General features: G+C 39.5%; 3 protein-coding genes across 4 annotated transcripts; 2 read left to right on the top strand and 1 right to left on the bottom strand.

Annotated features, from left to right (window-relative positions):
* Window positions 1–39,862: 39,862 nt before the first annotated feature.
* LOC107832114 (uncharacterized) lies at window positions 39,863–53,791 on the bottom strand. 2 transcript variants are annotated; one of them, XM_016659925.2, is made up of 18 exons: window positions 53,433–53,791; window positions 52,627–52,693; window positions 52,282–52,395; window positions 51,731–51,927; window positions 51,223–51,387; window positions 50,781–51,104; window positions 50,429–50,511; window positions 49,925–50,009; window positions 49,577–49,777; window positions 46,752–46,811; window positions 46,433–46,512; window positions 44,373–44,653; window positions 44,199–44,290; window positions 43,998–44,127; window positions 41,701–42,890; window positions 41,332–41,621; window positions 40,399–40,566; window positions 39,863–40,290 (listed from the first exon to the last, which is right to left on the bottom strand). In XM_016659925.2, exons 1-18 carry the CDS (start codon window positions 53,676–53,678, stop codon window positions 40,173–40,175), a joined length of 3,891 nt encoding a protein of 1,296 aa, XP_016515411.2. In that variant the 5' UTR covers window positions 53,679–53,791; the 3' UTR covers window positions 39,863–40,172. The 2 variants fall into 2 exon arrangements, with proteins under 2 accessions (XP_016515411.2, XP_075098699.1); XM_075242598.1 differs by having other exon boundaries at window positions 51,731–51,922; window positions 53,433–53,751.
* A 4,936-nt stretch (window positions 53,792–58,727) lies between these two features.
* On the top strand, window positions 58,728–59,354 carry LOC107832113 (uncharacterized). Its single transcript, XM_016659924.1, has one exon. The coding sequence runs from the start codon at window positions 58,728–58,730 to the stop codon at window positions 59,352–59,354; it is 627 nt and encodes a 208-aa protein (XP_016515410.1).
* Window positions 59,355–95,862: 36,508 nt separating this feature from the next.
* LOC107817699 (sesquiterpene synthase 12-like) lies at window positions 95,863–98,777 on the top strand. Its single transcript, XM_075242714.1, has 5 exons — window positions 95,863–95,881; window positions 96,219–96,315; window positions 96,844–97,143; window positions 97,248–97,466; window positions 98,486–98,777. Exons 1-5 carry the CDS (start codon window positions 95,863–95,865, stop codon window positions 98,775–98,777), a joined length of 927 nt encoding a protein of 308 aa, XP_075098815.1.
* Window positions 98,778–139,047: the final 40,270 nt, after the last annotated feature.

Here is a 139,047-nt window from a genome sequence, read left to right as displayed (position 1 = left end):
GCCCTACTCCGAGCGCTCGTGGCGCAAACTCTCGAAGGGTCGTTGGGAGACCCGTTCCCATAGTAAGATTTCTTTCCCGAGTAGGTTGTGTCAGGCTTCTTCTCATTACGTTCTTATTATTATTTTCTTTACTTCTCTTTTGTAGGTTTTCCTAAGACCATCGATCTTAGTCCCTCGGTTAGAGACGAGGACATACCTGTCGATTCTTCTACTTCAGGACAGCCCGGGGCCACAGCAGTGGAGAAAAAAAGAAAAAGGGCCCCGAGTTCACCGAGCTTGGAGAAAAAGAAAACGAAAAGAAGGCTGGTTCGTAAGCTAAAAGAAACTTCTAGCACCCGAGTGCTTGACTTGGAATCACTCCTCCGGCTAAGAGACGAGCCCGAGGAGGATAACATCTTTATGGCCCATGAGCCATCTGTCCCCGAGGGACGGGTGGCAACCGAGGGGGAAACGACTTAAGCTAATCCTCCTCAAGTTCGTGAGACTGATGCCGAGGTAAGGGCCAAGGAATCGTGAGATGCCGGTCCTGCCCCGCTCGACATTATAGATATTTTGGGATCTCCTTCGTTCACATAATCAATGTTCGATGAATCCAGAACGACGAAGGAGCGATCCCATGAGGAGGTCCATGGAGTGGATGATCCCCTCCGAGGCGTTTTTGACGGTATAGACTCATCAGCCCCGGAGGATTTTATCGGGTTGGGTGACTTATAGGTGACGAAGAAAAGTCCACCTTCGGTTTCTGGCGGGTCGAGCTCGACCCCGAGATTAACCAATCATTTACCCACTCCGAGCATGGATCCTGGTTGGAAGCGGACTGTAGTTATCACCATTTCTGAGGATGCCCGGATCCTTTCCGCCCCCGTAGGGATAGCCAGTTACCTCGGTTGTCTGGTAACCGAAGAAGACTAGGCCAAAATGAACGAGGTAGGCGCGCCATGCATGTTCAATGAAGCACAACAGGCGGTGAACCAGGTAATTCTCGATGATTCTAATATCTCTTCTAATACTTGAACTAATTGTTGATAATTCTAATATCTTTTCTTGTATTTGCAGGCCTCGGTGCTCCACCACGAGACCTTCCTCCGGTACCGGGATGAGCTGAGCCAAATCGAGGCCCAAGTCAAAGAGCTTATTGAGAATAGAGGCATGTATAAGCTATTCAGCGAGCAACGTGAAGGATAAGTCAAGTGCCTCTGAGCCGAGTTAGACGCGGCTCAGAAGGAACATGCCGACCTGTTGGAACATGTAAAAATATTTGAAGTTAGTAATGATGAGCTAGGCACAATGTCTAATGGTCGAAATCCACATGTCCAGCAGAAGGTTGAACGGGTCACTCAGTTTCGGACTGAGATGGATGAAGTCAAGGCCATAGCCGAGGAGTGGAAGGGCAAGATGGACCGATTGGCTTCGGAAAGGAGACCTTCTGGGAGCAGCTAGCCTCGGCGGAGGTCCAACTTCGATCGATGAAGGAGAAGGCTGAAACCCGGTCCCAAAAAATCGAAGACCTCCAGTCTCAACTGGGTTTGGCCGTCGCCGCACGGGATACCCTTGCCAAGGAGCTTGAAGCGGCCAAGTTAATGGCGTAAATAACCAGGGCAGACACTGAAGAGATGGTGGCCCAGTATAAAACTGATGCTGGGGCAGCTCAGGAACGCCTAAAGGCCATCGTCAAATATGTGAGGTGGCAGTCCCGGAAGGAGGCTATCGAGGAAGTTCAAGCCCGGGGGTTCGATTTATCGGCCGAGATTGAAAATGTTAATAGGCTCGAGGCCGAGGACAAGAAGTTGGCGTACCCCGAGGAAGAGGAAGATTCTGAAGGTTCAGGTGGATCCGAGGATGGGGAAGACCCCGATGGTTCCGGTGACGAGGCGGGCTCCGGCGAAGATTGGGCTTCTTAGGTGCCTTGTAGATTTTTTTTTCTTTTGTACTTTTGTATTTTGTTGAGGCCGTTTGGCCTTTGTAAAAATTTATGTATATATACAAGGCTTTTTCCCTTCGACAAATTTCAAGCTTGTTTCTTTTTTGCTTCTTTCTTTACGATCGCAGAGATTTTGAAATGCCTTAGCACGTAATGATTAGGTCATGTTTGAAGGTTCGAACAATGGACTTTTTTTGCTTAAGACTCGTGGGGGCTCGGTATGACCGGAAGCTTTCCCCGAAATATTTACTTAGAATTTTTAGATTATAATTTTGCCGGGGGTAGCCTTTAAACCGGTTTAGAAATTTTGAAGGCCTTATGTTTTGGTTACGGATCTCGGACATATCTGAGCTGTTCTAGGATAGTCGTAGGCTCTTAAGTTCGCGTGTTGTCCAATGGGCTTATTACCCCGAGTCATCCGGGCTTGCCCGGGACAATAGTCCCCGAATGAGGATTGTCGTAGCCTTTGAAGTTCGGGCACTGCCTAATAGGTTTTGTGCCTCCAGCCTTTTTATCCCGAGCCATCCGGGCTTGTCTATGACGACAGTCCCTGGGCGGGGGTTATCTCTTGGATTTGGACAAAGGTGGCCCTTGGGCCCGATGTCTTTAAGGTACAAAATACAGTAATTATTTTTTAAGAGACAAAAATATGTATCTGCAAGGTAGAAACTTTCTTTTATTTCTGTGCAACATACAAGATTGCAAATGTTTACAAGCTTCAAGTTATGGCTTAAGTGGTGTATGTGGGCACGGTTCATTTTATCGTTTGGACCTTACAACAAATCATATCCACCAAACCTAAACTTGTCTAAGCATAAAGTTTCCTTCATTGGTAAAATCATTACCCAAGGGTGATGGCCCCCAGTATTCGGGACCGATCTTAGAGAGGGCTCGGATACTGTTGATGCGAACCTTGACTCTGGTTCATAGTCAATCTTCAATTCTAAGTTAGCACGATCCACTGTTGTTTCGTTAAAAACCTTACCGAAAAATCTATTTGGGACAAATCGGTTCAAGGGAAAAAGAGTGAAATGTGTGCTTTAGGGCCTAATAGTTGCATCATTCCTTGGCTGTTACCTGCAAGTGTTAGTCCCATCCGTAATATATTGAAAGAAAGGTAATGAATGTGGTCGTACCTTAGCAGTATTATCGTTTTAAGTGGGTTATGTTCTAGTTATTCGGTAGCCGCTAATCGTTCATTGTTTCGAGTTTGTACGATCCTTTGCCGGTGATCACTATAATTCTATATGGACTTTCCCAATTCGGTCCCAGCTTCCCTTCGTTCGGGTTTCAGGTACTCAGTGTCACCTTTTTAAACACCAAGTCCCCGATATTAAAGTGTAGAAGGTTGGCTCTCCGATTGTAATATCTTTCGATCCGTTGTTTTTGGGCGGCCAAGTGGTCGAGGGAGGCCTCGCGCCTTTCATCTAACAGTTCCAGGTTCGTACTCATGGCCTAATCGTTTGATTCTTTGGTCGCATATCAGAACCTGTGACTCGATTCTCATACTTCAACCGGTATAAGAGCTTTAGTACCGTAGACCAACGAGAATAGGGTGGCCCCGGTACTAGATTTTAAGGTCGTATGATATGGCCATAGGACTTCGGGCAAGATTTTCTTCCATTTCCTTTTGGCGTCGGTCAACCTCTTTTTGAGGTTTTGGAGTATGGTTTTGTTCGTTGACTGTGCTTGCCCGTTTCCACTAGGGTGATAGGGCGTTGATAAGATCTTTTTGATCTTTTGGTCCTCAAAAAACTTGCTCACTTTACTGCCGATGAACTGCTTCCCATTGTCGCATACGATCTCGGCATGTATTCTGAATCGGCATATTATGTGGTCCCATATGAAATCAATAACTTCCTTCTCCCTGACTTTCTCAAATTTCTGGGCTTCTACCCATTTAAAAAAATAATCAGTCATAAATAAAATAAATTGAGCCTTACTAGGCGCCCAAGGCAGGGGACCAACGATGTCCATTCCCTATTTCATGAACGGCCAGGATGACAAGACCGAATGTAGTAGTTCCCCGAGCTGATGGATCATCGGATCAGGCCTCTGACATGCATCGCATTTTCGTACGAACTCTTTTGCGTCTTTTTTCATGTTGATCCAGTAGTAGCCTGCTATGATTATCTTCCGAACCAACGTCTCGGAACCCAAATGATTCACGTAGGTGCCCTCGTTGAGTTCCCTCAAAACATACTCTGTGTTCCCCCGGTCCTAGACATATGGCGAGTGGGCCATCGAATGTTCTTCTGAATAGGGTACCCTCTTCGAACAAGCTGAACCGGGTTGCCTTAGTATGCAGAGATCTCGATTCTTTAGGATTCGAGGGAATTTTTCCGGTCTTCAGGTAATCTATGTATTTGTTTATCCAGTCATAGGTTAAGCTTGTAGAGTTTATCTCGGCATCGCCTTCCTCCATTACCGACTTCATGAGTTGTACGACCATCCCTGAGTTGAATTCATCGTCGTCTACTGACGATCCTCAAGTTAGCAAGAGCATCGTCCTCGCTGTTTTGATCTTGAGGCACATGTTGTAAAGTCCATTCCCTGAACCAATGTAACGTCACATGTAGCTTATCCAGGTATTTTCGCATCCGTTCCTCTTTGACTTAGAACATCCCATTGACTTGGTTTACTACGTGGAGCGAATCGCACTTAGCTTCGATCACCTTGGCCCTCAAGCTTTTAGCCAGTTCAAGACCTGCAATCATGGCCTCATACTCACCTCGTTGTTATTCAATTTTACAGTTCTAATAGATTGCCTAACTACATTACCCGTTGGTGGCTTCAACACGATGCCAAGCCTGGACCCCTTTGCGTTCGAGGCGCCATCCGTAAATAGGGTCCAGATTCCGGAAGAGGTCACCGAGTTCAACAACAACTCCTTTTCCACCTCAAGAATTAGGGCCAGCGTGAAGTCGGCCACGAAGTCCACTAAACTTTGAGATTTGATGGCGGTTCAGGGTCAATATTCGATATCGCACCTGCTAATATCCACGGCCCATTTGGCCAATATTTCCGAGAGCTCGGGTTTATGCATTATGTTTTTCAATGGGTAAGTAGTCACAACACATATGGGATGTCATTGAAAATTCGATTTTAGCTTCCTAGAGGCGTTAGCAAAGTGAGCACCAATTTTTTTAGGTAAGGATACATAGTTTCGGCCTCGCTTAGAGTTCTGCTAACACAATATATAGGAAATTGTGTACCTTCCTCTTCCTGGACCACGACTCCACTTACTGCTACTTCTGATACAACTAAGTACAGGTACATTGTTCGTCTGCCTTCGGAGTATGAAGCAAATATGAGCTCAAGAGGTACTGATTGAGTCCCTCCAAGGATTGGCATTGCGGGTTCCATGAGAAGTTATTCTTCTTCTTCAATAGCGAGAAGAACTGGTGGCTCTTGTCGGAGGACATCGAGATGAATCGACCCAAAGCGGCTATGCGCCCGATTAACCTTTGAACGGCCTTGACATTATCCACAACGCTGATGTCCTCGATGGCCTTGATTTTATCGGGATTAATCTCTATTCCCCGATTGGATACCATAAATCTGAGGAATTTCCCGGACCCTACTCCGAATGCGTATTTCTCCGGGTTCAGCTTCATGTTGTATTTCTTCAATATATTGAAGGTTTCCTGAAAATATTTCAAATGGTCCTCTGCTCGCAGGGAGTTTACCAATATATCGTCAATGTTAACCTCCATTGATTTTCCTAATTGCTCTTTGAATATCCGATTTACTAGGCATTGGTAAGTGGCACCGATATTTTTTAGTTCGAACGGTATTACGTTATAGCAGTAGGTACCGTATTTAGTGATGAAGGACATTTTTCTTGGTCGTCCGGGTCCATACAAATTTGGTTATACCCGGAATAGGCGTCGAAAAAACTGAGGATCTCGTGATCAGCCGTTGCATCAATCATGCGATCGATGTTTGGCAGAGGAAAAGAGTATTTAGGAAATGCCTTGTTTAAGTCTTTATAGTCTACATACATTCTTAATTTATTCTCCTTTATAGGGACTACTACTACATTTGCTAACAAATACAGGTACTTAACCTCCCGGATGGACCCTATTTTAAGGAGTTTAGATTCCTCGTCCTTGATGAATGTATGCTTGACTTCAGATTGAGGCCTCCTTTTCTGCTTGAATGGATGGAACTTCGGATCTAGGTTCAGCTTGTGAATAGTTATCTCTGGCAGAATTCCTGTCATATCGAGGTGGGACCAAGCGAAACAATCTATGTTATATATAAGGAATTGAATGAGTTTTTCCCTTAGATCGGGACTTAACCCCGTGCCGAGGTATACCTTACAATCGGGTAGGTTTTCGATCAATATGACTTGTTCAAGTTCTTAGACCGTTGATTTGGTGGCGTCGGAATCATCGGGGACTATGAAAGATGTGGGAACTCCGAAGTCGTTGTCCTTACTCGTCCCCTACTTTTTCGGTTTGATCGAGGTTGGTGTCGGTAATTGCTATTTGGTTTCCTCTTTGGCCACCGGACTTAGACCTTACGATGTCGAAAGTGCGGATACCGGGATCACCTCATCGACCGCGAACATCTCATTTGCGGCTGGTTGTTCTCCATAAACTATTTTAATCCCTCCTAGCTTTGGGAATTTTAGCACATGGTGAAGCGTCGACGGTACTGCCCTCATGTTGTGAATCCACGGTCTTATTGCAAAGCACTGTACCTCAAGTCTCTTTTGATCACGTAGAACTTTGTTTCTTGGATGGTTCCGACGATGCTCACCGGTAATGTTTTTTCCCCTTTAGTTGTCTCACATGCCATGTTGAATCCATTCAGAACACTGACTCCAGGAACGATTTGGTGTTGTAGACCTAGTTGTTCCACGACCGTCGATTTAATGATATTGGCCGAGCTACCTGGATCAATTAACACACGCTTAACTCGAGATTTATTTATGAGTACATATATTACCAATGCATCATTGTGGGATTGCACGATGCCTTCATCTTTGTCATTGTTGAAAGACAAGGTTCCTTCTGGTACGTAATCTCGAGTCCGTTTTTCCCTCTTGATGTATACTTTTGTGCGCTTTAACATCGGCCCCTGGGGAACGTCGACCCCACCGATGATCATGTTAATGACATGCTGAGGCTCCTCCTGCTCGATGTGCTTACTATAATCTCTATTCCTGAAATGGTTTTTGGCTCGATCGCTCAGGAACTCCCAGAGATGTCCGTGTTGAATAACCAGACTACTTCCTCTCTCAATTGTCGGTAATCCTCTGTTCTGTGGCCGTAAGTGCCATGATCTTTACATATTAAGCTGGGATCCCTATGGGCTGGATCGGACTGTATGGTTCGAGGCCACTTGGTGTCTTTGATGCGTCCGATGGTAGACACCATAGCAACATCATTGATGTTGAAGTTGTACTCTGATAACCTCGACGCTTCCTTGGGCCCGATGGGCCTGTCGAAATCATTTTTGCTCATGAGTCCCCAGTTATTTTGACCTCGGTCGCTTATCCTTTCACTCCTCACAGGGTTCCGTCCAGACACGTTACCCCTACCATTACCATTGTACGGTTGATACCGATCTCTAGTTGACCTTGGTTCATGATCAATGTCTCTTTTGGATCTGTCACTAGCTCGGACAGGATAAACAGACCCGAAAGAGGCCCCAAGTTGATAGTCTTCGACCCTAATTTTTGATTGGTATCGGTTGTGCACATCGGCCCAAGTTATAGCCAAATATTCTACCAGATTTTGCTTCAACTGCTACGAAGACAATGAGCTTCGAGTATTGAGTCCTTGGGTGAAGGCCTGAACAGACCAATTGTTTGCTACAGGCGGCAGGTCCATCCGTTCCATTTGAAACCTTGACACAAACTCCCTGAGCATCTCGTTATCTCTTTGCTTTACCTTGAAAAGGTACGACTTCCTGGTCTCGACCTTGATGGCTCCGGCGTGCGCTTTTACAAAAGCATCTGCAAGCATAGCAAACAAGTCAATAGAATTGGGGCGCAAGTTGTGATACCGTATCATAACTCCTTTTGACAAGGTCTTTCCGAACTTTTTCAGCAGGACAAATTCGATCTTATTATCTTCCAAGTCGTTCCCCTTAATGGTGCACGTGTACGAGGTAACATCTTCATTTGGATTAGTTGTTTCATTGTACTTAGGAATTTCAAGCATGTGGAACTTCTTCGGGATCAGCTTAGGAGCTGCGCTCGGAGGAAAAAGTTTTTTGAACAAACTTTTTGGAGTCTAGGCCTTTCAATATCGGTGGTGCTCCGGGGATTTTATCGACGCTGGAGTTGTAGGTCTCCACCTTCTTGTCGTTGGATTCAATCTTCTTTTCTCCCCTTTCTACCCGTTTTATCAATTCCTCGAGCATCTTTATTATCTCAGGGTTGGTCCTGGGTTCAGCTTCATTTGGCCTATCTGTGGCTGGTTCATTTTTGCGAGTGTTTTCCTCTAACGGTTCGGGTTCAACTCCACTAGGAGTGTGGCTTTGGTTCTGCAGTAGGGCTATCGTTGCCTCCTGAGCCTGCAACATTTAGAAAAATACCCGTAAATTGATCCCCATCCCCTCCACCGTCACGAGTATTTTGGGCTACCGATCAGATTCCCCAGCGGACGTTGTTCTCACGATCAGTAGGCAAATTCGTGTTAATGACCACATGTGAGTAGGTGTCGATCAGGTCCGCGGTCGGAATTTCATTCGGATTGGCAGGGGCCACCTCGTTACCGGGAACCATGTTGTTGTTCTCGCTATGGTGGCCAGACTCAACATCTGTATTTAGAGGGGCAGATTAGGAGTTTGACATTTTAAACTTAGACCTAAAATCAAAGACACTTCAAAAACAAGTGTGAAATAGGGTGTGTTGTGAAAATTTGTATCAAATTGCCACTATTATCCTTAGCCTCACGGTGAGCGCCAAACTGTTTACCCTCAAAATCGGATAACAATTAAATTTGTGAGTGGTTTTAAGGATATGCGGATTAATTTGATACAAAATGATAAATTAAGTTAGAATGGACAAGTAAAGATATAGTAAATTCAAACCACGCGAGGAGGATGACTCCAACCTTAGTGAAGCATTCACCCTCGATCTGGGCTCACAGTGGACAACTTTGATGAACGAGAGAAAATTTTATAATAATAGTGAAAATAGTAGTATATTGCTTTGGAATGCGTGTTACAATATGTCTAATGAATTATTAGGCCCCCCATTTATATAGTAGGGAAATCCTACTTTAAGTACAACTCTATAAAAGGTAAAAAATTTTCTGTTTAACTGATTGCCGGTTCTTCATCGATACGTGCCGAGATCCACGCCGTGATATTCGGCCGGTCACGGATATTACGGCCTTCTGTTGGTCGTGTTCGATTACCCGAAGTCTTCCACGATTTGGATCGATCTCGACTCATGACCCCGATATTTTTGAAGGCAGATAACGTGCCCCCATATTCCGACTCGATGAGACCTTTACTTCGATCCCGATCCTCCGCGATAATCCTTGAGCCCGTTTTACCCTAATGGAGGCCGGAGTATGTCATGAGCCCTATTTTTACCCGTATACAGATAGTCCACTCGTTTCTCGGAAAGCGAGCTGACGAGAAATGACATGAGCATCCTGATTCCTTCTCCAATACATCGTGTCATAAACGAAAAAAAAGCCCGAAACGTCTTGTTAGTCATGTCATAGTGGCATTAAATGCACGTCAACCACTGATCAGCGGTCCCTGGAGGCGAAGCATCGCGAAACCACTATAAATAGCCTCTCTTTCGTTCATTTTTTACTTTACACTGAACCGTCTACCCTCGTACCCTCAGGATTTCACTACTCTTTTTCATATTCTAACATTTTACCTCCATTATTCGAGATTACTTTGAAATTTTTACTCATCATCCATTCTAGCCAACACATCTGAGCTTCCAACTTTCAACCTTTTTCTATCTCTTTCAAGCTTTCCCCTATAACAATGGCAAAAACCTCAAAATTTGTTCCCCAAAAGGTCTCTTCTACTTCCCAAACGACTGCCAAAACTACTTCCGATGTGGTCAACCTTGGGAGACTTTCTGCTAATGTGGCTATCGATGTATAGACTCCTGAACCTCCCTTGAAGATGTTCATTTCCGGAGGTTGTTTGACCGCTGATGACTTCAAGGTCGAGAAGCCTCCTTCGGTACAAGGTAGGCGTAAGGATGCCTCGATAAACATTTGCTCAATCACCGAAGAGTACCTCCCCACAGTCCGAAAAGACTACAATTAAAAGACATCGTGGTCCCCGACTCTAAAAAGGCCATTACCACCCATGTCGAGGGATATTTGAGTGTTTATACTTATTCTTTTACATTGGGCCCGGTGGATCCGATCATCTTGGACTTCTACATGAGGCATAACGTATGCCTTGGCCAAATTCACCATTCATTGTGGAGGATCGTGATCCTCCTCCCATTTTTTATGAATAAAATCGATTCATGCATCTTCACCATCGATCATCTGCTCCGTTTATACTGTCCCCGAATCTTTCGGGGGGACTGATAAAGCTTGTACATCGGGCCAGCAAAGCCCCATTTTCGAGCATCGACGAGGACATGGATCAAGGCTGGTATGGTCGTTTTGTCCTGGTGAGGACCTCGGATTTGATCCCGGCCAAATTCAGACCATTCCCCGAGAAGTGGAATGTATCACGTAAGTAAAACTTTTCCTCGAATGTTGATTTCGTGTTCATCTCTCTTTTTCTCATTGGTATTCGTAGTTGTGCAACTGTCGCTCGAGTCCCAAATGCTGTCCCTCGACTCAAGGAGTGGGTCGAAGGTATTATCTTACAGATGCCCTACTCCGAGCGCTCGTGGCGCAAACTCTCAAAGGGCCATTGGGAGGCCCGTTCCCACGGTAAGATTTCTTTCCCGAGTAGGTTGTGTTAGGCTTCTTCTCATTATGTTCTTATTATTTTTTTCTTTACTTCTCTTTTGTATGTTTGCCTAAGACTGTCGAGCTTAGGCCCCCGGTTGGAGTCAAGGACTTACCTGCCAGTACTTCTGCTTCGGTACAGCCCAGGGCCATATCAGTGGATAAAAAAAGAAAAAGGGCCCCGAGTTCACCGAGCTCGGAGAAAAAGAAAACGAAAAGGAGGCTGGTTCGTAAGCCAAAAGAAACCTCTAGCTCCCGAGTGCTTGACTCGGAATCACTCCTCCAGCTCAGAGATGAGATCGAGGAAGATGACATCTTTATGGCCCATGAGCCATCTGTCCCTGAGGAACGGGTGGCAACCGAGGGGGAAACGACTGAAGCTAATCCCCCATAAGTTCGTGAGGCTGATGCCGAGGTAAGGGCCGAGGACTCGCGAGATGCCGATCCTGCCCCGCCCGACATTATAGATATTTCGAGATCGCCTTCCTTCATAGAATCAATGTTCGATAAAGCCCGGACGATGAAGGAGCGATCCCATGAGGAGGTCCATAAAGCGGATGATCGCTTTCGAGGCTTTTTTGACGGTATAAACTCATTCGCCCCGGAGGATTTTATCGGGTTGGGTGACTTAGAGGTGCCGAAAAAAAGTCCACCTTCGGCTGCTGGCGGGTGGAGCTCGAGTCCAAGATTAACCAATCGGTTCCCCGCTCCGAGCACATATCCTGGTTGGAAGCGGGCTGTCGTTATCACCGTTCCCGAGGATGTCCGGATCCTTTCTGCTCCCGTAGGGATAGCCAGTTACCTCTGGTGTATGGTAACCGAAGAAGATCAGGTCAAAATGAACGAGGTAGACGCGTCATGCCGGTTCAATGAAGCACAACAGGCGCTGAATCGGGTAATTCTCGATGATTCTAATATCTCTTCTAATATTTGAACTAATTTTTGATAATTCTAATATCTTTTCTTGTATTTGTAGGCCTTGGTGCTCCACCACGAAACCATCCTCCGGTACCGGGATGAGCTGAACCAACTCGAGGCTAAAGTGAAAGAGCTTGCTGAGCTGAGCCAACTCAAGGCCAACTGAAAAAACTCACGATCAAAGAATCAACAAAGTTATGTCGCAAAATCAACTCCTTAAAACAGAGCCAACAACCAAGTTGAAGGCAACTTTATTTTCTTAAAGAAAATCAATATCTGAATCAAAGTAGATAAAATTGAAAGGTTTCTGAGCTAAATTGGTAACCATAAATCAATCAACTATGGCGATAAAAATCCAACACCAATTGACCAAACTAACCAAAGGAATAAATCAAAGAAACTCTTCACCACCAAATAAAATAATAACGAGTACTTATGAACCCCACAATGCCACCAAACTCAGGAGAGAGAAGATTTGAAAGTATTTTCAGCAAAAAAATAGGGACAGTCGTGGGGTCCGTTGATTATAATCACACAAAAAGAATCAAAGGCAGATATTGCATTATTGGTTGCCACTGAACTCCAAAGGATATCAACTATTTGTATCTGAAAAATCATTATTTATTGATATATTCAACGCAATTAAAAACAGTTGACCATTGCCAAAGATAGGACTTCCACATTTTTTTCTGAATACTCATACCCCATGTCCTACTTCAAAATTCCAGAGGTTCTACACCTCTAACTTTTTTTTAGTTTTCATGTGTTTAGTTGTGCTAGATGTGATATTTGGTGTAACAATCCTTAATGGTACAAGAATCATTTATAGAAGCTTTGACAACAATGGCTTACACGCAGAAATGATGATCGGCAATGTGAGCAAGCATGTCTCTCTATGATAATTTAACTTTCAACAATGAAGTCGTTGAATAGGCTCACCATTCATGAGCTTGTAATTTTCCTCTTAAGAATTTGTGTTACTCATCACGTACATATTTTAATGTTATTTGTAGTGTTTTATGCATTGATTAACAAGGGATACACGTGCAGTGCACGTGTCTAGAAACTAATCTATACTATATTCAAAGCACAAAGGTCTTTAGCAAAATATCGTTCGCCTTTTTACCCTTTAAAAATAGAGCTAACACTAGATAAAATAGTCATTTGATTATTTTTCTAATATTTAGAAATAGTCATATAATTAATTCCCTAATATTTAGGAGTTTGTATACTAAATTTTTTCCTTATTTGAACTGTATTAAATATTCTGACATTTAAAACTTTAAAATCATCAATATTTTACTTTATATAAATTTTACACTTAAATTATATATAAATAATAAATAAAATAAATGAAGGAGAGAATAAGAAGTTAAGAACATTAAAGAAAGAGGAAGTACGTTTGGCTTTGGATAATATGGAAGTTTCTTTAAATTTCTTTAAAACTTGTATACGTTCTAATTTCTTTGAAACTCTTCTATATTAGAATATTTAAAAATATAAAAGACTATTCCACTAATAATAGTATTCTATATTATATTACTTTTCAAAGCTTTTAAATTGGTAATTACAATTGTTTGGAATATTGAGCATAAATTAATAACAAACTCCAAAATTATCAGTTATTCCAACAAGATAATTTATGAGATCCTTAAACTTCTCTAGATAGTATTAAATTTAGCTGAATATAATCGAGTTTCTTGACTATAATTATGTCTTTTAATAGGGCATTTTAATTGTAGACTTTATTTATGGTATAAAGTGATTCTTAAATTTTTTAGATTTACAAAGAATTATCATTTCTTTTTGTTCGTGGATGATTTTTTACCTAATCGACTTTTTACTTTTTAAAAAATATTGTTATCGAATAAAAATATAATTGCAATTAAATACTTAAAATTTGGTATGAGCTAGCTAATTAGTATTATTTAAATACTAATCTCACTTGAAAAATGATACTTCCAAACTAAATACACACTTCCCGTTCTAACTTTAATCATTCTTTGAAATGCATTTTAAATTGAATTATTTGACTGGTGATTGAGTATTTCCGTGGAGCGATTTTATTTTTTATTAGTTATATACGACCAACATTCATTATTTTCAAGAACTTATATTTTTATTTTATATCTCAAAGATAAATTTTAAATAAAATTTTTATTGAGTTAGGTACACACACAAAGCGCGTACACTAAGACTAGTTATATTAAAAGCAAGAACCCCTAAAGTTAAAAGTTAAATTACTTTTTTACCCTTTTAAAAATCCCCTACTTATGTAAAAACAATTATTCTAATAATATATTAATTAATAATATTTAAATAGAAAGAAGCAGGAAATTGTTCTTGAAGGGATATGTATTTTCAAATGATTCAGATTAGTAAAAGAAAATATTGCCAACCGTTGCCTTTTCACGCATATATAGTGAACAGTTAGTTCTTGGATTTTTCGGGCGCAAACTTCATACCATAAAATCTCTTCTACAATTCTTCACTTCTCACAAAACTTGTGTAATTACTTCTTGACATTAAACTTTTAATTGCTCGAGAAAATACTTAAGGAAAATTTCTACCACTTCTTTTTTTGCTCTCTCTAGGAGCTTTTATTGGCAGCATTGGTGCTAAGAAACTGGCTAATGAAATATTTCTCATAGCATTGTCTGTGGCTGAAAAAGATTAGGATGTAATTTTTTATATGTCCGTAATTTTATGTTGTTTAAGGTTATTGACTACTTTTATTAAATGTAGTAACTTATATTACTTGGTAGCTATTGAAGTACCATTTTAGATTTTGTTCCCTTCCATATGCTGGTTTAATTTAGTATCCATAGAAAACTACCATAATAATAAGATTCTAGATTAATATCTTCCGTTAATATATTTTGGAGATTAAAATTTCGACGTGAGTATGATCTCGATATTATTTTTTATGCATTTCTTCATTTGAAATAAAGAGATATCAAAGTAATCATTGGTATTAAATACGTTTACGAATGAAAATATACAAATTAAAGAAAAGGTTATGAAGAAGTTACAAACTTTACAAAGATATGTCCAGCTCTCATGATTTTTAAGGATTACGGAAACGGTTAGACCAAGTACTTGATTAATAATATGTGTATATCTTTATCAATTAATTAGCCAGCTTTATATCCTTACTAGCCATCACAATCCTTAAAAAATAACAAATACAAATTAATAACCTTAATCCGCCATCATCGAACTTGAAAATACTAGGTTATTTTATACGTATTTATTTCAAAATAAAACTTAATTATCATTATTATTTTTATTATTTGTCACTCTCTTTTCTAAGATAAATTGACGATATTGGCGATCGAACGAATTTTGTCAACCTTATCATTTTCTTACATGATTTTGAATGCAAGTTTTAGCATTTGGTTGATTTAGTTTTCGTTTTGATCACGTTTCATTGCGAGGCGCGAATACGAAGGAGATCTCGATGAATGTGCCTACGAATGCCTTTTTTAGTTTTTTTGGTGATTCAGCATATAAGAGTTAAATAGTCCGTTGACATGTTAATTCGCTTAATAATAATTTTTTACTTGGCATATATATATATATATATATATATATATATATATATATATATATATATGGTTTTTGGTCGTCTTCCACCATCGCCGGGACCACAGTCAACTGTGTAAAAATGAATAACGAAGTGTCCAACTGTTTACCCATTAGAGGATCTAAGTCTATAGCTACCAAATTGATTCTTCGGTGGTAGCAGTGACCATAAACTACTTACCAAATTGGTTCTTCAACTCCATTATTAGTCTGGATATTGGTTTTCAAGTCGCAGAATGTGTTCATATCTAGTCTTACTCATTTGAATTTCACCCACGCCTTTTACTTATTGGGTCCAATTCCAATCAACCCATGTCTGAAAGTTATAACTTGTAAAACACTAATTACTGTTATGGTGTTCAGAACTTGCCAAAAACAATCGGACCCGTCTTAAGAAGGCATTTGTGCCGAGCTCGAGATGGCAAAAGTTGACAATGTAAAAAGTATTTGATTTTCTGTTGAACTTGGGGAGAGAACAAAACAAAAGTAAAACAGAAAAGGGAAAAGCAGGAGTAAGAATAGAACTTAATTTTGGTGAAAAGACATAATCGACCCTCTAATTAGAATTTTAAGGATATTTTAGTCAAAGCAAAATGAGCTTGCTAACATATATATATATATATATATATATATATATATATATATATATATATATATATATATATATATATATATACTAGTTACTTTAGCCCGTGCTGAGCTGATCCTAATTCCAAAAATTGAAGCTCCCAAGAGTATTTTCTTACTTTGGACTTCTATTTTACTTTTAAAAATATATATTCATATAAGTTCTCGAAGTCCAACTGAGTCTTAGCATGTTAATCCTGTTGGACCTGTCAATTTATTTTGTTTTTTAATTTTTATTTTAGAGAATTTAGCAAGTAAAATATTAGATGTTCAACTTTTAATTTGGTAATTGATTCTAATAATGAAAAAATTCTTATGCACATTATAAAATGAGATATTTATAGTGTGATGTCGTAAAGATGAGTTAATTAGACAATTTGATATTAAAAAGGCGACAACTACATTTTTGTAAAATTACTGTACACATCGAAAATCAGAATAATATTTTTCATATAATGAGATGACATAGGTACAAACAAAAAAGTAGGTATATAAAATTTTATCGAGTAATTTTATCATGTAGATGGTATTGGATAAATCTTTATACATTGCAACAATATTTGTCATTTGATAAATAAATTTTGGTGTAACGTATTTAGAAACGTGATATTTATGCTCTTTTTACTCGAACATTTACAGATAAACAGTGCCATCTTTCAAGAGCGATTGGTTAAATTTTCAAACATATGAACGTGATATACAAGATCATAAGTAAATAAATTAGTTAGAAGCAACATAGAAAATCTTGAGTTAATAACTTATCTTTGTGTTTTTCTTGCCACTTTTAATTTTTTTAAAATTAAAGAAATATCAACAATATTATATTGCTACACCTGTATGATAATAGGAAACTAATGAAATTCCTCGTAATTAAACATATCATGCAAAATAAAATATTGAAAAGTTATATTGTAATGTTTGTGGATTTTATACAAAATTGAATACCAAAAATTTAAAAATTTTACTCTTGTTCCCTTTAATGTTATACTCTTTTATGTTTACTTTGTATAAAAAAGAATGACATCTTTTAGATACAAATTTCTTTATTTACATACTTTTAGTTTCATTAAGTGTATATTTGCTAAGATATCTTATTTATATGTTTGATAGGAATATAAGACAACATCAAAGTATTCCATATCTTAAGCTTAGGACAAACTCGGTACTAATTGCAAATAAATATCCTATGTTTTGAAAGGGTAGAAGGACTGAAGACTATGACAAAGCAAGCGTGGCTGCCGGTTATTAAAGATAATCGCAATAGCCAAGAGCGGGTCCCACATGGGTAATTTTGTCTTGGGAAGTAATTATGATATTATATGGGTAGAATTGTCAAGTAGTGTGTGTGTGTGTGTGTAGGAGTCAAATTTATGTTTTCAATCAAGTAATATAACGGTGAATAGAAAATTAAAGAATAGGGAAAAATGGAACAGAATCTAAGAGCTCGTTTGGACATAAGAATTTTTTTACTTTTTTCGAATTTTTTTTTTTTTTTTTGAAATCAATGTTTGGTCATAAAATTTTTAATTTTCACTTAAAAATGAATTTTAAAATTTTTTAAAAATTTGATGTAACGACCCGACCAGTCATTTTGAGAGTATTAGCCCCGAACCCATATTTATTGTTCCCACTATTTTATTTTTGGATTTTTGTGACTTGCCGGGAATATTTGTTTTTGGATTCGGAGTGAAATGGGACACATAGTCCCTAAAATGGAAGTTTAAGTCAGTATGAATTGACCGTAGGTTGAACTGTGTGAAGACGGCTCCGGAATAGAGTATCAGCGGTTCCAATAGCTCCGTAGGGTGATTTTAGACGTGCCAAGATTAGGTCTGTTAATTTGGATCGGATATCCGAAATCCGAACCGATCCGCTCAATTTTCGAATTTCGGATTATGTTTATTAAAATTTTGGATTGGATTCGGATTGGTATAATTTTAACACCATCCGATCCGAAGTTCGAAATTATTAGGGTATGTATAAATACTAAACTTTAATTTCGGATAGTTAGTATTTCTTTTACATATTCCTCCAAGTTATTAGCTTTACAATTGCTGGATTTAGCTATATTGGCACCATAGTACCCTCATAATTGCAGAAACATGAATTTTTCTTGTTGTATTGCCTCTTTTACAAAGAAAATATACGTATGAGTTTGCAACTCTGAGGCATAACAACTTGAACCTCCAAAGAAATATTTTCTTAGAGATACAATGTTGATAAAAGGGATGAAAAGAAAAAAGATATTTGTATTAGCACATAACACAAAAGAAGTAGATAAGGCAGATGCATTAGCCGATTAGATTAGCAATAGCCTTAATAATATATATAATCCGATCCGAAATCCGAAATATTGATCCAATCCGATATTAATTCGGATCAGATTTGAATTGTATTTTGTATAATCCGAAATCCTAAATTCGAATCCAAAATTTGCTAAATCCGATCCGATCCATACACAGCCCTAGCTCGGATGTTGATTTGGAGGTCTGTAGGTCATTTTAGCGTCAATTGACGAAAGTTGAAAAATTGGATGATTTTTTGAAAGTTTGACCGGGAGTGGACCTTTTGATATCAGGGTCGGTTTCTGATTTCGGAAGTTGGAGTAGGCCCGTAATATCAACTATGACTTGTGTGCAAAATTTGAGGTCAATCGGACTTGATTTGATAGGTATCGGCATCGGGTATAGAAGTTTGATGTTTTAAAGTTTATTAGGCTTGAATCGATGTGCAATTCATGTTTTTAGTTTTATTTGATGTGATTTAAATGCAAACCAAGTGCGTGTGATATTTTAGGACTAGTTGGTATATTTGGTCGATGTCCCGGGGGTCTCGGGTGAATTTCGGATGGTTAACGGATAAAATTTGGACTTATGAGAATAACTGAAGGCACCAGTTCTCGTACAATCGCACATATGCGAGCTCGCAGAAGCAAGCCATTGGGCGCAGATGCCGAGCTGGAGGAAGTGGCATGTGGTCGCAGGTGCAACGTGAAGGCCGCAGAGGCGGAGTCGCTTCTGTGGAAGAATGAGCGCAGAAGTTGAAAGTTTAGGGAGGCCTATTGATCGCAAATGCGGACGAGGTCTGCAGGAGCGCATGCGCAGAAACGTAGAGGCGAATTTGGGTCCGCAGAAGCGGACGAGACTGGACTAAGTTAGAACCGCACCTGCGATGGAAATTCTGCAGGTGCGGAGCCGCAAATGCGGCTGTGGGTTTGCAGGTGCGACATCGCTAGGCAGAAAAGGGCTAATTCTGAGGGTTTAATTTCATTCTCCATCTTTGAACCTAGAGAGCTCGGATTGAGGCAAAATTTCTAGGGTTTTCCAGAGAAAACATTTGGGTGAGGATTTTTGGTTTGTTTTTGATTAATGTCCACTAGTCTATCATTTATTCTTCCTTTAATTAAGGATTTGGGTTGTGAAATTTGTGAAAAAGGTAAAAAAATTCTTAGGCCGAATTTTGAGGTTTTGATCGAGAATTTTGTATCGGAATTGAGTAATTTTGGTATGGGTGAACTCCATATCGAATGGGTATTCGTATTTTGTGACTTTTACTCAATTTGGAGACGTAGTTCCGGGTCGACCTTTTGGGGCAATTTTTGATTCTTTGCTAAAGTCATAGATTTATTATTTTAAGTAATTTCTTGTAGTTATATTCATGGTATGTAATTGGTTTTGGTTAGATTTGGGCCGTTCGGGGTTGAAAAGTAGAGGGAAAGGCATTCTATTGACTGATTGAGCGAGCCTTGAGGTAAGTGACTTGTCTAACCTTGTGTAGGGAGCCTCCCCTTAGGATTTTGTGTTGTTACGATATGTGACTGTTATGTGAGCACCGTGTACGCAAGGTGACGAGTGTGTACACGGGCTATTTGTGAAAATTTTGATTCTTACTGAGTAGTCTTCTTTTAAATTCCTTGACATAGTTGCCTTAGCGTGTGTAGATGTCATATTTAGCCTAGTGTCGCATGTCTACGTGTCTTAACTTTTACCTGAAATTTGTGCAACATGCTTAGTTGAATTATTTGCCTCTGTGATCTTGTATTCAATCTTTAACTGTATGACTCCTTGCTATAAATTCGTTGTTTCATAGGTTATAAGTTGTGTATTTACTTTTGGGACTACGAGGCAGTACCTCGGGATCCCCCTATTGCATATTTACTTTTGGGACTACGAGGCGGTACATCAGGAGATCCCCCTATTGCATATTTACTTTTGGGACTACGAGGCGGTACCTCGGGAGATCCCCTCTGTTATGTATTTACATTTGGGACTATGAGGCGATACCTCGAGAGCGCCCCTGTTGTTTACCTCTATTTGCTGTGCTGTTACCTTTCTGTAATTTCTCATTGTTCATTTCTCGGTCTTTTCATTGTATTATTATATTTTATGCCTCGTTTCTTTTTATTCCAGTAGGGCTCTGATCCGACCTCGTCACTACTCTACCGAGGTTTGGCTTGGCACTTACTGGGTACCGTTGTGATGTACTCATACTACACTTCTCCATATTTGTTTGGTGTAGATCCAGGTTCTTCCTACCAGGCCAGATACCAGTGAGATGGACCGTATGTGGAGTCTTTAAGGTATATCTTCCAGTGTCCGCAGAACTCGGAGTCCCCTTCTATCCTTATTATGTTATTTTCCTTATTCTCTCTAGACTCTAGTGTATAGGGACACTTAGTATTTTCTCTTAGAAGCTTGTGACTTATTTCTACCGAATTTTTGGGAGTTGTAATTATTTGAATCGCAGTTTCTATTTATATATCATGTGTTGAGATTTGTTTATATTTAGTTATTCCGCAATTGCTAGGCTTACCTAGTCTTAGAGACTAGATACCATCACGACATCCTACGGAGAGAAATTGGGGTCGTATCAAGTTGGTATCAGAGCACTAGGTTCATAGGTGTTATGAGTTATAAGCAGGTTTAGTAGATTCTCGCGGATCGGTATGGAGACGTCTGTACTTATCTTCGGGAGGCTGAGGAACTATTAGGAAAAGCTTCACTTCTTTGATTCTTTATCGTGCGAGCTTTTGACTTTGGATTTTAAATTTCTGTCTTTCTATTCTCTCACATATTGTGAGGACACATACAACTGGATCAGATGACCAGACCCTCGCGCCCCCTGCTAGAGCCGCGAGAGGCCATGGCCGGGGTAGAGGCTCAGGACGTCCACGTGGTGCATGCACCTAAGACTCTAGCCCAGCCCTCCACGAGGAGGCACCAGTAGCTCCGGTTTCAGGGCATGCACCTGAGACACCTATTACTGCACCAGCCCTCCAGGAAACTCTCGCCCAGTTTCTGAGCATGTTCAGGACCTTGGCTCAGGCAAGATTGATACCACTTGCTCCTACCACATCTGAGGCCGGGGGAGGAGCACAGACTCCCGCCGCCGGTACCCCAGAGCAGCGGGTCCAAGTCGATAAGGTTCCAAAGATCATACTGATGCAGCTGGTAGCTCCAGTTCAGCCCGAAGTTAGGGTAGCAGTTTCTGAGGCGGAGAAACTCAGGCTTGAGAGGTACAAGAAGTACGACCCTCCTACTTTCAGTGGCTTGGTGTTAGAGGATACCCAAGGTTTTCTTGAGGAGTGTCGTTGTATCCTCCGTACTATGGGTGTTGCAGAGACTAATGGGGTTTCTTTCACTACGTTCTATCTTAGAGGAACGGCGTATTAGAGGTGGCGAGTATATGAGTTGGGTAGTCTGGTCGAGGCAGTTTCAATCACTTGGACTCAGTTCTCAGATATGTTCTTGAGGGAGTATGTTCCGCAGAGTCTCAAAGATGTGTGGCACACAGAGTTTGAGCAGTTGCGCTAGAGTTCTATGACCATGTCAGAGTATGCGGTCCGATTTAGTGATTTGGCTAGGCATGCACTAACCTTGGTTGCTACTGTCCGGGAGTGGGTTCGTAGATTTATTGATGGGCTCAACCCCAGTATCAGATTTAGCATGGACCGAGAGTTGGAGATGGATATTGTGTACCAGCAGGTAGTAAGGATTGCTAGGAGGTTGGAGGGAATGTTGACTCGGGAGAGGGAAGAGAGAGAGGTCAAGAGGTCTCGAGAGTCTAGCACTTATAGCGGTACTCGTAACTGAGCTGCAGCTCGTTAGGGCAGGGGTTATTTGGGCCGCCCTGTTCATTCAGCACTTCCAGCCACCAGTGGTGCTCTGGCCACTCATAGGCCCCAGGATCCCTATTATGCACCACCAGTGTCCAGTGTACCTCTTGTACGGGGTGCTTTCAGCGGTCAGTCCAGCCGATCAGGCCCTTACAACAACCACATCCTCCGAGAGCTTGTTTTGAGTGCGGTAACACTTGTCATATAGTGAGGGATTGCCACAGACTTAGGAGGGGTACACCTCCACAGATTTCTTAGGTACCGCATGCTCCACCGGGTCCTCAGGCTATGGTTACAGCACCAGCTACCACCCCACTTTCACAGCCAGCTAGATGTGGAGGTCGGACATGTAGAGGTCGCCCTAGAGGGGGGGCTAAGCCAGATATTATGCCCTTCCTGCTAGGACGGAGGCAATTGCATTCGATTCTATTATCACATGTATTGTTCAGGTCTGTCATAGAGATGCATCAGTCTTATTTGATCCAGACTCCACTTATTCCTATGTGTCATCTTATTTTGCTCCGTATTTGGGTGTATCCCATGATTCTTTGAGTTCACCTATCTATGTGTCTACACCCGTGGGTGATTCTATTATTGTCGACTGTGTGTATCGGTTGTGTTTTATTGTTCTTAGTGGTTTTGAGACCAGAGCCGATTTATTATTGCTCAGGATGGTGAATTTTGATGTTATTTTTGGCATGTACTGGTTATCGCCCTATCACGCTATCCTTGATTGTCATGCCAAGACGGTGACGTTGGCTCTGCCAGGTCTACCACGAGTAGAGTGGAGAGGTACCTTAGATCATGTTCCTAGCAGGGTTGTCTCATTTCTTAAGGCTCAACGAATGATTGAGAAGGGGTGTGATGCGTATCTGGCCTATGCGATGAATGTTTGTGTTGATACTCCTATCATCGAGTCCGTTCCGGTAGTGAGGGACTATTCAAATGTATTCCCGATGGATCTTCCGGGAATGCTGCCTGATAGGGATATTGACTTTGGCATTGATTTGTTACCGGGCACTCAGCCCATTTCTATTCCACCTTATCGTATGGTCCAATGGAGTTGAAGGAGTTAAAGGAACAAATGCAAGAATTGCTCGATAAGGGCTTCATTCGGCCTAGTGTGTCACCTTGGGGGTGCTCCTGTCGTGTTTGAAAATAAGAAGGATGGTTCTATGTGAATGTGTATTGATTATCGCCAATTGAGCAAGGTTACAATGAAGAACAGGTATCCATTGCCACGTATTGATGACCTATTTGATCAGCTTCAGGGTTCTAGAGTGTTCTCTAAGATCGACTTGTGTTCAGGATAACATCAATTGAAGATTCAAGAGTCATATATCCCGGAGACTTCTTTCAGGACTCGGTATGGTCATTACGAGTTCCTTGTGATGTCTTTTGGGCTGACCAACGCCCCAACAACATTCATGCACTTGATGAACATTGTATTTCAACCCTATCTTGACTATTTCGTTATTGTGTTTATTGACGACATTCTGGTGTACTCTTGGAGTCGGTAGGATCATGAACAGCACCTCACGATCGTGCTTCATACCTTGAGGGAAAAGAAGTTGTATGCAAAATTTTTGAAGTGTGAATTCTGGCTAGAGTTAGTGGTATTTTTGGGTCATGTAGTGTCGAGTGAGGGGATCAAGGTAGATCCGAAGAAGATTGAAGCAGTGCAGAGTTGGACCAACCGTCCTCAACTACAGATATCTGGAGTTTTCTTGGCTTGGCGGGGTATTACCGTCGATTTGTAGAGGGTTTCTCATCTATTGCAGCACCTATGAACATATTTACCCAAAAGGGTGCTCCATTTAGGTAGACCGAGAAGTGCGAGGAAAGCTTTCAAAAGCTCAAGACTGCATTGACTACAGCTCTAGTCTTAGTGTTGCCTACTGGTTCGGGATCCTATATGGTATACTGTGATGAGTAGCGCATTGGTCTCCGCGCAGTGTTGATGTAAGATGGTAGGGTGATTGCCTACGCATCTAGACAGTTGAAGGTGCATGAGAAGATCTTTCATGTCCACGACCTCAAGTTAGCAGCTATTGTTCATGCTTTGAAGATCTGGTGGCACTATTTGTATGGTGTCACTTGTGAGGTTTACACCGATCACTGGAGTCTACAACATCTGTTTTAAGAAGAAGGATCTTAACTTGCGGCAGCGGAGATGGTTGGAGTTACTTAAGGATTATGACATCACCATTCTCTATCATTCCGGGAAGGCCAATGTGGTGGCCGATGCCTTGAGTCGCAAGGCAGAGAGTTTGGGCAGTTTAGCATATCTACCAGTAGTAGAGAGGCCTTTAACCTTGGATGTTCAGGCCTTGGCCAACTAGTTTGTCAAATTGGATGTTTCCGAGCCGAGGAGCGTTTTGGCTTGTGGTGTTTCTCAATCTTCTCTTTATGATTGTATCAGGGAGCGTCAGTTTGATGACCCCTATCTTCTTGTCCTTAAGGACACGGTTCAACACGGTGATTTCAAGGAAGTCACTATTGGAGATGACGATGTATTACGGATGCAGGGCAGGCTATGTGTGCCTAATGTAGATGGTTTGCGTGAGTTGATTCTATAGGAGGCTCACAGTTCGCGGTACTCTATTCATCCAGGTGCTGCGAAGATGTATCAGGACATGAGGCAGCACTATTGGTGGAGGCGGATGAAGAAGGATATAGTGGAATATGTAGCTCGGTGCCTAAATTGTCAGCAGGTGAAGTATGAGCATCAGCGACCGGGTGGAAAGATTTGGGCCGTTCAGAGTTGGAAAGTCGAGGGAAAGGCATTCTATTGACTGATTGAGCGAGACTTGAGGTAAGTGACTTGTCTAACCTGGTGGGGGGAGGGGGGGAACCTCCCCTTAGGATTTGGTACTATGTTAACAATTTGTGTTAATTGAGCGTTGTGTACGCGAGGTGACGAGTGTGTACACGGGCTAAATGTAGAAATTTCGGTTCTTGCTGAGTAGTCTTCTTTTAAATTCCTTAACCGAGTTGCCTTAGCGTGTGTAGCTGTCATATTTAGCCTAGTGTCGCATGTCTACATGTCATAACTTTTACTTGAAATTTGTGCAACATACTTAGTTGAATTATTTGCCTTCGTGATCTTGTATTCAGTCTTTAACTGTATGATTCATTACTGTAAATTCGTTGTCCCATTGGTTATGAGTTGTGTATTTAGTATTGGGGCTACGAGGCGGTACCTCGGGAGATCCCCCTGTTGCATATTTACTTTTGGGACTATGAGGGGGTACCTCGAGAGATCCCCCTGTTGCATATTTACTTTTGGGACTACGAGGCGGTACCTCGGGAGATCCCCCTGTTGTATATTTACTTTTGGGACTATGAGGCGGTACCTCGGGAGATCCCCCTGTTGTGTATTTACATTTGGGACTACGAGGCGATACCTCAGGAGAGCCCGTGTTGTTTACCTCTATTTGCTGTGATGTTATCTTTCTGTAATTTCTCGTTGTTCATTTCTTTGTCTTTTCATTGTATTATTATATATTCTGCCTCATTTCCTTTTATTCGAGTAAGGCCCTGAATTGACCTCGTCACTACTCTACCGAGGTTAGGCCTGACACTTACTGGGTACCGTTGTGGTGTACTCGTACTACACTTCTGTATTTTTTTTGTGCAGATCCAGGTTCTTTTCTAACAGGCCAGATACCAGTGAGCTGGACCGTACGTGGAGACTTCAAGGTATATCTGCCATCGTCCGCAGACCTCGGAGTCCCACTTTATCCTTATTATGTTGTTTTTCTTATTCTCTCTAGACTCTGATGTATAGGGACACTTAGTATTTTTTTTCTTAGAAGCTTGTGACTTATTTCTATCGGGTTTTTGGGAGTTGTAATTATTTGAATCGCAGTTTCTATTTATATATCATGTGTTGTGATTTGAGTTCAGTTTTATATTCAGTTTCTCTGTCATTCCGGAAAGGCTAATGTGGTGGCCGATTCCTTGAGTCGCAAGGCAGAGAGTTTGGGCAGTTTAGCAAATCTACCAGTAGTAGAGAGGCCTTTAGACTTGGATGTTCAGACCTTGGCCAACCAGTTTGTCAGATTGAATATTTCCGAGCGGAGGAGAGTTTTGGCTTGTGGTGTTTCTTAATCTTCTCTTTATGATTGTATCAGGGAGCGTCAGTTTGATGACCCCCATCTTCTTGTCCTTAAGGACACGGTTCAACACGGTGATTTCAAGGAAGTCACTATTGGAGATGATGATGTATTACGGATGCAGGGCAGGCTATGTGTGCCTAATGTAGATGGTTTGCGTGAGTTGATTCTACAGGAGGCTCACAGTTCGCGGTACTCCATTCATTCAGGTGCTGCGAAGATGTATCAGGACTTGAGGCAGCACTATTGGTAGAGGCGGATGAAGAAGGATATAGTGGAATATATAGCTCGGTGCCTAAATTATCAGCAGGTGAAGTATGAGCATCAGCGACCGGGTGGATTGCTTTAGAAGTTAGAGATTCTAGAGTGGAAATGGGAGCGAATCACTATGAATTTCATAATTGGGATCCTAAGGACTCAGGGGAAGTTCGATGCAGTTTGGGTGATTGTGGATAGATTAACCAAGTTAGCTCATTTCATTCCTGTGACTACTACTTACTCTTCGGACCAGCTGGCTCAGGTTTACATTCGCAAGATTGTCAGGCTTCATGGCGTACCGATATTTATCATCTCTGACTGGGGTACGCAGTTTACATCATGGTTTTGGAGTGTCGTACAACATAAGTTGGGTACTCGGGTGGAATTGAGTACAATATTTCACCTTCATACGGACGGACAATCCGAGCGCACTATTCAGATATTGGAGGATATGTTTTGTGCGTATGTGATGGATTTTGGGGGTGCTTGGGATCAGTTCTTTCCACTTGCGGAGTTTGCCTACAATAACAGTTATCAGTCAAGCATTCAGATGGCACCGTATGAGGCTTTGTATGGTAGACGGTGTCGGTCTCCAGTGGGTTGGTTCGAGCTAGGCGAGGCTAGGCTATTGGGTATATACTTGATTCAGGATGCCTTGGAAAAGGTTAAATTGATTCAGGATCAACTTCGTATATCCCAGTCTAGGCAGAAGAGTTATGCAGATCGGAAGGTTCGCGACGTTGCATTCATTGTTGGGGAGCAGGTCTTGCTCCGGGTTATGCCCATGAAGGGTGTTATGAGGTTCGAAAAGAAGGGCAAGTTGAGCCCTAGGTATATCGGGACTTTTGAGATTCTTGAGAGGGTTGGAGAGGTGGCTTACAGACTTGCACTACCACCTAGTGTCTCTGCAGTTCATCCAGTGTTCCATGTTTCCATGCTCCGGAAGTATCACAACGATCTGTCTCATGTGTTAAACTTCCTCTCAGTCCAGTTGGACAAGCATCTATTTTATGTTGAGGAGCCGGTGGCCATTTTGGACAGGAAAGTTAGGAAGTTGAGGTCAAAAAGCATCGATTAAGTGAAGATTCAGTGGAGGGGTTATCCGGTCGAGGAGGCGACTTGGGAGACCGAGCATGATATGCGCAGTTGTTATCTTCATCTTTTCACCACTTCAGGTATGTCTCTATACTCGTTTGAGGACGTTTGTTTTAAGATGGGGAGGATATAACGACCCGACCAGTCATTTTGAGAGTATTAGCCCCGAACCCCTATTTATTGCTCCCACTACTTTATTTTTGGGTTTTTGTGACTTGCTGGGAGGATTTGTTTTTGGATTCGGAGTGAAATGGGACACATATTCCCTAAAATAGAAGTTTAAGTCATAGGAATTGACCGTAGGTTGAATTGTGTGAATACGACTCTGAAATAAGGTTTTGGCAGTTTCAATAGCTCAGTGGGGTGATTTTGGTCTTGGGAGCGTGACCGTATGTTGATTTGGAGGTTTGTAGGTCATTTTAACATCAATTGGCGAAAGTTGGAAAATTGGATAATTTTTTGAAAGTTTGACCGGGAGTGAACCTTTTGATATCGGGGTTGGTTTCCGATTTCGGAAGCTGGAGTAGGTCTGTAATGTCAATTATGACTTGTGCACAAAATTTGAGGTCAATCGGACTTGATTTGATAAGTATCGGCATCGGATATAGAGGTTTGAAGTTTTTAAAGTTCATTAGGCTTGAATCGATGAGCAATTCGTATTTTTAGCGTTGTTTGATGTGATTTAAAGTCCCGACTAAGTTCATGTGATATTTTAGGACTGGTTGTTATACTTGGTCAAGGTCCTGGGGGCCTCAGGTAGATTCCGGATGGTTAACTAATCAAATTTGGACTTGTGAGAATAACTCAAGGCACTAGTTCTCGTGCAATCGCACCTGCGCAAGATTAACCGCAGGTGTGACCTCATAGAAGCGAGTCATTGGGCGTAGATGCGGGGCTGTAGGAAGTGGCATGTGGTCGCACGTGCGACCTAAAGGCCGTAGAAGCGGAGTCGCTTCTGCGGAAGAATGAGCGTAGAATCGGAAAGGCCAGGGAGGCCTGTTGATCGCAGACGCGGACGAGGTCCGCAGGAGCGCATACGCAGAAGCGCTCTTTGGCTGCAGGAGCGGAAGCACGCAAATGAATTTGGGTCTGCATAAGTAGACGAGCTTGGACTAAGTTAGAACCGCACCTGCGATGGAAATTTCGCAGGTGCGGAGCCGTAGATGCGGCTGTGGGTTCGCATGTGCGACTTCGCTGGGTAGAAAAGGGCTAATTCCGAGGGTTTAATTTCATTCTCCATCTTTGAACTTAGAGAGCTCGGGTTGAGGCAAAATTTCGAGGGTTTTCCAGAGAAAATATTTGGGTGAGGATTCTTGGCTTATTTTTGATTAATGACCACTAATCTATCATTTATTCTTCATTTAATTAAGGATTCGGGTTGTGAAATTTGTGAAAAAGGTGGAAAAATATCCTTAGGCCGAATTTAGAGGTTTTGATCGAGAATTTTATATCGGATTTGAGTAATTTTGGTATGGGTGAACTCGATATCGAATGGGTATTCGTATTTTGTGACTTTTACCCGATTTCGAGACGTGGGCCTGGGTCGACATTTTGGGACAATTTTCGATTGTTTGCTAAAGTCATAGATTTATTATTTAAAATAATTTTGTGTAGTTGTATTCATGGTATGTAATTGCTTTTGGTTAGATTTGGGCCGTTCAGAGTTGGAAAGTCTAGGGAAAGGCATTCTATTGACTGATTGAGCGAGACTTGAGGTAAGTGACTTGTCTAACCTTGTTTGGGGGGGGAGGGGGAGGGGAGAGGGAACCTCCCCTTAGGATTTGGTACTATGTTAACAATTTGTGTTAATTGAGCATTGTGTACGCGAGGTGACGAGTGTGTACACGGGCTAAATGTAGAAATTTCGGTTCTTGCTGAGTAGTCTTCTTTTAAATTCCTTAACCGAGTTGCCTTAGCGTGTGTAGCTGTCATATTTAGCCTAGTGTCACATGTCTACATGTCATAACTTTTACTTGAAATTTGTGCAACATACTTAGTTGAATTATTTGCCTTCGTGATCTTGTATTCAGTTTTTAACTGTATGATTCATTGCTGTAAATTCGTTGTCCCATTGGTTATGAGTTGTGTATTTAGTTTTGGGGCTACGAGGCGGTACCTCGGGAGATCCCCCTGTTGCATATTTACTTTTGGGACTATGAGGGGGTACCTCGAGAGATCCCCCTGTTGCATATTTACTTTTGGGACTACGAGGCGGTACCTCGGGAGATCCCCCTGTTGTATATTTACTTTTGGGACTATGAGGCGGTACCTCGGGAGATCCCCCTGTTATGTATTTACATTTGGGACTACGAGGCAATACCTCAGGAGAGCCCGTGTTGTTTACCTCTATTTGCTGTGAAGTTATCTTTCAGTAATTTCTCATTGTTCATTTCTTTGTCTTTTCATTGTATTATTATATTTTCTGCCTCATTTCCTTTTATTCGAGTAAGGCCCTGACCTGACCTCGTCACTACTCTACCGAGGTTAGGCTTGATACTTACTGGGTACCGTTGTGGTGTACTCGTACTACACTTCTACATTTTTTTGTGCAGATCCAGGTTCTTTTCTAACAGGCCAGATACCAGTGAGCTGGACCGTACGTGGAGACTTCAAGGTATATCTGCCATCGTCCGCAGACCTCGGAGTCCCACTTTATCCTTATTATGTTGTTTTTCTTATTCTCTCTAGACTCTGATGTATAGGGACACTTAGTATTTTTTTTCTTAGAAGCTTGTGACTTATTTCTATCGGGTTTTTGGGAGTTGTAATTATTTGAATCGCAGTTTCTATTTATATATCATGTGTTGTGATTTGAGTTCAGTTTTATATTCAGTTTCTCTGTCATTCCGGAAAGGCTAATGTGGTGGCCGATTCCTTGAGTCGCAAGGCAGAGAGTTTGGGCAGTTTAGCATATCTACCAGTAGCAGAGAGGCCTTTAGACTTGGATGTTTAGGCCTTGGCCAACCAGTTTGTCAGATTGAATATTTCCGAGCGGAGGAGCGTTTTGGCTTGTGGTGTTTCTCAATCTTCTCTTTATGATTGTATCAGGGAGCGTCAGTTTGATGACCCCCATCTTCTTGTCCTTAAGGACACGGTTCAACACGGTGATTCCAAGGAAGTCACTATTGGAGATGACGATGTATTACGGATGCAGGGCAGGCTATGTGTGCCTAATGTAGATGGTTTGCATGAGTTGATTCTACAGGAGGCTCACAGTTCGCGGTACTCCATTCATCCAGGTGCTGCGAAGATGTATCAGGACTTGAGGCAGCATTATTGGTGGAGACGGATAAAGAAGGATATAGTGGAATATGTAGCTCGGTGCCTAAATTGTCAGCAAGTGAAGTATGAGCATCAACGACCGGGTGAATTGCTTTAGAAGTTAGAGATTCCAGAGTGGAAATGGGAGCGAATCACTATGGATTTCATAATTGGGATCCTAAGGACTCAGGGGAAGTTCGATGCAGTTTGGGTGATTGTGGATAGATTAACCAAGTTAGCTCATTTCATTCCTGTGGTTACTACTTACTCTTCGGACCAGTTGGCTCAGGTTTACATTCGCGAGATTGTCAGGCTTCATGGCGTACCGATATTTATCATCTCTGACTGGGGTACGCAGTTTACATCATGGTTCTGGAGTGTCGTACAACATAAGTTGGGTACTCAGGTGGAATTGAGTACAATATTTCACCTTCATACGGACGGACAATCCGAGCGCACTATTCAGATATTGGAGGATATGTTTTGTGCGTATGTGATGGATTTTGGGGTGCTTGGGATCAGTTCTTTCCACTTGCGGAGTTTGCCTACAACAACAGTTATCAGTCAAGCATTCAGATGGCACCGTATGAGGCTTTGTATGGTAGACGGTGTCGGTCTCCAATGGGTTGGTTCGAGCTAGGCGAGGCTAGGCTATTGGGTACATACTTGATTCAGGATGCCTTGGAAAAGGTTAAATTGATTCAGGATCAACTTCGTATATCCTAGTCTAGGCAGAAGAGTTATGCAGATCGGAAGGTTCGCGACGTTGCATTCATTGTTGGGGAGCGGGTCTTGCTCCGGGTTATGCCAATGAAGGGTGTTATGAGGTTTGAAAAGAAGGGCAAGTTAAGCCCTAGGTATACCGGGACTTTTGAGATTCTTGAGAGGGTTGGAGAGGTGGCTTACCGACTTGCACTACCACCTAGTGTCTCTGCAGTTCATCCAGTGTTCCATGTTTCCATGCTCCGGAAGTATCACAACGATCTGTCTCATGTGTTAAACTTCCTCTCAGTCCAGTTGGACAAGCATCTATCTTATGTTGAGGAGCCGGTGGCCATTTTGGACAGGAAAGTTAGGAAGTTGAGGTCAAAAAGCATCAATTAAGTGAAGATTCAGTGGAGGGGTTATCCGGTCGAGGAGGCGACTTGGGAGACCGAGCATGATATGCGCAGTTGTTATCTTCATCTTTTCACCACTTCAGGTATGTCTCTATACTCGTTTGAGGACGTTTGTTTTAAGATGGGGAGGATATAACGACCCGACTAGTCATTTTGAGAGTATTAGCCCCGAACCCCTATTTATTGCTCCCACTACTTCATTTTTGGGTTTTTTTGACTTGCTGGGAGGATTTGTTTTTGGATTCGGAGTGAAATGGGACACATATTCCCTAAAATAGAAGTTTAAGTCATAGGAATTGACCGTAGGTTGAATTGTGTGAATACGACTCTGAAATAAGGTTTCGGCAGTTTCAATAGCTCAGTGGGGTGATTTTGGTCTTGGGAGCGTGACCGTATGTTGATTTGGAGGTTTGTAGGTCATTTTAACATCAATTGGCGAAAGTTGGAAAATTGGATAATTTTTTGGAAGTTTGACCGGGAGTGAACCTTTTGATATCGGGGTTGGTTTCCAATTTCGGAAGCTGGAGTAGGTCTGTAATGTCAATTATGACTTGTGTACAAAATTTGAGGTCAATCGGACTTGATTTGATAAGTATCGGCATCGGATGTAGAGGTTTGAAGTTTTTAAAGTTCATTAGGCTTGAATCGATGAGCAATTCGTATTTTTAGCGTTGTTTGATGTGATTTAAAGTCCCGACTAAGTTCATGTGATGTTTTAGGACTGGTTGTTATACTTGGTCAAGGTCCTGGGGGCCTCAGGTAGATTCCGGATGGTTAACTAATCAAATTTGGACTTGTGAGAATAACTCAAGGCACTAGTTCTCGTGCAATCGCACCTGCGCAAGATTAACCGCAGGTGTGACCTCACAGAAGCGAGTCATTGGGCGTAGATGCGGGGCTGTAGGAAGTGGCATGTGGTCGCAGGTGCGACCTGAAGGCCGCAGAAGCGGAGTCGCTTCTGCGGAAGAATGAGCGCAGAATCGGAAAGGCCAGGGAGGCCTGTTGATCGCAGACGCGGATGAGGTCCGCATAAGCGCTCTTTGGCTGCAGGAGCGGAAGCACGCAAATGAATTTGGGTCCGCATAAGTAGACGAGCTTGGACTAAGTTAGAATCGCACCTGCGATGGAAATTTCGCAGGTGCGGAGCCGTAGATGCGGCTGTGGGTTCGCATGTGCGACTTCGCTGGGTAGAAAAGGGCTAATTCCGAGGGTTTAATTTCATTCTCCATCTTTGAACTTAGAGAGCTCGGGTTGAGGCAAAATTTTGAGGGTTTTTCAGAGAAAATATTTGGGTGAGGATTCTTGGCTTATTTTTGATTAATGATCACTAATCTATCATTTATTCTTCATTTAATTAAGGATTCGGGTTGTGAAATTTGTGAAAAAGGTGGAAAAATATCCTTAGGCCGAATTTAGAGGTTTTGATCGAGAATTTTATATCGGATTTGAGTAATTTTGGTATGGGTGAACTCGATATCGAATGGGTATTCGTATTTTGTGACTTTTACCCGATTTCGAGATGTGGGCCCGGGTCGACATTTTGGGGCAATTTTCGATTCTTTGCTAAAGTCATAGATTTATTATTTAAAATAATTTTGTGTAGTTGTATTCATGGTATGTAATTGCTTTTGGTTAGATTTGGGCCGTTCAGAGTTGGAAAGTCGAGGGAAAGGCATTCTATTGACTGATTGAGCGAGACTTGAGATAAGTGACTTGTCTAACCTTGTGGGGGGGAGGAGGGGGAGAGGGGAACCTCCCCTTAGGATTTGGTACTATGTTAACAATTTGTGTTATGTGAGCGTTGTGTACGCGAGGTGACGAGTGTGTACACGGGCTAAATGTGGAAATTTCGGTTCTTGCTGAGTAGTCTTCTTTTAAATTCCTTAACCGAGTTGCTTTAGCGTGTGTAGCTGTCATATTTAACCTAGTGTCGCATGTCTACATGTCATAACTTTTACTTGAAATTTGTGCAACATACTTAGTTGAATTATTTGCCTTCGTGATCTTGTATTCAGTCTTTAACTGTATGATTCATTGTTGTAAATTCGTTGTCCCATTGGTTATGAGTTGTGTATTTAGTTTTGGGGCTACGAGGCGGTACCTCGGGAGATCCCCCTGTTGCATATTTACTTTTGGGACTATGAGGGGGTACCTCGAGAGATCCCCCTGTTGCATATTTACTTTTGGGACTACGAGGCGATACCTCGGGAGATCCCCCTGTTGCATATTTACTTTTGGGACTATGAGGCGGTACCTCGGGAGATCCCCCTGTTGTGTATTTACATTTGGGACTACGAGGTGATACCTCAGGAGAGCCCGTGTTGTTTACCTCTATTTGCTGTGATGTTATCTTTCTGTAATTTCTCGTTGTTCATTTCTTTGTCTTTTCATTGTATTATTATATTTTCTGCCTTATTTCCTTTTATTCGAGTAAGGCCCTGACCTGACCTCGTCACTACTCTACCGAGGTTAGGCTTGACACTTACTGGGTACCGTTGTGGTGTACTCGTACTATACTTCTGCATTTTTTTGTACAGATCCAGGTTCTTTTCTAACAGGCCAGATACCAGTGAGCTGGACCGTACGTGGAGACTTCAAGGTATATTTGCCATCGTCCGCAGACCTCGGAGTCCCCCTATATCCTTATTATGTTGTTTTTCTTATTCTCTCTAGACTCTGATGTATAGGGACACTTAGTATTTTTTTTCTTAGAAGCTTGTGACTTATTTCTATCGGGTTTTTGGGAGTTGTAATTATTTGAATCGCAATTTCTATTTATATATCATGTGTTGTGATTTGAGTTCAGTTTTATATTCAGTTATTCCGCAATTGTTAGGCTTACCTAGTCTTAGAGACTAGGTGCCATCACGACATTCTACGGAGGAAAATTGGGGTCGTGACATTTGAAAACTCCAAAAGGCTATTTTCAATATTTTCACTCAATTCACTCACAAAAATTCAAAAATAACCCAAAATTATATTCATATCCATACACAACTCTAATTTTCAAATACCATTTTCACTTGAAAAAAAAATTCATTGTTTTTTGAAATTCTATGATTCTTATGTCCAAACGCCCACTAAGAGTCCGTTTGGACATAAGATTTTTATCGAATTGTTTTTAGTTTTTTCCGAAATCAATGTTTGGCCATAAAATTTTCTATTTTCACTTGAAGATGACTTTTGGAATTTTTCGAAAATTTGAGAAATTCCAAAAAGTTGTTTTTACTTAGATCACAAAACTTCAAAAACAACCCAAAGAGTTTTTTACACGGATGATCTCTTTTTTAAAATTATTTTCTTAACTAATTGTATTTCTTGTTTATTCCAAAAATAGCAGATTTATTGCAAATATGCCATTATAAAAAATCTATGCAACTGCAATCCCCTAAATGACGCACCGAATATTTAAGGAAATCGTTTCCATTTTTATAGCTTCAATAAATGGCGCACCCAATCTGTTTCAATTTTAAAAGCCAAAATACCAGCACCCAATATTTAAGAAAAACATTTCCATTCTCACTAACATCTTGTAAAAAACAATTTTCCTCTCTTTTCATAAACTAAAAATTATCAAAATTCTCCTCTATTTCGCTTATTTATGCCATCTTCTTCTAGAAGGATATTTATTCTTCAACCACACAGTAAAGGGGAACTAAAATGATAAAATATAACATTAATATACTTAAAATAGCAATGTGATTTATAAAATAAAATACCATCATTATATCGGGTATATTAACATACTAGAATTTATTTTTGTAATTTATACGCTATTAAATGCCATCATTATATCGTGTGTATACACACTTATACATAATTATTTACTATTACAACAGTACTATGTATATATGTATTCTACATATATATTATATCTGCTATTATTAATCTTAATACATAATCAATATATACAATGGCTGAAGAATTTATAATAAACTATAACATTAATATATACGTGATTTTTACTTGATATATTATCTGGTGTAACTTATACGTCATTTACATCGTGTATAAATTATCTATTGTAATTTGTACATAGTTTATTACAAATTATACATAATTTATTCAACTTATATTATCGCAATTATGAGGTTATATTCCAGCCTGCTATATGTATATTATTTATTATACATGTTATATTTCAGATTTATTAATTTCAATTTCTTTATTTTTTTTTTGTAAATGAGAACAAACAAATTATGTAATGTGAGCAATAATTAAGTATAAGTTTTTTTAAATAGTACTTGAATAACATTTTTTAAGGAAATAATGCTTTGAATACGTGATTATGGGTCCAGATTGCTAGGGAATAAAATTAATTAGTTGCCATGTATATAAAATAGCTATTGCTGTTAGGTTTTTGAATTTTTTTCTTAGATCTTGTCTATTTATGTTTTTTCCCCAAAAATTATATTCATGTCCAAACACAATCAAATACCATTTTCACTTGATTTTTTTGTTTTTGAAATTTTACAATTCTTATGTCCAAACGTACACTAAGGGGTCGTCTGGTAGCTGGTTAGGAGAAAAGTTATCCATGTATTGGAGGCAGCATAACGCATACAATATTTGGTAGCCTTTAGTTATTTTCTACAAAATTCAGCATAACTAATACCATGTTTGGTTGTCATTTTATAATTCTATATAAATAATACATGTATAAATTATGAGTATTATTTTATGCGGGGTAGAAGATGGAATAACTAATACATGTATAAAGTATTAGTAATACATGTATAAAATATTGAAATGACAAATTTACCCTATCGCTTTACACATAAAGGCCTCATTCGATTAATTGATCTGTATCAAACCCTTTGGAGAGCACTGATGCCTCACTGCTAGGCTCTTCCTCTTCTCAATCTATTAGAGACAAAATCAGTAAATAAGTATTTAACTTTAAAATTTATATAATGTGTATCAATTTCTAATACAACAAACCAAATATTCAAAAAAATAATCTATGCGTAAGTAATTTATGTATAACTAATAACTGAATAACTAATCCATGCATTACTTATTTCTATGTAATTAATACATATATAATTAATACATGCCTAACTCTAACCGACAACCAAACTATCCGTAACACTATAAGTAATAAAAAAAAGTGTGGTTCCTCGGACTGAGCAGACAACTGTTTCTTGAAAATATTCCCACTCTGTAACGCACTCACTTTACGTTATACAAAAACACTCACTTCACGTTACACGAAATTCTCACGAAACACATTACTACTATATTAACACATCCTCTGTTTCTGTTACCACATTTTCTTTGAAGTCTATTTTCTTGGAATCTCAGCTTCTTTAAGAGAGAGCACATAGAGAGTTTAAACTTCTAAAGTTTGGTCCATAGTTAAGTAGCTGGGATTTTTCGAAAATGTCGTCGAATTCTTCAAAATTAATATATTTTTCGAGAATTCGCACAACATAAGTCTAGTTATATATATGAGTGTTGATATGTGTTAGGCGCTCGTCATGTACTTAAACCCGGTTGTAGAGAAAGTATGATATTTAAGCTAAGAGGATAAAGAAGCTAATTCATTATCCATCAAGTTTTGAATTATGCTGCCGAGTACCGACTTTCTGAAATCTCTTGGTTATAAGAATAAAGAGAAATTTATAGTGTCTAAGCTCTAATAACTTAGTTTATCCTGTTTGCATTTTCTGATTGTGGAATATAGCTGACCAAAAAAATGCGGATTTTGGTCCAAATAATTAAATTTATATAAATGAGGATTAATCTTAATTAACAATAATATTTTTAAGATGAAATTCTTGAAAAGAGCAACAAATGCTCTGTAGATATAGTCGGACAGTGGCGGTAGCATACAATAAATATTCTAGAAATCAAAGACAACAGTGTAGCATTCAATATCAATAAATAGCAATAAATGACATTTAAGTAAATAGAATGAATGAGTCACCAAGAAATGATGGAATAAGTGGATGTTCTTTTTGACAATAATGAATGATAGACAATCTCTTGAATAATTAAGTTGTTCTCGGATCTAGAAGAAAAGTATTGACAAGAATCTCAGAAAAAAGTTATTGTTTTTATCTTAGCAACGACCCCTATCATTATGTATTTTTCTATTCATAGGGAACATGTTCTAAAAGGTAAATCCTAATAGTACAAGTATAGAGAATATCCACTAGAATATTTTTTCTAATATCCTATCTTGAAAACTAGCCATTATAATTCGTCAAGGGTCCTAAACCTCGGCCCTAGTCATTATTTCGACATGCAGTGTCCCAAGAATACTTTACTAACAGCGTTTTTTACCAAAGTTGGATTTTGACCCGTACAATACTTTTCATAAGGATAATATCGTCCCATATTTTATCATTCTTATACGATTGAACAATCATGTAATTTATAAGAGTATAACATTTTGACCTTGTAAATTCTCCGCAATAGTGAATCATATCCTCGGGTGTGTGCGTGCTGTGCGCATATCTGAAGAGTATAGGGGGTTTTCTGTCACAATTCTCAAGATAGGGAAGCAAAGTCCTTAAAATTGAAAAGAGCCAGAAAAGAGACAAATTAGTGTTCAGAAACAGTAATCTTGCTTCTCGTGAACCTGTATTAGTATTACAGTGAAAATACACTGATTTCTAGGAAGCTGCCACTACTATTGGTTATTGCCTATTGTTTGCCACAAGTCCCCACGTTGGAAAATGACATTCAGATTTCTTTGGGTCCCCCATTTGAAGGCTAAGATGCTTTCGTGTTTTGAATGTCAAATGTATTTAAAATTTGAGTGAGAAGTGAGAGTTTCCAATCTCTCTTCTCTCCAATCTAATGTCTCCTTGTCATATCGCTCAAATAGGATATAAACATATTGGCATATAGTATAATTCGACTGATTAGTGTATACAACTGTTGACAATAGGAGTAGATAATAGGCAGTACTATTTTTCGTAGAGGAGACTCATGTAAGCGTATTGTCAAGTAATTAAAGACTTTGCATTCAATCACAAACAGACAAACAGTAGTTGGTAGGTTTGACATGAAAGAAAATGATTACTTTTATGACTAGTCGAGCCAAATCAAGGAGGTGGAGTTTATGAATTTCTATACCCACCTTAAATTAATATATGGAGTAATAATAATAATAATTAGATTCACTATCACATTTTATAAATATCTTATAAATTTCTAGCATATATATAGAGTTTGGACAAGAGTTGTTAAGTTCACATCCAACCAAAATTTACACGCTAGATTCGATCTGTTGATGTAGTCCATGAAGTTAGTAATAGTTAAAAGAGTTTTAGGAGGAAAGAAATAATTCCTACACTTGGGAATAACCTGTACAGATTTACTAGTAAACATGTTTGTTCCACTTAAAAGCCTCTTCCTAGATAGAACAAAATGAAAGCCCCTCATTTTTGCAAAAAACTTATACATATAATAAACACACACATTAATGTTGTTTTGGATATTAACCCGCTCCATGTAATCAACAATACGCTGCAAAAAGTCAATACAAACCCAGTCCAGGTAATCAACTATCTGCAAATACGAAGGGGCACAAGACAAGACAACCTACACCATCAATGGTTACTGCACTACTATAACATTTTACCTATTTCATAACAGTATTGACTATTGAATTTATCATCTACACTGTACCTCTTAAGCTAACGTAATAGAAGTTACCCGGGCACTATAAATCATCAAACAATTTCAATGTGCAATATATTGGGACTTAATTAAAGTATGTTCTTTAAGAAAGCTGAAACAAAAGGAACAGCTAATGTTCCTAGTATCCTATCTCACTGGCTTCTGTACTTCTCTTTCGCTTTAGATGAAGGGAATAGAAATTGGATAGCCAATCGGTCCATAAAATAAGGGATCAAACATCACTACAAATTACCAGCGGCATTAAAAGAACATCCACCAGGAGCTAGAATAAGAACATCAAACTTGTGTACAAATGGATTTACTTTTGAATTTTTTTTCTAACATATCTATTTCTAATTTAATAACTGTAAAACTGTATGGTTTTGAGTCTTTTGACAGTACATAACTCCATTTGAATTAATATGAAGGAACTTAACTACATCCTGCAATTAAATTAGTGTGCCTATTCCTAACCTATCTTTGTTGTCCACGCGTTCAGGCAATTCAACTACTGCCTGGCCATGGCACTTACCAGAAACAACAATTGATTATACATGGCCTTACCTCTCCCATTTCATGGGGGGTGGGGGAAGCCATCTCCACTAAATTATATGTACATTAAGTCCCTGACCCTGGTGAAACTTTCTGGTAACAATTGTATTGACCCAGTAATGAGACGTCATCTTGAGACAATGCTAATCTACCAGAACTCAGGTAGTGTTGAGCAGCACGTGCCCTGCAATTCTCAATTTGGATAGAAAATAAAAATGTCATTAGCGCCAATCTTTTTTAGAGCTCTTTTGGGAAATGCACAAACTGCATTTTGGTGGGACATGAGACATACCTTCTCTGTTTTCTCCTGCCGATGCTTTCGGATAACCGGGTGGTTCCAAATCTAGAAATTTGGCTCAATGAAGACAGATATTCATGAAATGAATCACCTTTCAGTGCAATGTGTGAGCGCAAGGGAACAACAGATTGAAGTAAGTTGTAAGCATTCGGATCCACTTTGCTGAGACACAGGAACAATACAAGGCAACTTAGCAATATTGCAGTTATTATCAAGAGCTAAATTAAAAACGAAGTCCTAACAATTACATGTATTGACCAATCTTGGAGATTTTGGGCAAATCATAGAAATCAACAAATTCAAAGAATGGGCAGGGAACAGTTAGTAGTTGTATAAAACCAACATTTAAAAACTGTATAAAAACTACTGACGTGGAAATTTTTCCTGGTACAAACATGCAATGGTCTATCGGCTATCAGAATATCCAATCTTTAGATTTCATAAAAATGTTCATTCTTCGGTGAAAGAAAAGATTTGCAATTTAATAAGCTGCCATACAGAACCTCTGGAGTCAACAATTTCAGCCCACGATCTTTCATTTAACTCGCTTAGATTTCCCTCACAGAAACCCCGTCCATTCTTTTCTGAGGTTTAATCTTCTATGATCTTTCACCAATTCTCAACCAAAGAAAGCAGAAGTCCTTGCAAGTATATAGTTCTCTAATTCTTATCATCCTTTTTGAGTGGTTTGTACATGTTTCATCCTGTACTCTCTTTCTAAACAGTTTACCACTCTACGGTAATAGATTGAATATCTGTGAGTATAAATCCCAAGCTGAACATGTCTAAGCAGTGATAAGCAATAGACACATCTAAAGTTAGAGAGCCAACTTGATTTAATATACAATTTACTTGGAAGATACACAACTACTTATGAGGACAAGTTATTTATAAGCAGAAGTGTTACAGAAGCATATGGTCCTATACCTTCTGAAGGAATGGCAGATTTTTGGTAGCCTTAAATGCAAACCCTCATGTTTTCCCCTACTCTGTCCAACCATCTTTCCCAGAGCCATTGTACTGTTTGTGGATGTCAACATCTCCCAGGCCAAATCCACCTCATATACAGATGCAGTGTCCGGTCCGAGAGAAGCAATTTCTTTAGCAAAAAGGCAAACTCCATGTTGAGCGAAAATTGATGACATCTGCAACTGGTCATCATGCCAGTTATACGAATGTGATTCTTCGATAGGGATCATTGAAGGCTTCAACGAATCCTGGATGAGTACATACAAGCATCAAAAACTGCACATGCAGTAACACAAAGGTAATATATGTATCTAACAAACTACTTACGTATAGGAGGTGTTTGCAGTCAGCAAGTAATAAATCAGCCACTGAAATTAAATCACTCATTTCATGAGCAACATTGAGAATTTGAGAAGCTTCTTTCTGCTCTGGGGTAATATACTGTTTCAGATCCAGGTAACCTTCACGAAGTCTTTTCCAAGTATCTTGTACAGAAGTATTCAGGTTAAACTCCACAGTAGTCTTAAAGGGTGTAGAACTTTTACCGAAGTCCATGCGGCTACACTCATCCAACACCCGATATCCACTTGGAACATCCTCCATGCATTGTCCATTAAAATGCTCCACGACCTCTCCAGGAATTGATTTCGTTATTCTATCAGAACTACAACCCTGTAATTCCTGATACTCAGAAGATAAAAGAACATTTTCATCAAGTTTCTCAACCTTGAGAGAATACATACTTGGAAGGGACAGATTGCTACAATAATTTGCCTCAACTTTGACGTCAACATCATTATATGACTCTGTACTTGAAATTAATTCTGAATCAATAGTAAGCTGAGTCTCAGGGATGAATGATGACTCTGGCACACAGGAAACATTCACGGACTTGCTTACAACATTCACAGTAGAATAATCGGCTGTCTCCAAATAATTTCTTTTCAATCTCTTTGCTTTGAAATGAAGATTCTCTGTTGGTAAACTGCAGGAGATTTCAGTGGCTGAAAAATGGGAGGGTGAACTGCATGCTGTTTCAATCTCTTCATTTCCGATCTCAGGTTGATCTAACGATACGGGAACTCTGCTGCATTCTTCCTCTGAATCTGAAGACATAACTCTATCAAGTTTTCTCAGTGTATTTCTTCGAGTGAATGCAATCGGTGATTCAGAGGCATCAGAAAATTCTGTGTTAGTACCAAACATAGTACATTCGTTATGATCCTGAAATGAGTAGAGCAAGCTCAACATTGCGTCCTTTTTTCCATCAACATTGTTAGCACCCATATCAAGATCCCTAGAATTGTTCTCTTCTGTAATATTGTTTAGCTCGACTTTTTCTGCTTCCTCATTTATACAGTATCTTTCTTCTTCTACCCTCATCAACTTAGTTATCTCTTCATCCACAAGTTCCGATAGCGGAGAAGCGAAATCCCAAGGGATAATTTTCGGTAGTAGCAGATGACTAGCTTCTAGATCAAACTGAAGAGGACTATATCTTAGCTGCAGGTCATTATCTGGCCGTAGTATAAAAAAAACCAGCACCAGATTAAATGGGTTAAACAAAACTTTACTGTGAAGAAAACATAGTGTGTAGATACAATTTAGTCATAATTTCACCATCACCATGAAGGATGAGAACTGTTCAGATAAGGATAGAGCTTGTTCCTGCATCCTGATTTCTTTTTACCATCACTTTTATGTGTACTCAACCATTAGATTTTGGCAATTGATCCTATGAGAGGATTTAAACTAACTTTTCTCTTCTAGCTAGTCTTTAAGGTAAGTTTCTTTATGGGTTGAATCCTAATTCTTAGTTTGATAATTTTGCTTGTTATTTGAGCTTCAAGCAAAGATTTGGGTTCTATACTCAAGTTTGTGTTTGAGAAGAAAGGTACTTTTTTCCAAGATTAAAAAGGGCAGTCCGGTGCACTAAGCTCTCGCTATGCGCGGGGTCCGGGGAAGGGACAGACCCCAAGGGTCTATTGTACGCAATCTTACCCTGCATTTCTGCAAGAGGCTGTTTCCACCGCTCGAACCCGTGACCTCCTGATCACATGGCAGCAACTTTACCAGTTACGCCAAGATTCTATCTCTATATTTCTATCTTGTTTTTCCCCCTCATATCTACACCAATGCCATTACTCATTTGTCATTTGCATTCAAGATATCTAAGCATTTCATGAATAATAAAAGGCTTGAAGCTTTGATTGGTCAAAATTTAATCTTAAGCAAGGTCCTAAATAAATGACATGATAATCTATGTTGCTCGGACTCTCCGAAAATATCGTCGGGTGTGTGTTGGATCCTCCAAAAGTAGTGTATTTTTTGAGGATCCGACACGGGTACGGTAACATTTTGGAGAGTCTGCGTAACATAGATGATTATCTCTATGTCAACCTGCTCTATATGCAAATAGAGGTTATCAATGATTTCGTCATTACCAGTAAGATGTATGCACTGGTTTTAGAGGATTCACTTTTACAAAATAACATGAAGCTTCAGAACTTTTGCTTGATGAACTTTCTCAATTAGCATCCTCTTTTTTTTTCATGGTACAAGAATTATTCATGCAATCAACTATCCTGAAGCATGCATTAACTCCTTGATATTTGGTGAATTACCTTTCTTCAAAGTTTGGCCTTGACACCAAAACTGGAGATACATGATAGTTTTACGAATATCTCCATGGCAATGATCGACAAACCCCTCTACCAGCATTGGGTGAATTTTAACTTGTTCTCTAGCACAAACCTACAGGGAATATCTTTGATTAGCCAAATAAAGATAGATATCAGAGCACAACTAGCAAAAAGTAACTGTACCATGTGTGCAAGTTCAAGGAGCTCCTTCAAAGATGGCAGCGCAAAGCACACCTGTAGCCTATCTAAATTGTTTGGGAGCACCGGATTGTCACCTACTCACATCGAAGAATAATACTTAATTTGTGAAACATAAGCTTGACAAATTATGGTATTTCAACCATTTAACCCCCTTACTATTGCTAGTTAATATCATGGGCCGCTTTGCGGTCTCCGCAAGTTGTTGAATGGTAGAGACAAAGCCACGGTCTTCACAAAGAGCGGTATCCACGTCCTCAAAAAGGATTAGAGTCTTAGTTTCACCCTGATGATTAGCGGTTATCTCCTCCCTGCAGACTTGTTTCCTTTGCACTCCACAGGCAGTTGGAGCATTTTCCTCATCAGACAAAGGTATCACTTCAATAACTCCACCACCAGACACTAGTTTGTCCTCCACATACGCTGGATCTTTTTGAATCCTGAAACAATAATCGAACAGCCAACATGGAAATAGTGGATGTCAAGTCATTATATATTCAAGATTCGTTGTAGAGATACATTGGCTTAAATGAAACGAAATCCCATCATGGAAAAAAGAAACAAATAGATTGACTACTTTGCAAGATATTCACCCATTTTTTCTGTGAGCAGCAAATTTCTATATGAAAATAGGTAACGAAGATAAACATTCATTGAATAATTCAACTAACTTTTCTACGAACAAGCATGGCACAACAAGAAAATGGTCAACAAACATGCTGAGGGGCTACTAAAAGGCCCAAGTTCTTCCCTCCCAAATCTGTGACTAATAATATGTTTTTGCTAAAGGAAGACCAATCTAAGAATTGTGCCAGCTTGCATTACTTGTTTAAGAATTCTAGATGAATGTTAAATTATGCTTTTACTTGTACAAATTTAAGATGGCCAGAACTAAATGTGAACTGTAAAACAATAAAGTACCCAAAAGAAATAAACATGAACCATCACAGAGAAATGTTTTATCTTTAAATGCAAATACTTGAACAGTACACCAAACTACAAGGTACAGTACCCCCCCCCCCCAAAAGGAAAAAGGATAAAATTATTTTTCCAAAAAGTTTATTGTTTCATTATTTACAGAACGGCAAAGGGCCAAATATACCCCTCTACTTTCGAAAATGGTCTAAGAATACCCCTCGTTATACTATTGGGTTATCTATACCCCTGCAGTCATACTTTGGGTTCAAATATACCCCTCATTTAAACGGAGGGACACATGTCATCGTCCTGTTGGTCAATTCTAAATATCTCCTAATTATTTAAAAAGACCCATTACCCATACCCGAAATATTTTTTTTTTTTGTAAAAACTGAAAAAAACTAAAAAAGAATTTTTACTAAAAACTGGAAAAAAACGAAAATATTTTTTTTTTCACTTTTTACAAAAAAACTGCTTTAAAGAAACAGAAAAATATTTTCTAAAACAATATTTTTGTAAAAACTAGAAGAAAAAAAAACTGAAAAGCAATTTTCTAAAGCAACTAAAAACTGGAAAAAACTGAAATATTTTTAACTAAAAAATGAAAAGAAGAAAATATTTGTTTTTTCAGTTTTTACAAAAACATTGCTTTAGAAAATTGTTTTTTCGTTTTGTTTTTCAGTTTTTACAAAAATATTGTTTTAGAAAATATTTTTCAGCTTTTTTTAAAGTATATTTTCGTTTTTTTCAGTTTTTAGTAAAACAAAATTAAGTTTTTTTCCAGTTTTTACAAAAACAATTGCTTTAGAAAATTAATTTTCAGCTTCTTTGTTTTCAGTTTTTACAAAAACATTGTTTTAGAAAATATTTTTCAGTTTTTTCCAAAGCAGTTTTTTTGTAAAAACTGGAAAAAAAAATATTTTCGTTTTTTTCAGTTTTTAGTAAAAATAATTTCAGTTTTTACAGTTTTTACAAAAAAAAAATTGCTTTAGAAAATTACTTTTTAATTAATTAGAAAATATTTAGAAGTGACCAACAGGATGATGACACGTGTCCCTCCGTTTAAATGAGGGGTATATTTGAACCCAAAGTATGACTGTAGGGGTATAGATAACCCAATAGTATAACGAGGGGTATTCTTAGACCATTTTCGAAAGTAGAAGGGTATATTTGGCCCTTTGCCCTTTTTTTATTATGAATAAGTCCAAAATAAAACAAAAGGAACAATCATATATCTAATAAAATTTTATCACAAATAAATCCAAAAACAAAAGAAAACTAGCATCCGGACATAGACGAACCGTTGAAGCCAGTGGGATTCTACAGCCTCCCCAAATTTCTGTTTTACAAGAGCACCGTTTCGCCAATCTGATGAATTGACCTAGCAAGACAATAGACCAAAAAAATTAGTTAAGTAGATTCTTGATAACTTTAAGAAGTTTTATTTATCATTTTTAAGAGTTTGGTTTGAACACGTCTAAAAATCTAATCTTTAAAATGCTCCTTGATATATAATGCTTATGCTACATGTCGGTGGGAGCTAGCTAGGAACAACATGCATCTACATAGTGCAAAGCGCAATTTAAGGTTCATAATATAGTGAATTTTCACCAGAATTACCTCAATAACTTGAAATCCCTGTTCTTTAGCACATGCATAAATTGCAGCCGACTTCCCACTCTGCATAATATTAGTTAGCACATAAAATCACCAATAAAAGCTACTTCAAAACATACTAAAGCAGGTCTGATTAAGCCTAACATAACAATATTAATAGAACTATGGCAGAAGAAACTGCAGCAGTGATTTGTGTGCAACTTCCAGGATTAGCCGCGTACATTCTTATGGCTGTAAATTCATGGAAAATTCTGGTTTCGACAATGGCAGAAAAATCAGATTTTGGGAGGATGCATGGTTGGGTCACACACCTCTCAAAGATCTATTTCACAATATTTACGGTATTTCCTCTCTTCATAATCCTCTAAAAGGTTTGTGTTCAAATTCACATGTTTAGTTTTACTGCACTTCAATAAGGAGAAGATTATAGAATAATATATTCAATTATAAAATAATACCCAACCTTATCGCTTAGAGTCTAATTATCTACCATAGTCTATACAGTAAAGACTCCTATATAAGATACTCTCTTGTACACAAGATGTATTCTCTCTTCTCTTTTCACATGGTATCATAGCTTTAAAAATTTTATTATAGACTTCAGTACTTTCCGCCTACTGGCGAGCCCTCATACGCCTGCCTGCCTAAACTTTTTTTTTTTCCTTTCACAACAACCATTCTAGCAGCACCATTTTAATTTTCAATGACCATTTCGGTGACACCATGCGTCTTTTCTGCGAATATTGGGAATCAATGTGCCTTGTTTGCAATCATTTAATGGCACCTATGACTCTCTGGCAGCCGCGCGTCACTTTCCCAGTAACCGCTTTGATGGTATTGCATCTCTTTTTCAAAGATCATTCACTCTCTTTCGACTACTCTTTTGGTCCTTTTATTTAGTGACATTTCAAGCAAAATGTTTTCTAAAACTTCATCTTTTTTATTTTTTTTCATGGTACCAAAGTCTGGGAATTGCATTCCTATACTAACACTAAATTTCATGTCACTATTCTGAAAGATTCTTCTCTTCTTTTTTATGGTAGAAAAATCTTCCACTCTCTCTTCATGATACCAAAATTCAAGAATTGAAACTCTTCTTTGATTATATAATTTCCAGTAATTATTTCAAAAACAACTTCTCTTATTCACTGCCTCATAGATTCGTGGTAGCACCATACCCAATTGGTTGTCTCATGGCAGTGACACAGCAATAAAAGGTGTTCCTTTATATTCAACCTTTTCTTATAAGTAAGGTACTTTACGAATGAAAACCAGCATCAAGTGATTGCTGGTGTATAGAGACAGTTACAACCAAAACAAGTGTCCTTACTGACTGAAGAGAGCAAATAAAATTGAGCATGACCTCTACATCCTGTGTATCATGTGCATCTGCCATATTGCTCCAAAAAGAAAGCATTGAAATGAAAATAAGTTTAAGAGCCCTTTATTCAACTTGATTTTGAAGTTTGATTTGCAAATCCAAGTATCTTCATTGATTTCAGTTTGAGAGGGCACTGAAATTCCAGAGAACTATAACATAGCTTCTAAATTCAGAACATGTTTAGATTCTTTAATTTGAGTAAATAGGATATTATAAAATAACCTATAAGATACCACAACTTATTTTGTATTAGTTATCGAATAATACCCTATCTTATTAGGCATACAGAATAACTATGAACAACATTGTAAGTAGCCCATAGACCCTATTCTCCTATATAATGAGCCCATTTTGTAACATTGTTAATCATCATTTCAACAAATTCTTCATGTTTTTCTCAGAGCAATCATTTTAAGGAAGATAGATAGAAGTAAAAAAAAACGAACATGATACCTTTTTTCTTTCAACCCCCACCACCCAAAAGGTTGGGGGACTTTAAAATTTGTGATCATGAGCTGATTATGCGTAATATATGAAGCACATTTATTCAAGGCCAAGTTACATTCTAGCATAAAAGAACACTGTTGTAGCAAGAATTGAGAACATAAGTTCTTCGCTCTAGGGTACATACTACAAAGTGCAACCCTGGAAATATTTTCACTAAATGGACTGGAAAAGCAATAAAAATTTCAGTTCACTGTGTTTATCAAATGAACAGAAGTACAACTTTTTGACATATATAATGCTTAACACATGTATTGCCGTGAATATGAACTCGTAAATGTAAAAATCAGATATAAAAACGGCATAAATTTTAAATAGTATTATTATTGCTTTCTAAAACATGACAAAACAATTGTCTGCGTAAATCAGACTTTCTTTCTTTCATAAATCAGACATTTTAGTTGAACTTCTACTGAAATGCCAAATGGACAGGGAAAGGAAAAGTAGACATTTCTTTCTTCCTTGGTAAGGAAAAGTGGACATTGCTAAAAGTCAATCAAGGTGAAACCTTAACTATTGCTCCGCTAACCAGAAAAAAATTAAAAAAAATAAATGACTAATGGTTGGCCTGATTGATGGATTTTGGACAAATTGATAATTCTAATCCTTTTGATGAAGATGATATTTCAAATCTTAGCAATTAGTTTATTTATTAGAAAAGAAAAAGAAAGAAGGAAACTAACAATCCCTTAAAGTAAACCCAAGCTAGTGCATTGCATTTCTACTTGCTTATGAAAGAACCCATGGATTTGTTTCACAATATACTTCACAACCATGGGTTGTTGTTTCATAAGCACATAGATATATAAATTCTCGGTAAGATATAACACATGGGATTAAGATATCAACCAGAAATGGGATCATACAGATGGAGAGAGAGATTGGGAACTCCAGGAACATGCAAAGACTTTTTGCAATAGGAGAGCAGAAACTAGCTACATACCCCAACTGGTCCAGATACCAAGAGGACATTCTTCAGTTGTTCTTCGTTTGTAGAGTCGGCTTCACTTTCATAAGGGCTGTCAAAGGAGTCTTGAGTAACTCTATCACTAAGAATGCATGGTTTGCTTGTGCGAGAAGCTTTTTCATGCCAAAGATGCAGCCAATCACTTAAAAGTTTCACTGGCTCGCTATTACCACATACCTGCATACAAGATGTTGGAGAACATTTATCATACTGCATATGGAAGAAATGTCAACATATGAGTGAATAAACATCTTTTAAGACTTGTCTTCACCAACATAGACAGATAAATATTAACAGTAGTGGTATCAAAAATGAGATATTCACCTGAAAAGCTCTCTCAGGCTGATATTTGTTTGTCCATAGACAACTTTTGGGCTGAGTGGGACAGTTCTGGTAGTCAGATACTATCCTAAACATGAAAAAATAGTTAAAAGTAAATCAGCAATACATAAAAAAAGCAGCACCCATAATACATGAGTTGAGCTTAATGGAGAACTGATGATTCATATAACCGACCCCAACTTGGTGAGACGTAGTTGTTGTAAGGAGCAACATATATTTCAAGTCAACAAGAAGCAAAAGTTTCTTTTATCCTGTATTCTACGTATGAACATGAACTATGATGTGCACCCATTTATAATTTCAGAATGTGATGGGAACAACCTGGATTGCACACCATGTATCAGCTTGCAATATAAGAAAGCTCGTTTTATTAATTCTCATTTTTTGGACCTTTTGGTAAGGTTTAACAGGACTGGTTGCACAGAGTAGCATAATTTTAACAAGCTTCAGAACTGTTTGCTCCATCAAGATCATAAACATCCTCACCTTTCTTGAAGAAATCCACCTTGCTTCTTGGTATCTGAACTGAGGTTATTTTGGGGGGAGTCAATTATGTCCACTACATTTGCCTACAATTATCAAAACCACAAGCATTATCGGATGATCAGACAAAAAAGATATGAAACGTAAAGACTATCATAAATTGACTAGAATATCAACCCTTTTACTTCTTTCTGTATCTCTGAAAGCAGGACTGTACATGCCGCAATAAGTCAACCAAAATACTCAGTTAGAAAATAATTACCAACTCAAAATTATAATCCTCACTAAAAAAAGTATATTGTCCACACTTTGGGGCATAATCAATAAATTCAAACAAGGCTATGTCAGAACTTACCACTTCTGCATTCTTCAGCTGCTCACAGTGGCTGACTTGTTCCTCAGCAACTACGGATAATGCTGCAGGATATAATTTTGTTTCTCTAGAAGAATGATCAGAAACCACTTCATCTTGTGAAATAGTAGGCTGATTCAATTCAATCTTGTTTTGCTGTGACAATGTTTTCTTCGGATAAGAGATGCAAGAGAAGTTATCAAATTGCAGAGAGGTGAAGGAACCTTCAGAGAATGAAGAGCTTCCACATTCTAGCACAACATCAGTATCGAGAAAAGAATCTTCAGAAAAGATCCAGTGACCCCAATCAAAGGCAGTTTCCTCCTCCTGCAAAGGGAATTCTTATATTTCATCCAAGCAAAAGAACTGGACAAAGTTATTACAAGAGTAGCATAGGAGACAGCCATGTACATACTATGTATAGAATTGAGAAAGGACACCATACCGTAACTATTTCAAATACATGAATGGGGCTGAAAGTAAGGCTTTTCCCCTCCTCAGAAGAGTACCAGCTACTCTCCACATCAATAACTTCTTGGCTTTTCTTACCCATTTTGCAGGATTGAAAAAAAGGATGTATTTGTTTTCCTGCATATCTGCGGGAATCCTCCTGGTGAAAGCAAAGAAAGTTATAAATAACCAAAACAGAACTGTAGCTTCAGTTGTGTGATACTATGAAATGGACCATATTCTGCAAAATCTAGAAGAAAGAAACATCAGGAAAAACTTTGCAGATATCACATAAAATCAAAGAAAAATATTTACAAGAAGCATAACAGGATCCAGCATTAATTGCTAAAATGAAAAATCTGAAGGATCAGAATCATTATAACTCAACCACACAGAAGATCCTGCTTTTTTTTCACAGAAGAAATGAAAAGAATGAGAATTTTCTAACTTAAACAAGGTGATGCACATTTGATAAATAAATAAAAATAAAAAGTTCAACTAACCTCAGCTGTCTTTCTAGCCTCCATTCGGAGATCAGGAATCGAGTGTATCATTGATTCATCCTGCATAAGGTTACGTGGAACCAAACATGTTTCCATCAATCCACTGATTAGCACTTCTTCTCTTCCTGTGATATCCAATTGGCATTTCTTTGGTGTTGAGTTAGCAAGCTTCTTCTTCGACCGAGGAGTCTTCTTATCTTCCAAACAGTGTTCAATCAGAAGCAATAAATTGCCAGCAACAGTTATAGCATGCAAATTTGGTTTCCAAATTCAAAATTCGTTGGAACAAGAGAATCTTAACATCTAAGGACAAAACCTCTGAACGATGAGAATTACAGCATCAAGAGTGCATGCAACTTTCTAAAGGACTTCCATTGCATAATCTATCTCGTACCCCTTTTTTAAAAATTTAGACACAAGATATGCTAAAGTTTCCCTCTGCAATATATGATGCCTTAGTTTTTTTTTCCTTAATCAAAAATATGATGCCCTAGTTGAGTGAAAAATAATTATAAACAACATGGATTGCCAGGAAAAAGAAAAAAGCATACTTGCAGGAGGTGAGCAAGATTTTAGGAGTTTTTCAGGTGATCCAATGTTTAGCTGCTCATGTCTCTGTCTCTTCTGATTCTTTCTCTCTGAAATCTTTAGAAAGAAATTCGTTTCTGGAGAAAACATCAAAAGAAGCATAAATAAGAAACAAAATTTGTCATTCTGTTCGGTTAATTAGAAAGACATTTATCTTTCTTTCACTTTCAGCATTCAATAATTCACATAGGAGAAACGTTTTCTTTCTTTCCCCATAGATTATCCTTAATCCTCTCTTCCCTTCCAGGCCCCACCTTTATTGTCAGTATGGACAATGCAAAGAACATCTTTTTAAGTAATTCACTTACTGATAGTAACTGGAGAATCTCCGTCAGGAATTTCCCTGCTTGAAGTTTCTTTACCACTTAGAGCAACCTGAATATTAAAGCAAGCAAATAAAATCAGAGATACAGTGTTGTTCAGTCCTTTCTCTGCTATTTCAAAGCAAGATTTTACTCTTCTCTCTACATAATTGGATAATCAAAAAATCTGATATTAGAGAGGTAGATGCAGAGAAGGTAATGCCGATTGTAGGAGACTAGTATAGGCACAAAAAATTGGACAGCACAGAGAAGGGGAGAAAATACAAACTGTTTGTGCAACCAAGGGTGTGGCCTAGTGATTGAAGAAGCTAGGGTGAATCAAAAAATCTGCCTAGCCTTGATTGACAGAGTTTCGCACGACCTGCATCGGTGGGAGGATGTAAGTACCCAGTGAAATAGTTGAGTCTGTACACGAGCTAGCCCTAACACTACCGTGGTTATCGAAAAAGGATACATAATTCTATGCTTTTGAATATAACAATGGTGGGTTTGGAGGATTTTGGAGCAGACTATCATTTCTTTAGAAGTAGCCCTCAGAAACTGGTGGCATTGAACTAACCAAGTTGAAATTTCCCAGTGTTTTTCTGTTCCCCATCCAAACCAGGGCCACATTCAAGCTAGAAAACTAATTACAAGAGTCAAGAGATAGTTCGCCTTCCTTAATTTTTTTGAATTATTATTATTGACATCACGAAATCCTGAAGCTAATTCATTCACACTAGTCAAATTAAACGCAATTCTAGTAAAATCAGCTCAAGCGCTTTAGATAATAAACTAACAACAAAATTAACCTTCTTAGAAGCTCGCGATTGACTTTGTGGTGTTGTTGTCTTGGAATTTCTCTTCTTCTTCTGCTGCTGCTTTCCTTTCGTCTTATTGCCATTTTCTTGGCTCTCACACCACTCTTCCTCCTCATCCTCTTCTTCTTCTTCAGCTCCTCCTTTAACTGGAATTTGCTTCGCACTGTTCGGAAACAGCGTCGCCTGGACTAACCTACGCCGACTACGAAGCCCTTCATCTACTGGTTCCTCCTCCATTGGATCAGCTCTCGTTAGGGTTTTTGCAAAATTAGGAGTTCCAATTAGCTTGATCACTGAAAAGGGCTCCCCCAAAATTCCCCCCTTTGTTTTTTTCCTTTTGTTGCTGGACTGTGGAGCCCTCTTTGTGATATGAAAACAATGAATTCGGTAACCGGTATAAACGGTAGTAGGTTACTTGTGGTTGCTATTTCCCGCGATTTTACTCGGCATTCCGTTCAGATTTCCCGCGCTCAGTTGAATTGCATTAATTGATTTTGTTATGTATATTTGATTAAGAACATTTTTGGAGATATTTGTCAATTTTTTGTTTAAAGCTGTACTGTTTATCTTTTAACAGAGCTATCTATCTCACCAAAAAGTTTGATTAAATTACTTAAAAACATGAAATGGGTAATAAAATTTACGTAGAGCAAATACTTGCTACGGTTAGTTTTAATCATACAAAAAAAGAAGAACAAACACTATTCATGAAACTATATTGAATATAATATATTAGAGAATTATTAGAACTATTAGTCATGGACCGCTCCATGTACGACAAAGCGAGAAAGACATGAGACTCGATTATTCATCTTGCATGTAAAATTTGAATGGCGAAAGAAAACTATTTGTAAAGTATGCATCGCATGGAACCAACTTGCAACAAAAGCTAATTTATGCTTGTGCTAATTGCCAAAAGTTCAGATGGCATAAGGGTAGGTTGTTGTTCGAATAGGGATCCAAACCATTCACGTATAATACATACGTACGCATGGTATGCACGCAAGTAATAATCGAGTCATAACTAACAGTCCAGTGGCGTACGCAGAATTTTTCATAAGCGATATCACATTTAAAAACTAAAATGAATATTGAATCATAAAGCTACTAATTAGCGATAGTAAATATTTAAAGAAATTTCACCATAAGCATAAATATTTTATCTTTTATTTTTCATGTATGTTAGAAGAAAAAACACAAAAGAACAAGAAAATTTTTCTGTAGAAATAGAATTACGCAGCCTTTTACAAAATTTAGGATTAGTAATTCTGTAGCAATAGAATTCATTTATCACTTAGATTGTTATGAATGTGCTTCGTCCATACTATTTGTTCTCAAATAATGGGGCTAATAAAGTTAATACTTAGAAAATGATTATGAATGATCTTCGTCCATCCTAGTTGTCCAGGCAAAAAACTAAAGCAATTGATGTGGCTAGAGAGGCTAGATCCCCTGATCTTTATCTTTACCAATAAAATAACAATCTTAACCAGCAGACCACGCAGTTCAATTGTTAAGCAGTATCATTGGTAAGTTTTATATATTTGTATTAGGTTTTCCTTTTTGAATTTAGTAGAAGTTTCCGACAAGCGGGGTGTCACGTGACATTAGGGGTATTCAAAACCGAAAACCGAAAACCAAACCGAAACCGAAACTTAATGGCTTATTGGTATCAGGTTAACGGTTCAACGGACGGGGGAACGGATTGAAATTTTTTTATTAACGGTTTATCGGTTTGGGGGCGGATTATTCAATTTTTTTAACGGATATTCAGTTAATCCGTTAAGAATATATATATATTTATCCATATTACTGGACAATTGTACGAAGTGCAAAGTGAATTGTACTGATTGCTTGAAAGTATCTAATTGGCCATTGAGTCTCTTCCCCACTGGAGACCAATAATCAGTATTAAACTATTAATATTTACACTTTAGAAACCCTAGCATCTAAACCCAGCAGCTAACCCTCTCCCTCTCGCCGTCTCGCCTCTCCCTATCGGCTCTCGCTGACTCGCCTGCCTTTTCAATACTTAAACTGGTCCTAATTGGTACAAGTTTGAATTGGAAACATAAGGTCTTGAACTAATTTTCAAAATAAGGGTGGCCAACCGGGACTGCCTTTTCAAATTTCAATGAATAGCTTCATCAGTGACGTTACTTTACTATGTCAAGAAATTCTCAACCAACAACCACACACACGCATAGCCAGTAGAGCAAGGAAGAAGGAAAGAGGAAGTCAAAAAATGTATCGTCTGTTTATTTTTCAATAAAGTATTTCGCCCAAAGTAATCTTTCATCATGGGTACAGTGATGGATCTCTATAGATTACTTCTCATTTGATATCCAGTATTTGATTCTAGTAATATGGCCCCATGGTGTAATTTAGTTAATATATATGTATGAGAAATGTTGACTATATTGTTGTCTCGTGGATGTACTCCCCAACACTGTGTTGAAGTATGTTAAGTTTCAATCAACTGAAACTAAACCGATAACCGTCCGATAATAGCTAAACCGATACCAATACGCCCGATATCTTATCGGGTGGCTAGCAGATTAATACATTTAAAAACTGATAACCAATAAGCCAATCTGTTAAGAGTAAATAACCGCCCGATCCACCCGTTAAGCAGCTCTACGTGACACCGCTTGGGTGTACGTGCATCCTCCCCTGACTAACACAAAGTGCAAGCATCGATAACGATGCATGACATATATAACTGTTTCAATGATATACTGCAATATCGTCATTAAGTGGTTCCATGCAAACATATAACCAAGCAGGGGTGGACACACAGTAATATGTATGGATTCCCGAAAATCCAGTAGCTTTTGTGAAGATCCTATATTTGTATTAAGAAATCTATTAAATATATAACAATAATTATATGGGAACCCAGTTCCAAAATATATTTCTGGTCCAATGGTAAATCTTGAAACCCAGATGTGGCCCGCTTCCCTTCTTGCTGATGCAAGTTTGAGTCCCCATAAATCCTTTTTATTAAACAGACAAAAACCAAAGTTTTTGAGCAGTACTTCCACTAAGGAAAAATATCAAACAGACAAATATTGCTCCCTTTCTGTCAAGTTAGTACAACTTCCACTTTAGTCTATTTTTTAATAATAATAGATGACTAAAGTGAACCTAAAAAGAAACAACCACATCAAAAAGTCCCCAAAATTTTCTTTGTCCCAAATACCCAAATCAAACGTTTCAAAAAAAAGAGTTAGGGTTTCGTTCTTCTTAAATCTTGCAAGCCACTGGTTTTTCGACCTTCGTTCTTCTTCAATCTTGACTTTTCTTCTGTTGCCTGTCAAAGACAAGCAGTGATCCATTATAGGTCCTTTCCTTCCTTCATCTTTTTTTTTTATAACTATTTTCCTCTTATATTATATTATATAAAATAATATTTCTTAACTATTTTCCTCTTATATTCATCTGTAATATTTAATTTGTGTCTTGTGATTTGTAGGGCAATTTAGTGAGACTCAATATGATCAAGAGATTTTTCAAGCCGCAAACCTCTTCAGGTTCTGCTTCTAGTTCTCCTTCGCTAAGCTCTCCTTCATGTCAAGTGATTAATGATAATGTCAATTCTTCCCAACCATCACACAAAGATATTATATTGGATCAGAATCTTCTTAAACCTGATCATGGTGAAAGAAAATAAATTTCAGAATTTTCTCCTAATCTGCGTGGCCGAGTGAGAAGACATTACATTCAAAAAGGGCCTTATCGGCCTCGCAATTTTATTTTTCCAAAAATAAATTTTGGTGGAAAATTGCGTCATTTTAATCCGGAATGGTTTTATACTTCATATTCTGGATGGTTAGAATACAGTATTAAAGAAGATGCAGCATTTTACTTATGTTATTATTTGTTTAAAAATGAGGCAGGATGATATGGGAAAAAAGTAAATGATTCTTTTACAAAAGTTGATTTTAAGGCTTGGAATAAAGGTATAGAGAGGCTTAACGCACATGTGGGTGAAGTGAATAGTGTTCATAATCGGTGTTTCAAGATGATGCTAAATTTATCGAATCAAGCACAATCTATTTTAACATCTTTTGATAAGCAATCCGAGAAAACTAAAAGTGGGTATCGGGTTCACCTGAATGCCTTAATTAATATTGCAAGGTATCTTTTGAAAGAAGGAATGTCTTTTCGGGGTCACGATGAACGTGAAACTTCTATAAGAAGAGGCAACTTCTTGGATCTCTTAAAGTGGTATGCAAATAAGAAGGATGACGTAAAGAAAGTTGTGTTAGAAAATGCTCCAAAAAATGACATTATGATTTGTCCAAATATACAAAAAGACATTGTGAGTTCTTGTGCGAAAGAAACATTGAAAATAATTGTTGAAGACTTGAACGGGGATTACTTTGGGATATTGGTTGATGAGTCTAAGGATGTCTCTCATAAGGAATAAATGACGCTTATTTTGCGTTATGTCAACAAAGAGGGTAAAGTTATTGAGCGATTCCTTAGCATTGTTCATGTTAAAGATATATCTGCAAAGTCATTAAAAGAAGCAATTTATTATTTGCTTTTGGAACATTCATTGAGTAAATCTCAAATACGGGGACAAGGTTATGATGGAGCTAGTAACATGCAGGGAGAAATTAATGGTCTTAAAACTTTGATTATGAATGATACTCCTTCAACATATTGCATACATTGTTTTGCTCATCAATTGCAGTTGACTCTTGTAGCTCTTGCAAAAAAATATTATGAGGCCGAACAATTTTTTGATATTCTTGCAAATGTTTTAAATATTGTTGGGGGTTCTTTTAAGCGTAGGGAGATGCTTTGAGATGATCAAGTAGAAAAATTAAAGGAACTACTAGTGCTTGGTGAAGTTCATACAGGAAGCGGTTTAAATCAAGAACTTGGACTTCAAAGGGCAGATGATACTCGGTGGGGTTCTCATTTTAAGACAGTACGTAATTTTATTAGTTTATTCTCATCAATTGTTCATGTACTTGGAGTTCTTGCAATTGACGGTTCAAATTATCATGAGAGATCAATGGCAAAAAGTCTAGTGGATGACATAAGATCCTATGACTTTGTGTATATGTTACATTTAATGTTGAAAGTATTGGCACTTACATATGATTTAAATATGGCTTTGCAAAAAAAAAAAAAGATCAAGATATAGTAAGCGCAATGAAGCTTGTTGGTTTCGCAAAGAGACAATTGCAAGATATGAGAGATTCTAGATAGAATTCTTTGATAAAAGAAGTCTCTTTATTTTGTGTCAAGCATGGTATTGTAATCCCCGAAATGGATATGAATTATGTTCGTGGAAAGTCAAAGCGTAAGAAATCAAGTGTTACATATTCTTATCATTTGCGTGTAGAGGTTTTCTATGCTATTATTGATTTGCAACTTTCGGAGCTTAACAATCGTTTCAATGAAGTGAATATTGATCTACTTCTTGGTATGGCTAGTTTGAGTTTAGATAATTCTTTTGCAAATTATGATAAAGACAAGATTATGAAACTTGCTACACACTACCCGGATGAGTTCACTGATTCTATGCTTGAGGATCTTAGTTTTGAGCTTGACATCTATACTGACTATGTGCAAGAGGCGGACAATGAATTCTCTAACTTGAAAAGACTTGGAGATCTTTCAAAGACATTGGTTAAAACAAATTTGCACATGACTTGGAGACTTATTTATTTTCTTGTGAAGTTACGTTTGATATTGTCTGTCGCTACTGCAACGGTAGAAAGTGCTTTTTCTTCGATGAAGTACGTTAAAAATGACTTGCGAAGCAGAATTGGTGATGAATTTTTTAATGATTGTTTAGTTTGTTATATAGAGGATGAAGTATTTGAAAGTGTACCTAATGATGTGATCATTGATCGTTTTCAAAACATGACAAGTCGTCGAGTACAATTGTAATGATAATATTTATATTCATATGTTGTCTTTAAGTGTTTTGTTATTTTCTAAATATATGTTAGATATTGATACTCGTTCCTTAATTCGGTTATTGTAATTATATTGACTTAAAATTGCGGTAGAAACCCATACACTTTAATTTCTAGATCCGCCTCATATAAATCAAGAGCGACTTTTGTTATCACTCCTGTTTAAAGTTGTTACTCATTCAGATTTAGCCACTAAATAATTATAATCCTTCATCGAATATCACAAGAAGGAGAACATTGTTTTCACGTGGAATATAGTTTCTTTTAGAAGTAAACATAACATCTGAAGAACAATAGCAAATTAAGGTATGAAATTCGACTAACTATTTTTAGAATAAATGTCCGAATAAAAGCTTGTTTGGATGGTTGTTTTATATCGTTTCATAATGTATATATATATTATATTTAAAGCACGAAAACCCTTAACGAAATATCATTCGTCTTTTTTACCATTTAAAACCAGACTTTACATTGGACAAAACTACAATTTAAAGTATGTTCCTAATATTAAGTATTTTAAATCAATTAAAATTTAACTTATAAAATATTTTCTTACTTGAACTAGATAAAAAATCCTACAATATTTAAGACATAAAATCAATAATAATTTTATTATAGATTCAATCCTTATTTGATCTATCAAACGTAATCATATAATTTATTTCATGGTACTTTTGCCCAATCCTAATATTTAGGAGTTTTTCACGTTACTTTTCCTTATTTGTGTTTCTTTAAAAATGAACCTTAATACTATTTATACTAGGTAATCGAAATATTGCTTAATTAAAACTCGAATATATTTTGAATGAAACATAATAAATTTATATTAAGACAATATTGAAACATTTATGTTAAAACAATATCAAACAAACAAAAACATTTTATTTATCTTGATGACTTTGAATATAAAACTCATACATCAAAATAATTATTAAGGCAACCGATGACTTTTGCGGGACATGATTTATTTCTTGATTGAGCTAACTAATTAATAGGATCAACATTAATTATTTTTAAGAATTTATATTTTTATTTAATTGTTATTTTATAACACAAATATAATTATTTAATACTATTATACATGTAATTTTTTATATTCTTATATTCATTGATATGGGTAAACGCGCAGCGCGCGTACTATATGAACTAGTATAAAATAATAAAATAAAGCTGGAATAGTAGTGATGACTTGGCGCTTCTCTTAGGCCAAGAAATCTATTTATCCTTTTTCTCCTTTTTTACTTTTTTCTTCTTTCTCATATTCAATTGTTTAGGCCTCTTTAATGACTTAATTCCATGTTCTAGCAACCTTAGATATGCAAAAATGTGCCGGTTATTGTTTTCTGTTTTCTAATCATTAAATCGAATTGAATGTCGCAATAAAAGAAAAAGAAGTGATAATATATAGTATTACTTCACTAGAAGAAAAAAGATGAGGCTTTACTCTGTCCCTTTTCTCTACTCATTAACACTTTCTTCACGTTAATCCATCCCCTGATAATCTCACACAGATCCCTCATGTTCCCCCCAAACCCCCCAGATCTGTTACCACCAACTATTCAGTAAGCTTCAAACACAAACTCCTCACATATGGAGAACTATTTATGGAAGACATTGAGATGCACATCTGCAATGAAGATTGGGCGCTAACACAAATAGCAACCAACCTTACTAACAGACACCCACTAGCTCACACGAGTCCTCTAAACACCATAGAACTTTCTGATGAGGATAAACAATGTATGTATCATATATGGAGATTCTCATTGATTATAAAGCTTTTAGGAAAAAGAATCTCCCATCAGTACTTAAAAGCAAAAATCCAACAACTCTAGAAACCTACAGAACAATTCCCACTAATTGACCTTGGCTCAGACTATTTTATTGTCATATTTACAAAGGATTAAATAACATGATAAAAGCTCTGAATCATGGACGTACCCTGGTTCGTTAATGGCTACTATCTATCAGTCTAAAAGCGGGAACCCAATTTCGTTGCAAGCCAAGCAAAACAAACACTGTCCGCCGTCTGGCTAAGATTACTAGAATTACCCATAGAGTTCTATGATGGAACTATCCTTCAAAAGATTGGTAATTTGATTGGACGACTACTGAAGATCGATGCTTGTACAAGTGCTACTTTGAGAGACAGATATGCAAGGCTCTGTATAGAAGTACCACTAGAACGTCCAGTTAAATTTCATATCTACACAGGCTCTCACAAGCAGCCTATAGTGTATGAAAGTGAATACCTACTATGTAAAGGATGTGGGAAAATTGGTCACACTCAACAATATTGCCCAAACCTGAGTGGCCAACCAGTGACCCAACTGGAGAAGGAAAAACAAATCCCAACTGAAACCAAACACATAAAAGAATCACCCCACCTACCAAAATACAAGAGAGTAGGGACATTAGTGAGGAATGGGTTACAGTGTCATTTCCAAGGAAAAAGAAGGGTCTTACGCGACGACGCAACCAGGGTCCATCCAACACATCCATTAATAAAGGTAAAGTTATAATTTTTGATGCAGCATCAGGTAAGTATATCAATACCCAAAAATTAGCTTTTAAGTCCAAAGCAGTTAATTCGTCTAAGAGTCATAATAATAAAGTGATCCCATTAATAACTATGGCGTACAACACCACTCCCACACTATCCAAACCCACAATAAATTTTCTAATCTTCCCATGCAAGAAGAACAATCAGAAAATACCCCTGAAACCCCAATCGTTGTCACTTCCATGCTCACCCACTCCCCCTCTCTTTCGATAATTCCAAAGGACTCAACTACTATATTGCTGCCACGTGGACAAAACGTGGCTAGTACTACTACTGCCATTCCCTCGCCAATGGCTCCCAACACTAACAATGATGATATGATCGTATCCCCTAATACTAGTAATGACAGCTCAGTGATTATCAATAAACCTCCTATAGATCCTTCTAAAATCATTAGCGCCTCCAACATATCTATTCCACCTAACACATGCATACAACACTTGGAAAAAACTAGCGGCCAAGTAGACATTCAAGTTGATACACTTGAGGTTACTTCTACCAACACGCATATTATATCTACCATGCAAACTAAATCTATCCCTATTGATATCTAATCATACCCTAATCCCCACGCCTCTCCATTACCCCCAAAATGCAGGGCCTATTAATTCCCCTAAACAGGAGAAGAAACCGTCTAGTTTTACTTACTCAATGCCTCACTCGAGTTCCACTAATGGACAATCCAGCACCACCTCCCCCATTGTTTCCACCCATCCTTCCACTGTATGAGACCCAAGAAATACCTCCAACACAACTACCTCTATCATGGATCGAGCAGGGCCTTCAAGAAAGAGCAGTATTCTTCGATCTAAGCATCAATGGCTAGCAAATAATTGTCATCATCCAAAATCCAAATTTTCTTGTATAATTGATAACCGAAGGAATGAGACTAGCACTGGACAACTACATGAACCACATGTGGATGGCTAACGTCATAGACCCATTAGCACCGGCGGTAGCCCCATCACCTGATCTTGTCCAATTTCACTCTTCTATTCGAGGTTATGAAAACGGTCGATGCAGTAGTAATACCCAACAAGAGTCAGGATCGAATTTCGCAGGGAGCTATGTATGGGAATTAGTAGTATATATCTTAGCGCGTGAGTTTGTATATATAAATTTTCACTTCCACAATATTTGGTTTGTTTAAAAAATCTAAATTAAACTACGATTGCAAATTAAAGAATGAAACTAGGAAATTATTTTTGTTGTTTTTCAAATGATATAAAAGGCCTAGGGCTATGACCTTCACCTAGGTGTTTACCTAATGGGTTGTAAACTTTAAATCTTGTTTTATTGGTCGGGTGTATATAACTATCAACACTCAAGTACCCACTCAATACCTCTCAGTTAGAGAGTGATTTTTTCCAATTTGGCTTTCTCAAGTCCAAATGGGTATTGAACAAAACGGTTGATAAAAAGCTCAAGTTGGGTTTTACTATCTCTAGGTTCAACCCTTTAATTGGGCTTATCAATCTCTCGATTGACCCAATTTCTTGTTAGCCAAGTTTTTCTAGACTAAGTCTCTCTTTCTCAAGTAGAGACCAAGTCAAATAGGCATGAACTAATATTTGCAACCATTAATTCCACAATTAAAAGCAAGAACAAGGCTAAATAATAAACACTCAACCATAAACAAGCAATAAATCAAACACCCATTAAGTTTATACACTAGGGTTGGGTCACAAACCTAGTAAAAATTTAGCTATTCATGCTTAAATTAGAAAAAAAATAGGAGATTGATGTCAAAAGTTAACCTTAAAAAGTGAAACTCTTCTATTTATATAGGGCTGGAATTTTCGAACAAAAATGCCCTTACGGAGGTTCTGCGGCTGCACAATTCCATATGCGGTCCGCACTTTTCTTCAGCTTGACAGGATTGGAAATCTGCGACCGCATAATTCTGAACTGTGACCGCACTGCACTCTTTCTGCGGTCCGCACAAGTGTAAGTGCGGATGCACCTTGCTCTTCTGCGGTTCGCATAATTATAACTGCGTCCGCATAGCTCTTCTTCTGAGGCCGCACAATAATTGTGCGGTCCGCACTTTTGGTAGACCTGAAATGCATGTTCTCTGAACTTTTGCTCTGACCCAGCTTCTGCGGCCGCACATTGCACCAATCTTTGATGAATTTTATTCTTCACAACCTGCGGCTGCAGATGATATTATGCGGTCCATACTTCTGAGCTTTTGTGCCTGTTTTTGTCCTTGAGTTCAGATTACTCCTTCTTGAGTTGGATTTCATCTTGGGAGCTCATCTTCTAATATTCCTGCAGTTAAGCACATTTTATCAGTTTTTGGGAACACAATTAAGCGCTTTTGGACTAAAACGAAAGCTAAAAGGCACTAATAAGTAATCAAAACCCCCACTTATTAACTCCCCCAAACTTAAGCTTTTACTTGTCCTCAAGCAAATAAAGTAATTCCTACTCCACAAGTTAAGAGCTATTCCAGCTAGTCAAAGGTGGATCAATCACACATCAATTGGGACCACCAATTACTCACACCACTTATGAGTTATCAACAAGGCAACAAGTTAAACTTTTAAGCACAAATAGTTCTAATGTGACACTTGAGCATCAAGAGTTGACTTTATTTATCAAGGAAGCTCGTTCTTTCCTGCAGGTCATTGTGGATCCCAAACTCCTCCTCATCTACTCTCCGTTTGCCTATATCACTTAAGAATTTAGCACTCAATCCAAAGGTTTATGAAATGTTTGCTCATCTCTCTCAAAAGAATGTCGCAAGTACGTCTTTAAGTACCACAAGCTTTTCCCTCATGTAAATCACCATTAATGTAAACTTACTCAGCTTGAAATCACGTAGGGCTTTTTCGGAATGCAATGAAGGCTTTTGGACTAAGGTTGGATATGCTATGATAAAGCAGGTTCATCTTTCCTTAAGCACTCCATTTTCTTTTCTCGGTTCATGCTTTGCCAACTCTTTGAGGCATTTTCTTTTCCTTAGGGGAACTAGAGAGACTTAACATCACTCTTTCTTGGTTATGATATTCATTTTTTTCTTCTTTGATTTCTCCATACTTTCCATCATTACTTTTCTTTGAATCCCTTCAACTCTTCAACTTATTTACTTTCTTTTTACCTTTTTCTTTTTGCTCTTTCTTTTTCTTGCCTTTCCTTATCTTCATTTATTTTCTTTTTTGTGCCTTGATATCTTTTTAAAACTCCTCGTCTCTCCCCCAAACTTATGTTTTTAGCCAATTGTTTCACAAGAGTGTTAAGGAAATCTCGGGTGCCAAGAGAGGGTCACGACAAAATGGGTAAAGGCTTGTAACATAGTTATCAAATGAGAAAGGTTTTTAGGCTCAAATGGGTTGACTAGGGATATCAACACTGGTAGGACATGGAAAATTTCAAGTGGGTCAAGTAGAGCCTACAATCACTTCTCAAGCCAAGCAAACTTAAAATTTTGCCTCAAAGCAGATTCGAGGCAAGTTCTAAGCCGTTCGCACAGGTACTTGGACTTGCAACAAAAACATCTCACCTCTCACACATCTGGATTGTTAAAGAGGATAGAGTCGAGGGCCCACAATGACCATATTCAAGATTGAAAATCACTATGGTTCGACTAAACCACTCGATGATTACCTAGGTCAACACAATAGTCAAAAGGTCACTAACTAGATCTATTTCTTTCCAAACACCTTGTTTTTAACCATAAGCACATAGTTAAGTGTGTTGGTACCAAGTGAAGCATGTTTGACTCTTCGAGCATGACTCAATTAGGTCTTTTTATTCATTATTACTACTATTATTACCTAACTACCAAAAAACGGACTCAATCCCTTAAGAAGGTTGTCACGCCATCCATCGTTGGGAAGAGTCACCCGGTTCACACAAAAAATCACCTTTGGAAAGAATCATGGCATTGAAAAAACCAAAGGCTTATTATCCATTAAAACATAAAAAGAAGCTATTAAAGCAAAAAGAAGCTACTAATTCAAAAAGAAGACAAACATAAAGATAAAGAAGCTAATAAAGCAAAAAGCTATTAAAAGCTAAACGAATATACATAATGAGGGATAAGAGAGAATATATACATAATGAGAAAGAAGAAGAAAATAATAATAAGTTAATTACAGGCCAAATATGTCATAGTTATCAAAATACAGAATTAAAATCATCAAAATGTCAAAGAAACTCCACCCCCCGAATAAAAATAAGCATTGTCCCTAATGCTTAACAAAATAAGAGTAAAAGAAGGGTGAGAGTGAAGAAAACTCCCTATGGCGCAGTGGCCATCTCTGTGTCCCCAGCAGTGGCACCGACCTCAGTCTCCAATTGGATCTCGTAGTTTTTGTTCTTTAAGTCCAATGCACCAAAAGGCGTCACACCCATAATTTCAAACGGACCATTCCATTTGGATTTCAGCTTTTCGGGAAACATCTTTAATCGTGAGTTAAACAACAAAACAAGATCGCCCACCTTGAACTCCTTGTTTCGGATATATTTGTCATAAAGGTACGTCATCCTCTCTTTGTACAAGGACGAACTTGCATATGCATGGTACCAGAACTCATCCAATTCATTCAAATGTGCAATTCGTAAGTTAGCGGCTACATCCCAATCAAGATTCAACTTCTTTAAAGCCCACACGGCTTTGTGTTCAAGTTCCACGAGAAGATGACAAGCTTTGACAAACACCAGCCAGTATGGAGACATCCCGATAGGAGTTTTGAAAGCAGTCCGATAAGCCCATAGTGCATCATCAAGCTTTTTTGACCAATCCGTCTGGTTAACATTCACTGTTTTGGACAAGATACTCTTTATCTCCCAGTTGGAGACTTCCACTTGACCGCTAGCTTGAGGATGATAGGGAGTCATAACTTTATGAGTGACACCATACTTGCTAAGCAAAGTGTCAAAAGCCTTGTTGCAAAAATGCGACCCTCCATCGCTTATGATAGCGCGTGGAGTACCAAATCTTATGAAAATATTCTTCTTCCAGAACACCACCACACTCCTCACTTTATTGTTGGGTAGATCAACGGCCTCAACCCATTTAGACACATAATCAACCGTGACCAAGATGTAGGTGTTTCCACAAGAACTCACAAAAGGACCCATGAAGTCAATACCCCACATATCAAAGATATCAATCTCCAAAATGGTAGTGAGAGGCATTTCATTCTTTTTCAAGATTCTATCGTCCCGTTGGCATTCATCACATCTTTTAACCTTATCACTTGCATCTTTATAGAGAGTGGTCCAATAGAAACCGCAACTTAGCACTTTAGCCGCCGTTCTTGCTCCGCCATGGTGACCACTATAAGGCGAAGAATGACAAGCTTCAAGAATAACATTTTGCTCTTCATCCGGTACACATCTTCTAATTACCCCATCCGTGCAAATCCATAAAGGTATGGCTCGTCCCAATAATAATCTTGACAATCCCGTTTGATCTTCTTCCTTTGATTTGAAGAGAACTCATCCGGGATGATTCCACATATAAGAAAGTTTGTTAGATCGGTGAACCATGGCACCTCCTTCATTGAAATAGCCAAGAGTTGCTCATTGGGGGAGGAATCATTGATTTCAAGGCCATCATGCGGCGTCCCCTCCCCCTCCAAATGAGACAAGTGGTCTGCCACTTTATTTTCACTCCCTTTTCGATCTTGAATGTCAATATCAAACTCTTGAAACAATAGCACCCATATCATGAACCTAGCTTTTGAATATATCTTGCTCATAAGATAGAGAAGTGCCGCATGATCCGTATGAACAATAACCTTTGCACCCATCAAGTACGGGCGAAACTTCTTAATAGCAAACACAATGGCGATGAGCTCTTTTTCGGTAACGGTGTAATTGACTTGGGCATCATTCATGGTCTTACTAATATAGTAGACTGGATGAAAAATCTTGTTGATACGTTGCCCCAAAACTACTCCAAGTGCTACATCACTAGCATCACACATGAGCTAAAAAGGAATACTCCAATTAGGAGCGGTGATAATGGGAGTAGTTGTTAACTTGAACTTTAGCAATTCAAAGGCTCTTATGAAGTCATCATTGAAGTGAAATTTAGAATCTTTCTCCAAAAGTTTGCACAAGGGATTCACTACTTTGGAAAAATTCTTTATGATGTTATCTAGAAAACTTCTCACGCCTTTCACTGATGTTGTAGGTGGAAGTTTAGAAATCACATCTATCTTTGCCTTGTCGACCTCAATGACCTTATTTGAAATTTTGTGGCCAAGGACAATGACCTCCTCGACCATGAAATGGCATTTCTCCCAATTCAACACCAAGTTTGTTTCATCACACCTTGCCAATACTTTATATAAATTTGCCAAGCAATCATCAAAGGATCCCCGACTACCGAAAAGTCATCCATGAAGACTTCAAGGTAGTCTTCTAGCATATTCGTAAAGATCGCCATCATACACCGTTGAAAAGTTGCTGGTGCATTACATAAGCCAAATGGCATCACTTGAAAGCGAAAGTGCCATATGGATAAGTGAAGGTTGTTTTCTCTTGATCTTCCGGGGCAATAAGGATTTGGTTGTAGCCCGAATATCCATTTAGAAAGCAATATCAAGCACGACCATCCAACCTATAAAACATTTGGTTAAGGAATGGTAGTGGAAAATGGTCTTTATTTGTTACTTTGTTTAGCTTCCGATAGTCCATACACACTCTCCACCCGATCACCGTTCTAGTGGGAATCAACTCGTTCTTATCATTGGTGACCACAATTATGCCCCCATTCTTCGGAACACATTGCACCGGAGAAGTCCACGAACTGTCAGAAATACGGTAGACAACCCCGGCATCTAACCACTTGATGATCTCCTTTTTGACCACGTCTTGCATGGCTTCATTGAGTCTCCTTTGATGTTCAATGGAGGGTTTGGCATCTTCCTCCAAGTTAATCTTGTGCATGCAAAATATGGGACTTATTACCCGAATATCCGCTAAAGTCCACCCAATAGCTTTATTCCTCTTGTGGAGCACCGCCAATGTAGAGTCAACCTGCACGTTAGTCAAACAAGAGGAAAGAATAATTAGTAAAGTAGAACAAGGGCCAAGGAATTCATACCTGATATGTTGAGGCAATGGCTTCAACTCCAATATACGAGGCTCTTCAATTGAAGGCTTTGTAGGAGGAGTTTTCCTATTCTCAAGATCCAAGGAAAGATTCCGGGCTGCATAGTTGTACGATCCCATTCCTTGCAACGAATTAACACATTCCATGAATCCATCCATCTCGTCATCATCAAAATTGAGCAAGACGACCTCCAACATATCACCCACATTAATCGTGGCACTTCTGTCATCAATAATCACACCGGTCACCAAGTCTACGAAAGAAAAAACTTCATTGCTATTCGGTTGCCTCATAGATTTGCACACATGGAACACCACCTTTTCATAACCCACTCGGAAAATGAGTTATCCGGCTTCCACATCAACAAGAGACTTCCCCATAGCAAGAAAATGTCTACCAAGAATAATCGGCACCTCATAGTCCACTTCACAATCAAGAATAACAAAATCCGCCGGGAGAATGAACTTGTCAACACGAACCAATACATCTTCAATCACCCCCAACGGTTGTTTTATTGTACGATCGGCCATTTGTAATCTCATAGATGTGGGTCTTGGTTGCCCAATTCCCAATGTCTTGAAAACCGAATAGGGCATCAAATTAAAACTCGCCCTAAGATCACAAAGAGTTTTTGCAAACTCGGCACTTCCAATGGTAAAAGGGATTATGAAAGTACCGGGATCTTCCAACTTAGGAGCCATAGAATACACAATTGCACTCACTTGTGAGTGACTTTGATAGTTTCAAGATTCATCGACCTCTTCTTCATCACCAAGTCCTTTATAAACTTTGCATATCCGGGCATTTGCTCTAAAGCTTCAACTAATGGCATTATCGAGAAACTCTTCATCATATCAATGAAATTTTTGAATTGATTCTCGCCATTTTTCTTGGCAAGCCTTTGAGGATAGGGAGGAGGTGGCTTAGGCAATGGTGCTTTAGATTTTTACACTACCGGTTCCGGTATGTCAATCACATGATCCTCAGACGGGTTCACATCCTCTTGAGTCTCTTCTACCATGTCATCAATATCAATCCTCACTTTATCATTTGCTTGCACAACATTATTCGGAATTTCCTCTTCTTATACCACTTGTTCATCATCCACAAGTTGCCTTTGACTTGAGGTGGGTGCATTCCCACCTCTTCCACTTCTTATAATAACGACCATGGCATGCCCGTATTGTTCCCACCCTTCGAGTTCACCACCTTATCACTTGGTAGTGCCCCCTTAGTACGCTCGACCTCGTCTATTAGTTTGAGGTTCAAGAGGGACCTTATCCATTTGATCATCCTCAACTTCCACATCCCCCAAAGCTATGTTTCCAAGATCATTATTTGCCATGATTGCACCTACAATACTCAACACATTAGTAGAAAGGAAGGAAAAGAAGATATTCCAAAAAACACACCTAAATATATAGATAACACCATTTTTAGCTCCCCGACAATGGTGCCAAAAATTGATCTCGTCCAATTTCACTCCTCTATTCGAGGTTATGAAAACGATCGATGCAATAGTAATACCCAACAAGAGTCGGGGTCGAATTCCGCATGGAGCTATATGTATGGGAGTTAGTAGTATATATCTTAGCGCGTGAGTTTGTATATATAAATTTTCACTTCCACAATATTTGGTTTGTTTAAAAAATCTAAATTAAACTACGATTGCAATTTAAAGAATGAAACTAGGAAATTGTTTTTGTTGTTTTTCAAATGATATAAAAGGCCTAGGGCTATGACCTTCACCCAGGTGTTTACCTAATGGGTTGTAAACTTTAAAGCTTGTTTTATTGGTTGGGGTGTATTATAGCTATCAACACTCAAGTACCCACTCAATACCTCTCGGTCAGAGAGTGATTTTGCCCAATTTGGCTTTCTCAAGTCCAAATGGGTATTGAACAAAACGGTTGATAAAAAGCTCAAGTCGGGTTTTACTATTTCTAGGTTAAACCCTTTAATTGGGCTTATCAATCTCTCGATTGACCCAATTTCTTGTTAGCTAAGTTTTTCTAGACTAAGTCTCTCTTTCTCAAGTAGAGACCAAGTCAAATAGGCATGAACTAATATTTGTAACCATTAATTTCACAATTAAAAGCAAGAACAAGGCTAAATAATAAAAGCTCAACCATAAACAAGCAATAAATCAAACACCCATCAAGTTTACACACTAGGGTTGAGTCACATATTTATAATTATCTACTCATGCTTAAATTAGAAGAAATAGGAGAAGAAATGATAATTAAACCCATATTTATAATTAAAACTTGTTGGGACCAAACACACTCACGCAAGTATACGTGGTCGTCAAGTAATAAAGTGACTAAAAGTCGGATGTCGAACCCACGAGGACTTATGATTAACTATTAACTAAATTAGACTATCATAATTATCTAAACAAGAATTAAACCTAAAAATATTTGATTCTAAACTAATTAAATAAAAAATATAAATAATGAACTTTGAACAGAGAAAGAGCAGATTTTTATGATATCAATGTAATGAAAACGATCTAGGGTTATGGGCTATCTAACAATCCTATTGTATTCTTCAATTGAATTGACCGACTAATTTATCTAGCTTATTGGTTGACAGGGTTAATATTGCTCATAATAATCTGTCGAGTTCTTACTCACCTATTCAAGCTAACCTAACGCCTATATGTCTATGGAGTTAGAATCAACAAGAACGTATGTATAATTCCTGTAAATCAACCACGCAAGGCAATTAGGTATATGTCTATCCTAACCACGAATCCGTTCCCCGATGCCCGAGTTCAAGAACTTGCCCTACTCAATCCTATATGCAATATAGAATTCCCACTTTCGAGTTCAATTCTAGATTCGTAGATAATATTCAATTGGTGATCAAGCAATTAAATAATTAAGTGCAAGATTGAATAAATAAACTAATATGATAAATCAAGAAGTCAAAATCAATATCCGAATAACAATAGTCATGAAAGAACCATAACCCTAGAACGTGAAGTTTAGCTCCACATATACATGGTAGCCAAACAACAAATCATACAAAGAAACATAAAAATTACTAAGTTTGGTGGGAGAAAGATGAAACTTGATGAATTCCAGCCTCCACAGCTTTGTCGTGGTTTTTTCCCCCTTCCCAATATGTTAGATGACCTAAAAGAGGCGTTTTTGGCTTATATATTGCGTACAAAAGTCGTGGGCCAAAGTTCTCCTATTTCTAATCAAAATCAGCTTCAGGGATTGATGCTAGGGTGGATGCGTCGCATCCACCTCGTCCTCCACTTCTCAGCTTCGCATGCTAGGGTGGATGCTTCGCATCCACCTCGTCCTCCACTTCTCAGCTTCGCATGCTAGGGTGGATGCTTCGCATCCACCTCGTCCTCCACTTCTCAGCTTTGCCCAGGTGCGGATGCTAAGGCGGATGCTATGGGCCGACTTCACTGCTAAGAGTGTACGAAATCTGATCTTTTTCTAGATTGGATGCGACGCATCCAATCTCTCTTCCTCTACCTAGAGCACCTTTTCTTCATCTACCTAGAGCACCTTTTCTTCATATTTTTGCACTCTAAACACCCTAATTCACCACACACAACTCAATTAGTCATAAAATCAATAATTAAACCATGTTGGACATTTTAAAGATCAAATAACATCAAGAAGCGGTTAAAACATGGGTAAAGTAACATCAACACATATCAAAATATGCCAAACATCAGTTGATAAAAAGCTCAAGTCGGGTTTTACTATTTCTAGGTTAAACCCTTTAATTGGGCTTATCAATCTCTCGATTGACCCAATTTCTTGTTAGCTAAGTTTTCCTAGACTAAGTCTCTCTTTCTCAAGTAGAGACCAAGTCAAATAGGCATGAACTAATGTTTGTAACCATTAATTTCACAATTAAAAGCAAGAACAAGGCTAAATAATAAAAGCTCAACCATAAACAAGCAATAAATCAAACACCCATCAAGTTTACACACTAGGGTTGAGTCACATATTTATAATTATCTACTCATGCTTAAATTAGAAGAAATAGGAGAAGAAATGATAATTAAACCCGTATTTATAATTAAAATGACAAAATGTATGTTCAAATGGTTCAAAATAGCAAAAACTACTAAAAGGAGTAAAAGAAACCGTCTACTATAGCAACTGATATCAAAAGTTAACCTAAAAAAGTGAAACTCTTCTATTTATACAGGGCTGGAATTTTCGGATAAAAATGCCCTTTCGAAGGTTCTGTGGCCGCACAATTCCATATGCGGTCCGCACTTTTCTTCAGCTTCACAGGATTGGAAATCTGCGGCCGCATAATTCTGATCTGCAGCCGCACTGCACTCTTTCTGCGGTCCGCACGAGTGTAAGTGCGGCCGTACCTTGCTCTTCTGCAGTCTGCATAATTGTAATTGCGTCCGCATAACTCTTCTTTTGTGGCAGTACAATAATTGTACGATCCACACTTTTGGTAGACTTTAAATGCAAGTTCTCTGAACTTTTTCTATGATCTAGCTTCTACGGCCGCACAATTCATGTGCGTACCGTACTTTGCACCAATCTGTGATGAATTTTTCTTCACAACCTGCGGCAGCAGATGATATTCTGTGGTCCGCACTTCTGAGCTTTTGGGCCTGTTTTTGTCCTTGAGTTCAGATTACTCCTTCTTAACTTGGATTTCATCTTGAGAGCTCATCTTCCAATATTCCTACAATTAAACACATTTTATTAGTTTTCGGGAACACAATTAAATGCTTTTGGACTAAAACGAAAGCTAAAGGGCACTAATAAGTAGTCAAAATCCCCACTTATCACCACCTTTCTACAACATGCATGACCACTGGATGCTTCCACAACACTTCGATCCCCCTTCTGAACATGAATCAACTATATGATCTCCCATTCTTCACCCCACAGGAGACAATCAACATAAATCCGTTGTTCTTCCCATGGAAACCATAACCAACTCAAGCTCCACAGCCACCCCAGATGCCCATGCAGATGGACAATCCACAACCTGTACCTCCACAAGAACCAGAAGAAATGTGAGTGCACAGAGCCTCGTTCACAGAAATCTCAAGCCTACGCGGAGCAGCCCTTATGCTATTCCTGGAAATGGAGGACAAGAAATACATACACCACTGCCCTGTGGTCCTATACAAGTGCTCTCTACATATACGCCCACCACTCAACACTGCGATAGCAAAATATGCAGTGGTGCTGATTCCATCTCTGAGGGGAAGCCAATTCCCTCAACTACAAAGCCAGAACACTATAACTCCCCAAACAAACACCCAACTCATGAATAGACCCACAAGCTTTGGAATATTAGGGGAACCAATAATGATAATTTTAGGCATAACTCTAGGGAATTTATTAATAGTCATTACATGGTCACACTCATAGAAACTAGTATGGAAAGTCATGATACTCTGAGATATGACTTTAACTTCTCTGACATGATCGAAGTTCCTGCACAAGGTAGGTCGGGAGGGTTGGTTATCCTTTGGCAAGAAAATGTTGTTGCCATTAACCACATCTTCTAGTCTCCTCAATACATTAAAGCCATGATCCAGTTAAAGCCCAATCACCAACCTTGGTTATTTAGTATCATTTGTGCTAGCACGCCTCTAGTGAACCGCAATCTTCTTTGGGACCACATTAGAAATATTATTGATAATTACAAAGGTCCTTGGTTATATGGGTGACTTTAATTATATTCTGTGTCAAGAAGAAATATGGGGTGGTATACCGTTAAATAGAACTAGATCCTCTAAGCTCTGTGCCTCTATAAATTACTGTAAGCTCATTGACCTAGTATTTAAGGGCATCTGTTACACTTGGTCCAACCATAGAAAGAGACACCATGGTTTGATATTGGAAAGACTTGATCGTTGCTTTACCAATGATGCATGGCTGCAACAGCACCCCCAAGCCTCAGTCTTACATCTCCCAAAAACCTACTCTGGCCACAACCCCTCCTTATTAATCTTACCCAACCGCATAGAAGACCTACCGAAAGACCCTTCCGTTTAGAATCCTATTGGTGTACTCACCCTGATTTTGCTTCGATTGTCCATAATAGTTGGCAGGGAAAAGAATTTGTGGATGCAATAGAGTACTTCCAACATAACGTTCTCAATTGGAATAGAAATACTTTCGGAGATATATTTCATAAAAAGAAAAGGCTCCTAGCTAGGTTAAACGGTATCCAACAATCATGTCACTACCCAACCAGTATCTTTCTTTAAAACATAGAACAAAACCTCACTCTTGAATACAATAATATCCTTAAAATCGAGGATGACTACTGGAAGATACGATCTCCTATAAATTGGTTAAATGAGGGAGATGCCAACACTAAACTCTTTCATCTCTCAGTAATTAATAGACGAAGGAGAAACATAATCTCTTTCTTTAAAGATGATAATGACAATTGGATCATGGACCATGAAAGACTTATTGACTATATTCTTTCTTACTTTTAGTCTGCATTTACTACCAGCCATACATCTACTAATTGGCAAGAAATTAACAAAAGTACTACCACCTTTAATATCACTAAACTTTCTGACCTAGATAGACCCCTTCGAGATCAGGAAATCATCTCTGCTTTGTTTTCCTCTAATCCCTTTAAGTCTCTAGGTCCGGATGGTTTCAATCCATTCTTTTACCAAATACCGAGTACATGGGGTCGGTTGTGCTCATACTACACTTCTGCACCTTGCATGCAGATATTCGCTGGGGATCAGCTACGGAGTTCGTGGACCTAGCATTGAAGACGTACCAGTACTCTAGATATAAGCTACAAATCATTCTAGTAGTTTAGGATTTATATTCTTTTTATGTAAATTTCAAATAGATATTGTATTTATTCTTCATAATGACTTTGTAAATCTAAATCATAGTGGCTCTGACTTGTACTACCAGTCCTTGGGATAGTTGTATTAGTGTCTTTTGGCCATTTTATTTATTATCTCTATTGCTTTCTTATCACAGTAGTGGAATATAGTTAGGCTTACCTAGAAGGTTGAGTTAGGTGCTATCACGACTAAGTGAATTTTGGGTCGTGACAAGTTGGTATCAAAGCACTAGGTTCATAGGTTCTATGAATCATGAGCAAGTGTCTAGTAGAGCTTTGTGGATCTGTATGATGATGTCCATACCTATCTTCAAGAGGCTATAGGGCATCTAGGAAACTTCCCTTCTTTCTTTTCGTATCGCGTGACTTTGTTTCAGCTTGGCGCCTATATCTTTGATTTCTTCCTATTCACTCGTATGTGTTATTGCGCACTCGGTATCAACTATGCTCCGACTATTTGTGATACTGTTGATGGACTATAAAGGGCTATGTATGCTTGATTGTAGTTGCTATATGTCGTCTATTCTTGGAAGGGGATGCGATGGTAGACTTTTCAATCATTTATTTGTGGGATGCAATTGATTCTTGTATCTGGTTAATAAGTACGAACTCATTTTCTAGTTGTTGTGACCATGGTATGGTCATGAGAGATGTTGATCTGAGGCTAGCCGGTGGGATTTGAGGTTGTATGATTCTTATGAGGCTTCTATTCAGTGGGATTTATATACTACCACTTTAGAGGGCTTGAGGAAGTTGGCATGACGGTCACCATGATGAGTATGTACTTGGCAGAGTCTTTTAGAGTGTTTTATGACTAGAGGTGCGAGACCGAGGCAATTATGAAGGAAGGGTGCTATGAGTTACAAACGATGTGTTTTATGGCTTCGAGCTAAGTGGGGGAGCCTGCTATCGATGATCGGATTGCATGGGCATACATTATATTAGTTTTTGGACTAAGATGTGGTTGCGGATTGGTTATGATTTGAGAAAGGTTTTATCGAGGATGATTTAGAGCAAGGTGAATGACTATCGAGAAGGTTCTGATGAGTTCAAGACTCATATGTGGTATTTATAGATTTTTCAGATTTGTGTATGGCTAGGACTTAAGATCTATATTAGATGGTGTCTAGACTTGCAATACTCCTATATCATTATTGACTATACATAGCAAGTATTAGAGAGATGCAAAAGACGACTTCGAGTTCACAGAAGGTCCCTTTAGAGCGAGCACTTCGGGTTGAGTTACTTCTGGGTTTGACTGTCTGCGTGACTCGGTTGAGTTATAGGAAAATCAGTTCAGATAATTTGATTATGTGTTAATGGGTTTTGAAGGATTCATGATGATTATGGCCACGACTCGGGTTGATGTCTTCTACAGGTATAAAAGTTGTGTTGCGTGTGGTGATGTTGTCACAACCCCAATTTCCCTCCGTAGGATATCGTGACAACGCCTAGTCTCTAATACTAGGTAAGCCTAACAAGTATGCGAAATAACTGAAATATTAAGCCAAATCTCAAAACGTTAACATTTGTAATAAATGACAACTGCAATTCAAGTAATAACAACTCCCAAAACCCGAGAGATATAAGTCACAAGCTCTAAAGAGAAATACTAAAAATTCTATACATCAGAGTCTAATGAGGATAAGTAAACAACATAATAAAGATAGAGGGGGACTCCGAGGTCTGCAGACGCTGGTAGATATACCTTGAAGTCTCCACGTACGGTCTAGCTCACTAGTACCTATTCTGGTAGGAAGTACCTGGATATGCACAAAACGATATGCAGAAGCGTAGTATGAGTACACCGTAACGATACCCAGTAAGTGCCAAGCCTAACCTTAGTAGAGTAGTGACGATGTCAGGTCAGCGCCCTACTGGAATTTATAAGAAACAAAGCAGCAGATATAATGTTGTAATGAAATGATAGAGAAGTGTAACAATAGATATTTACTGAAGGTAACTACACAGAATCAAAGAAGATAATTACAACACGTAAGGAAACAAAAATCTTACAAGTTAAGGGATAACAACAACAAACAATATAGCAAATAGAGGAAATCAACAGTTGCACTCCCGAGGTACCGCCTCGTAGTCCCAAAAGTAAATATCTCACAATGGCACGACAGAAACCTCGTGCAAACAGTAACAACCTCACGACAGAAACGTCGTGCCACAATAACAATCTGCACGGTAGAAACCTCATGCCTCCACCAAATAATTACCTCAACAAAATCAGGAAAACCAATACATAAATAATGAAACAAGGATATTACAAGCAAAATATCCTATAGTTGAATAGAAATCAAGAAAGCATGTAATTCAACTAAGCATGTTGTACAAATTTCAAATAAGAGATAAGGCACATAGACATGTGCAACTAGGCTAAACATGATGACTACACATGCTAGAGTTACTAAGTTAAGGAAATAAAATTAAATAACTTAGCAAAAACCAGATTTGTAATATTTAGCCCGAGTACGCACTCGTCACCTCGCGTATACGGACTTCACATATTTCAAATTACCATAACAGTACCAAATCACAAGGGAAATTTCCCCCACACAAGGTTAGATAAGTCACTTACCTAAAACCTCGCTCAATCAATCAATAAGAAGGCCTTTCCCTCGATTTCCCAACTCCGATCGACTCGAATCTAGCCAAAATAATTTCACACAATAAATATAACTATAGAAAACGAATTTAAATGATGAAATTACGACTTTAACAAAGAATTAAAAAATCACTCCAAAAGGTCGACCTGGGCCCACGTCTCAGACCATACAAGAATTACTCAAATCCGACCTCAAATCGCCTTTCAAATCCCCAAATTTTAGCCTAAGAAGTCTTTCCAAAATTTCCCAAATTTCCAACTAAAAATACTAATTAAATGATGAAAACAACAATAGATTTGTGTAATATAGCCAAAATCGAGTTAGAATTCCTTAGGTTCACAAACCTAAGGAAATGGACAATGAAATGAAACCCTCGAACTTAGGCTTTTTTTGCCCAGCGATTTTGCATCTGCGAACCCACAATCGCATATGTGGCTCCGCACCTACGAAATTTCCATCACAGGTGCGGTTCTCACTTAGCCCAGCAACCTCTGCTTCTGCATACCCAAATGCGCATCTACGCTCTCGCTCCTGTGGAAGGGGCTCTACTTCTGCAACCCCAGGCTTGGCTAGCTTTTCCGCTCCTGCGCTTCCTCAACCGCCCCTGCGAGTTCGCTTATGCTGAACTTTGACCGCATCTGTGGTCTCAGCTGGGCAGGCCACAAATCGCTTCTGCAATCAACCCCCCGCATTTACGAGGCCGCACCTGCGACCGCTCCCTCTGCAGGTGCGAAGACACCAGAACCAACCCAGCATCAGCAATTCCCCTTTGTCCGAAAATGGTCCGATTTCCATCCGATTCACATTCGGGGCCCCCGAGCCCCCGTCCGAATATACCAACAAGTCCTAAAACATCATACGAACATAGTCGATCCTTCAAATCAAATCAAACAATGCTAAAAACATGAATTGCGCATCGATTCAAGCCTAATGAACTTTAGAACTTCTAACTTCTACATTCAATGCCGAAATTTATCAAATCACATCCGATTGACCTCAAATTTTGCACACAAGTTATTTTTGACATTACAGACCTATTCAAACTTTCAAAATCATAATCCGACCCCAATATCAAAAAGTCCACTCCCGGTCAAACCTTCCAAAATCTTTCAACTTTCCAACTTTCGCCAATTAACGCTGAAATGACCTACAGACCTCCAAATCAACATCCGGACATGCTCCTAAGACCAAAATCACCCTACGGATCTATCTGAACCATCACAACTCCATTACGGTCACATAGATCAAACTACGGTCGACTCCTATGACCTAAACTTCCAATTTAGGGACTACGTGTCCCATTCCACTCCGAAACTCTCCCGAATCCGACAGCAAGCACCCCGGCAAGTCACAGAACCACAAAAATAAAATAGAGGGAGCAATAAATAGGGGATCAGGGCTAATACTCTCAAAATGAATGGCCGGGTCGTTACATCCTCCCCCTTTTGAAACAAACGTTCGTCCTCGAACAAGTATTGAGACATACCTGTAGTGGTGAAAAGATGAGGATTATGGCTACACATATCATGCTCGATCTCCCAAGTCACCTCCTCGACTGGATGACCCCTCCACTGAACCTTCACTGAAGCTATGTTCTTTGACCTCAACTTTCGAACATGCCTATCCAAAATGGCCACCGGCTCCTCAACATAAGATATATCCTTGTCCAACGAACTGAGCTGAAGTCTAACACATGAGACGGATCGCCGTGATACTTCTTGAGCATGGAAACATGGAATACTGGATGAATTGCAGAGAGGCTAGGTGGTAGTGCAAGTCTGTAAGCCACCTCTCCAACCCTCCCAAGAATATCAAAAGTTTCGATAGACCTAGGGCTCAACTTGCCCTTCCTCCCGAACCTCATAACGCCCTTCATGGGCAAAACCCGGAGCAAGACCTACTCCTCAACCATGAATACAATGTCACAAACCTTTCGATCCATATAGTTCTTCTGTCTGGATTGGGCTGTATGAAGTCGATCCTGAATCAATTTAACCTTTTCCAACGCATCCTGAACCAAATATGTACCTAATAGCCTAGCCTCACTCGGCTCAAACCAAACCACCGAAGATTGGCACCGCCTACCATATGAAGACTCATATGGTTCTATGTGAATGCTCGACTGATAACTGTTGTTCTAGGCAAACTTTGTAAGTGGCAAGAACTGATCCCAAGAACCCCCAAAATTCATCACACACGTACAGAACATATCCTCAAATATCTGAATAGTACGCTTGGGTTGTCCGTCCGTCTGAGGGTGGAATGCTGTACTCAACTCCACCCGCATGCCCAACTCATGTTATACGGCTCCCCAGAACCACGATGTAAATTATGTACCCCTATCAGAGATGATAGATACCGGCACACCATGAAGCCTGACAATCTCGTGAATATAAACCTGGTCTAGCTGCTCCGAAGAGAGTAAGTAGTAACCACGAGAATGAAATGAGCTGACTTGGTCAATCTATCCACAATCACCTAAGCTACATCGAACTTCGTCTAAGTCCGTGGGAGCCCAACAACGAAATCCATAGTGATTTGCTCTCATTTCCACTCTGAAATCTCTAGCTTCTAAAGCAATCCACCTGGACGCTGATGTTCATACTTCATCTCCTGACATTTTAGGCACTGAGCTACATACTCCACTATGTCCTTCTTCATTCTCCTCCACCAATAATGCTGCCTCAGGTCCTGATATATCTCTGCGACACCTGGGTGAATGGAGTACCGCAAATTGTGAGCCTCCTGGAGAATCAGCTCACGAAAACCATCTACATTGGGCACACATAGACTGCCCTGCATCCGTAATACGCCGTCATCTCCAATAGTGACTTCCTTGGCATCACCGTGCTGAACTGTGTCCTTAAGGACAAGCAGATGGGGGTCATCATACTGACGCTCTCTAATACGATCATAAAAAGAAAACTGAGAAACTACACAAGCCAAAACTCGGCTCGACTCGGAAACATCTAATCTGACAAACTGGTTGGCCAAGGCCTGAACATCCAAGGCTAAAGGCTTCTCTATTACTGGTAGATATGCTAAACTGCCCAAACTCTTCGCCTTACGACTCAAGGCATCGACCACCATATTGGTCTTCCCGGGATGATATAAAATGGTGATATCATAATCCTTAAGCAGCTCCAACCACCTCCGTTACCACAATTAAGATCCTCCTATTTAAACAGATGCTGTAGACTCCGGTGATCGGTGTAGACCTCATAAGGGACACCATACTAATTGTGTCGCTAGATTTTCAAGGCATGAAAAATATCTGCTAACTCGAGGTCGTGGACATGATAGTTCTTCTCATGCACCTTTAGCTGTCTAAACACCGCACCGAGATCGATGCACGATACATCACAATACACTGTATAGGACCCCGAACAAGAAGGCAAAACCAACACTGGGGCTGTAGTCAAAGCAATCTTGAGCTTTTGAAATCTCTCCTCACACTCCTCGGTCCACCTGAACGGAGCACCCTTCTAGGTCAGCCTAGTCATTGGTGCGGTAATAGACGAGAAACCCTCTATAAATCGATGGTAATACCCCGCCAAACCAAGAAAACTTCGGATCTCTGTAGCTGAGGATGGTCTGGGCCAACTCTGTACCGCTTCAATCTTCTTCGGATCTACCTTGATCCCCTCACTCGATACTACATGACCAGAAAATGCCACTGAATCTAGCCAAAATTCACACTTCGAAAATTTTGCATATAACTTCTTTTCTCTCAAGGCCTGAAGCATAATCCTTAGGTGCTGCTCATGATCCTCTCGGCTCTGAGAGTACACCAGAATGTTGCCAATGAACACAATGACAAACTAGTCAAGATAGGGCTGAAATACACTGTTCATCAAGTGCATGAATGCTGTTGGGGCATTGGGCAGCCCAAACGACATCACAAGGAACTTGTAATGACCATACCGAGTCCTGAAAGCAGTCTTCGGGATATCTGGTTTCCGAATCTTCAACTGATGATTGCCTGAATGCAAGTCGATCTTAGAGAACACTCTAGCACTCTGAAGTTGATCAAATAGGTCATCAATACATGGCAATGGATACCGATTCTTCACTGTAACCTTGTTCAACTGGCGATAATCAATACACATTCGCTAAGAACCATATGTCTTCTTCACAAACAAGAGAAGAGCACCCTAAGGTGACACACTGGCCGAATGAAGCCCTTATCGAGCAATTCTTGCAACTGTTCCTTTAAATCCTTCAACTCTGCTGGGGCCATACGATAAGGTGGAATAGAAATGGTCTGAGTGCCCCATAAATAATTAATGCCAAAGTCAATATCCCTGTCAGGCGGCATGCCTGGAAGATCCGTCGGGAATACATCTGAATAGTACCTTACTACCGGAACAGACTCGATGGTAGGAGTATCAACACTAACATCTCTCACATAGGCCAGATACGCATCACACCCCTTCTCAACCATCCACTGAGCCTTTACAAACGAGACAACCCTGCTAGGAATATAATCTAAAGTACCTCCACTCTAACCGCAATAGACTTGGCATAGCCAACATCACCGTCTTGGTGTGGCAATTAAGGATAACATGATAGGGCGACAACTAGTCCATGCCTAAAATAACATCGAAATCCACCATACTGAGCAATAATAAAGCAGTTCTGGTCTCAAAACCACTAAGAACAACCAAACACGATCGATACACATGGTCAACAATAATAAAATCTCCCATAGGCATAGACACATAGACAAGAGAACTCAAAGAATAATGAGATACACCCAAATACAGAGCAAAATAAGATGACAAATAGGAATAAGTGGAGTGTGGATCAAATAAGATTGTTGCATCTCTATGACAGACCGAAACAATATATGTAATGACAGAGTCGGATAAAACTGCCTCCGTCCTAGCAGGAAGGGCATAATATCTAGCCTGGCCTCCCCCTCTGGGGCGACCTTTACCTGCTCGACCTCCACCTCGAGTTGGCTGTGCAAGTAGGGTGGTAGCTGGTGTTGTAACCATATCCTGAGGACATCGTGGAGCATGCAGTGCCTGAATGGTATGTGTATGTTCACCCCTCCCGAGTCTGGGGCAATCCCTCACTATATGATGAGTGTCACCACATTCAAAACAAAGCTCTGGGAGGACGTGGCTCCGGTGGCTGGCTCAGGCCGGATCGACTGGATTGACCGCTAAAAGCACCCCGTGCAGGAGGTGTACTAGATAATAGCAGTGCATAATAGGGAGCATGGGGCCTAGGAGTGGCCGGAGTACAGCTGGCGGCTGGAAGTGCTGAATGAATAGGGCAACCAACATTGTCACTATCCTGACGATCTGCAGTTGGGGCACGAGTACCACTATATGTGCCAGACTCTCAAGACCTCTTGGACTCCCTCTCCTCTCTTTCCCGAGTCAACATACCCTCCAATCTCCTAGCGATCCCACCACCTGCTGTTATGCGATGTCCATCTCCAACTCTCAGGACATGCAAAATATGATATTGGGGTTGTGTCCCTCAATAAATCGATGAACCCGCTCCCGAACAATAGCAACCAAGGCTGGTGAATGCCTAGCCAAATCACTGAACTGGACCGTATACTCCGACACGGTCATAGAACCCTGGCACAACTGCTCAAACTCTGTGCACCATGCATCTCTGAGACTTTGGGGAACATACTCCCTCAAGAACATATCTGAGAATTGAGTGCAAGAATGTGAAGCTGCTTCGGCTAGACTACCCAAATCATATGTTCTCCATCACTGATAGGCCGTTCCTCTAAGCTGGAATATTGTGAAAGAAACCCCACTAGTCTCTACAACACCTATAGTATGGAGGATACAGTGGCACTCCTCAAGAAAACCCTAGGCATCCTCTGACGCCAAGACACTGAAAATAGGAGAGTGGTACTTCTTGTACCTCTCGAGCCTGAGATGCTCTTCCTTAGAAACTGCTGCTCTAGCCCGGGCCGAACTGGGTCTACTGGCTACAGTAGTATGACCTTTGGAACCTGGTCGACCTTGACCCGCTGCTCTGGGGTATGGGCGGCGGGAGTCTTTGCTCCTCCCCCGGCCTGGGAAGAGGCAGGAGCAAGTTGTATTAAACCTGCCTGAGCCAAAGTGCTGAACATGCTCAGAAACTAGTCGAGAGTCTCCTAGAGGGCTGGTACAGTAACAAGCGTCTCACGTGCCTGCCCTCTAACTAGAGCTACTAGCAGCTCTGCTGTAGCAGCTCATGCGGGTGCTCTGGCTGCACCACATGGATGTCCTCGGCCTCTACACCGGCCCCGGCCTCTCGCGGCTCTAGCAGGGGGCGGGGGTGTCTGTTCATCTGATCCAGTTGTACATGTCCTCACCATTTGTGAGAGAATAGAAAGACATAAAATTTAGAATCCGAAGTCAAAGATTTTGCACGATAAGGAATCAAAGAAGTGAAGCTTTTCCTAGCAGTTCCATAGCCTCCCAAAGATAAGTACAGGAGTCTCTGTACTAATCCGAGAGACTCTACTAAACCTGCTTGTGACTCATAACACCTATGAACCTAGAGCTCTGATACCAACTTATCACGACCCCAATTTTTCTTCGTAGGATATCGTGACGACACCTAGTTTCTAAGACTAGGTAAGCCTAACAAGTATGCGGAATAACTGAAATATTAAGTCAAATCTCAAAACGTCAACATCTGTAATAAATGAAAACTACAATTCAAGTAATAACAACTCCCAAAACTCGGCAGATATAAGTCACAAGCTCTAAAGAGAAATACTAAATATCTCTATACATCAGAGTCTAATGAGGATAAGGAAACAACATAATAAAGATAGAGGGGGACCTCAAGGTCTGCGGATGCTGGCAGATATACCTTGAAGTCTCCACGTACGGGCTAGCTCACTGGTACCTGGTCTGGTAGGAAGTACCTGGATCTGCACAAAAAGATGTGCATAAGCTTATTATGAGTACACCATAATGATACCTAGTAAGTGCCAAGCCTAACATCGGTAGAGTAGTGACGAGGTCAGGTCAGGGCCCTACTAGAATTTATAAGAAACAAGACAACAAATATAATGATGTAATGAAATAACATATAAGTGTAACAATAGAAATTTATGGAAGGTAACTATACGAAATCAAAGAAGACAATTACAACACGTAAGGAAACAAAATACTTACAAGTTAAGGAACAACAACAACAAACAATACAACAAATAGAGGAAATCAACATGGGCACGGGTCATAGAACCCTGGCGCAACTGCTCAAACTACCATACATCTCTGAGACTCTGTGGAACATACTCCCTCAAGAACATATCTGAGAACTGAATCCAAGTGTGTGAAGCTGCTTCGGCTAGACTACCCAAATCATATGTTCACCACCACTGATAGGCCGTTCCTCTAAGCTGGAATATAGTGAAAGAAAACCCACTAGTCTCTGCAACACCTATAGTATGGAGGATACAGTGACATTCTTCAAGAAAACCCTAGGCATCCTCTGACGCCAAGACACTGAAAATAGGAGAGTGGTACTTCTTGTACCTCTCGAGCCTGAGATGCTCTTCCTTAGAAACTGCTGCTCTAGCCCGGGCCGAACTGGGTCTACTGGCTACAGTAGTATGACCTTTGGAACCTGGTCGACCTTGACCCGCTGCTCTGGGGTATGGGCGGCGGGAGTCTTTGCTCCTCCCCCGGCCTGGGATGTGGCAGGAGCAAGTGGTATCAACCCTGCCTGAGCTAAAGTGCTGAACATGCTCAAAAACTAGTCGAGAGTCTCCTGGAGGGCTGGTACAGTAACAAGCATCTCACGTGCCTGCCCTCTAACGGGAGCTACTGGCGGCTCCGCTATAGCAGCTCCTGCGGGTGCTCTGGCTGCACCATATGGACGTCCTCGGCCTCTACACCGGCCTCGACCTCTCGCGGCTCTAGCAGGGGGTGGGGATGTTTGGTCATCTGATCTAAATGTACGTGTTCTCACCATCTGCGAGAGAATAGAAAGACATAAAATTTAGAATCCGAAGTCAAGGATTTCGCACGATAAGGAATCAAAGAAGTGAAGCTTTTCCTAGCAGTTCTATAGCCTCCCAAAGATAAGTACAGGCGCCTCTGTACTGATTCGAGAGACTCTACTAAACCTGCTTGTGACTCATAACACCTATGAACCTAGAGCTCTAATACCAACTTGTCACGACCCCAATTTTTCTCCATAGGATGTCGTGACGACACCTAGTATCTAAAACTAGGTAAGCCTAACAAGTATGCGGAATAACTGAAATATTAAGTCAAATCTCAAAACGTCAACATCTGTAATAAATGAAAATTACAATTCAAGTAATAACAACTCCCAAAACTCTGTAGATATAAGTCATAAGCTCTAAAGAGAAATACTAAATATCTCTATACATTAGAGTCTAATGAGGATAAGGAAACAACATGATAAAGATAGAGGGGGACCTCAAGGTCTGCGGATGTTGGCAAATATACCTTGAAGTCTCCACATACGGGCTAGCTCACTGGTACCTAATCTAGTAAGAAGTACCCGGATCTGCACAAAACGATGTGCAGAAGCTTATTAAGCGTACACCACAATGATACCTAGTAAGTGCCAAGCCTAACATCAGTAGAGTAGTGACGAGGTGAGGTTAGGGCCTTACTGGAATTTATAAGAAACAAGGTAGCAGATATAATGATGTAATGAAATGACAGATAAGTGTAACAATTGAAATTTATGGAAGGTAACTATAGGAAATCAAAGAAGACAATTACAACACGTAAGGAAACAAAAAACTTACAAGTTAAGGAACAACAATAACAAACAATACAACAAATAGAGGAAATCAACATGGGCATGGGTCATAGAACCCTGGTGCAACTGCTCAAACTCTGCGCACCATGCATCTCTGAGACTCTGGGGAACATACTCTCTCAAGAACATATCTAAGAACTGAGTCCAAGTGTGTGAAGCTGCTTCGGCCAGACTACCCAAATCATATGTTCGCCACCACTGGTAGGTCGTTCCTCTAAGCTGGAATATAGTGAAAGAAACCCCACTAGTCTTTGCAACACCTATAGTATGGAGGATACAGTGGCACTCTTCAAGAAAACCCAAGGCATCCTCTGATGCCAAGCCACTAAAAGTAGGCGAGTGGTACTTCTTGTACCTCTCGAGCCTGAGATGCTCCTCCTCAGAAACTGCTGCCCTAGCCCGGGCCGAACTGGGGCTACTAGCTACAGTAGTATGACCTTTGGAACCTGGTTGACCTGGACCCGCTGCTCTGGGGTATGGGCGGCGGGAGTCTTTGATCCTCCCCCGGCCTGGGATGTGGCAGGAGCAAGTGGTATCAACCCTGCCTGAGCCAAAGTGCTGAACATGCTCAGAAACTAGTCGAGAGTCTCCTGGAGGGCTGGTACAGTAACAAGCGTCTCACGTGCCTGCCCTCTAACTAGAGCTACTGGCGGCTCCGCTGTAGCAGCTCATGCGGGTGCTCTGGCTGCACCACATGGACGTCCTCGGCCTTTACACTGGCCCCGGCCCCGTCCTCTAGCTGCTCTAGCAAGGGGCGGGGGTTTCTGGTCATCTGATCCAGTTGTACGTATCCTCACCATCTGTGAGAGAATAGAAAGACATAAAATTTAGGATTCGAAGTCAAAGATTTTGCATGATAAGGAATCAATGAAGTGAAGCTTTTCCTAGCAGATCTATAGCCTCCCAAAGATAAGTACAAGCGTCTCTGTTCTGATCCGAGAGACTCTACTAAACCTGCTTGTGACTTATAACACCTATGAACCTAGAGCTCTGATACCAACTTGTCACGACCCCAATTTTTCTCCGTAGGATGTCGTGATGATACCTAGTATCTAAGACTAGGTAAGCCTAATAAGTATGCAGAATAACTGAAATATTAAGTCAAATATCAAAACGTCAACATCTGTAATAAATGAAAACTACAATTCAAGTAATAACAACTCCCAAAACTCGGTAGATATAAGTCACAAGCTCTAAAGAGAAATACTAAATATCTCTATACATCAGAGTCTAATGAGGATAAGGAAACAACATAATAAAGATAAAGGGGGACCTCAAGGTCTGCAGATGCTGGCAGATATACCTTGAAGTCTCCATATACGAGCTAGCTCACTGGTACCTAATCTAGTAAGAAGTACCCGGATCTGCACAAAACGATGTGCAGAAGCTTATTAAGCGTACACCACAATGATTCCTAGTAAGTGCCAAGCCTAACATCAGTAGAGTAGTGACGAGGTGAGGTCAGGGCCTTACTGGAATTTATAAGAAACAAGGCAGCAAATATAATGATGTAATGAAATGACAGATAAGTGTAACAATTGAAATTTATGGAAGGTAACTATAGGAAATCAAAGAAGACAATTACAACACGTAAGGAAACAAAAAACTTACAAGTTAAGGAACAACAACAACAAACAATACAACAAATAGAGGAAATCAACATAGGCACGGGTCATAGAACCCTGGTGCAACTGCTCAAACTCTGCGCACCATGCATCTCTGAGACTCTGGGGAACATACTCTCTCAAGAACATATCTAAGAACTGAGTCCAACTGTGTGAAGCTGCTTCGGCCAGACTACCCAAATCATATGTTCGCCACCACTGGTAGGACGTTCCTCTAAGCTGGAATATAGTGAAAGAAACCCCACTAGTCTCTGCAACACCTATAGTATGGAGGATACAGTGGCACTCTTCAAGAAAACCCTAGGCATCCTCTGACGCCAAGCCATTGAAAGTAGGCGAGTGGTACTTCTTGTACCTCTCGAGCCTGAGATGCTCCTCCTCAAAAACTGCTGCCCTAGCCCGGGCCGAACTAGGGCTACTGGCTACAGTAGTATGACCTCTAGAACCTGGTCGACCTGAACCCGCAGCTATGGGGTATGGGCGGCGGGAGTCTTTGCTCCTCCCCTAGTCTGGGATATGGCAGGAGCAAGTGGTATCAACCCTGCCTGAGCCAAAGTGCTGAACATGCTCAGAAACTAGTCGAGAGACTCCTAGAGGGCTGGTACAGTAACAAGCGTCTCAGGTGCTTGCCCTCTAACTGGAGCTACTGGCGGCTCCGCTGTAGCAGCTCATGCGGGTGCTCTGGCTGCACCACATGGACGTCCTCGGCCTCTACAGGCCCTGGCCCCGTCCTCTCACTGCTCTAGCAGGGGGCAGGGGTGTCTGGTTATCTGATCCAGTTGTACGTGTCCTCACCATTTGTGAGAGAATAGAAAGACATAAAATTTAGGATCCGAAGTCAAAGATTTCGCATGATAAGGAATCAAAGAAGTGAAGCTTTTCCTAGCAGATCCATAGCCTCCCAAAGATAAGTACAAGCGTCTCTGTACTGATCCGAGAGACTCTACTAAACCTGCTTGTGACTCATAACACTTATGAACCTAGAGCTCTGATACCAACTTGTCACGACCCCAATTTTCCTCCGTAGGATGTCGTGACGACACCTAGTATCTAAGACTAGGTAAGCCTAACAAGTATGCGGAATAACTGAAATATTAAGTCAAATCTCAAAACGTCAACATCTGTAATAAATGAAAACTACAATTCAAGTAATAACAACTCCCAAAACTCGGTAGATATAAGTCACAAGCTCTAAAGAGAAATACTAAATGTCTCTATACATCAGAGTCTAATGAGGATAAAGAAACAACATAATAAAGATAGAGGGGGACCTCAAGGTCTGCGGATGCTGGCACATATACCTTGAAGTCTTCACGTACGGGCTAGCTAACTAGTACCTAGTCTGGTAGGAAGTACCCGGATCTGCACAAAAAGATGTGCAAAAGCTTATTATGAGTACACCACAATGATACTTAGTAAGTGCCAAGCCTAATATCGGTAGAGTAGTGACGAGGTCAGGTCAGGCCCCTACTGGAATTTATAAGAGACAAGGCACCAGATATAATGATGCAATGAAATGCCAGATAGGTGTAACAATAGAAATTTATGGAAGGTAACTATACGAAATCAAAGAAGACAATTACAACACGTAAGGAAACAAAAAACTTACAAGTTAAGGAACAACAAAAACAAACAATACAACAAATAGAGGAAATCAACATGGGCACGCGTCATAGAACCCTGGCGCAACTGCTCAAACTCTACGCACCATGCATCACTGAGACTCTAAAGACCATACTACTTCAAGAACATATCTGAGAACTGAGTCCAAGTGTGTGAAGCTGCTTCGGCCAGATTACCCAAATCATGTGTTCGCCACCACTAATAGGCTGTTCCTCTAAGCTGGAATATAGTGAAAGAAACCCCACTAGTCTCTGCAACACCTATAGTATGGAGGATACAATGGCACTCCTCAAGAAAACCCTAGGCATCCTCTGACTCAAAGCCACTGAAAGTAGGAGAGTGGTACTTCTTGTACCTCTCGAGCCTGAGATGCTCCTCCTCAAAAACTGCTGCCATAGCCTCGGGCTGAACTGGGGCTACTGGCTACAATAGTATGACCTCTGGAATCTGGTCGACCTAGACCCGATGCTCTGGGGTATGGGCGGCGGGAGTCTTTGCTCCTCCTCTGCCTGGGATGTGGCAGGAGCAAGTGGTATCAACCCTGCTTGAGCCAAAGTGCTGAACATGCTCAAACACTAGTCGAGAGTCTCCTAGAGGGCTGGTACAGTAACAAGCGTCTCAGGTGCTTGCCCTCTAACTGGAGCTACTGGCGGCTCCGCTGTAGCAGCTCATGCGGGTGCTCTGGCTGCACCACATGGACGTCCTCGGCCTCTACACCGGCCCCGGTCCCTCGCAGCTCTAGTAGGGGGCGGGGGTGTCTGGTTATCTGATCCAGTTGTACCTGTCCTCACCATCTGTGAGAAAATAGAAAGACATGAAATTTAGAATCCGAAGTCAAAGATTTTGCACGATAAGGAATCAATGAAGTAAAGCTTTTCCTAGCAGTTCCATAGCCTCCCAAAGATAAGTACAGGCATCTCTGTACTGATCCGAGAGACTCTACTAAACCTGCTTGTGACTCATAACACCTATGAACCTAGAGCTCTGATACCAACTTGTCACGACCCTAATTTTCCACCGTAGGATGTCGTGACGACACCTAGTATCTAAGACTAGGTAAGACTAACAAGTATGCGGAATAACAGAAATATTAAGTCAAATCTCAAAACGTCAACATCTGTAATAAATGAAAACTATAATTCAAGTAATAACAACTCCCAAAACTCGGTAGATATATGTCACAAGCTCTAAAGAGAAATACTAAATATCTCTATACACATCAGAGTCTAATGAGGATAAAGAAACAACATAATAAAGATAGAGGGGGACCTCAAGGTCTGCGGATGTTGGCAGATATACCTTGAAGTCTCCACGTACAGGCTAGCTCACTGGTACCTGGTCTGGTAAGAGGTACCCGGATCTGCACAAAAAGATGTGCAGAAGCTTATTATGAGTACACCACAATGATACCTTGTAAGTGCCAAGCCTAACATCGGTAGAGTAGTGACGAGGTCAGGTCAGGGCTCTGCTGGAATTTATAAGAAACAAGGCAACAAATATAATGATGTAATAAAATGACAGATACGTGTAACAATAGAAATTTATGGAAGGTAACTATACGAAATCAAAGAAGACAATTACAACACATAAGGAAACAAAAAACTTACAAGTTAAGGAACAATAACAACAAACAATACAACAAATAGAGGAAATCAACATGGGCACGGGTCATAGAACCCTGGCGCAACTGCTCAAACTCTGCGCACCATGCATCTCTTAGACTCTGGGGAACATATTCCCTCAAGAACATATCTGAGAACTGAGTCCAAGTGTGTGAAGCTGCTTCGACTAGACTACCCAAATCATATGTTCGCCACCACTGATAGGCCGTTCCTCTAAGCTGGAATATAGTGAAAGAAACCCCACTAGTCTCTGCAACACCTATAGTATGTAGGATACAGTGGCACTCCTCAAGAAAACCCTAGGCATCCTCTATTGCCAAGCCACTGAAAGTAGGAGAGTGGTACTTCTTGTACCTCTCGATCCTGAGATGCTCCTCCTCAGAAACTGTTGCCCTAGCCTCGGGCCGAACTGGGGATACTGGCTACAGTAGTATGACCTCTGGAACCTGGTCGACCTGGACCCGATACTCTGGGTATGGGTGGCGGGAGCCTTTGCTCCTCCCTCGGCCTGGGATGTGGCAGGAGCAAGTGGTATCAACCCTGCCTGAGCCAAAGTGTTGCACATGCTCAGAAACTAGTCGAGAGTCTCCTGGAGGGCTGGTACAGTAACAAGCGTCTCAGGTGCCCGCCCTCTAACTGGAGCTACTGGCAGCTCCGCTGTAGCAGCTCATGCGGGTGCTCTGGCTGCACCACATGGACGTCCTCGGCCTTTACACCGGCCCCGACCACGGCCTCTCGTGGCTCTAGCAGGGGGCGGAGGTGTCTGGTCATCTGATCCAGTTGTACGTGTCCTCACCATCTGTGAGAGAATAGAAAGACATAAAATTTAGAATCCGAAGTCAAAGATTTTGCACGATAAGGAATCAAAGAAGTGAAGCTCTTCCTAGAAGTTCCATAGCCTCCCAAAGATTAATACATGCGTCTCTGTACTGATCCGAGAGATTCTACTAAACCTGCTTGTGACTCATAGCACCTATGAACCTAGAGCTTTGATACCAACTTGTCACGACCCCAATTTTCCTCCGTAGGATATCGTGACGACACCTAGTATCTAAGACTAGGTAAGCCTAACAAGTATGCGGAATATCTGAAATATTAAGTCAAATCTCAAAACGTCAACATCTGTAATAAATGAAAACTACAATTCAAGTAATAACAACTCCCAAAACTCGGTAGATATAAGTCACAAGCTCTAAAGAGAAATACTAAATATCTCTATACATCAGAGTCTAATGATGATAAGGAAACAACATAATAAAGATAGAGGGGGAACTCAAGGTCTGCGGATGCTAGCAGATATACCTTGAAGTCTCCACATATGGGTTAGCTCACTGGTACCTGGTCTGGTAGGAAGTACCCGGATTTCCACAAAAAGATGTGCAGAAGCTTATTATGAGTACACCACAATGATACCTAGTAAGTGCCAAGCCTAACATCGGTAGAGTAGTGACGAGGTCAGGTCATGGCCCTACTGGAATTTATAAGAAACAAGGCAGCAGATATAATGATGTAATGAAATGACAAATAAGTATAACAATAGAAATTTATGGAAGGTAACTATAAGAAATCAAAGAAGACAATTACAACACGTAAGGAAACAAAAATCTTACAAGTTAAGGAACAACAACAACAAACAATACAACAAACAGAGGAAATCAACATGGGCACTCCCAAGGTACTGCCTCGTAGTCCCAAAAGTAAATATCTTACAACGGCATGACATAAACTTCATGCAAACAATAACAACCACACGGCAGAAACCTCGTGTCAAAATAACAATCCGCATGACAGAAACCTTGTGCCACCACCAAATAATTATCTCAACAAAATCACGAAAACCAACACATACCAAATGAAATAAGGATATTACAAGCAAAAAATCCTACAGTTAAAGAATTAATATGAAATCAAGAAAGCAGGTAATTCAACTTACGATGTTGTACAAATTTCAAATAAGAGATAAGGCACGTAAACATGTGCAATTAGGCTAAACATGATGACTACAAATGCTAGAGTTACTCGGTTAAGAAAATAAAAGGAAACTACTTAGCAAAAACCGAATTTTTAATATTTATCCCGAGTACTCACTCATCACCTCGCGTATACGGCCTTCACATATTGCAAATTACCATAACAATACCAAATTGTAAGGGGAATGTTTCCCCACAAGGTTAGACAAGTAACTTACCTCAAACCCCACTCAATCAATCAATAAGAAGGCCTTTCCCTTGATTTTTCAACTCCGATCAACTCGAATCTAGCCAAAACAATTTCATACTATAAATATAACTACATGAAACTAATTTAAATGATGAAATTACGACTTTAACAAAGAATTGAAAAATCGCTCTAAAACGTCGACCGGGGCCCACGTTTCAGAACCCGACCAAAATTATAAAATCTGAATACCCATTCGATATAGAGTCCAACCATACAGGAATTACTCAAATCCGACCTCAAATCGGCTTTCAAATCCCCAAATTTTAGCCTAAGAAGTCTTTCCAAATTTTCCCAAATTTTCAACTAAAAATACTAATTAAATGATGAAAACAACAATAGATTTGTGTAATATAGCCAAAATCGAGTTAGAATTCCTTACTCCAATGATTTTCTTGAAAAACTCTCGAAATATCGCCGCAAACTAAGATCTCTAGGTTCACAAATGGACAATGAAATCAAACCCTCGAACTTAGACCTTTTCTGCCCAGCGATTTTGCATCTGCGAACCCACAGCCGCATCTGCGGCTCCGCACGTACGGAATTTCCATCACATGTGCGGTTCTCACTTAGCCAAGCAACCTCCGCTTTTGCGGACCCAAATGCGCATCTGCGCTCTCGCTCCTGCGACCCCAGGCTTGGCTAGCCTTTCCGCTTTTGCGCTTTCTCAATCGCCCCAACGAGTCCGCTTCTGCGGAACTCTGACTGCATCTGCAGTCCCAGTTGGGCAGGCCAGCTTCTGCGATCAACCCCCCGTATTTGCGAGCCCGCACCTGCGTCCTGTCCCTCCGCAGGTGCGAAGAAACCAGAACCAGCCCAGCATCAACAATTCCCCTAAGTCTGAAAATGATCAAATTTCCATCCTATTCACATCCGCTCCCCCCGAGACCCCGCCCGAATATACAAACAAGTCCTAAAATATCATACGAACTTAGTCGAGCCTTCAAATCACATCAAACAACGCTAAAAACACGAATCGAGTATCGATTCAAGCCTAATACTTTAGAACTTCTAACTTCTACATTCGATGCCGAAACCTATCAAATCACGTCCGGTTGTCCTCAAATTTTACACACAAGTCATATTTGACATTACAGACCTATTCCAACTTCTGGAATTGGTATAAGAACCCGATATCAAAAAGTTCACTCTCGGTCAAACTTTCCAAAATCTTCCAACTTTCCAACTTTCGCCAATTAACGCCGAAATAACCTACGGACCTCCAAATCAACATCCGGACACGCTCCTAAGACCAAAATCACCCTACGGAGATATCAGAACCATCAAAACTCTAATCCGGGCTCGTCTTCACACAAATCAAACTACAATAGACTCCTATGACTTAAACTTCCAATTTAGGGACTATGTGTCTCATTTCACTCTGAAACACTCCCGAATCCGACACCAAGCACCCCGGCAAGTCGCAGAACCACAAAAATAAAATAGAGGGAGCAATAAATAGGGGATTGGGGCTAATACTCTCAAAACTACCAGCCGAGTCGTTACAGATGTCCTCCCCGATTGAGTTAAATGGAAGCTAGCGATAGTGGTATGTCCCTTCTCGAGTGAGCCTCCTCTCCATCTCGTTGCATGTTGTCACAAAAAAAAAAAAAGACAGCCTTTTATAATGATCTAAACTTCTACTATATGTTGTGAGTCGCAAGTACTGTAACTGCAGGGGAACCACAAAACCCCTTTGGAAGTGAGAGATCGAGACTAATGAGTCGAGCATTAACGGTCGCTTTTCCTCACATTTCAAATTTTCAATTGACTATACGGGGAAACAGTACTACTTCTGATCAGCTCAGAGTACACTCATATGCTTCTCCGGCCAGCTCTGGTCGTCGCATAATATTGAGGCAAGCAATGGATCCTTCTTCCTGCAGTGATAGTAATAGTGATAGTGATAGCTCACGTCCTTTGGAAGATTTTCATTCAACCGTTTGGGGACACCATTTCCTCTCCTACACTTCTCAACAAACAGTAAGTACACAAGAATTGCTACATTAATCACAACTAATTATTATTCTATTAATTAAAATACTTTTGTAATCGCTTAATAGAGATCATCAAGTTATACAGTAGCCACCGTCTCAAAACTAATACTACTATATTTTCTCTTGCAGGAAATTACAACCCAAGAAAAACTTGAGCGATTTCAATAATTAAGAAAGATGTAATTACTCTTACTTTTTATAACTTAACAATAAATAACTATTGAAGAATTTAAAATTTTCACAGAGCTTCAGGACGACTTTTATTGTTCCTTGTTACCATTATTAAAGGTTAAACTTGATAGAGAAGTCCACATTATCCAATCATATAAATTTTCACCTGACCTAGTCTCTGGGAACTAATTATTGATATTTCTTTAACTAGGAAAATCATAACTTCATTTTCAATGATATACCATTCAAAAAAAAAACTGGACATGGTAGGAATTGTTGATCTATTTACTTATATGCAAACTAGCCCTGACTGGAGTTTTTTTATATATATATATATATAAAGTTTGTACGAAGCAGCACATCTGAGAGTGTACGGGGAGGAGATTCTTGAAGAAGCTCTCACCTTTACCACCACTCATCTCGTGTCCATGGTCCTCAACTTGAGCAATAATTGGCTTAAGGTTCAAATTACCGAAGCCTTAAGCCACCCTATTCGCAAAACTGTACCAAGGGTGGTAGCAAGGAAATACATTTACATTTACGAGAACATTGAAGCGCATGATGACTTGCTTTTGAAATTTGCCAAATTGGATTTCAACATGTTGCAAAAGCTTCATCAAAGAGAGCTTAGCGATCTTACGAGGTACACCATTGTTAGTGTTGTCCATCCATACATGCATACGTACATATATTTATTTCGCTTAAATGAGATAAAATATAACTTGTAATGCTCTTGTGATATTCTAGCTGGTGGAAAGATTTGGATCTTATAAACAAATTGCCATATGTAAGAGACAAATTAGTGGAGAGTTACTTCTGGATGTTTGGAGTGTATTTTGACCCTCGATATAGTCGTGCGAGAAAAATGCAAATAAAAGTATTCAAAATGATCTCCACCAATGATGATACATTTGATGCTTATCCAATCTATGACGAACTTGTGCTTTTCACCAATGCAATACAGAGGTAAAACTATATATATACTACTTCATTTATCTTTTGCATTCTCTTATTGATGAGAGGTGAAGAGTATTTCTACCCGGAACTATGAGCTGGATCCCCCTAAGCGAAAGGATTATACCTGGGTTAAGGCCATGAAAAATAGCCTGGGCGAAGAGTACTTCTACCCAGAACTATGAGCTGGATCTCCCTAGGCGAAAAGGATCTACCTGGGTTAAGCTTCGAAAAACAAGCCTAGGTAAAGAGTACTTCTACCCGGAACTATGAGCTGGATCCCCCTAGGCGAAAAGGTTTCTTAACTTGCCCTCATTAATATCAAACTAAGTGATGAATAAAAGATGCTCAATCCACAAAAAGATACGGTATGTACTTCTTAGGTTCTATTACCTTTTAAATTTTCTTTTTAGATGAAAAAGCTGTTGACACTACTAGAAATTCGGCAAAAACCGACCAAGGTCGATCGACCAACTTTGGTCGGTCAAACAATCGGCCAAAAAATCGACCAAAGTTGGTCGATTTTTCAATTTTTTTTTTTTTTTTACGAAACCTACCAACTTTGGTCGGTTCAATTAAAATAAATAAAAATTAATTTTAAAAAAACCGACCAAAGTTAGTCAATTAATTTGGGCGGTCATTTTAAAAAACCGACCAACTTTGGTCGGTAATTTTATTTTTTAATAAACCGACCAACTTTGGTCGGTTATTTTCGTGCGAAAATACAATTAAAGAGTATAAATCAAATAAAAGACAGTCTTAAAATAAAATGCACCAATGGTCTAGTAGTAGAATAGTATCCTGCCACAGTATAGACCCCGATTCGATTTCCAGATGCTGAATCTTTTGATTACATAATTAAAATACCGACCAACTTTGGTCGGAAAAAAACCGACCAAAGTTGGTCGTTTTCTTTTGCAATTTTGGTCGGTATACCTTTCCGACCCCTAAAATACCGCCCACACGTAAATGGTCGCGTTTTGGACAATTATTGGTCATTACCGACCAAAGTTGGTTAATTTTTTTGTCAGTTTTTACCGGATTTCTAGTAGTGTGAGAGCCTATTTTAAAGAAGCCAAATGGTTGAATGCTGGCTACAATCCAAAAGGTGAGGAGTATAACAAGAATGCACTTGTAACCGCTGCCCTTTCCTTGGTTGGTATGGAAGAAGTTATAACAAAAGACATTTTCGAATGGATTACAAGTGAGCCTTCAATTGTTCGAGCTTCATCAACAATCCCCAGATTAATGGATGATATTATCGACCATGAATTAAGTACGATAACTTATCATTTACTAATTTCCCCACAAGATAACAGTTAGTCGTCTCAATTCGCATTGAGCTATCCTCGAAACCTCAACCTAGTTTCACAGTCAAGAGTATTTCTTGGGCATGCTTATATTTCATTTTGCTATTACTAACGTTTTGTTCGTGCAACTTTAGGCATGATTACGATAGCTCCCGAGTGGAGAATAATTTATATTTTATTGCAAAGCTCTCCCAACAAGAGGAGACGCACTATACAAATCAAGCTCTCCCAACAAGCGGAGATGCACTCTACAAATCAAGCTCTCCCAGCAAGCGGAGACATTTCTCAGTGCAAAGCTCTCCCAACAAGCGGAGACGCACTTTACCAATCAAGCTCTCCCAACAAGCGGAGACAATTTTCAAATGCTCCGACAACTGCGGAATGGTACCCAAACCCGACTAACAAATCGAGTCAGGATCAAATATCCTGTCATCCCAATCCCAAATAACGGCTCGCCGGCAGCTAAACATCATCATTCCTGCATCATTTACATCTCATCTTAATATATTCTGCATTACAATATATTGGTATGCGTGTATTTCATTTGTTTTGCAGGAACAAACACCGCAGCGTGGAACCTTTTCTTAGCAGCATACCGAACTATAATATTGTGGGGACAGCCAACCCAGTAACGGGCCTAAGATCCTAGCTCAAGATGACCAGTGAGCTCAAAATTTTAAATCATTCAAATCAGACCGCAAAATTTAAGCTATCATGAGTGACCAATCTTCCGTCTCGCCATATCATCGTAATACGATACTGGGGCAATTCCTGCGAGTGCCGCTTCACCAAAATCCCTACTCTAGAACTACGTGAGTGTCATGACCCAAAATCCTAACCTGTCATGATGGCGCCTATCTCGATACTAGGCAAGACGACAATCTCAATACACCACAATTTCTTTTAAGTTTGAAAATATAATATTTAAACACAATCCAAAAATCTCGCAATTACCGATACAAACACTCCCAAAACCTGGTGTCACTGAGTACATGAGTATCTAATTATGAATACAAGTCTGAAAAATATGGTCCATGATAGTCTGAGACTAAATACAGTAAATAAGGAGATGGGGAAGGAGAGGCATGGTATACGAAACACGACAGCTACCTCAGAACTCCGAAAAATCAGTTGTGCGAAAGAATTAACACCCGCTATGTTCGAGAACACCTGGATCTGCACACTAAGTGCAGGGTGTAGTATGAGTACAACCAACTCAGCAAGTAACAATAATAAATAAGGAACTGAAGATAGTGATGAGCTACACAGTTATAATTCATTTCTAGTAATTCCAACGAGAATAGACATGCTTTCAAATCCTGCAGTTTAAGTCAAATCAATTTATATAATTCAAGTTCATGTAATCCGGTCATAAACTCTTTTAGAGAATTTTACAACAATAACTAATAGCAACTAAGTGCAACAACAAACGAAAAACAAGTATAGCCTCTCAAAGCAACAGTTACTCCACTCGTCACAACAACTCAACCACTCGGCTCTTAGCCCTCAGCACTCACACTCAATGGGTATTCGCGCTCATTGGGGGTGTACAGACTCTGGAGGGGCTCCTACAGCCCAAGCGCCATAATCCGCACGGACAACTCACATGCTGCATGGACAACTCACGTGCTATAATATCCTCCACGGACAACTCATGTGCCATAATATCCTTACCTCACTAACAGAACCTCAGCCTTACTCAGTCCTCAACCTCTCTAGTCTCTCGGGCTCTCAGAAATCACAAAGATCAGCCCAAACAAAGATAACATAGTGTATCAACAAATATCAAGAAAGATTGAGGTATAATATGCCAGAAAAATCATGACTGAGTACAAGACATTAATTAACAAATAATTCAACAAGTACACTACCTTTGCGGGTCCCAACAATACTATAACATAGAATAAGCATGATTTCTAACATGATTTACAGTCAAATTAATTCAACACATAGAGAGCATATAGCTAACAACAAATAATTCAACTTTATAGTTTCACGGGACAGACCAAGTCACAATCCCCTCGGTACACGCCCACACGCCCGTCACCTAACATGTGCGTCACCTAAAAGGTAATCACATTATAAAAAAATTCGGGATTTCATACTCTCAGGACCAGATTTAAAACTGTTACTTACCTCAAATCGCATAATTCTTTATTTCGCTATGCCCTTGGCACGAGATTTGGTCTCCGAAAGCCTCGAATCTAGTCACAAATAATTCGTTTCAATCAATAAAATTTATTGAAATTAATTCCATAAGAAAATACTAATTTTTCCATAAAAATCCATAATTTATCCAAAACTCACCCAAGGCCCTCGAGACCTCAACAAAATACACCAACAAGTCCTGAAATATCATACGAACTTAGTCGAGTCTTCAAATCACATCCAACAACACTAAAAATACGAATCACACATAGATTCAAGCCTAATGAACTTTGAAACTTTCCATATCTACAAACAACGCCGAAACCTATCAAATCATGTCCGATTGACCTCACATATTTCACACAAGTCATAAATGACATAACGGAGGTATTTCAATTTTCAGAATCGGATTCCGACCCCGGTATCAAAAAGTCAACTCCCCGGTCAAACTTCCCAAAAATTTAACTTTCGGCATTTCAAGCTTAATTCCTCTACGGACCTCCAAAAATTTTTCCGGACACGCTTCTAAGACCAAAATCACCATACGGAGCTATTGGAATCATCAAAATTCAAATCCGAGGTCGTTTACACATAAATCCACATCCGATCAACTTTTCTAACTTAAAATTTTCAATTATGAGACTAAGTGTCTCATTTCACTCCGAATTCCTTCCGGACCCGAACCAACTAACCCGGTAAGTCATAAAACAAATATAGAGCATAAATTGAGCAGTAAATTGGGGAACGGGGTTATAATACTCAAAACAACCGGCCGGGTTGTTACATTCTCCCCCTCTTAAACAATCGTTTGTCCTCGAACGGGTTTAGAATAATACCTGGAGTCTCAAATAAGGGTGGATATTTGCTACGCATCTCCTGCTCAATCTCCCAAGTAGCTTCTCCGACTGACTGACCTCTCCACTGCACCTTCACTGATGCTATGCTCTTTGACCTCAGCTTTCGAACCTGACGATCTAAAATAGCCACCGGGTCCCATCATTAGTCAAATTACCGTTGAACTATACTGTACTAAAATCCAGAATATGAGACGGATCCTCAACATATTTCGGAGCATGGATACATGGAACACTGGATGAACACCTGATAGACTAGGTGGTAAAGCAAGTTCATAAGCCACCTCTCCAATTTTCTTTAGTATCTCAAAAGGCCCAATATACCGAGGGCTCAACTTGCTCTTCTTCCCGAACCTCAACACACCCTTCATTGGTGAAATCTTGAGCAGAACCTTCTCCCCAACCATGTAAGCAACATCACGAACCTTTCTGTCGGCATAAATCTTCTGTCTATACTGCGCCGTGTGAAGCCGTTCTTGAATCACTTTGACCTTCTCTAAAGCATCCTGAACCAAGTAAGTACCCAATATTCTAACCTCACCCGGCTCAAACCAACCCACCGGAGACCGACACCGTCTCCCATATAAATCTTCATACGGAGCCATCTGAATGCTTGACTGGTAGCTATTATTGTAAGCAAACTCTGCGAGTGGCAGAAATTGATCCTAAGAACCCCCAAAATCAATGACACAAGCGCGTAGCATATCCTCCAATATCTGAATAGTGTGCTCAGACTGTCTGTCCATCTGAGGGTGAAATGCTGTACTCAACTGAACCTGTGTGCCCAATTCTCGCTGTACTGCTCTCCAAAAATATGATGTAAACTGTGTGCCCAATTCATTTTGCTATTACTAACGTTTTGTTCGTGCAACTTTAGGCATGATTACGATAGCTCCCGAGTGGAGAATAATTTATATTTTATTGCAAAGCTCTCCCAACAAGAGGAGACGCACTATACAAATCAAGCTCTCCCAACAAGCGGAGATGCACTCTACAAATCAAGCTCTCCCAGCAAGCGGAGACATTTCTCAGTGCAAAGCTCTCCCAACAAGCGGAGACGCACTTTACCAATCAAGCTCTCCCAACAAGCGGAGACAATTTTCAAATGCTCCGACAACTGCGGAATGGTACCCAAACCCGACTAACAAATCGAGTCAGGATCAAATATCCTGTCATCCCAATCCCAAATAACGGCTCGCCGGCAGCTAAACATCATCATTCCTGCATCATTTACATCTCATCTTAATATATTCTGCATTACAATATATTGGTATGCGTGTATTTCATTTGTTTTGCAGGAACAAACACCGCAGCGTGGAACCTTTTCTTAGCAGCATACCGAACTATAATATTGTGGGGACAGCCAACCCAGTAACGGGCCTAAGATCCTAGCTCAAGATGACCAGTGAGCTCAAAATTTTAAATCATTCAAATCAGACCGCAAAATTTAAGCTATCATGAGTGACCAATCTTCCGTCTCGCCATATCATCGTAATACGATACTGGGGCAATTCCTGCGAGTGCCGCTTCACCAAAATCCCTACTCTAGAACTACGTGAGTGTCATGACCCAAAATCCTAACCTGTCATGATGGCGCCTATCTCGATACTAGGCAAGACGACAATCTCAATACACCACAATTTCTTTTAAGTTTGAAAATATAATATTTAAACACAATCCAAAAATCTCGCAATTACCGATACAAACACTCCCAAAACCTGGTGTCACTGAGTACATGAGTATCTAATTATGAATACAAGTCTGAAAAATATGGTCCATGATAGTCTGAGACTAAATACAGTAAATAAGGAGATGGGGAAGGAGAGGCATGGTATACGAAACACGACAGCTACCTCAGAACTCCGAAAAATCAGTTGTGCGAAAGAATTAACACCCGCTATGTTCGAGAACACCTGGATCTGCACACTAAGTGCAGGGTGTAGTATGAGTACAACCAACTCAGCAAGTAACAATAATAAATAAGGAACTGAAGATAGTGATGAGCTACACAGTTATAATTCATTTCTAGTAATTCCAACGAGAATAGACATGCTTTCAAATCCTGCAGTTTAAGTCAAATCAATTTATATAATTCAAGTTCATGTAATCCGGTTATAAACTCTTTTAGAGAATTTTACAACAATAACTAATAGCAACTAAGTGCAACAACAAACGAAAAACAAGTATAGCCTCTCAAAGCAACAGTTACTCCACTCGTCACAACAACTCAACCACTCGGCTCTTAGCCCTCAGCACTCACACTCAATGGGTATTCGCGCTCATTGGGGGTGTACAGACTCTGGAGGGGCTCCTACAGCCCAAGCGCCATAATCCGCACGGACAACTCACATGCTGCATGGACAACTCACGTGCTATAATATCCTCCACGGACAACTCATGTGCCATAATATCCTTACCTCACTAACAGAACCTCAGCCTTACTCAGTCCTCAACCTCTCTAGTCTCTCGGGCTCTCAGAAATCACAAAGATCAGCCCAAACAAAGATAACATAGTGTATCAACAAATATCAAGAAAGATTGAGGTATAATATGCCAGAAAAATCATGACTGAGTACAAGACATTAATTAACAAATAATTCAACAAGTACACTACCTTTGCGGGTCCCAACAATACTATAACATAGAATAAGCATGATTTCTAACATGATTTACAGTCAAATTAATTCAACACATAGAGAGCATATAGCTAACAACAAATAATTCAACTTTATAGTTTCACGGGACAGACCAAGTCACAATCCCCTCGGTACACGCCCACACGCCCGTCACCTAACATGTGCGTCACCTAAAAGGTAATCACATTATAAAAAAATTCGGGATTTCATACTCTCAGGACCAGATTTAAAACTGTTACTTACCTCAAATCGCATAATTCTTTATTTCGCTATGCCCTTGGCACGAGATTTGGTCTCCGAAAGCCTCGAATCTAGTCACAAATAATTCGTTTCAATCAATAAAATTTATTGAAATTAATTCCATAAGAAAATACTAATTTTTCCATAAAAATCCATAATTTATCCAAAACTCACCCAAGGCCCTCGAGACCTCAACAAAATACACCAACAAGTCCTGAAATATCATACGAACTTAGTCGAGTCTTCAAATCACATCCAACAACACTAAAAATACGAATCACACATAGATTCAAGCCTAATGAACTTTGAAACTTTCCATATCTACAAACAACGCCGAAACCTATCAAATCATGTCCGATTGACCTCACATATTTCACACAAGTCATAAATGACATAACGGAGGTATTTCAATTTTCAGAATCGGATTCCGACCCCGGTATCAAAAAGTCAACTCCCCGGTCAAACTTCCCAAAAATTTAACTTTCGGCATTTCAAGCTTAATTCCTCTACGGACCTCCAAAAATTTTTCCGGACACGCTTCTAAGACCAAAATCACCATACGGAGCTATTGGAATCATCAAAATTCAAATCCGAGGTCGTTTACACATAAATCCACATCCGATCAACTTTTCTAACTTAAAATTTTCAATTATGAGACTAAGTGTCTCATTTCACTCCGAATTCCTTCCGGACCCGAACCAACTAACCCGGTAAGTCATAAAACAAATATAGAGCATAAATTGAGCAGTAAATTGGGGAACGGGGTTATAATACTCAAAACAACCGGCCGGGTTGTTACATTCTCCCCCTCTTAAACAATCGTTTGTCCTCGAACGGGTTTAGAATAATACCTGGAGTCTCAAATAAGGGTGGATATTTGCTACGCATCTCCTGCTCAATCTCCCAAGTAGCTTCTCCGACTGACTGACCTCTCCACTGCACCTTCACTGATGCTATGCTCTTTGACCTCAGCTTTCGAACCTGACGATCTAAAATAGCCACCGGGTCCCATCATTAGTCAAATTACCGTTGAACTATACTGTACTAAAATCCAGAATATGAGACGGATCCTCAACATATTTCGGAGCATGGATACATGGAACACTGGATGAACACCTGATAGACTAGGTGGTAAAGCAAGTTCATAAGCCACCTCTCCAATTTTCTTTAGTATCTCAAAAGGCCCAATATACCGAGGGCTCAACTTGCTCTTCTTCCCGAACCTCAACACACCCTTCATTGGTGAAATCTTGAGCAGAACCTTCTCCCCAACCATGTAAGCAACATCACGAACCTTTCTGTCGGCATAAATCTTCTGTCTATACTGCGCCGTGTGAAGCCGTTCTTGAATCACTTTGACCTTCTCTAAAGCATCCTGAACCAAGTCAGTACCCAATATTCTAACCTCACCCGGCTCAAACCAACCCACCGGAGACCGACACCGTCTCCCATATAAATCTTCATACGGAGCCATCTGAATGCTTGACTGGTAGCTATTATTGTAAGCAAACTCTGCGAGTGGCAGAAATTGATCCTAAGAACCCCCAAAATCAATGACACAAGCGCGTAGCATATCCTCCAATATCTGAATAGTGTGCTCAGACTGTCTGTCCATCTGAGGGTGAAATGCTGTACTCAACTGAACCTGTGTGCCCAATTCTCGCTGTACTGCTCTCCAAAAATATGATGTAAACTGTGTGCCCAATTCATTTTGCTATTACTAACGTTTTGTTCGTGCAACTTTAGGCATGATTACGATAGCTCCCGAGTGGAGAATAATTTATATTTTATTGCAAAGCTCTCCCAACAAGAGGAGACGCACTATACAAATCAAGCTCTCCCAACAAGCGGAGATGCACTCTACAAATCAAGCTCTCCCAGCAAGCGGAGACATTTCTCAGTGCAAAGCTCTCCCAACAAGCGGAGACGCACTTTACCAATCAAGCTCTCCCAACAAGCGGAGACAATTTTCAAATGCTCCGACAACTGCGGAATGGTACCCAAACCCGACTAACAAATCGAGTCAGGATCAAATATCCTGTCATCCCAATCCCAAATAACGGCTCGCCGGCAGCTAAACATCATCATTCCTGCATCATTTACATCTCATCTTAATATATTCTGCATTACAATATATTGGTATGCGTGTATTTCATTTGTTTTGCAGGAACAAACACCGCAGCGTGGAACCTTTTCTTAGCAGCATACCGAACTATAATATTGTGGGGACAGCCAACCCAGTAACGGGCCTAAGATCCTAGCTCAAGATGACCAGTGAGCTCAAAATTTTAAATCATTCAAATCAGACCGCAAAATTTAAGCTATCATGAGTGACCAATCTTCCGTCTCGCCATATCATCGTAATACGATACTGGGGCAATTCCTGCGAGTGCCGCTTCACCAAAATCCCTACTCTAGAACTACGTGAGTGTCATGACCCAAAATCCTAACCTGTCATGATGGCGCCTATCTCGATACTAGGCAAGACGACAATCTCAATACACCACAATTTCTTTTAAGTTTGAAAATATAATATTTAAACACAATCCAAAAATCTCGCAATTACCGATACAAACACTCCCAAAACCTGGTGTCACTGAGTACATGAGTATCTAATTATGAATACAAGTCTGAAAAATATGGTCCATGATAGTCTGAGACTAAATACAGTAAATAAGGAGATGGGGAAGGAGAGGCATGGTATACGAAACACGACAGCTACCTCAGAACTCCGAAAAATCAGTTGTGCGAAAGAATTAACACCCGCTATGTTCGAGAACACCTGGATCTGCACACTAAGTGCAGGGTGTAGTATGAGTACAACCAACTCAGCAAGTAACAATAATAAATAAGGAACTGAAGATAGTGATGAGCTACACAGTTATAATTCATTTCTAGTAATTCCAACGAGAATAGACATGCTTTCAAATCCTGCAGTTTAAGTCAAATCAATTTATATAATTCAAGTTCATGTAATCCGGTTATAAACTCTTTTAGAGAATTTTACAACAATAACTAATAGCAACTAAGTGCAACAACAAACGAAAAACAAGTATAGCCTCTCAAAGCAACAGTTACTCCACTCGTCACAACAACTCAACCACTCGGCTCTTAGCCCTCAGCACTCACACTCAATGGGTATTCGCGCTCATTGGGGGTGTACAGACTCTGGAGGGGCTCCTACAGCCCAAGCGCCATAATCCGCACGGACAACTCACATGCTGCATGGACAACTCACGTGCTATAATATCCTCCACGGACAACTCATGTGCCATAATATCCTTACCTCACTAACAGAACCTCAGCCTTACTCAGTCCTCAACCTCTCTAGTCTCTCGGGCTCTCAGAAATCACAAAGATCAGCCCAAACAAAGATAACATAGTGTATCAACAAATATCAAGAAAGATTGAGGTATAATATGCCAGAAAAATCATGACTGAGTACAAGACATTAATTAACAAATAATTCAACAAGTACACTACCTTTGCGGGTCCCAACAATACTATAACATAGAATAAGCATGATTTCTAACATGATTTACAGTCAAATTAATTCAACACATAGAGAGCATATAGCTAACAACAAATAATTCAACTTTATAGTTTCACGGGACAGACCAAGTCACAATCCCCTCGGTACACGCCCACACGCCCGTCACCTAACATGTGCGTCACCTAAAAGGTAATCACATTATAAAAAAATTCGGGATTTCATACTCTCAGGACCAGATTTAAAACTGTTACTTACCTCAAATCGCATAATTCTTTATTTCGCTATGCCCTTGGCACGAGATTTGGTCTCCGAAAGCCTCGAATCTAGTCACAAATAATTCGTTTCAATCAATAAAATTTATTGAAATTAATTCCATAAGAAAATACTAATTTTTCCATAAAAATCCATAATTTATCCAAAACTCACCCAAGGCCCTCGAGACCTCAACAAAATACACCAACAAGTCCTGAAATATCATACGAACTTAGTCGAGTCTTCAAATCACATCCAACAACACTAAAAATACGAATCACACATAGATTCAAGCCTAATGAACTTTGAAACTTTCCATATCTACAAACAACGCCGAAACCTATCAAATCATGTCCGATTGACCTCACATATTTCACACAAGTCATAAATGACATAACGGAGGTATTTCAATTTTCAGAATCGGATTCCGACCCCGGTATCAAAAAGTCAACTCCCCGGTCAAACTTCCCAAAAATTTAACTTTCGGCATTTCAAGCTTAATTCCTCTACGGACCTCCAAAAATTTTTCCGGACACGCTTCTAAGACCAAAATCACCATACGGAGCTATTGGAATCATCAAAATTCAAATCCGAGGTCGTTTACACATAAATCCACATCCGATCAACTTTTCTAACTTAAAATTTTCAATTATGAGACTAAGTGTCTCATTTCACTCCGAATTCCTTCCGGACCCGAACCAACTAACCCGGTAAGTCATAAAACAAATATAGAGCATAAATTGAGCAGTAAATTGGGGAACGGGGTTATAATACTCAAAACAACCGGCCGGGTTGTTACATTCTCCCCCTCTTAAACAATCGTTTGTCCTCGAACGGGTTTAGAATAATACCTGGAGTCTCAAATAAGGGTGGATATTTGCTACGCATCTCCTGCTCAATCTCCCAAGTAGCTTCTCCGACTGACTGACCTCTCCACTGCACCTTCACTGATGCTATGCTCTTTGACCTCAGCTTTCGAACCTGACGATCTAAAATAGCCACCGGGTCCCATCATTAGTCAAATTACCGTTGAACTATACTGTACTAAAATCCAGAATATGAGACGGATCCTCAACATATTTCGGAGCATGGATACATGGAACACTGGATGAACACCTGATAGACTAGGTGGTAAAGCAAGTTCATAAGCCACCTCTCCAATTTTCTTTAGTATCTCAAAAGGCCCAATATACCGAGGGCTCAACTTGCTCTTCTTCCCGAACCTCAACACACCCTTCATTGGTGAAATCTTGAGCAGAACCTTCTCCCCAACCATGTAAGCAACATCACGAACCTTTCTGTCGGCATAAATCTTCTGTCTATACTGCGCCGTGTGAAGCCGTTCTTGAATCACTTTGACCTTCTCTAAAGCATCCTGAACCAAGTCAGTACCCAATATTCTAACCTCACCCGGCTCAAACCAACCCACCGGAGACCGACACCGTCTCCCATATAAATCTTCATACGGAGCCATCTGAATGCTTGACTGGTAGCTATTATTGTAAGCAAACTCTGCGAGTGGCAGAAATTGATCCTAAGAACCCCCAAAATCAATGACACAAGCGCGTAGCATATCCTCCAATATCTGAATAGTGTGCTCAGACTGTCTGTCCATCTGAGGGTGAAATGCTGTACTCAACTGAACCTGTGTGCCCAATTCTCGCTGTACTGCTCTCCAAAAATATGATGTAAACTGTGTGCCCCGATCTGAAATGATGGAGACCGGCACACTGTATAAGCGAACAATCTCGCGAATATAAATCCCAGCTAAACGCTCCGAAGAATAATTAGTACCAACTGGGATAAAATGTGCGGACTTGGTCAACCGATCTACAATCTCCCAAACAATATCAAACTTTCTCAAGGTCCGTGGGAGCCCAACTACAAAATCCATGGTAATACACTCCCATTTCCACTCCGGAATTTCAAGTCTCTGAAGCAATCCTCCCGGCCTCTGATGTTCACACTTTACGTGTTGACAATTTAGACACCGAGCTACAAACCCAACTATATCTTTCTTCATCCGCCTCCACCAATAGTGCTGCCTCAAATCCTGATACATCTTCGCGGCACCTGGATGAATGGAGTACCCCGAACTGTGAGCTTCCCGGAGAATCAACTCACGTAAACCATCTACATTAGGCACACATAGTCTGCCCTGCATCCGTAATACATCGTCATCTCCTATAATGACTTCCTTGGAATCACCGTGCTGAACTGTTTCCTTAAGGAAAAGCAGATGTGGATTATTATACTGGCGCTCTCTGATGCGATCATATAAAGAAGACAGAGAAACCACACATGCCAAAACTCAGCTCAGTTCGGAAACATCCAATCTAACAAACTGGTTGGCCAAGGCTTGAACATCCAAGGCTAAAGGCCTCTCTACTACCGGTAAGTATGCTAAGCTACCCAAACTCTGCGCCTTACGACTCAAGGCATCGGCCACCACATTGGCCTTTCCGGGATGATAGAGAATGGTAATGTCATAATCCTTAAGGAACTCTAACCACCGCTGCTACTGCAAATTAAGATCCTTCTGTTTAAACAAATGTTGTAGACTCCGATGGTCGGTATATACCTCACACTGGACACCGTACAAGTAATGCCGCCAAATTTGTAAGGCATGAACAATAGCTGCTAACTCAAGATTGTAGACTGGATAATTCTTCTCATGTACCTTTAATTGTCTGGACGCATAGACGATCACCCTACCGTCTTGCATTAGCACTGCGCCGAGACCAATACGTGACGCGTCACAATACACAGTATAAGACTCTGAACCTATAGGCAACACCAATACTAGAGCTGTAGTCAAAGCTATTTTGAGCTTCTGAAAGCTCTCTTCACACTCATCCGACCACCTAAACGGAGTACCTTTCTAGGTCAATTTAGTCATAGGCGATGCAATAGACAAGAATCCCTCCATGAAATGACGATAATAACCGGCTAAGACGAGAAAACTTCGAATCTCAGTAACTGAAGATAGCCTGGGCCAATTCTGAACTACCTCTATTTTCTTCGGATCCACCTTAATTCCTTCACTGGACACTATATGTCCCAAGAATGCCACCGAACTAAGACAGAACCCACACTTAGAGAATTTGGCATAAAGTCTCTCATCTCTCTACCTATGTAATACAATAACCAAGTGTCGTGCATGCTCCTCCTGGCTACGTGAGTACACCAGAATATCATCAATAAATACCATGACAAATAAATCAAGATATGGCTGGAATACACTATTCATCAAATGCATAAATGCTACTGGGGCATTGGTTAGCCCAAAAGATATCACAAGAAATTCATAGTGGCCATAACGAGTCCTGAATGTCGTCTTTAGAATATCCGATTCCCGAATTTTCAACTGGTGATACCCAGATCTCAAATCAATTTTGGAGAACACCCTCGCTCCCTAAATCTGGTCAAATAAGTCATCAATGCGCGGCAAAGGATATTTATTCTTAATTGTCACTTTGTTCAACTGCCTATAATCAATGCACATCCGGATAGTACCATCTTTCTTTTTCACAAACAGAACTGGTGCACCCCAAGGTGACACACTAGGCCTAATAAACTCCTTTTCAAGGAGCTCCTGATGTTGCTCTTTCAATTCTTTTAACTCAGCTGGTGCCATATGATACAGAGGAATAAAAATAGGCTGAGTGCCCTGCACCAAGTCAATACCGAAATTAATATCTCCGTTGGGTGGCATACCCACCAGGTCTGCAGGAAATACATCCGGAAGGTCTCGCATGACCGGTACTGAATCAATAATAGGAGTATCAGCATCAACATCTATCATAAAGGCCAAATATGACAAGCATCCTTTTCCAACCATACGTTGGGCCTTCAAATAAGAAATTACCCTGCTAGGAACAAGATCTAGAGAATCCCTCCATTCAACCTTTGGCAACCCCGACATCATCAACGTCATAATTTTTGCGTGATAATCCAGAATAGCATGACACGGAGATAACCAATCCATACCCAGTATTATATCAAAATCAACCATACAGAGTAATAAGAGATCAACTCTAGTCTCCAGTTCCCCAATAGTTACCATACACGACCGATACACACGATCCACAGTAATAATATCGCCCACCAGTGTAGATACACAAACAGGTGAAACTAAGGACTCACAGGGCATATCCAGATAATGAGCAAAATACGATGATACATATGAATAAGTGGAGCCAGGGTCAAATAATATAGAAGCTTCCCTATGGCATACTGAAATAATACCTGTGATCACTGCATCTAAGGTAACAACATCTGGCATGGCAGGAAAAGCATAGAATCGAGCCTGACTGCCACCTGACTGGCCTCCCCCTCTGGGGCGACCCCTAGCTGCCTGACCCCTACCCTGAGCTGGCTGGGCGGGTGGCGTAACTGCTGGTGCTGGTGTCGGTGTCGTTGGTTGATAACTTTGCTACAGATCCCCACTCAACAACCTAGGACAATCTCTCTTGAAATGACACAATTCTCCGCACTCGAAACAACCCCTCCTCTAACGGAACTGCTGCTCCTGATAACCCGAAGAATTACCTGTAGAAGACTGAGCGGTTGAGGAATGATGAGAACTCTGCACTGGTAGTGCACTGAATGAAGACTAGCCTGAGTGAGCACTGTAAGAACTATGGCTAGTTGATGCACCACGATGAGCTGGACGACCCGTCAGAGCGTGTATGTAAGAATGACCCCTACCACGGTAAAACTGACCCCCTGAAGGAACACCGCTGAAATCACATGAACCACGAGGCCTCTTAGCCTCCCTCTCAACCCGTTCCTGACTGCGAACCTTCTCAATCTGACGAGCAATGTTGACTACCTCGTCGAAAGTAGCACCAGACACTCTCTCTCTAGTCATAAGTAATCGCAGCTGAAAAGTGAGGCCATCTATGAACCTCTTGATCCTTTCCCTATCTGTGGGAATCAACCAGATAGCATGACGGGCCTATTCTGAAAATCTCATCACATACTGTGCCACAGACATATCACCCTAACGAAGCTGCTCAAACTGCCTGCGCAGCTTCTCTCTGCGGGACTGAGGCACGAACTTCTCCAGGAATAGATCGGAGAACTGCTGCCATGTAAGGGGTGCTGCACCGACCGGACTACACCTCTCGTAAGCCTCCCACCATCTGAAGGTAGCCCCAGAAAACTAAAAAATAGTGAATGAGACCTCACTGGTCTCTAGAATACCCGCTGCCCGAAGCATCCGTTGACACTTATCCAGAAAACCCTGAGAATCCTCTGACTCCGCACCGCTAAAAGATGGAGGTCGAAGCCTCTCAAATCTCTCAAGTCTCCTCTGCTCATCATCTTCCATAACAGGAACTACCGAGGCCTGAGCAGCTGCAGTCGGCTGGGCTGGTAGTGCCCCCGATATCTGAAGTCCTTGTACTACCTGGTCTGGAGTACGTGCAATAGGGGTATGAGTACCTCCCCCGGTTTGAGAAGTGGCAGGTGTGGCCTGAGCCGAAACCACCTGAGCCAGACCAGTGCAAGCTGCCAATATCTGGGCCAAAGTTTCCTGAAGGCCTGGAACCTCAATGGGCACAAGTGGTGCCTGAGGTGATCCTGTTGGCTCAGCTATATCTGGAATCTGCTCCTGAGCTGGAGCAACTGGTGGTACTACAGGTGCTGGTCCAACTGTGGTACGCGCTACACCTCGACCTCTACCTCAACCCCGACCTCTACCACGGCCCCGGCCTCTCGCGGCCCTAACTGGTGGCATTGGTGGCTGGCCGTCCGATCCGGTAGTACGTGCCCTCACCATCTGTGAGAGAATAGATTAACAGAAATTTAGTTTTCTGGAATCAACAAATTCGCACGACATAATACAAGAAAGTGAAATTTTCCTAAGGGTTCTGCAGCCTCTCGAAGATAAGTACAGACGTCTCCGTACCGATCCGCAAGACTCTACTAAACCTACTCATGACTCGTGAGACCTATGTAACCTAGGCTCTAATACCAACTTGTCACGACCCAAAATCTTAACCTGTCGTGATGGTGCCTAACTCGATACTAGGAAAGCCGACAATCTCAATACACTACAATTTCTTTTAAGCATGAAAATATAATATTTGAACATAATCCAAAAATCTCGCAATTACCGATACAAACACTCCCAAAACCTAGTGTCACTGAGTATATGAGCATCTAATTATGAATACAAGTCTGAAAAATACGGTCCATGACAGTCTAAGACCAAATACAAGAAATAAGGAGATGGGGAAGGAGAAGCAAGGTCTGCAAAATACGGCAGCTACCTCAGAATCTCCGAAAAATGAGCCGTGCGAAAGAATAAACACCCGCTATATCCGGGAACACCTGGATATGCACTCGAAGTGCATGGTGTAGTATGAGTACAACCAACTCAGCAAGTAACAATAATAAATAAGGAACTGAAGATAGTGACGAGCTACACAGTTATAGTTCATTTCTAGTAATTCCAACAGAGAATAGACATGCTTTCAAATCCCGCAGTTTAAGTCAAATTAATTTATACAATTCAAGTTCATGTAATCCGGATATAAAATCTTTCATATAATTTCACAACAATAACAAATAGCAACTAAGTACAATAACAAATGAAAAGCAAGTATAACCTCTCAGAGCAACAGTGATTCCACTCGTCATGACAACTCAACCACTCGGCTCTCAGCCTTCAGCACTCACACTCAATGAGTACTCGCGCTCACTGAGGGTGTACAGACTCCGGAGGGGCTCCTACAGCCCAATCGCCATAATCCGCACGGACAACTCACATGCTGCACGGACAACTCACGTGCTGCACGGACAACTCACGTGCTATAATATCCTGCACGGATAACTCACGTACCATAATGTCCTTACCTCACCGTCAGGCCCTCAGCCTTATTCAGTCCTCAACCTCTCAGAAATCACAAAAATCAGACCAAACAAAGATAACATAGTGTATCAAATAACATCAAGAAAGACTAAGGTATAATACGCAAGAAAAATCATGACTGGGTACAGGACAACAATTAGCAAATAATTCAATGAGTACACGACCTCTGCGGGTCCCAACAGTACTATAACAGAACCTAAGCATGATTTCTAACATGATTTACAGTCAAATTAATTCAACATATAGAGAGCATATAGCTAACAATAAATTTTTCAACTTTATAGTTTCACGGGACGGACCAAGTCACAATCCCCTCGGTGCACGCCACACGCCCGTTACCTAGCATGTGTGTCACCTAAAAAGTAATCACATTATACAAAAATCCGGGGTTTCATATTCTCAGGACCAGATTTAAAACTGTTACTTACCTCAAACCACATAATTCTTTATTTCGCTATGCCCTTGCCACGAGATTTGGTCTCCGAAAGCCTCGAATCTAGTCACAAATAATTCGTTTCAGTCAATAAAATTTATTGGAATTAATTCTATAAGAAAATACTAATTTTTCCATAAAAATCCATAATTTAACTCAAAATCGCCCGTGGGGACCACATCTTGGAACCCGACAAAAATCAAGATTTTTACAAAATCTTCCAAAAACGAAAAATCTAAGATTTGGAGGTTGAGTTGCTATTGGAATTCAATAAAATTGATATGGTTGAACTCGTATCGGAATGGGTGTTTGGATTTCGTGAATATTATGTCGGGTTCCGAGAAGCGAATCCCGCGTTGACTTTTGTTGACTTTTTGGAATAAATTTTTAAGTCAACGTATTATTATCCGGAATTATTTTCGATGAATTTTAACGAAGTTATACAATTATTTTGGATAGATTTGTGCTGTCCGTAGGTCAATTCAAGCAAGAAAACGATTTTGGAAATATCGGTATAACTTCAAAAATGTAAGTATCTTGCCTAACCTTGAGTGAGGGAAATTACCCCTTAGGCATTGAGTCTTATGTGTAAATTGTGTAATTGAAAACCATGTACGCGAGGTGACGAGTACGTACTTGGTTTATATGTGCAAATTATATTGGTTAAAAATACTTAGGCGCCCTTATGTATTAAGTCGGAAATTATTGGCACTTATTAAATCCTCTAATTGTCATGCCTAGATCCTTGTTTGTTGAAATTATTTTTATATGATGATTTGGTGTGATTGCCACCTTGAATTTATGTGAAATATATTTTGTTAAGATTTTGTGCACATTGTGGTCGAGCCATGGGCTTCTTATTGTGGAAAAATGATGTATTGTTGATTTCTGTGGCAAGTTGAAATATTTGAGAACTTGATGAGCCATTTGTGATATGTGAGCACTTGATGTGTAGCGGTTGAAATCATATTTACTTTGGGACTACGGAACGATATTCCGGGAGATCTCCCTGCCCTGTATATTTACTTTGGGACTATGGAACGGGGTTCCGGGAGATCCCCTTGCCCTGCATATTTACTTTGGGACTACAGAACGGTATTCCAGTAGATTCTCCTTGTCTTGCTTATTTACTTTTGGGACTACGAGGCGGTACCCTAGGAGTGCCCTTTTTGTTGATGTTTTTCTATGGGTGCACTTGCCTTTGGTTATTTTATTTTTTCGTGATATGTAAATTCTTATATTCTTCCATGATGTATTATTTGATTTTATTATGTGTTTTGTATTCTTGTTGTATCGTGTTGGTTTTGGCTATTTGTACAAGACTCTGCAGATTTGTGTTTATGGTTTTTACTGATTTTCGAGAATTGAGTTGTTTCGAATGAAATAAACTGCTATTTTGTTTTAATTTAATATATTTTACATCCAAACTAGTAGTCATCAGATGCTTCATTTTAATTGAAATGTCATTTTCTTTACCCAAATGATTTCAAAAATAAATTCATTCTTTATTGATTTCTTGATTTAAAGATTTTAACCTTACTTTAGTGAAAATAAATTGATCATGTGGATCTTATATACATTGATATTTTGACACGTGAGTTGTCCGTGTGATGGTGATAGAAATATGGGCACGAGGTGCCGTGGAAAAATATGAAAGTGGGCTGAGACCCAAAATTTTTATTATTGTGAAATGAGGTGTCGCATGGTGACTTTTACTTGAAAATATATTTATTGGAAAGTATTATATCCTGAAAATTATTATTTGAAAAACATATAGACGAAAGAATTTATATTTGAAGGACTTGATTAATTGGTTGTACTTGTGTTCCTTATTCGTCTGAGCAATAATTATGATGTTCTTGTTGCATTGTTGTTATATCACTGGTTGATTTTGTTGTTATCATTGCTAGTTATTTTCCAGTATTATTTTGTATACTATATTGCACAGGCTATTAGACTAGTGAGTGTCTTGACTGTACCTCGTCTCTACTCCACTGAGGTTAGTCTTGATACTTACTGGGTACCGACTGTGGTGTACTCATATTACACTTCTGCACATTTTGTGCAGAGCCAGGTATTGGAGGTATCAGACCCGGACAGAGTTAGATTGTGATCGCAAGGATTCAAGATAGAGCTGCTTGGTCGTCGCAGTCCCTTGGAGTCTGTTCATTTCATTGTACTGTTAATTTTTAATCAAACAGTATTGTATATTTGGTCCTCGTGATCATTCCATGTATTCAGTTAGAGTTCATGACTCAGTACTACCAGTCTTGGGAGGTTGTATATTTATATTTGTTCTGCTGTTAGTTTTGATTACTTATAAAAAAAAATGGCTTCAAAAAAATGTAATTGAAATCGGCTTACTTAGTCTTAGAGACTAGGTGCCATCACGACGCCTGTGGTGGGATTTTGGATCGTGACAAGTTGGTATCATAGCACTAGGTTCATAGGTTCTACGAGTCACGAATGAGTCTAGTAGAGTCTTGCGGATCGGTACGGAGACGTCTGTACTTATCTTCGAGAGGCTACAGAACTGTTAGGAAATTTCACTTCTTTCATTCCTTATCGTGCATCATTTATTCAGCTTGAAGCATATATCTTATGTTCTTTTGCATCCAATGCGACAACAGTTCATGATACTATAGAGGGGTTATAAGGGGGCCAGGGTTGCTCAACCATTATTACAACGTGTCGTCCAAATTAAGGATGCAGAAGTATTGAGAGATCATTCAGTTGTGCACATTGAGGCGCAACGGGTTCTGACATCTGGTTGATAAGTATGATATTAAGAAGGTTTAATTAATTGCCTAATCATCACAATTGTGGTAAGGTTACGAGGTGGATATAGATCTGAAATAGTTGGTGGTATTAAAGACTATGTAGTTCGTATGAGATTTCTATTTAGCGAAGGGTACGTATGCAACAAAGGCACTAGAGGAAGCGAGTTTAACTGTCACGAGGATGACATGCGCCAAATAAATGGTTTGAGATGTCTTATTACCGGAGTCGTACGAGCGATGAAGGTTAGTATTGTGGATCATCAGAACGTGCCCTATGGCTTCACGCCAAGTGAGGGGAATCCACTATTAACGATCAGATTGTGGGGGTCATGTGTTATATCAGTTTTGGCCTGAGATGTATTTATGTGGTATTGAAAGGTTCTCCGAAATTTGTATATGATTAAGAGCAGAGATTGGTATGGGATGATGCTGGGACTTGCGGTATTCCCGCTTCCTTAATAATTCTATATTTCAGTACCAGCGAGGTCACATAAACAATTTCAGAATACTCGGGCTGCTACAGTAAGTTCTTTTAATGCACCACAGGCACGGGGTTCCTATAATGGTTATTCCAGTTATCCGGCAGAGACTCAGTATGAGCAGTCGAACCCGCAGAGGGGTTGTTATCAGTGTGATTGTACTAGACACATCAAGAGGAATGTCCTAGACTTGGAAGAGACGGATTTTATCAGAATAATTAGGCTACAAGATTTATTCCAGTTAATACTCCACGTGCACAGTCAGCTAGAGGTGGAGGACAGGCGGGTAGTGGGCACCTAAGAGGTGGAGACTCGACACGTTGATTTAATCACTATGATTTGGCTGAGGCCAATACACCAGATAGTGTTATTACATGTACGATCCTTATTTTTATTATAAAAGGATATTTTCCTTAATTTTATTCATTTTTGAATATTGAGGTGAGTCCTCTTATTATGCTCCACTTATGGGTGAGCTTCGTAAATTTGTGACCCACTTATATGTTTATGCCTGTTGGGAGATTTGAAGGTGTGAGCTCGTGTCTGTAATTTATTTTTGTACACCATTGAGGGCTATAAGTCCAAAAGTAATTTTTATTATTCATTACAGTGGGTTTAATGTGTTTCGGAATAATTGATTCCAATTTTTATGAATTATACGCCCTACCGGTATGAGGGTTCATTATGTGTTGTGAAAACTATTTATGAAATATATTGAAAAGAAGGAAGAAAAGAAATTGAAATTTCAGTTGGCAATGTGCAAAATACTTGTGATTCGGAGTTGAGGACGAGATCCTCGCATTTTATATATGATGTGAAATATTTAGACCGGGCTACAAGTCGCGGTGGAAGTTATATAAGGACGAGGTCCTTGTGGTGAAATATTTATGAGTTTAAAATTCTCCCTTTGTGAAATTTAATTTGTACAATAATATTAATAGGGAGTCATGCATGTTAGGCTTATTTGATAATTCTTGTATTTTTATTTTCCTGTTCATATACAACCATTTTCGTGCTGTAAACATTGAGTTTTAGCCTATGAGGTGAGTGCCCAAGTGGCGTTAAATGTGACTCATTAATCCGAGTAAGTAATCATGAGGTCTTCATGCCTCGCATTCTGTTGTTAGTGTTGTGAAAATTCGAAGAGAGGTGGTGGTTAATATGAGATTAATTGATGAAGCAGGAATTAATTATGAACAACTTTTAAGACCAGAGACATGGTGATGAGCATACATATGATGTGCTTCATGTCCTGATATCATTATGATAATGCAATGCTGAGATTAGTGTTATTGATATATACCTTGTGGTGTTTTGTTGGGTTACGGATGTGTTGTAGGAGTTATTTTGGTGTTACTCTGGCAGGTGGTTAGGCCCAATTACAGGGGAGACTCTGCCGAAATTTTTTGAAAAATTTGGGAGTTAGTAAAATTTGAGGGATTGAGATGTGCGAAAGAAGAGATAAGTTATCTTGTGTGTTTGAGGGCGAATGATCCTAAGCGGGGAAGAATGAAATACCCCAGAAAATTTTTGAAGTACTTCAATACTATCAAGAAATTTGATGTGTGCATAGGCACGAGTTGCTATAGCTAGTTGAGACTAATACCGTGCGTCGAAGTGAAAATCAGGCATTTTGGAAATGATTGGAGAGTTAGGGATTTTTTCTCTAAAGCTTATAAGAATGGAGAAAAGAAATAATCTCAATTGAGATGGTGTTGTCGGACCCGTATTAAATTGCGGGAATGTAGAATCACCCACAAGTATGTGTGCAAGAATATACTCAGTAATTTAAAGTCCTCAGGAAGATTCTTAGCACGTTCGAGGACACACGTTTGTTTAAGAGGTGGAGATGTAACGACCCGACTTGTCGTTTTAAGAATTTACTCCCCGTTCAGTGATGTAAGGTCTCGAGCAGCTTCGCAATATGTATTATGACCCACGGGTGTGGTCGAGTTTGATTTTCGGAAGATTCGGAATTTAATTAAAGGAACAATTCTTATTTAGAAGCTTAAATGGAAAGAGTTGACCGGAGAGTTGACTTTTGAGAAAACAACCTTAGAATGGAATTTTGATGATGTCAATAGCTTCGTATTATGATTTCGCACTTAGGAGTATGTTCGAATTCGGATTTGGAAGTCCGTATGACAATTCGACATATTTTGGCGAAAGTTAGAAAATAGAAGATTTTGGAAAGTCTGACCGAAGGGTGAAATTTTGATAACGAGGCCGGCTTTCGATTTCGGAAATGAGGATAGCTCCATGTCATCAATTATGACTTGTGTGCAAAATTTAAAGTCATTCCGGATTGATTTGATACGTTCTGGCGCAAAATACAGAATTTGGAGGATTTGAAAACTTATAATTCGATTTGATGCGTGATTCGTAATTTCGGCGTTGTTTGATGTGGTTTGAAGCCTCGACTAAGTTTGTATTGTATATTTGGACATGTTATTATAATTGGTTGAGGTCCCGGAGGTCTCGGGTGAATTCCGAAAGGTTAACAGAGCAATTCGGACTTGGAAGAAGCTGCTGGAAAATGGCAGCAGCTGTTGGAATCGCACCTGCGGAATATTGGGCGCAGGCGCGACCACGCAGCAGTGAGGGAGCCCTCACAGAAGTGAAGATGGAAGGGCATGGCAGTGGTTGCAGGTGCGAAGAAAATCCCGCACCTGCAGAACTGTAGAAGCGGGAAAGGAAGGCGCATAAGCGGCTATTTGCGCAGATGCGCATATTGCATTGCACCTGCGAATGCGCAGGAGCGGAAAGGATTCCGTAGGTGCAATGTGTTTGTTGGCAGTGGATGTCGCAGAAGCGAGAATTGGTTTGCAAAAGCGAGCTCGCAGGTGCGATAAAATGGTCCGCAGGTGCGCAAACTGGGCAGAATATTAAGGACCAAAAATGGTCATTTCGCCATTTCGTTTTGGGATTTTTGGAGCTCGGATTTGGGAGATTATGGAGGGATTCTTCACAAGCTTGGTTGGGGTAAGTGTTCTATATCCTAAACTGATTATATTTCATGAATCTACGATTATATTTATCGTTTAATTCGAATTTAAATGGAAGAAATCAAGATTTTTACAAAATCTTCCAAAAACAAAAAATCTAAGATTTGGAGGTCGAGTTGTTATTGGAATTCGATAAAATTAGTTTGGTTGAACTCGTATCGGAATGGGTATTCGGATTTCGTGAATATTATGTCTGGTTCCGAGAAGCAGGTCCCACGTTGACTTTTGTTGAGTTTTTGAAATAAATTTTTAAGTCAACGTATTATTATTCGGAATTGTTTCCGATGAATTTTAACGAAATTATACAATTATTTTGGATAGATTTGAGCTATCTGGAGGTCAATGCAAGCAAGAAGGCAATTTTGGAAATATCAGCATAACTTTAAAAAGGTAAGTATCTTGCCTAACCTTGAGTGGGGGAAATTACCCCTTAGGCATTGAGTCTTATGCGTAAATTGTGTAATTGAAAATCATGTACGCGAGGTGACGAGTACGTACTTGGTTTATATGTTCAAATTACATTGGTTAAAAATTCTTAGGCGCCATTATGTATTAAGTCGGAAATTATTGACACTTATTAAATCCTCTAATTGTCATGCCTAGATCCTTGTTTGTTGAAATTGTTTTTATATGATGATTTGGTGTGATTGCCACCTTGAATTTATGTGAAATATATTTTGTTAAGATTTTGTGCACATTATGGTCGAGCCATGGGATCCTTATTATGGAAAAATGATGTATTGTTGATTTCTATGGCAAGTTGAAATATTTGAGAACTTGATGAGCCATTTATGATATGTGAGTACTTGATGTGTAGTTGTTGAAATCATTTTTACTTTGGGACTACGGAACGATATTTCGGGAGATCCCCCTGCCCTGCATATTTACTTTGGGACTACGGAACGGTATTCTGGGAGATCCCCCTGCCTTGCATATTTACTTTGGGACTACGGAATGGTATTCCGGGAGATTCCCCCCTGTCTTGCATATTTACTTTTAGGATTACGAGGCGGTACCTCGGGAGTTCCCTTTTTGTTGATGTTTTTCTATGGTGGCACTTGCAGTTATTTTGTTTTTCTGTGATATGTAAATTCTTGTGTTCTTCCGTGATGTATTATTTGATTTTATTATGTGTTTTGTATTCTTGTTGTATCGTGTTGGTTTTGGCTATTTTTACAAGACTCTGCAAATTTGTGTTTATGGTTTTTACTGGTTTTTGAGAATTGAGTTATTTCGAATGAAATAAATTGCTATTTTATTTTAATTTAATACATTTTACATCCAAATTAGTATTCATCGGATGCTTCATTTTATTTGAAATGTCATTTTCAACCACGAGTCTACCCATATCAAATTTACCAAAATTCGACCTCAACTCGACACTCAAATCTACAAATCTTATTTCCATATTTCTAAGTTCAAATCTCCGATTTACACCTCAAAAACTTGTAATCTAGTCGGATTATTCGATGATAATTCAATATTATGGAATAGAAATAATATTACATACAATATTATGTAAAAATCGCCTCTCCTCAAGCTCCAATTTGCCAAAAATGGCGAATGGGACGAAGTCTCCTGCTTTATAATTCTGCCCAGACAGCCTCACTCGTGCCTCGATCGTGGTCCTCGACTCTGCCTTCGATCGTGACCCTTGACCCTGGGCTCGATCGTGGCTTGAATCTGGGCTTGATTTCTGGCAGAAAGAATTTCCAGCATAAGGAATCTGCAGCATCTGTTGTAGTTTAATTTTTGATCCGTTAACCATCCGAAACTCACCCAAGGCCCTCGGGACCTCAACCAAATACACCAATAAGTCCTAAAATATCATACAAACTTAGTCGAGTCTTCAAATCACATCCAACAACACTAAAAACACGAATCACACATAGATTCAAGCCTAATGAACTTTGAAACTTTCCATATCTAAAAACAACGCCGAAACCTATCAAATCACGTCCGATTGACCTCAAATTTTGCACACAAGTCATAAATGACATAACAAAAGTATTTAAATTTTCAGAATCGAATTCTGACCCCGATATTAAAAAGTCAACCTCCGGTCAAACTTCCCAGAAATTCAACTTTCGGCATTTCAAGCCTAATTCCTCTACGGACCTCCAAATTTTTTTTGGACACGATCATAAGTCCAAGATCACCATACAGAGCTATTAGAATCATTAAAATTCAAATCCGAGGTCGTTTACATATAAACCACATCCGGTCAACCTTTCTAACATAAAAGTTTTAATTATGAGACTAAGTGTCTCATTTCACTCCGAATTCCGTCCGGACCCGAACCAACTAACCCGGTAAGTCATAAAACAACTATAGAGGATACTTTGAGCATTAAATGGGGGAACAAGATTATAATACTCAAAACGACCGACCGGGTCATTACAGTGAGGCATGATCCTCGTTAATCCCGATGTATGCAAGCAATTCAAAGCTAAAATTCGGCCCTATACTCCTGAATCTTTCTAGATTCTTCCTCAATTCAATCTTGCAATTCACCCTTTCCATTTCCTACAATACTTGCCTAAAAGTCAGGACAAAATTGGCTTTGGTTCAATTTCTTTGTCCGAAAACTCTTTCATTGTCTCCGATCAAAGAGGGGCAGCCGTTGACAGCCAGTTTTGACCTTCCCTTTTAAAAACTAATTTATTCATACTTAATAATTTACAATAAATATTTTAAAAGTATTTTCTATTAATGAATATTTATTTTGTACAAATTAATTAAGTAGTAGTCTTAAATTAATCACATAGTATTAATATTATATAATTACGAATGTATTTACTATATTAAGATTATTAAAATAATTTTTGTATATACATTACATAGGATTTATAATTAATTTGACAAATTTATTCCTTAATTTCTGTGAATTAGGTTACTATGCTAATATTTTGAAATTAGTGTTATAATTCAAAATATGCTTTATTTATAGATAATTAGTTAAACAATTAGTGACATATTTAGTAATTATAATTCTACCATATTTTATTGAAATTGTTAAGCTTATTTAAATTAATGTTAAAAGGGTTAAAAACTAAAGGGCTACGTTTGCAATTTTTCAATTAAATACAAAGTAGCTATTCCCTAATTCAATTCCAGCCCAATACCAGGTCCAATTCGGAATTAACCCAGTCCAAACACCCCATCCCTATCCAACATGGCAATCCATGCCATTCTCATTGAACCAATTACAGCGTGCCATATCATCACTCTCAAACACTCACATAAGAAACACACTACATCCAGACCATTGATACAAGTGATCAACGATTCAGAATTAACCTGACTCGGATTCTAGGCGGGGAAGACCGCATTTTCCATCAGTGATTTATCTCTATCGTTCGATTAAAAGAGATCTAACGGTAGCCTTTTTTTTCAATAAATGTTTTATCTCCTAAATATTGGAGCCATTGATCACAATTGATCCAACGACTCCCATTCCATCTCCCATTTTTAACCTGGAGACAACAACAACCCTAATTATTCTCGCCTAAGACCAGCCGCCCCCTTTCCCAAAACTCTCTCTTTTCTCTCATCTCTTAGAGCCCCATCAGCCATGAAACCTTTCACAAATCAGTGCAAGGTCACAAAACCCTGAACTAAATCGTTCTTCCCTGCTTCTTCGTCCCCAAATCCTGTTGATCTTTCCCTTTTGTTCTTGGAATCTGAAGCAACAGAGCATGACCAGTAAAATCAAAGCACTAATTTTTTTTTGTTTCTCAAATCCAACTGGCAGAATCGAATTGCTTCGTTCCTAGGCTGTGAAGTTTGAGGCTTTGTTTCATCTTTTCTCACAGATTGGATTTTTAAAATCCTAATCTAATACCCTAGACTAATCAATGCAAGGTCAAATCCTCAGAATCCTTTGTGCTCTGTAAAAATTGGTGCCATGCATGGCCTTATCACAACGTTTATAATCATTATTATTTGTCCAGAGTTCAATCGTAGAGACCTCTAGACATTGGGCCTTTACCCGGCGGATTTTGCACTCAACGGACATTCCTACTCTCTCTCAGGTAAAGCTTCATCATTTCTTCCTCTGTTTCTTTAGATTTTCCCCATTCTTGCTCATATTATCATCTCCTCGTCATCTTTTACTATCATTTTTAATCTTGTTGAATCCTAGAGGCATTGAATGCCACTATAAAAGAGGTCTTCAATGCTCTCACCTAACACACACACAGAGACTCGAACACACTAAGCACTCAAAGTGTCACGACCCAAATCGATGGGCCATGACGAGCACCCGATACCTTACTCAACCGAGTACCAACATAACATATCTTTTCGTATCATACTATCATAGATAACTGAGCTGGAGAGGGTGCCGTGAGATAAGTAGAATACAACATGAAATACCAACTTATACATAAGACATACGGGCCTATAAGACCAATGTGATCCATTATATACTTAAAACATAGGCCGACAAGGCCATACAAGTATCTGTATACATGACATATGTCTACAAGCCTCTAAGAGTACATAAATATCATAAAGGATGGGACAGATCCCTGCCATACCAATCAACAAAAATCCTAATCATACTGACCAAACAACAACTCCAGAGCAAATGGAGAGCACCAACACCTTCCGCTGAGCTGATAGTCTACTTGGAGGACTCTCGACCTGTCTATCGAGACCTGCGGGCATGAAACGCAGCATCCCCAAGCAAAGGGACATCAGTACAAATAATGTACCGAGTATGTAAGGAATAAAATCAGTAAATAATAGACATGAGAGAAACATGGATTAAAAGACTCGATATGTACGTCTACATAGCTCTGTGAATCATTTCATTTTTATAATGTAATTCATATGCGTATAAATGTCATACCATGCAGAGGTATATGCGTTCATAACATCATCAAGCCTCTGAGGGCATCCCATCATATCATTTCGGCCACTGTGGGCGAATCATCAACGTATACCAGCTGATCAGGTGGTGGTGCGTATATAACGGCGTAACCTTTTCCCATATCCCATATACATATATATACATATATATGTGTATATAACGCCATCTGGTCATGAGTCAATGTACATGTATAAATGAATGCAATGTATGAGAAATACGCCAATAAAATCTCTTGGAATGTCATAAGAACATTATGCCTTTGAGTAATATCATGAAATAAACTTTATCAACTTACATATTTTCTGAGACCCTTGAACAGACGATAGAAAAAATACATTCCCTTCTTTCTTACTGAGAATTTCTAATAAGGCATATGGGGAATCAAGAACATAGGAACCTCTGGTATTTCTATGAATAGAGTCATTTATAGAATTTGTGCATTTGCTCGTTTCGTTTGTATCGTATTGATCATGCTAAAAAGAAAGAAGGGATAGCCTTAACATACCTGGAGTAGGGAAAATCCGTATGATATTCTTGAGAAAGATTGCACCGTACTCCCTTAAAATTATAAAATCTCATGTTGCTAAGTATTAAATAGTCTTGTATGGGATATGATTGTAGCAAATCACGTAGCCAATCTTTCTGAAACGTGAATCTTGCATCTTCTAATCTTAAGCAGATAAGAAAGACTTTTGTTGTGCTAATCACGTTACCATGGAAAATATGCATCAATGTCTCTTAAATGAATTAGAGATCTTATGCCTTAATAAGGTAAGAAATCTCTTAGAATGTTGTGCTTGAACTCCATCCGTAAGAAGCTCTCTTAGCAAGTCTTAGCATACTCTTTTAATAAAGTAAGAGATCAAGTCTTAAAGTTACATGTTATGGGCCCTACTTTGATGATGACTTGGCCAAAAATACTCTCTTAAAATGCCACCTTGTAATGAGAGTTAAGAGTCATTTTCTTTGTCTTAGCTTGCTGCCTTGTTGGGTTCAAAGATTTATCCAAAGGATCTTAATAAATTATCCACCAATTTCTTAATAACTTGTAAATCTCCCATTAACCAATACTCTACATAATTATATATTATCTCAAATTACTTAAAATATTACTCACGTTTAACACACTTTGTACACCTTACTATCATGGCTATGTGGTACCTTGTATGATATTAGTCCATAAATACCGGGTATTTTAGCTTGGGCTGTATTTTATCCCAAAATGTCAAACTTCGACGAAAATTATTTTCTTTGATTTGCTTACCCTCTCACCTTCACGAATTTACTCATCACTTGTCTCAAATAGCATAATGCTTATAATCTTAAAATAATCTCATTTCCGAACTTACGTCGATTAACTTATGACTAAACATTAATGTATGAAAAATGCGGGATGTAATATCTTATTTCCAAGCTTTCATCAATTTATTTATGGCGTACTTCCATGTATGAAAACATGGGGTGTAACATCATTCCCCCCTTTGGAATATTCGTCCTTGAATGTTGACTGATAAATATCCTTGAATGTTGACTGATGCATTTATCATTTCCATAACTTATGTCTTCTGAAAACTTTAGTACTCTCCTTGCCATCTAGGCAACTGTTCTGTGAATAATTCCAAAGGCCAGGGCATTCCCCCCTTTATACCTCTTTCTCATACCATGACTAGTGGTCGGAATCCTTCTAATATCGTAACTGTTGCTACATTCTATCATGAAATTTGTACGACTATGACCTTGTAAGTGTGCCTATGCGACTCTTCTCTCCTCTTCCCTTCGGTTTTTAGCCAATTTCTAGGCCTCACTTTGTAAACATATACAGAATTATGACAAGTTGTCCCTCTGGGTGTCTATGGGTACACTGAAGTTCTTTGCTCGGTACTTTGTTAAACTTACGAATATTGTTATACCTTATATCATAGCTCCGTTTATCCATCCGTATGACTTTAATGCATCTAGGTAGGTCATACTATACCATAACTCTTACTTCGATTTATCGTGATTGAGGCCTGCTACCAAACTCAAGGTTACTTTCGTTGCATATCGTATATGCAAAAAGCTATATCTTTTAACGCTTCTTCATTACTATTCATCTTAAGAATGATGGCCTAATATCATTTCATACTTTGTGACTTTTGTCCATCCATTGTTGATTCACCTCAATATTGATCTATAATATACCACAGATAACTTGAAACTTTTTACGTAATACTTTGCCACTAGGGCTTACGTGCATCGAAGAATATTTGAAGTGATTTTCCTAATCCACTTAGCGGCGATACTGTACTTCAATAACCGTATTTTATAGCATCCCAATGTGATTCACTTATGTGGGTAGTTTAATCCTGTACAATTCATGAAATCCTCTTCAAATCATTACTCAATCGAAGGCTCAAACGCCATCCTTTATCTATCATAATTACACCCTCATTCTACTACCAGGGCAACATTCCATCTCTTCTAATGCTATTAGTCTTGACTCCTTTGAGTTCATTCAGGCTATACTGAGCTTTCTATAACTTAGAGAAATCATCAGCTCTCTTATTTTCATGGGCTTAATCCTGAGGACTTATCCATTCTCGTCACCTTCTCCCTTGCCCTTTCTTATCCTTACTCCTGTCTTCCTAAAACCTTGTCGCTTTACCATACTTTATCTTGCGACCTACACATATCTATTTATACTACTCGCAACCTTCCTTCAACTTGCTTTCATCATAGTTTTCCTAATGTCATCCTGGAACATTAAGCGAGACATTACATCATCTCTAACTCTTCTTTACTCCTTTAACTAGACCTATCGGTACCTAGAAACCATAGGCTGGAAGATATGTCACTTACGTCGCCGGTATCATTCCTGGATATTGAATCCCCGCACTTCTAGCCTTCTATCTGAAGTAAGGACTATTCACAACCTTCTGCATTTGAGAATCTCGTACGTTGACCACCTTTACCTTACTTATTTTAAAATATTGCCTCACATTCTTCTGTCTCTTTCATAACCTTCCTTCCACATAAGTACAATTCACATCCACAATGTGGAGCTCCATTATAATATTTGCACCTCTAGTGCATATACAATCCGGTATGAGCTTCATACCGACTTCTTATGAGGGTGGTACTTCTTCTAACTGACTTTATCATAGGACCATTATAGAATATGGCTACTGTACTATCTCTTTTGTACCTCTCATATTTAAGAGTGATCCTGCAATGTTCTCAATCGCGAGATCTATAATTTTCTGGGTCCAATAATCAGTCTCCTGATTTACTTTAGTTGGTGTAACTCTTTAGTTTCCTCTTCCCTCTGATCAACCTTTATGTAGGCGTAAGCTATCTTCCGATCTGCGGCTCATGTTATGAGTTATTACTTTAGCCTTTCATAGACGCTATGGAATATCCGTGACACCATCATCTAACAATCCAATACTTTGTCTATGACCTAGACTCAATTCTTTCTTTTAATTTATTCCAGAGTCTTCTACAGTTGTATGATTGTCAACATACATGCTGCATGGATAATTCTCCGAAATCTTGAGTGCGTTCATCACGTAAATAACTCTGGATCATTAATCGAATAATTCTTTTTGTTCCTTATCAACTTTCTTTCAACGTAAGCTATCACTTTTCCTGGTCTTTCTGCCCCCTTGTTGCGTGCATACTTAGCTTATCTTTGATCCCATGCATGTCGGAATTTTGTGCAATTCATATGGTCTCGAATATTACTTTTTGTTTCATTTCCCTCTCATTAGCCACGCTAGGTGCCACTTCCTTATGGAGTGCATACAATGTTATTGTGAGACTGTTGTTACAAGACCATTTCCTCTTTTGGTCACTGTGCTTAGGTTGAAGCCTTCTTCCTTATTTTCTAAGCTAGTCTTTTGTTGTAGTATTTAGGGAGACCTTCTGGCTCTTGTAAAGTTACAAGCTTATCACATCATATACTTGAGGGAATTTTTGATATTCTTCTCCGCCTATAATTATACGTAGTTACTTACCTCCACGTCCTTGTGCTTGTAGGGTTGCGTTTGAATTGATATCTTGACTGTCTTCCCAGTGAGACTATCTTTTATTTCCATAACATTCATACGGTAACTTTAACTACCCCAACTCTTATCTGAATATTTCTCAAGGGTCACAATGTCGTATCTGTGAGACTGAACTCCCAAGTTCGGGTTCACTATGTTTATCTTGCACGATCTGTTGATTTGTCTCTAACCTCTTGTCTAGCTATAACTAGACTCTTCCTAACTCAACCACTAACTACTCGTTGGTCCATTTTCATATATGTATTCTGCATAATCCCTCTTGGGTTATTCCCTTTGTCTTAACTTATATCTTACACTGGCTCCTTATTTATCAACAACATCTCGGGTAGGAAGCCTTACTTCCTCTCCTTGACGTCGTGCTTGCATAATATTCTGGAATCATAGTATATCTGTAGGATTTGAAAGAGTGCAATCTCATACCCTTCTCATTTTTATCGCATTCTTCCTTTACCATTCCATAGTTACTAGAACCACTTAATTCTGACTTAATGCAACATCACACAATATTCCCCCCTTTAGGGGAGCACTAAGATTTAGTGCTACGATGATCTACGTATAGATGTTTCACCTTTTCATCTTTGGCATCTTTTTACATCATCGATGATCCTTACTCGTCTCGCGGTAATCCTTCTGTACCAAGGATAACGAAATTCCTCACTCGCTAGGGTGACACTTAGTGTAACTAGCACATACAGTCCCTTAAGCTTATTTTTACTCACCTTGCTTGCTTTAGGGAAGCGTTTTCCTGAATGACCTTTAAAGGGTATTCTTTTATCGTCCATTCTATTATTGCCGGGACGCAATCTCTAAAATTCTCATGATGCCGACTATTACTCATTCCCTAGTTCATGTTTAGTTTATCTTGTTCATCAGTCCATGCTGATTTCTTATTACTCTGGGGGTCTAATTTTTCCTTTTGGTAATCACGTTGGAGTCACGAACTTATTTCTCAAAATGAGGATATGACTTTATGGCCTATACTCTTTTGTTGTCTCAAGGCTTGTCATCTGTCGTCCTTTCTTTCACTTGACTATAGACTCTATAATACTGTCATCTTTTTGATCTACCGCTGTCATCCATGTATCACATCTTACTCATAATGCTTCATTAACTCTCTTCTTATTTCCCGCTAACATTTATGTCTATCACTTTATTCTGAAAACTCGAACAGGATATTCTTTTGCTTTGAGCTCCCCTTTACTCCATCCAGTGGCTCTTCGGGTTGCTTAACGTTCTCGCTCTACTAGGGACGGGAGTCACACTAAGATAATATTTATCCCTTCCAGGCTTACAGTGCCTATCTTTGTAGTACTCATATCTAGTTGTACTATTTTAGAGTGCACCATATGGGTATCTCATAAGGAGATCTATTAACACATTTGCAATATCCTTCGGAAATGTCAGCTAACGCTAACAATACATCCACCATTATGGGTTACCCTAACCCCAGCTAGATCCTGATATCCTTCCTTCTATTATACTACTCAAAAGGTTTATATTCCTCTGCGATAATCTTCATTAACTGGGTAGCTCGTACCCTTTTTCATCTTGCTTCTTTTACCTGTTGAAACTTGTATCTACCTTCCGATTTTCTTATTTCTTTTTAGCATAAGAGTGGATAGACATTCTTGCCTTAGGGATCCTTATCAAGAAGTTTACACATCTTAGTACACACATGATCTGTTGAATACCTCATATTTATCCATCATAAGCATGATGAGAAAATTGAGTTCCTCTTACTCAACTCTTCCATAGCCACATTCAATCTCTTACCAACCATCTTTCTAGATGTATGCATCGTCATATTCTGAGTAAGATAAAGTTTAGGAAATTGAGTTCTTACAACTGAGCTCTACCACACGATCTAGAGTAAGAAGAAAGAGTGACAATCTTAAATACCCTGTAGCCTTCTGCTTATAAGAGTGGTGCACAACACACCCATAAACAAGACACTACTAGACACGGCTTGTAGACTCCCTAGGACAGAATTGCTCTGATACCACTTTTGTCACGACCCAAACCGATGGTCCGCGATGGGCACCCGGTACCTTACTCAACCGAGTACCAATGCAACGTATCTTTTCGTATCATATAATCATAGATAACTGAGCCGAGGAGGCTGCCATGAGATAAGTAGAATACAACATGAAATACCAACTTATACATAAGACATATTGGCTTATAAGTCCAATGTGATCCATTATATACTTAAAATATAGGCCGACAAGGCCATACAAGTATCCGTATACATGACATATGTCTACAAGCCTCTAAGAGTACATAATATCATAAAGGCCGAGACAGATCCCCGCCATACCAATCAACACATATCCTAATCATACTGACCAAACAACAACTTCAGAGCAAATGGAGAGCACCAACACCTTCCGCTGAGCTGATAGCCTACTTGGAGGACTCTCAACCTATCTATCGGGACCTGCGGGCATGAAACGCAGCATCCCAGGCAAAGGGACGTCAGTACAAATAATGTACCGAGTAAGTAAGGAATGAAATCAGTAAATAATAGATATGAGAGAAACATGGAGTAAAAGACTCGACATGTACGTCTTCATAGCTCTGTGAATCATTTCATTTTTATAATGTAATGCATATGCGTATAAGTGTCATTCCATGTAGAGGTATATGCATTCATAACATCATCAAGTGTCACGACCCGAACCTAGGAGCGAGACAAGCACCCGGTGCCTCACCTAACCTGGCGTACCAAATTGCGACTAAGGGACTCTGAACACATAATGTCATACTTTGGCCATGGGGCCACCTTGCAAGACAATTTGCGAAGCAAAATATAAAACTGAATGGAAACTAGCGCTAACTAAATATCAATATAAAGCTAGGCTGAAAAGGCCATCATAGCTACTACAGCTGACAAACCACCAAATTATACATGCCAGGCCTACAAACCCAACATACTGCACTAACCAACAGGATATGTCTACAAGCCTCTACTGATAGATATATTGTGATCGGAACAGGGCCCCGACCTACCCATATTATATATATAAATACATACATAAGATGCACACAAAAACCTAGACCCGATAACTCCGAAGGTTGTGGAGCTTACCGATCAGGCTAAACTCTGGAAACACCTACTGAGGAGGTCTACTCGTCTGTCTATCTGAACCTGCATGCATGAAATGCAGCGTCCCCGGAAAAGGGACGTCAGTACGAAATAATGTACCGAGTATGTAAGGCAATAACATAACTGAAAATCGAAACTGAACTGATAATATAATAACTGGAAGTAACTGGGAGTCAAAGATGATCTAGAGATATACTTACCTGCTGATACTGACTCAACTCCTTCAATATAGTAAGTAAAATAATTGTACGGCCTTATAAGGCTCGGTATATATAACTGCTCTGCCATAGTAGGCTCGCTCATAGGCGCTCGGCCATACTAGGCTATGTATCTCGACCATGCTGGGCTCGCTCATAGGCGCTCGGCCACAGTAGGCTCGGTATATAACTTTCCATCTGATCAGAGGTTGCCCAATAGGGGCCTGCCCATCGATTATAGCTCGATGGTAATGAAAATACTGTAATACTGTATATATAGGCTTGCTTCTCTCTTGACTGGAAGAAGACAATACTAAAATTGAATATAGAGTCTCGATAAGGAATAATATTGTAACTTATGAGACTAGAATAGTGTGAATAAATTCATGAATATGAACTTCTCTTTTTGTCTCATTACTAACACATGTAGCTACGAGATCATGCCAAAATGAAGGAAGGCTTAGCCTTAACATACCTTATCACAATCTTTCCAATCACCAAGTTGAACTCACCTCTTCGCACCTTAATCTACAAGAATGATAATAATACTATCGTTAAGTTACGAAAGGTACAACTATCGCACAACGAACGACAAACTTATTTTGTATTAAAACGGGCAGCATCTCCCCTATAATCCTTACTTCCTCCAAATTCAAGATAACACCAACAATACAAGAACAGAACAATAACAACATATATACATCATTTTCCAGCCCTATATACACCATCAATTACTACAAAACAGCCCAACACACCCCAATCTCTTCGTACATAAAACGACCACCGTAGTAGTGTCAAACGACCCGAAAATGTTATGACGAACGACCAGCCAACCACCCTACATTTATATGGTGTTTATAAACCCCCTTCCTCCTCCAAAACTCCACAAAACAGTAGTAAAACACGCAGCCCAACAGCAACACAAAACAGTCCACAAAACAGTCCGCTACAAGTGAATAACTCGAACTCACGGCTTCCGATCACCATCCCGTGAGTTCTTACAAGTATAGAACGACTTACCATGAATTTACAGAAGAAAAATTGGATGAAAGAGAGCAGTAAACTCACCTTATTTTTGGATAACTCAGCTCTTATCTTGGTTCTTCAAACTCTAGGTTTTACCTCCAATTGGAACTTGAAAGGGAGAGAAAATCAATTAGGGTTTGTGGAAAATTTTTGGGAGGATTCTTTGCAGAGCTTATGTCTGGTTATTATGCTCTATTTTAAGTCTAATATATGAAGAAAATAGGCCCTTAAAAGGCCTCTTTGGATGACCCGAAATGGCCCATTTTTTTGGGCTCTCATTTAAGCAAGTAGGTGACACACCTACTTGTCACCTAGCAGCTTGCGCAGTATCGCACAAATGCCCATATCTTTCTACTCCAATATCGTATTGATAAACGGTTTAATGCGTTGGAAAATAGACTCATAGATATTTAATTTGATGGGTGGAACACCCCATAACTCTAAGTATATTGGGAGAAAATCGCAGTTACATTTGACCCAAAGTTTCAGTAAAACTTATGAATGTAACTTGTGATGACTTTCATCGACTTTTGTTCCACAACTCGCTTGACTTCAAAACATAACACACGGATGTCATACGACTAATATAAATCATAACATAATCTCCTTATCATGTTAAGCACCCTAGTCTCACCCCAAAGGTATATGTTATAACATTCCCAACTTGTCGACTTTCGACGAAACATTATTTTCTTCAATTGCTTTAGCTTCTGAACCGTCCAACCCTCTTTGTACTTGTTGTTCATGATCTTCAATATTTGTAACCTCAAAGGTAACATGATTAAATTACTTTATATACGTTTAAATATTATCTCATTTTTGGTCCTACATTAGTTTGCTTACGATGCATTTTTACGTACGAAAATATAGGGTGTAACATCAAGCCTCTGAAGGCATCCCATCATATCATTTCGGCCACTGTGGGCGAATCATCAATGTATACCAGCTGATCAGGTGGTGGTGCGTATATAACGCCGTAACCTTTTCCCATATCCAATATACATATATATACATATATATGCATATATAACTCCATCTGGTCAGGGGTCAATGTACATTGCATAAATGAATACAATGCATGAGAAATACGTCAATAAAATCTCTTGGAATGTCATAAGACCATTATGCCTTTGAATGATATCATGAAATAAACTTTATCAACTTACGTATTTTTTCATACCCATGAACAGACGATAGAAAAAATACATCCCCTTCTTTCTTACTGAGAATTTTTAATAAGGCATATGGGGAATCAAGAACATAGGAACCTTTGGTATTTCTATGAATAGAGTCATTTATAGAATTTGTGCATTTGCTCGTTTCGTTTGTATCGTATTGATCATGCCAAAAAGAAAGAAGGGATAGCATTAACATACTCGGAGTAGGAAAAATCCGTATGATATTCTTGAGAAGGATTGCACCGTACTCCCTTAAAATTGTAAAATCTCACTTTGCTAAATATTAAATAGTCTTGTATGGGATTTGATTGTAGCAAATCACGTAGGCAATCTTTCTGAAACGTGAATCTTGCATCTTCTAATCTTTAGGAGATAAGAAAGTCTTTTGTTGTGCTAATCACGTTACCATGGAAAATTTGCATCAATCTCATTTAAATGAATTAGAGATCTTATACCTTAATAAGGTAAGAAACCTCTTAGAATGTTGTGCTTGAACTTCATCTGTAAGCTCTCTTAGTAAGTCTTAGCATACTCTTTTAATAAAGTAAGAGATCAAGTCTTAAAGTTACATGTTGTGGGCCCCACTTTGAGGATGACTTGGCCACAAATACTCTCTTAAAATGCCACCTTGTAATGAGAGTTAAGAGTCATTTTCTTTGTCTTAGCTTGCTGCCACGTTAGGTTCAAAGATTTATCCAAAGGATCTTAATAAATTATCCACCAATTTCTTAATAACTTGTAAATCTCCCATTAACCAATACCCTACATAATTATGAATTATCTCAAATTACTTAAAATATTACTCACGTTTAACACACTTTGTATACCTTACTATCATGGCCATGTGGTACCTTGTATGGTATTAGTCTATAAATACCGGGTATTTTAGCTCCGGTCGTATTTTATCCCAAAATGTCAAACTTCAACGAAAATTATTTTCTTCGATTTGCTTGCCCTCTCACCTTCACAAATTTACTCATCACTTGTTTCAAATAGCATAATGCTTATAATCTTAAAATAATCTCATTCCCGAACTTACGTCGATTAACTTACGACGAAACTTTAATGTACGCAAAATGTGGGATGTAATATCTTATTTCCAAGCTTTCATCAATTTACTTATGGCGTACTTTTACGTACAAAAACATGGGGTGTAACATCATTCACCCCTTTGTTACATTCGTCCTTGAATGTTGACTGATGCATTTATCATTTCCATAACTTTTGTCTTATGAATAATTTAGTACTCTCCTTGCCATCTAGGCAACTGTTCTGTGAATAATCCCAAAGGCCAGGGCATTCCCCCTTTTAGACCTCTTTCTCATACCACGACTTATGGTCGGAGTCCTTCCAATCTCGTAACTGTTGCTACCTTCTATCATGCACTTTGTACGACTATGACCTCATAAGTGCGCCTATGCTACTCCTCTCTCCTTTTCCTGCCGGCTTTTAGCCAATTTCTAGGCCTCACTTTGTAAACATATACAAAATTATGACAAGTTGTCCCTCTGGGTGTCTATGGGTACACTGAAGTTCTTTGCTCGGAACTTTGTTGAACTTACGAATATTGTTATACCTTATTTCATAGCTCCGTTTATCCATCCGTATGACTTTACTGCATCTAGGTAGGTCATACTATACCATAACTCTTACTTCGATTTATCGTTATCGAGGTCTGCTACCAAACTCAAGGTTACTTTTGTTGCATATCGTATATGCATAAAGCTATATCTTTTAATGCTTTCTCATTACTGTTCATCTTAAGAATAATGACCTAATCTCATTTCATACTTTTGGGACTTTTGTCCATCTATTATTGATTCACCTCAATATTGATTTATAATATACCACAGATAACTTGAAACTTTTAATGTAATACCTTGCCACTAGGGTTTACGTGCATCGAAGAATATTTGAAGTGATTTTCTTAATCCACTTAGCGGCGATACTGTACTTCAATAACCGTATTTTATAGCATCCCAATGTGATTCACTTATGTGGGTATTTTAATCCCGTACAATTCATGAAATCCTCTTCAAATCATTACTCAATCGAAGGCTCAAACGTCATCCTTTATCTATCACAATTACACCCTCATTCTACTACCAGGGCAGCATTCCATCTCTTCCAGATGCTATTAGTCTTGACTCCTTTGAGTTCATTCAGGCTATACTGAGCTTTCTATAACTTAGAAAAATCATCAGCTCTCTTATTTTCATGGGCTTAATCCTGAGGACTTATCCATTCTCGTCACCTTCTCTCTCGCCCTTTCTTATCCTTACTCCTGTCTTCCTAAAACCTTGTCACTTTACCATACTTTAGCTTGCGACCTACACATATCTATTTACACTACTCGCAACCTTCCTTTAACTTGCTTGCATCATAGTTTTCCTTATGTCATCCTGGAACATCAAGCGAGACATTACATCATCTCTAACTCTTCTTTACTCCTTTAACTAGACCTATCGGTACCTAGAAACCATAGGCTGGAGGATATGTCACTTACGTCGCCGGTATCATTCCTGGATATTGAATCCCCGCACTTCTAGCCTTCTATCCGAAGTAAGGACTATTCACAACCTTCTGCATTTGAGAATCTCGTACGTTGACCACCTTTACCTTACTTATATTAAAATATTGCCTCATATTCTTCT

Source organism: Nicotiana tabacum, chromosome 22, assembly GCF_000715075.1.
Source record: "Nicotiana tabacum cultivar K326 chromosome 22, ASM71507v2, whole genome shotgun sequence".
Classification (NCBI taxonomy): Eukaryota; Viridiplantae; Streptophyta; class Magnoliopsida; order Solanales; family Solanaceae; genus Nicotiana; species Nicotiana tabacum.
Note: the sequence above shows the minus strand (reverse complement) of the source record. Positions and strands in the feature narration are given on the sequence as shown.

Bases quoted from the DNA above. Each gene is read 5' to 3' on its own strand.
- LOC107832114 (XM_016659925.2), bottom strand. From the start codon at position 53,678: ATGGAGGAGGAACCAGTAGATGAAGGGCTTCGTAGTCGGCGTAGGTTA. The intron at 50,010-50,428 runs GTGAGGATGTTT...TTTCATGTTTAG, and splicing joins GGTGGATTTCTTCAAGAAAG to GATAGTATCTGACTACCAGA. The intron at 44,128-44,198 runs GTACAGTTACTT...TATTCCCTGTAG, and splicing joins TCCTTGAACTTGCACACATG to GTTTGTGCTAGAGAACAAGT.
- LOC107832113 (XM_016659924.1), top strand. From the start codon at position 58,728: ATGGATATGAATTATGTTCGTGGAAAGTCAAAGCGTAAGAAATCAAGT.
- LOC107817699 (XM_075242714.1), top strand. The intron at 97,144-97,247 runs GTACACCATTGT...GTGATATTCTAG, and splicing joins GAGCTTAGCGATCTTACGAG to CTGGTGGAAAGATTTGGATC. The intron at 97,467-98,485 runs GTAAAACTATAT...TTTTTTTGTCAG, and splicing joins TTCACCAATGCAATACAGAG to TTTTTACCGGATTTCTAGTA.